This window comes from Medicago sativa, chromosome 8 (assembly GCF_051527215.1).
Source record: "Medicago sativa cultivar Bolivia chromosome 8, Bolivia_mono, whole genome shotgun sequence".
Lineage (NCBI taxonomy): Eukaryota > Viridiplantae > Streptophyta > Magnoliopsida > Fabales > Fabaceae > Medicago > Medicago sativa.
In genome coordinates, this window is record NC_140756.1 from 36,107,772 (window position 1) to 36,251,950 (window position 144,179).

Consider the following 144,179-nt stretch of genomic DNA (forward strand, 5'->3'; position numbering starts at 1 on the left):
GACGGGACATTAGTATTACGAAAAGGGACTATGAACTTTATAGTACTCTATATTCCGAAGAATCATATATTATCGAAGGGACTATGAACTTAAGACCAAGGGACTATGGTCTTAAGAACACTCTTAATACCGAAGGGACTGAAAGGAGTAGAAGCAGAAGAAACTCGCTATCGCAAGTCAGAGGGAGAAGAGAAGAAAAGAATTCCTGACAACTCAGTGAAATTCTTTTCGGTGTGAAGAATGAGTGGGGGGAACTTCTACTTTTATAGGGAGAGTTTGTAACAAAAAACAAGTGACTTGGGGATTAAGTCTGCTTAATCCTTAAGTAAACGCGTTTTGTTTCTTAATTGGATATATCCGGAAGTTTCTGGATCGCGTTTTGGATTGGGTCGGATCGTAACAAATTTATTTGTTACGCGTAGCGCTTACGGATAATGATTAAATTAATTAATTAATTAATTTAATATTTTCAAGTGACAAAAAATATATATATCATTTTTTTAATCCACGACCCAAGCCCAAGCCCGGCCCGATATATATATATATATATATATATATATATATATATATATATATATTTTGTAAGCGTTCACCCGTTCACAAAATTGGGTACCCCAAGGGCACACCCTTGGAGGTCACTTTTCCCATATATAAACACTTACTAGTTGGGGTGACCCTCCAATGTGGGACATTTTTAAGTCACACCCACACACTAGTTCTTTCATAGTGTTTTTCATATATATAGATATTTAATCCCGACATTAAGCTACCAATTAAATGGCTAGTATTATCAACCTGGTAAGAAATATTTTAAATTTTAAACATAGAAATAAAACCCAGTTGTAACAATAATAAAAAATATCATTAGGATCATGTTATTGAAAGCGCTATTAATTAAAAACTAAAATTGTAGTAGTGATTAAGAGTGTTAAAAGAGAAATTTTTGAAATTTTGTTTTTTGAGAGAAATTATTGTGGGTCCAACCATTGCCACATGGCCAACATGCATTTGACAAAATTGAAGGTTGCATGTGATGACAAGTAGCAAGATGCATGGTGTACACATGGTGTAGTGTATGAGTGACACATGATGTGGTGCCTACAAGGAACACTTGGTGTGGTGCATGCATTGCAAGTGACAGCTGGTGTTATGCTTGAAAGGAAAATGACAAGTGTCTTCATGCATGTAAGGCAGCTTTGGCTTGCTCCTCCTATAAATAGGACCATGAGCAAGCATTCACAACAAACCACAAGAGAAGAACAACATAAATCAAGAGAGAAAAAGAGTCTTGCTCAAGAGAAAAGTCATCATCGTAGAGTGTTTTCTTGTAAGAGAAATAGTCAGGCAATTTGTGAGAGTGTTGCTTACAAATTGAGAGATATATTATAGTGGAAGTTTTAAGAGGCCCGAAGGTCCCGTGATTTTTTCCCTTTCTAACATTGAGAAGGTTTTCCATGCCAAAATTTCTCTGTGTCATTACGCTTGTATTTCACGTTTTTGCTAATGCCTATTTCGAGTTCACGGAAGAGGGAAATTATGCACGCATTTCCTAACAATTTTTTAAGTTAAAAGAGCAATTTTCTAATGTATATTTTAAGGGCCCATAGTCTTTCCTAAAAAAAAAAAATACGAGAGCCCAAAATTATTCTAGTATATATGCTCGTGCAAGTCGTGGAAAATACCACAAACCTATTCTTTCTCACATTCATAGGGTTTTGTGATCGCTAACCACGTCTTCTAATCAACCTTTCCCAAAGATTCACGTTCTGCTACTATCACACGATCTCTCAATTCTCAACTCAACTTGTACAGTCCCTCAATTCTCAAATTTACGATCCGTGAGTTCGTTCATTTAGCTACACATATAAATACCTATATAACCTGCTTTTTCACTTCTTACTCAGATCAGATTCATAACCATTGTTCATTCATTCATTTATTGATTGTGTGTTTTTAATTTATCTTCACCTCTAGAAATATTGTCAGCTCATGATTTTATTTCTTATATTATATTTTTCAAACAAGCGTAATTTCCTTGATTAATCGGTCGGTTGCTTAGAATCAGATATTCATTTTCCAGTAGTTCAGTGGAATAATGAGATTTCAGTTCAAAAGTAAGCAGTTTAGTAAAGTTCCATTACATTCTGGAAATTTTCCTGTATTTTCTTCAAAAGGATTCTGCCAATTTGATTGAAGAGTCCATGAGGCATTTCCTTCATTGAAGACAATATTGACTATTTGGTTGTGTTAAGCTTGATTCTCATACACATCTTGGACCACAAGAAGATGTCATGATGTCAGCGTTCCTATACAGGCAGCCCATTTATAAATTGTGGGTAAAAGCGCAACGCTTCCTGTGGTTTATATTCTGGAACAGTATGTCCAGATCCCTGCATAAATATTAGCAAATAGTATCAAGACCAAGCAAATATAAAGTAATTTATAGAATTGAGTATTACATTTTTTTTATGTATATATCTTCAGAGTCAGAAATGTGAAATTGTTGGCATATCCTTGTGTGAACCTGCAACCAATAAAGATAACTAATGCAACCTTTTGTCAAAATTACGCCTCCTTCTACTAGTACATACTTGCTAGTTAGAACTTGTTTGGATTGGACTTATTTCAGATTATCTACTAGTAAGCACGTGTGAGACAGTTTGAAAGAGCTTATGAAAATAGTTTGTGACACGTGTCTATCAAGAGGTAATATTTGATACTGGAAAATTGGACTATCCGAAGATAATGGGGGAGGACATTGCACTACATCTGCTTGATGACGCGGTCACGTTACATCAGCTTATGATGAAATATCACTTATGTCAAAATAGGATACTAGCATTAATCCTTTATTTGAATGCTAGTTAGTTGTTCTTTTGATTTGGTATATTAGTCTTATGTGTATGTGTCATACCCTAATTTTGGACCTAAAAATACTTGCTCAAAATGATTTTCCTCTTCTCTGAGATGGGTCTTTGACTCTTGAGATATTGTAATTGACTGTTGTTTTACTCTGATATTGTACTCTACTTTATCTGAAGTTTACTGCTGTTACTTGAAAATGTTTAATTGTGATTTTGTCTGTGGTTTTCTTGCATTTCAAGCCATCCAAAAGGGTTTTCTTGCATTCCAAGTCATTTGAAATTGTCTCTGATCAATTGCATATTTCTCTGCATTTTATTTCAACCTTATTTGCAAGAATCATGAAAAAGGGCATTTTAGTCATTTCCTGTATTAAAACCCATTTTAGTCCTTGGAAATTGTCTCTGAGTCTTTTCAATTGGTTTGTATAAACTCTTGCTTTAATTCCATGAGAAAAACCTTTTCAAAATTGCATATGAGTCATTTTAAGTCAATTTAGTCCCTAGGGGCATTTTGGTCATTTCACATAAAATTTAGACAGAGAGAGGTTACTTTAAAGTACCTCATTTGGTAGTTGGTTCATTTTAGTCCTTTTTGTGTTTTTATTTTATTTCACTTTAAGTTCTTTCCAATTACCAATTTTAATCCAATTTTAGTTTTGTTTTATTTTTGGTCGTTTTCTTTTTAGTCCTTTTAGTTTTAAAATTTGCATTTTGGTCCTCTTTGTCCATTTTGCATTTTGTCCTTTATTTTCAAAAATTGCAGAACAGTCCTTATTTGTGTCAAGTTTGTTTTTAGTCCTTGTGACAGTTTTGCATAATGGTCCTTCAATTTCCAGAAATTGCAAAAAGGGTCTTCAAGTGTTAAAACTCAACAAAGCCGAGCTTAAAGTTCAAATCCAGGTGGCAGAATGGCATTGCCTTACAAGTACAAGTGTCAGCCTATAAAAGGCCTAATGATTACAAGTCCCATTCAGAATTCAACAACTCAGCAAAAATCACAGAAACATAATACACTTTCTCTCTCTTGGTAGTCAGGATCAAAAATCCAGAGATTGAAGAACACGAAGAACATTCATCCCCAATCCAAAACCCTAGTTTTCCAGAATCAAAATCTAACGCCAATTTCAACCAATTCGTGACGGTTCTCAGTGATTCTTCACAGAATCTTCATCCTTGAACCGTTCTTTCTGCAATTCAAGCTCCAATTCATCACGTAGGTGACAAATTCGAGCGATCACAGAAAGAAGAGAGAAGAAGAGAGATCGAGTTGGAACGGTACCGATTCGAACAAATTCACAGAGGCGAAGCAACAAGAGAAGAAGAAGGGGATTTTTACCGATTTATTTTCGGTAAAAAGAGGATACCAAGAAACTCACCGATTCAGGAAGGATTCAAAGCTCTCTGAAGAAGTTTTCTGGTTTTTTTCTCCGATTAAAACCGAGGTAACTCTCTCTTCTTCTTCCTCTTTACTTTTCAAAAGTTTTTATCCGAATCAAAACTGTTAGATCTACTCCGATTCTGTCTTCTCCTTCAAAAAAGAGTTTCAAAATCGAAAAGAGAAGAAGAAGACGAGTTCAACGGTGTAAATAGATTTGAAAACTACTTCGGTACGGTGGCGCCACCGGCGAACCACCGTACCGGTGCCGTTGAACTCACCGGAGAAGACAACCAGAGAAGAAGAGAGAAGTTGTATAGCTTCTCTCACTAAAACGTTGTAGAGAGAGAAAGGAGAAAGGGAAATGAGTTGGACCGGTAGCTCTGTGTTTATATAAACACATGAACCGGTCCGGTTCGTTTTGGTTCACTTTTCTCTCGATCTGCACCGGTTGATTCGCTTGATAATGACGTGTACGGCGTAGATCTACCTGTTCTGTGTGCCTGTTTTCCCTTGTTGTGATCTGCGTGTTTTTAGCCTTTAGATCTAGGGTTTTGATGGAGTTGGATCAACCCAACGCCTCTGAGGCGTTTGGATGATCCAGATCCATCAATAACTTTGGGCTTGGGCCTTTTTGTGCTGGATCTCGTCCTTTTGTTATATTTTATGCTATTTTAACACTGAGTTTTGCTAATTGAACCTCTGTTGTATCAAAAACTTTGTGAAAAATTCTAAATAAATTCGTACATGTTCCTTGAGGCATTTGTGATGTTTTTGTGATATTTTTCTATGTTGAACATTGATAAAAATCTGTGTGATATTTTCTTGCTTATGTGTTATGTTTTGTGTTAAATTTTGTGAAATCTTGCATGTTCTTGACCTTAAATCTTGATACATGATGTTGAAACTTAATATGTGGATTTGGTGATGAATATGCCTCTAAAATTGTGGTTTTGTTACTGTTTGTGATGTGATTTGTTAATACCTTGTTTTACAAGTTATGTGAGCTTTTGTTTGTGAATAATAAGTGCAAAATAGGTCTAAAATGCATCCTAATTGCTTGGCTTGATACTTTCTTCTAATTCTCATTGTTAACACTGAAATGAAACCTTTGGTAAATTGTTGAAATGTGAGGATTAGAGGCCTTGTATTTGCCTTGTATTTGTGGTTGATTTTTAGGAGTATTTTGCTACTTTCTTTGTTATGTTTGATATTTCTTTGTGATGTTAGTTTTACCATTTGTTATGCCACTCTTCTTTGCCTATATTTTCTACTATTTCATGCCTTATGCTACTAACTCTCTACTTCGTGTTTCATATACCTCATAAGCATCTCATCTTGCATCTTCATCTCCTTTCTTGCCTTTAAATTTTGCAAAGATTAGAATGTAAAACCTAGGTTTTGTACTTTATTTTATGCAATTTAAATTCTTGCAAGACCATAGCATGTAAACTAGGGCCTATGTAACGGACAATGGACTATAATGATGTACACCGACACAAGCACCGACACGCACACACGTTGTATGATGATTTACCGTTTTAGATGTATGCTTAGGAGTCGCGATACTTAGAATAAAATTTCATTTTCCAAAAAATATTAGCAATTCCATAACTTGAAAATTTTTTAAAACAAACTTTGGAGTCAAAACTCCATTGATTTTTTCCTTTATTTTCTTAAACAAAAATCAAATGAAAATTAATTCCAATTTTGACTAATATTTCCCAATAATTGAACCAACACTTCACCATTTTTTCCTCTCAAGCCTTTAAGGCCTCTTTTCCCCTTCTTCAAAGTTTTCTTTTTTCAAACAAATATTAAAATCAATTGAAACTCACAAAAACAATTTTTTGGAAGAGAACTACATGGAGTTTGATCCCTTAAAAGGGTATGTAGGCAAGAAGTCAAAACTTCTCCAAGTCCAATAAAACAAAAACTCAAACACATTCTTCTCCCTCCAATTCTTAACCCAGCAAACCCTTAGGTGTAAATAACATTTTCAAATAGCATTTAAAAATAAAGCGCGTGTGTAGAAAGTAAAGACAGTTCCTATAGAATACTATAGTCGTTATAGGTGCCTAATGTAACACCCTGTTTTCCCAACATAAAAATTTCATAATAAAAATCAGAGTAATTCAACTTAAACGGAATGTCACATTCTTTTTCTAAAAACATAAACTGAATAAATAAATATTTATCCTTCAAAATCCAATATCATATTATTTTAAACTTCGCAGCGGAATAATTTCAACAACTTAAATAAATCTTTGGCACAAGGGCCTCAACATAAAATCTCATAAGTCTTGTTCAACATTTATTCATAAAAATCCATAAGTAATACGTAAGGAATAGAAATAGAAGACATAATCACATCCCGTTACGTATCAGAGCACCTAAGACACACTTGTGAGGAGTCCACTCACGACCGCAACTAATCCTGGTTACCTGCAAGTTACCCATACGAAGAGCAACATTTCCAAGCAGAGGGGTGAGATTTCTCAACAATAATATTAAGCATATAAATCATATAAAGTACATTCAATAACTTAAACATCATTAACATATCTTATACTCCATTAACTAGCATCATTAATCTCCTCCATTAGTTATACACTTCATCTTATATCATCTTAATTATAGACGTAAACATCATCATATAACATCAATTACTAATTCATAAACATCAGCATATATCATCAAATATTAATTACAAACATCAACACATATATTAATCACAAACATCAACACATATAATGATCATAAGCATCAACATCTAACACCAAATATAATCATAAGCATCATCATGTATTTCACATAAGTATCATTATCAAAGCATATCATTTATCGAAAACAACTTCATAATTAAGTTCGTAATCAACTTCTTAAAAAAACATCATCATTAAATCATCATCAAATATAAGTTATGACGACTCTACAATGCAACAACATCTTCAACAACAACTTAGACAACTTCAACAACAACTTAGACAACTTCAACATGCATGTGGTACCACCAGGGCATTAAGCCTCCTTCGCTAAGGTCATATTTGGACCTGTCGGGCATTAAGCCCCCATCGCTAAGGTCATAAAGAACCTGTCGGGCATTAAGCCCCCGTCACTGACTATGCAACGACACAATCTTCCTACAACTTGGACAACAACGTGAACATCTTATACAATTCCATTAAAATGGACAACTTCTTAAATCATGACAACTTAGACCGACTTATACATCTTCAGTAAGATTCAGCAGCAACAAACAGCAACAATTGCAGCATATAACAGTGCTAGAATATCATATCATCAATAAGAAATGAATCATATCAACTTAACATCATAGAACATCATAATATTATGTATCATACAATACTCACATAATGTATTCCAACATATCAACAACAAAGTCCAAAACATTCTTCAAAAGCAAATCAAGTTTGATCAATGAGACATAAGCTAAATACTCATAAAACACTTCAACTAAATCCCTAATACTTAAGTTGAAGTTGGGAAACCAACCATAAGTTTTTGGACTAACTTGGGATTAGTTATGCTAAGTTTTCTCTTAAGTTTTCTGAAGACCCACATGGACTATTTTCATCAAAGCTCGAAATCTGCACATAATTTTCTAGTCACTCCAAAGCCATTAGAAAGCTAACTCAATTATCTACAACTTTCATGTTTACACCGAGAGCTAATTCAACACGGAAACGGGTGAAAAAGACACAAGAACGCAACAATCGAAGTTCTGACAGCACGCAACGAAAGCACAACAAGCAGTCACCCATGAGGGGCTGCCTTGATGCGCTCAGGCGTGGAAAACTGCGCCCAGGCATGGGAAGGCAGTAGCCCACCTGCGACGCAGCTCTGTGCAGTTCCATTTTTTTCGGTTTCACCGTTTCGTCCGTAAAAACCTAACCGTTACTCCGAATTCGATTCCGTTTTCGCCTACGCATTCTATTCGACAAATCCTATCATATTTTACGGAAAAATCATATTTTTAAATCTCCAAAACAGCTTATCCTAGAATCACTTATTTCTCAAAAACACTTAAAATCACTTTTTCTCAGAATCTGAACTTTTCATCCATTCTCATGTTTCTAACCATCAAACTACTTCTAATAACATTCCTATAGGATATATTAGGTTTGTTCATGATTCTCTCATCAATTCTACGATTCTTCATCATCTAATCATCAAAATCGCTCATAAACCCTAATTCTTAAACTCACCGACTTCTCATCTAATCATATGTTTTAAACCTCAAAACTATTCCAATAATCATTCTACGGATTATCTAAGGACTGTTCACAGTTTCTACATCAATCTAACAATTTTCATCCATTAATCCTCAATTCTTCACTCAAAACCCTAATCCTCTTAATCTCACAAACTCTCCTCAACTTTGTTAGATGTAATCTAATGATTTACAACTTAATATTAAAGCAAGATAGTCTCACCCTCACCTTAGATTAATTCCTGAATCAGCAGCAGCGTTCTTCTTTCCTAAGGTATTCTCCTTTTTTTTTTGACTTTTCTCTTCTCTTCTTTTCTTTCTTGTTCTCCTCTTTTCCAAAAAAGTGGTTTTAGGGTAAACTCTTTCTAACCTAAGCTTCTCTATTTATAATACTAAAATATTCTTCCCAAATCTATTTAGGCCCAACAACTTACTCTTCTTTCTATTCTAACCCCCAAATCCACTCACACTAATAATCCTCATATTCTAATAAATAATATTTCTCTACTAAATATAGAATAATACACCAAATAACAAATATATATCTATAACAATTAACAAATATATTGTGCTAGTAAATACCAACATATAACATAACAAAATATCACTAAACAAAATATATTAACTAAATTATAAAAAGACATCTAATCTCAACAAATCATATATCCCTCATATACATCATATAAATATATAAATATATTCTAAAACTAATTAAAATAGTTAAATAAAAAGGAGGGCGTTACAACTCTCCCTAACTTAAAAGAATTTCGTCCTCGAAATTCAAGCACAATAGAAAATAAATTTGGTCATTACTTCTTCAAACAAAACACAAAAACCACATCAAGTTAGTCAGTTAAACATGATCACATAAAAAAACATAACTACTAACTAGAAAACATGACGACACAACACAACGACTCATCTACTTGGCCGGACGGACCGACCTGCTCTGATACCAATTGTAACACCCCGTTTTCCCAACATAAAAATTTCATAATAAAAATCAGAGTAATTCAACTTAAACGGAATGTCACATTCTTTTTCTAAAAACATAAACTGAATAAATAAATATTTATCCTTCAAAATCCAATATCATATTATTTTAAACTTCGCAGCGGAATAATTTCAACAACTTAAATAAATCTTTGGCACAAGGGTCTCAACATAAAATCTCATAAGTCTTGTTCAACATTTATTCATAAAAATCCATAAGTAATACGTAAGGAATAGAAATAGAAGACATAATCCCATCCCGTTACGTATCAGAGCACCTAAGACACACTTGTGAGGAGTCCACTAACGACCGCAACTAATCCTGGTTACCTGTAAGTTACCCATACGAAGAGCAACATTTCCAAGCAGAGGGGTGGGATTTTTCAACAATAATATTAAGCATATAAATCATATAAAGTACATTCAACAACTTAAACATCATTAACATATCTTATACTCCATTAACTAGCATCATTAATCTCCTACATTAGTTATACACTTCATCTTATATCATCTTAATTGTAGACGTAAACATCATCATATAAACATCAATTACTAATTCATAAACATCAGCATACATCATCAAATATTAATTACAAACATCAACACATATATTAATCACAAACATCAACACATATAATGATCATAAGCATCAACATCTAACACCAAATATAATCATAAGCATCATCATGTATTTCACATAAGTATCATTATCAAAGCATATCATTTATCGAAAACAACTTCATAATTAAGTTCGTAATCAACTTCTTAAACAAACATCATCATTAAATTATCATCAAATATAAGTTATGACGACTCTACAATGCAACAACATCTTCAACAACAACTTAGACAAATTCAACAACAACTTAGACAACTTCAACATGCATGTGGTACCACCAGGGCATTAAGCCCCCTTCGCTAAGGTCATATTTGGACCTGTCGGGCATTAAGCCCCCATCGCTAAGGTCATAAAGAACCTGTCGGGCATTAAGCCCCCATCGCTAAGGTCATAAAGAACCTGTCGGGCATTAAGCCCCCATCACTGACTATGCAACGACACAATCTTCCTACAACTTGGACAACAACGAGAATATCTTATACAATTCCATTAAAATGGACAACTTCTTAAATCATGACAACTTAGACCGACTTATACATCTTCACTAAGATTCAGCAGCAACAAACAACAACAATTGCAGCATATAACAGTGCTAGAATATCATATCATCAATAAGAAATGAATTATATCAACTTAACATCATAGAACATCATAATATTATGTATCATACAATACTCACATAATGTATTCCAACATATCAACAACAATAACCACATATACATTAATCAATTACATTCATATCAAAGTCCAAAACATTCTTCAAAAGCAAATCAAGTTTGATCAATGAGACATAAGCCAAATACTCATAAAACACCTCAACTAAATCCCTAATACTTAAGTTGAAGTTGGGAAACCAACCATAAGTTTTTGGACTAACTTGAGATTAGTTATGCTAAGTTTTCTCTTAAGTTTTCTGAAGACCCACTTGGACTATTTTCATCAAAACTAAAAATCTACACATAATTTTCTAGTCACTCCAAAGCCATTAGAAAGCTAACTCAATTATCTACAACTTTCATGTTTACACCGAGAGCTATTTCAACACGGAAACGGGTGAAAAAGACACAAGAACGCAACAATCGAAGTTCTGACAGCATGCAACGAAAGCACAACAAGCAGTCACCCATGAGGGGCTGCCTTGATGCGCTCAGGCGTGGAAAACTGCGCCTAGGCGTGGGAAGACAGTAGCCCACCTGCGACGCAGCTCTGTGCAGTCCCATTTTTTTTCGGTTTCACCGTTTCGTCCGTAAAAACCTAACCGTTACTCCGAATTCGATTCTGTTTTCGCCTACGCGTTCTATTCGACAAATCCTATCATATTTTACTGAAAAATCATATTTTTAAATCTCCAAAACATCTTATCCTAGAATCACTTATTTCTCAAAAACACTTAAAATCACTTTTTCTCAGAATCTGAACTTTTCATCCATTCTCATGTTTCTAACCATCAATCTACTTCTAATAACATTCCTATATGATATCTAAGGTTTGTTCATGATTCTGTCATCAATTCTACGGTTCTTCATCATCTAATCATCAAAATCGCTCATAAACCCTAATTCTTAAACTCACCGACTTCTCATCTAATCATATGTTTTAAACCTCAAAACTATTCCAATAATCATTCTACGGATTATCTAAGGACTGTTCACAATTTCTACATCAATCTAACAATTTTCATCCATTAATCCTCAATTCTTCACTCAAAACCCTAATCCTCTTAATCTCACAAACTCTCCCCAACTTTGTTAGATGTAATCTAATGATTTACAACTTAATATTAAAGCAAGATAGTCTCACCCTCACCTTAGATTAATTCCTGAATCAGCAGCAACGTTCTTCTTTCCTAAGGTATTCTCCTTTTCTCTTGACTTTTCTCTTCTCTTCTCTTCTTTCTTGTTCTCCTCTTTTCCAAAAGAGCGGTTTTAGGGTAAACTCTTTCTAACCTAAGCTTCTCTATTTATAATACTAAAATATTCTTCCCAAATCTATTTAGGCCCAACAACTTACTCTTCTTTCTATTCTAACCCCCAAATCCACTCACACTAATAATCCTCATATTCTAATAAATAATATTTCTCTACTAAATATATAATAATACACCAAATAACAAATATATATCTATAACAATTAACAAATATATTATGCTAGTAAATACCAACATATAACATAACAAAATATCACTAAACAAAATACATTAACTAAATTATAAAAAGACATCTAATCTCAACAAATCATATATCCCTCAAATACATCATATAAATATATAAATATATTCTAAAACTAATTAAAATAGTTAAATAAAAAGGAGGGCGTTACACCTAACACCTTCCTATAGCGAAAACAACTCCCGGACCTCAATTCTCAAGGGTTTTTCTTATTTTTCCGTTCCCAAGAAAAAATGAGATATCAAAGGTTAAAAAGGTTCAAACTTAATCAATGTTTGACACCCGAAAAACCAAGATAAAACAGCTGGCGACTTCACTGGGGAGATTTGAGAGTTACGCCTAGTCTTTATTTTCACGCTTGCGCTTTTGTTTTTACCTGCTTCTTTTATTTGCTTTCTTATGTGAATAAATGTTTAAATTCTTGCAAACGTGTGGGGCTGAGAATATTAAAGTCCTACACCCGGGCTGAGTGAACTTAGGATTTAGGGGGGATATAATCGACAATTCATTCCGAGGGTTGCCTCGTGTATTGGATTATGCGATCAATCCCACATAGCTGAGGCATTTTGGGGGTGATGTTGTCGGCGCGTGTTTGTCGCGTTTAGGCACTTTGCTTCCAATTGTTCTATGACGCTATGGACCGTAGATAACCGAACCCATCCATGGCCATTTTCTAGGATGTAGTGCGGAGGCTAAACCGAGTGTTTGTCTCGAGTTTTAGTCGTCACACGATACTACACTCAAGTTAGACCTTCTTGCGAATAATCATGGAGCGAGTGTTTGTCTCGTGGCACCATGGTATACGTGGGAGAGGTTGCGACTTGGGAACCTTTTGTAGAACCCGGTTACTATTACCCAAAGCGTTAGCTTCACTGGACATCGTGTCCACCCATGACTCCTTGACTTTGAATCTCAAACCCACCATGTTTTCTCCGTACTTGAATGTGATCATGCATACATGCATACATGCATAAACTTTTTCCATGCATTTATCGAAGGGCTTAGACAAATTGAATTTGTAAACATTGTAGGAATGGGGAAGACTAAGTCCTACAAATTCATGAAGGTTGATTTGGCTAGTTTGAGAGATTTGGCACTCAAGATCAAGGATCCGACCGGTTTCCGACATCGGTACGGGGACTTACTTACTCTTCTCCGGACTAATGTGGAAGAAAAGCTTGTGCACACTCTAGTGCATTTTTATGATCGGGATTATCGGTGCTTCACTTTTTTTTCAGTTGGTACCTACTCTAGAGGCTTATTCTTCCTTGACAGGTTTACCCATAGCCGAAGGAATACCTTTCACGGGTCTTGAACATCCTCCTGTTCCTTTGGTTATTGCCTGTGATCTCTATCTCAAGACCCCTGATGTCTCTAAGAATCTTGTCACTAAGGGTCACATCCGAGGGTTCACTTCGAAATATCTATTTGAGAAAGCCAATCTCAAAACTACTTGTCAGGACACTCTTGAGGCTATTCTTGTACTACTCATCTATGGGCTTATCCTCTTTCCAAATCTTGATGACTTCGTGGATATGAATGCCATTATGATCTTCCGCTCCAAGAATCTGGTTCCTACTTTGCTGGCTGACACATACCATGCTATCCACGATCGATCTGGCAAGGGTCGTGGATACATTCTTTGTTGTGTACCTCTCCTATATAGGTGGTTTATTTCGCACCTTCCGAAGTCTTTCCATGATAATCCAGAGAATTGGACTATTTCACAGCGGATTATGGCTCTCACCCCTAACGAAGTGGTTTGGCTCACTCCCGCCACTAGAGTCAAAGAAATTATCATCGGTGGTGGAAAGTTTCTTAATGTACCTCTTCTTGGTACCCGGGGTGGAATCAACTATAACCCGGAGCTCGCCTTGCGACAATTTGGTTTCCCGATGAAAGAGAAGCCCATCTATCTTGCTACATCTCCTTATTTCTTCCACTACTCCAATGCTCCTACAGGAATAAGAGAAGATTTCATAGAGGCTTGGTCCAAGATTCGGAAGAAAGATGTGAAGCATATGGGTGTGAGATCCGGCATTGCTCATGAGGCCTATACTCAATGGGTAGTAAACCAGGCTGAGAAGATTGGCATGCCTTACCCCGCCATGAGATATGTGTCCGCATCTATTCCAGCCATGCCTTTGCCTCTACCTCTGCCTACTCAGGAGATGTATCAGGAGCATCTAGCTATGGAGAGCCGAGAGAAGCATCAATGGAAGGCCAGATACTATGATGCTGAGAACTTGATCATGACTTTGGATGGAAAAGATGAGCAGAAGACTCATGAGGTTTTGATGTTGAAGAGGGAGTTGGCTAAGGCCAGAAGAGAAATTGAAGAAAAGTATAAGTTGCTTATGAGGGATTCCAAGAGGGCTAGGGGTGCCCGTGACTTCTATGCCCGATATTGTAGCTACGAGTCTGAGTCTGAGCCTGAGGATGATCCTTACACTTCCTATACTTGAGGATTCCCGTTTTCTTGTCGGTGTTTCCAGTTGTTGTTTATGTGTTTACATTTTAAAGTCTATCCCTTGGCTTAGCATTTCAAAGGGAATCATCCTGTAGAACTATTTGTTGGTTGTTGGTTTCCCATTTATGTTAATTGCTGTGTAGTAATGTTTACAAAAGTCCTAATTTGTCTAAAAACCCTTCGATAACAACAAAAGAGCTTTTTTGCATATGCATCTGTACATATCATGCATCATATGCATCATACATTGGTCACCTAAAAACACAAGACTCCCCTTATGCTCATTACCTCCTGGTTCTTCTGCCGCAGTCTGAAAGGTGGCTCGTGCTCGTAAGGTTTACCAACCGACCATAGTTCATCAAACAAGATTATATAGAAGGAGACACATGGATAATTTCGAAGAAGAGAATGCTCAGCTCCGTGCCGAATTGGCTGCTATGAAAGAAGACTTGGCCAAGGCTCATGACGCTATGTCTACTCTGATGGCTGCACAAGAACAACCGGCCACGTCTGTCCCAGTTACTACCGAAATGATCCCATCCATCCCATTATCCACTGTGGCTTCTGATGCTCGGTTTGTTATTCCCAATGGGCGCCCTTATGGACTCTCAGTCTTCTATGCTCCTAATACTGCAGCCGGTATTTCTGGTATTGCCAATCCAGGACATATTCCTGCAACAACCTTTGCTCCTACAAATACCTCTATGCCTCAAGTGGCTACTGTTGTTACTGATCCTGTTGTACACACTGTGCAACAGCTAATCGATGTTGACACTCCGCGTGGACAGGACCCTATAGTGGAGGCTATGAGAGAACAGTTAAGAGAGCTAGCTGGAGAGCTCCGTGAGGTCAAAGCTAGCCATGGGAATGGTGTTTCTGCTAAGGCTCGTGATCTATGCCTGGTATCCCAGTTTGAGGTTCCTAAGAAGTTCAAAGTACCAGATTTTGACAAATACAATGGATCTTCTTGTCCACATAGCCATGTCATTCGGTACGTCCGGAAGATGGCCAACTACGCAGATAATGATGCACTAATGATCCACTGCTTCCAGGATAGCCTGACAGAAGATGCGGCAGACTGGTACACTGGCTTGAGTAAAGACAATATCCATACTTTTGAGGAACTCGCCGCTGCTTTTGAAAATCATTATGAGTTTAACACCCGCTTGAAGCCGAATAGGGATTCTCTTAAGTCTTTGTCTCAGAAGTCAGACGAAACCTTCCGTGAATATGCTCAGAGATGGAGAGGGGGAGCCGCCCGTATTTCTCCTCGGCTTGATGAGGAAGAACTGACACAGACATTCCTGAAAACTTTGAAGAAGGAATATGTTGAAAGGATGATAGTCTCTGCACCAAATAATTTCTCCGACGTGGTTACTATGGGAACTCATCTAGAGGATGCTGTCAAAGAAGGCATCATTATTCTTGAAAAAGGTGAGTCCTCAGCTAGTGCGCCAAAGAAGTATGGTAACAGCCACCATAAGAAGAAGGAATCCGAAGTAGGGATGGTGTCCGGTAACCAGTCTACAGCTGCTGTCGCTCCTATTAATGTTGCTCAGTTACCTCTACCCTACCAATATATGCAGTACTCTCAACATCCTTTCTTCCCACCATTCTAGCTACCAGCAATATCCTCTGCCACCGGGTCAACCACAAGTACCCGTTAATGCCATTGCTCAGCAGGTACAACAGTAGCCTCCTGCTCAACAGCAACAGCCGCAACAACAGGGCCCTCGGCCCAGGCCTTATTTTCCACCAATACCAATGAGGTATGCTGATCTGCTCCCAACTCTACTTGCTAAAGGACATTGCGTCACCAGACCAGGCAAGTCTCCGCCTACGCCATTGCCTCCTAGGTTCCGACATGATCTCAAATGTGAATTCCATCAAGGCGCTCAAGGCCATGATGTTGAAGGTTACTATGCTCTGAAGTACGTTGTAAAAGATCTAATAGACAGGGGACAATTGACTTTTGAAAACAGTGTCCCACACGTTCTTGACAACCCACTTCCAAACCATGCGGCTGTTAACATGATCGAGGCTTTCGAAGGAGTCTGTACTCTTGATAAGATTGAAACATCTCGGGTTCTTCGAGAAGTCCCCGCTTTAGATGTCCGTAATGTTGCTACTCCTTTGGTGCCGCTACATGTCAAGCTTTGCCAAGCCTCCTTGTTTAATCACGATCATGCTTCCTGTTCAGAGTGTCTTCAGAATCCCATGGGCTGTTACACCGTGAAGGGTGATATACAGAGTCTAATGGACAATAAGCACTTGGTTTCCAGTGACGTTTGTGTGATTGTGCCAGTGTTTCACGATTTCCCTGCCAAAAGTGTACCTCAGACAAGGAAAGTCGAACCCTTGGTGATCAGGCTACCTGGCCCGGTATGTTATGCCTCTACTAAGGCGATCCCTTACAAGTATGATGTGACTATGATTGAGAATGGGGTAGAAGTGCCTCTGGTATCCCCAGCTGCGGTTAGTAACATTGCTGAAGAAACTACAACTCCGAGAAGTGGAAGGTGCGTCCACCCTTGTTCCAGAAGAAAGTTGTTACACCTGCCGCCTGAGTAACTCCACCAGTTGCTCCTCCTGTTGACAAGAACGCCAGCCCATCGGGCCAGTCTATTGAAGAGTCCAATCTGGACGAGATTTTGAGGCTCATTAAAAAGAGCGATTATAAGATTGTAGACCAGCTGCTGCAAACTCCGTCAAAAATATCCATCTTGTCTTTGCTCCTGAGCTCAGAAGCTCACAGGAAAGTATGCTTAGGAATCGCGATACTTAGAATAAAATTTCATTTTCCAAAAAATATTAGCAATTCCATAACTTGAAAATTTTTCAAAACAAACTTTGGAGTCAAAACTCCATTGATTTTTTCCTTTATTTTCTTAAACAAAAATCAAATGAAAATTAATTCCAATTTTGACTAATATTTCCCAATAATTGAACCAACACTTCACCATTTTTTCCTCTCAAGCATTTAAGGCCTCTTTTCCCCTTCTTCAAAGTTTTCTTTTTTCAAACAAATATTAAAATCAATTGAAACTCACAAAAACAATTTTTTGGAAGAGAACTACATGGAGTTTGATCCCTTAAAAGGGTATGTAGGCAAGAAGTCAAAACTTCTCCAAGTCCAATAAAACAAAAACTCAAACACATTCTTCTCCCTCCAATTCTTAACCTAGCAAACTCTTAGGTGTAAATAACATTTTCAAATAGCATTTAAAAATAAAGCGCGTGTGTAGAAAGTAAAGACGGTTCCTATAGAATACTATAGTCGTTATAGGTGCCTAACACCTTCCTATAGCGAAAACAACTCCCGGACCTCGATTCTCAAGGGTTTTTCTTATTTTTCCCTTCCCAAGAAAAAATGAGATATCAAAGGTTAAAAAGGTTCAAACTTAATCAATGTTTGACACCCAAAAAACCAAGATAAAACAGTATGCCTTCATGTAATTCATATTATTTCATAATTAATATAATTTTAAATTTACTTTGAGGAATAGTAATATGATATCAGAGACATAATAATTTTGCTACAATCTTTCGATAATTTAAGGCTTTCTAATCATTGTAATGACTTTATCTGCATCAATCTTCTTTTGCATGAAATAACCATTAAGCACAAGTTATGTGTTGAAACGAGAATATAAAGGTAAAGCACACCGAAAATGGATGTAAAAGTAATTCTGAATGTATCATCATTTTGTAAGTGAGACAGAAAGGCATATTAGTTTCCTTGTATTAGGTTAGGCAGTGTAGTTTTAACTAATGAACACGGCTGAAAAATTTATGAAAATTATAATGAGAATTGAGAGCAGAGGAAACAATTTTTTTTTCTTATAACAACCTGCATAACATAAGAATTTTAGTACTCTTCCCAAATTAATAAGAGAATCATACAATTACGTCTATTTCAGTAATTTTAGTCAAACGAACTTATTGTAAGCACTTATTTAGTTGTTTCCCATTGATAGAGTAAATGAATGACTTTTGTTGCAATATTTCAAGAGAGAAAGGTATTTCAAGAGAATCATACAAAGTTTTTCATATGGCATCGTGGTAGTAAAAATTGTAACTATTGTATATGTAGTTTTTAATTGGAGTGATTATTAACGGTTAATTGATTTCCTTCAATGAGTGTATACTTTTCATTAATATGTTTGAATTCCATCTCAACATCAGAGGATATTCATTCAGCTTTAACTAACTTAGTAGAATTGCCGATGAAATATAATCTACAATTTCTGCTTAATAATGTCTAAAAAAACAATTTCATAGTTTTCCCTTTAAAGGGTAAAATTATACAGTGTATTTTGGTTATTTAATATTAATTCATTAAACATGCAGCATTATGATAAGTAACAATCTTTGTTCTGGTACATGATAGTTAATTGTACATAACAAAAATGAGACGTTTATAAGCAAAGCCTACTCCATTTGGACATCATATATAAAGTGTGCAGTACAAAGTTAGCTTACATGCTAAATGTAAGTACCATAGGCATCAATGGAAAAGGTTACATGCTTACATGTTTGAAAAAACACCAGTTGTAAATCTCTTGTTTGTTTTAAGGTTCATGTCACCAGTGGTAAATATCTTTTTTTGGTTAAGGCTCATGATTGATGGAACTGTTAACCAAACTATTTTATGAAAATTGCAGTGACTGAAAGGTTTTCGGCTGTAAAAAGTGGTCATCAAATTGAGGAAGCCTTGTAGAAACAAAGACAGTAGTGTGGGCTATGGTGTGTGGTTGGTTGGAGATTAATTTTAGGCTTAATTAATGATGTGGTCCCTTAAGTTATTTGTTGGTTACATTTTAGTCCCATAAGTTATTAACGTTACAATTTGGTCCCTTTAAGCTATCTTCCGTCAACCAAATAAATCCCCACCATCAAAACCGTTAACCCAATGTCTAAGATGGATACACATTGCAAGTTGTCATGTCACCGTTCACATGTGCCTATTTAACGTTTTGGCAAAAGACCGACGATGAGGATTTATTTGGCTAACAGATACTAACTTAAGGGACCAAATTGTAACGTTAATAACTTATGGGACCAAAATGTAACCAACAAATAACTTAAGGGACCAAATCATTAATTAAGCCTTAATTTTATTACCCCTCAATCTTTGTTTCAACATTTCGAATGTTGGAGTGGGGAGATTGGGAAGAAACGGCTTAGTAAAGGTTATTGGATGGTTTGGCATGCGGTCTTGTGGTCGATTTGGAAAGTGAGAAACGATAGGATTTTTAAAAATCTTGCAAAAGATCATGGTGAAATTGTTGATGAGATTAAGGTGCTTTCTTGGAATTGGTCCATTTCACGATTTAAGAGCCCCCCCTGCCCCTATTATGAGTGGTATTGGAACCCCAAGGAATGTTTAATGAGATAGTTGGGGTAGTTTTAGAGGTATTTGGGACTTTTGGTGTTTCTAGTTGCCCAGTCCAGCAGCGTTTTCTGCTACTATTTTGTGGCTGGACCTGCGTTTTTGGCTGCTGGTTTCTCTGTTTGGTGGCTCTTTGGGGTTACCATTTTTTAAGGGCCCTATTGTTTTTTCCTTTTGCATTTTTTGCTCACCTCTTTGTACTTCTTGTATATTTTGGTGTTAATAATATAAGCTGTTTCAAAAAAAAAAGGTAATTTGAAAGCTAAAGATGATGAAAAAAAGGTATTTCTATCAACTATGTCACACTTTTATATGAGCTAAGCAACATCAACACTTCACATAGATGGCATGTCTTGTCTGTATCAATGTTTGAAACCAACGCGACACTATCACATTTACATTCAATTACTATTATTTTCTAAAATTATCACTAGTATCTCGTGTTAGTTTATGTGATGTTCAAGCTTTTATATGATTATAATGTATATTTATGCTTTTAGAAAATAAATGTTATATATATGGTTAAAACTAGTTAAAATTTCAGGGTTCGTCTCTGCCTATACTGACACCCACATTTCCTTCAGCCCGTGTCTTCAAGCTTCAAATTCTTCATGGGTGCTTTGCACTCGCCACTACTTTCACAAGCCAACACTAACATTGGTTTCTTTAAATTAGATTTATCTATATATAATGAAAGTAAACTTCAACTTTGTTGCTTGTCGACGAACCCTTTTAATCATTTCATTTCCAACTTTCCATTGTATCTACGGTGAAAAAGTACGGTGTCGTGTTTATTTCACTATCACGAAGTTTGGAAACATAGGATTCAACAAAAGAAGGTTTTACATTAGTGAAACCAACAAGAGGTTTCACATCAACAAAACCAACAAGAGAAGGTTTCACATCAACGAAAGTTTTAAGAATATTTGATTTCACATCAACGGAAGCTTCAACCGTGGACGGTTTCAATTTGACGGAAGACTCGACATTAGCTGATTTTGACTCAACTGAATTATCAACTGCATTTTCAACCATAACTATCGATAAACAACAAAAAATTGTAAAAAAAAAAGTCAAAATTTAATTAATTCATTAAATGCAACAAAATGGAAAGAACAAATATTGGGTTCCTATGAGTGATAACTTTCGCTGGCACCTATTGTAGTTAATTGTAGTTGGGAGCTATATCGTAGTTAACTACCTCTACGAGTTTACGTTAGAACCAAAAAAAACATGGAAGAAAAAATGCAATAATGTAAATGGTTTTAAAGATGCAATATCCGTTTTTTTGACATCAAATGTGTATAAATCTTCTAACAATCATTCTTCAATGATTTTGGACAAGGATTTAGCAACAAAAAAAAAACGAACTTTTTTATCATAGATAGTGAGATAGCAAAAAAATCGAACAAAGTAGGTCAGTGAATAGTGTAGGAGGAAGAAAGTTGCGCAATATCGGGTGTCTGAGAGCAAACAAGGCAGTCTAAGGAGCAATTTTCCTGTGATATAGTGAGCTTGGTGGGGGCTTATTTGTTTGGGCTTTGTGACATGGGTTTTTTTTGACAACTCTAGTTATAAACCCTAACCTCTCTCAAATTATCTCTCACATTCATAGGGTTTTGAGATTCCTAGCCGCATCTGCTCACCAACCTTTCCCAAAGATTCACGTTCTTCTACTGTCACAGGATCTCTCAATTCTCAATTCAACTCGTTCAGTCCCTCAATTGTCAAATATATGATGCTGTGAGTTTATTTAAGTACACGTATACCTATATATAATATAGCAGAGTTTTGATTTTCCATAACCTTTCGTTCATTCCTTCAATTGTTGATTTTTTGTTTTTTATTTATCTCCACCTCTAGGGATACAGCGGCAAGAATGATTTTATTTCTTATATTATATTTTCCATCAACAAGTGTGATTTCTTTGATTAATTTGTCGAGCGTTACGAGTCCCATATTGCGTATCAGATTTCTTCATGACATTGACCCAGGATTGCGATGTTCTTTGGTCCTTGCTCTGTGAGAGGTAATTTATTCCAAAAATCGAGAGTCCCAATAGTTTTTGTTGTTCTGCTATAAATATTTAACCTCATAATCACAGTATATTTTGATTTATCTATGACTGCTTCATTTTCATTTTAGATCTCATTTTTTAGTCCCAAAAATGTAACACCCATACCAGACGTATCTAGAAAGTCTAGCACGTGCGTTAAATTTAGTACTGGATACATTAAAAATTTACAACATAAAAACTTCGAATGGATTTATATACTACATAACGCGTTCGTACACTAACATTACATCATATCTTATCTTAATTAAACATAAATACATCCTTGAGATCCATAATCTTCATGCTTCGGGTACGAACGAGCTCTTGCTGATAAATCCATCCGTCTTCAAGCTTGCATAACAGCCTGCTTATCTGAAACAAATAAGGATTGGGATGAGACATAATGTCTCAGTGAGTTCCCCTAAATCCTAGGCTATAGGCAACCTCAAGGGAAACCTACGGTCACCACGTGTCTACATTACAACCTGGCGGTTGATTATACGTGTGTGGGGACTTGCATACTTAGACGGTAGTGCATACTAGAGCCGTCATAGTCTTAACTTAACTTGTTATAGGCTTCACTTCCTATACGTGTCATGGCGGTCGAGGGGGAACCTAAAACCGCATTGCCAAGAATACACTCTATGTATCGAGGCCTAAACATAACATAATCATGGCACGATTCTAAACCGGACGATTAAGGGAAACCTAAGATCGTCATCGGTATCATGTTCTTTACTTGCTCTATTCCATGCCTTGTACTTATCGTGTAGCATCTAGTGCTCTTGTTCTTAAACATAAACGTGCATGGATTCTTACTTGATCATAATCTTAGTCGTACATAGAATCGTAATCATAACATACATAAACGTACTTAAGTTCATTCATTAGGTTAGCGTTGAACAAACAATATTATCTTGATTCATTTTACGGATAGTCCCGGGTGGAGTAACCCCGAAATCAATCCCATACATGACCGATGTACGTACATCGGACTCCCTCGGTGTCGTGCGGGTCCCTTGCGGCTTGAACCGTTCCCCTTAGGTCGAGAACCTCCCGTATCCCCCTGGCGTGGATAACAAGAGACACGAGCACCTACGTCTTGTTAATTTCGGTGACATGCGGGTCCCTTACGGCTTGAATCGTTCCCCTTAGATCGAGAACCTCTTGTATCCCCCTGATGTGGATAGCAAGAGACATGCCACCTACTTATTAATCATAGTCATGTCGTACGTATACATAAACATATTCATACTTGCTTGCTTAATACCTCGGACCCTTGAGTCGACCCGGTTAGCGGTAAACTTATACATTCTTAATCTTAGTGGAGAGATTAACTAATCAATCCATTACTTAATGTTCTAACTAATCATACATGATCATATGCGAAGAGAATAAACTTCGCGTCTTACTTAATTAAGATCATTCCTATACTTAACATACTTAGGGATTTCATGCTAAACTTGCTAGTTCTCGACTACTATGTCGAGGCTCTAGTTCTTCCCTTTCTTAGTACTTACTACCCGAATAAATCAGCTTAAACTCTCTTGTGCCTCTCTTGATGTACATGTTAAGATTACCATGATTCTTGATTCAATGATTGCTTGATGTTATGTGCATTGATTCGGTGTTGTTTTGGGGTTACAAAGTCGTAAAACGTTGAAAGAAAAGCATCAGAACGCACCACGGACCCTGAACTGGGCCACCAGGCCAAAGCAAATTGGCCAAGTCCAGAGAGCCACGCTATTGGCGCAGCTGGGGCGTAGCCCTTGCTGGGGAATTTCGCTATTAGCGTATATTTCGCTAATAGCGTGGTTCCTCGGGTCTGTGGTACAAATTTTGCTATTTTTGACCCAAAACTCATCCTAATCGTTCTTGCAATGCACCAAAACATCCAGCAACATACATATACATTATAAAACATCTTTCATAGCCATATTAACATGTACAAAGCAAGATCAAGGCAAGGGGATAAAATTCTCATATTTTCTAATCTTAGCATAATTCTTGTTTTTGCTTGTAAATAAACACATAATCCCAATGGTGGGTTCTATCTAAGAACTCACCTAACATAATCCTTGCTCTTCCTTCAATTCCAAGCTCAAACCCTAATCTCCAAATTCCTCACATCATGCTAAAACCTCTTCCTTTTGATGCTTTCTTGCCCAAGAAGCTTCTTTGATCCATGCTTGATCATAAATACCATGACTTTGGAAGGCTTGTTGGAGAAAGATTGAGGGAGAGGGGCCGATCCATAGAGAGAGAGAGGAGAGAACACTTTCTCTAAAAACCTAGAGAGAGAAAGAGAAGTGGAAAATGATTATTTTGGCTCCAAAACCACTTATATACCCCCTTACGCGCAATTACTTAAATGCCCTTCATCTTGACTCGTGTTTACCTGACACTGATACACAAGTCCGTGCTTGACTGATTTTACTCATGACTATCTTCAGTCGTACTTAGCATCCTTCATCATAACCTCTTTCCATGAACCTGAGTCCTCTGGTTCATTTAACAGATAAAATTTCCATTAGCTGACGAGCGGGATGTTACACTCTACCCCCCTTAAAAAAAATTTCGTCCTCGAAATTTAGAGATCGACTACAATCATCATGACATACATTTTCCCATTCATACATATCCAAAGGGTTCGTCGTATTGTGTCCTCATCTTGTTTCTTAACCCGCATGTAACTGAACATAGCCTTCTTGATCTTAATATCACTCAAACTTAGAGTTATCCTAGCATACCATAACTTAGAACTTACCTTGCTACACATAAACTGGTTATCTCAGATCTTACCCGCTTAGCATAAACCATTTCATAACATTACCTTATCATAAACATGAACACTCAGGATTTGCCTTTTAACTGGAATCCCATCAGATACCAGGTTTGCCCTGCAGTGCTTACTTGCAACATAAAACATATTTTATACGTACAACTTATCATGATTACATAATCTTATTGTACCTTGAGATACATGCTTCTTACTGGTATTACTCAAAAAGACGATTCCACGAATCACTTATCCCTTTCTGAGTCTTAGGAAATCTTCTGATTTCTTTGCAATTTCATTGCATCTTATCACCCGTACTGAGGGGTAACTTACATAACTTGACATGAAAAAGAAAAATCAACTCCCATTACATCTGATAATCTATTAATTAACATCATGGTTCACATACTCTTGAAACTTACTAGTAATTCCACTTGCACTTACATCGTATACTCTTAACACAATTCTGTGTATCCACATGATATTAGCTTCATACGAACATTGTCGTTTCCATAACATGTACATACTTTCAAGTGCCATCTCTTGCTAAATGATAACGATACGTGTCTTAGAATCTTTCTTGATGAAATTTCCGTAAGCTCTGGTATTCAGGTTCTTGGAACGAATATATATATACATGACTAAAATATTTTATCATTTTCAAAACTGAATTTGTAATAGCACCACAGAACCATCGGACGAGTTTCTATATTTGAAAAAGATTTAACAACTCGCCCTAAACTTGTCCACGACAAGTTGGTCCTGAAGTTGGTACGTCTTAAGTGAGTTCACTTACGACGTATCTCATCAGTTTCGAAAATGTATAATTTCCATGAGTTTAAATAAAACATCGTTCCCAAGTTCCATAATATCAATCTTAACTTTTTTTTTAAAAATTTTAAAATCATGACTTAACATGTTTTATCTAGTATCGTTTTCACTTAACAAGTATCGCATACGAAAGTATGGTTCTCATTTCTCAACTCGAGAGTGGCATCTCCTTTCATAATAACATACTTACCATACTGCTTACATGTCCATAGGAAATCCTTGGACTTCTTAACGTAAACTTATTCCTCTTCCTCAGAACACTAAACTTGATTCTCCATAACATCTCATCCGGTTATCTCTTGAGCATTAATACCTTTTCTAGAGTTCTTGGTAAATACATAAAGTTGATTGTGACATTTACCTTCCCATTATTATTCAAACAAGGAAGTCTAGGGTTACTTGATACATGTTCAAGCATAAGAGAGTTCTCTTTGATTTGTTAAAGAAATTTGAGAATGAAAACAATTGGATTAAAGATGTTCCATTAAGAACAAATCAAAGTGACAAGATCAGGGGATAAAAGGTTGTTTTAAAAATGCAGAAAAGTTCACACTTCCCGCAAGCTACGCTAATAGCGCAGAAAATTTCCAGCCATTCCAGAATTTCGCTATTAGCGTAAGCCTCTGGAAGATGCTGCAAATTTCGCTATTAGCGTAAGCCAAGCTAATAGCGTAGTTCTTGAATGGTTTCTGCAATTTTGTTCGAAACTTCTTGTTAAACTCTCATGTTTGGACCTGTTTCAACCCCAGACAACCGGTGAACATAACAGACAAGGAAAAATGCAAGGCATAACATATAAACACCTTAAACAATCTTATTCTTCACAAAGCTTCATACATACTAAAACTCTCATGTTTCGTGTTTAACGATTAACTTCCATGTTGCAACCAACATCACAACCTTACATTTGTTTTGTAAATTCCAAAACTCGTGATATTTTATCTTATACTCATAATACTTGACTTGGGGGTAACCTTACATTTTTACTAATTGGATTTACCGGCTGAAGCATACATGTCATACTTGAACTTGTTTCCGAGTAACTCAAATTCCTTTGACAATCTCATCTTGTACTTGAACATATCTTTCTTAACATTTAACCTTTGCATTCTCACATACTATATTTTTGCTTAATCATACCAATGCTTGCTCGTTGATTTTCTTTTTAATAGAAAACTTCGTAAACTAGCGCACGGGTCATTGACGTTGATGATTTTCTACTTTATAAACATATATTGGGTTTAGGCCCCGACCGTTGCTCTAAAATCATAGAACGAGTTGATAACACATACGTGTCATCAAACCTAGACTCTAATAAGTCTAGCCCGCTCTACGAGTGTCGATGCAACTCGGTTCCTAGGAAAATCTCGTGAATTTTTTTTTTCAAAATGTCAATCTCAATCACCCATAAGCGTAAATCTTTCTAAAATTATTTAAATTTTACAATTCAACATCGTATTGAGCACTAGCATGTCCATTAAGCAAAACATAGGTCGAGAAATACGTCATAATTCTACATAATCCGAGAATCGTGTGATGTCTTATAACTTTGCACCGTTTTAACGTCTTACTTCATATCTCATGCATAAACATCCGTGACTTTTCTTCCAATTGCCATAACTTCTATTCTCTTGATCTTAACTTGTCCTTGACTCTTGACATATTAACTTTCAAAGCTACCTTAAACCGGATTGATTCCGTTAATACTTCTCCATGCATTTCTTCCTTAGAAATCATAGGATGTCATGTGCATTCGTTACTTGATGTTATAGAAAAAGTTTGTCATATAAAAGATAGTGAAAACAACCCCCAATAGCTACTACTGACCCTAGAGACGAAATGACAATTTTTGGAAAAACTGAAAATTTTCGCCCCAGGTTCGCTATTAGCGTAAATTTCGCTATTGGCGTATTTTCTTCAACTCAGTTTCCTAAAAAAATCGTATTTTACATATAAATCTTACTTCCTCAAGTGCTCTAGTGCACATCATTCCTTCCAAACATCTTAAAAACATTTCTATAACTTTTGCATGGCAAGCATTAACATCAATCAATTCAATTCCCGGCACATCAGAAAATAATATCTTGTCATCATGTCTCTTAGCATAAAGTTTCCTCATAAACCTTAACTTCATCCGCTAATACTTAATTCATTATGTTGCTACTTATGCAACTTCCAATCATACATATACTTAACTTCATTCATATAATGCTATTCCTGAGAGCCCGCTGACTCCGTTAACATATGTTGACCTCTTACTAACTTGTAGCCTTGTTATGACATTTCAGAATATCATAAATCCGTTCCAACATCTCTTACCGAAGCTTCCGGTCATGCCTAATATTTATCTAATTTATTCACTTACGGGTACATGGAGTATCACTATCATCTTGCCGACATTGTTGGAACGTCCCTTCTTAACATACCTTACATTCCCGGAGGATTCACACTTCTACTTGATTAGTTCACCGGCCACCTTTTTGGCACAATTAAACTTCTTCATCACATACTTCGTTCCTCCTGGGTCCTATTCAGCTCTCAGGTATCCGTTCTAATCGTCAATTGTTAAATTGAGTTGATCAGGCTCAACTAACAATGACAAATAGAACATTTACCCGGAACCCAATGGTCCCACTACCTTAGTTGTAATTTAATGACCCAAGGCACGGTCTGAATCGACCTGCTCTGATACCAATTGTAACACCCATACCAGACGTATCTAGAAAGTCTAGCACGTGCGTTAAATTTAGTACTGGATACATTAAAAATTTACAACATAAAAACTTCGAATGGATTTATATACTACATAACGCGTTCGTACACTAACATTACATCATATCTTATCTTAATTAAACATAAATACATCCTTGAGATCCATAATCTTCATGCTTCGGGTACGAACGAGCTCTTGCTGATAAATCCATCCGTCTTCAAGCTTGCATAACAGCCTGCTTATCTGAAACAAATAAGGATTGGGATGAGACATAATGTCTCAGTGAGTTCCCCTAAATCCTAGGCTATAGGCAACCTCAAGGGAAACCTACGGTCACCACGTGTCTACATTACAACCTGGCGGTTGATTATACGTGTGTGGGGACTTGCATACTTAGACGGTAGTGCATACTAGAGCCGTCATAGTCTTAACTTAACTTGTTATAGGCTTCACTTCCTATACGTGTCATGGCGGTCGAGGGGGAACCTAAAACCGCATTGCCAAGAATACACTCTATGTATCGAGGCCTAAACATAACATAATCATGGCACGATTCTAAACCGGACGATTAAGGGAAACCTAAGATCGTCATCGGTATCATGTTCTTTACTTGCTCTATTCCATGCCTTGTACTTATCGTGTAGCATCTAGTGCTCTTGTTCTTAAACATAAACGTGCATGGATTCTTACTTGATCATAATCTTAGTCGTACATAGAATCGTAATCATAACATACATAAACGTACTTAAGTTCATTCATTAGGTTAGCGTTGAACAAACAATATTATCTTGATTCATTTTACGGATAGTCCCGGGTGGAGTAACCCCGAAATCAATCCCATACATGACCGATGTACGTACATCGGACTCCCTCGGTGTCGTGCGGGTCCCTTGCGGCTTGAACCGTTCCCCTTAGGTCGAGAACCTCCCGTATCCCCCTGGCGTGGATAACAAGAGACACGAGCACCTACGTCTTGTTAATTTCGGTGACATGCGGGTCCCTTACGGCTTGAATCGTTCCCCTTAGATCGAGAACCTCTTGTATCCCCCTGATGTGGATAGCAAGAGACATGCCACCTACTTATTAATCATAGTCATGTCGTACGTATACATAAACATATTCATACTTGCTTGCTTAATACCTCGGACCCTTGAGTCGATCCGGTTAGCGGTAAACTTATACATTCTTAATCTTAGTGGAGAGATTAACTAATCAATCCATTACTTAATGTTCTAACTAATCATACATGATCATATGCGAAGAGAATACACTTCGCGTCTTACTTAATTAAGATCATTCCTATACTTAACATACTTAGGGATTTCATGCTAAACTTGCTAGTTCTCGACTACTATGTCGAGGCTCTAGTTCTTCCCTTTCTTAGTACTTACTACCCGAATAAATCAGCTTAAACTCTCTTGTGCCTCTCTTGATGTACATGTTAAGATTACCATGATTCTTGATTCAATGATTGCTTGATGTTATGTGCATTGATTCGGTGTTGTTTTGGGGTTACAAAGTCGTAAAACGTTGAAAGAAAAGCATCAGAACGCACCACGGACCCTGAACTGGGCCAACAGGCCAAAGCAAGTTGGCCAAGTCCAGAGAGCCACGCTATTGGCGCAGCTGGGGCGTAGCCCTTGCTGGGGAATTTCGCTAATAGCGTATATTTCGCTAATAGCGTGGTTCCTCGGGTCTGTGGTACAAATTTTGCTATTTTTGACCCAAAACTCATCCTAATCGTTCCTGCAATGCACCAAAACATCCAGCAACATACATATACATTATAAAACATCTTTCATAGCCATATTAACATGTACAAAGCAAGATCAAGGCAAGGGGATAAAATTCTCATATTTTCTAATCTTAGCATAATTCTTGTTTTTGCTTGTAAATAAACACATAATCCCAATGGTGGGTTCTATCTAAGAACTCACCTAACATAATCCTTGCTCTTCCTTCAATTCCAAGCTCAAACCCTAATCTCCAAATTCCTCACATCATGCTAAAACCTCTTCCTTTTGATGCTTTCTTGCCCAAGAAGCTTCTTTGATCCATGCTTGATCATAAATACCATGACTTTGGAAGGCTTGTTGGAGAAAGATTGAGGGAGAGGGGCCGATCCATAGAGAGAGAGAGGAGAGAACACTTTCTCTAAAAACCTAGAGAGAGAAAGAGAAGTGGAAAATGATTATTTTGGCTCCAAAACCACTTATATACCCCCTTACGCGCAATTACTTAAATGCCCTTCATCTTGACTCGTGTTTACCTGACACTGATACACAAGTCCGTGCTTGACTGATTTTACTCATGACTATCTTCAGTCGTACTTAGCATCCTTCATCATAACCTCTTTCCATGAACCTGAGTCCTCTGGTTCATTTAACAGATAAAATTTCCATTAGCTGACGAGCGGGATGTTACAAAAAACCAAGATGACAATTACAATGAATATTGATTTATTAAATTTTTATATAAATACCAAGTTGATGAATTTAATATGTGTTCCGCCATTGTTATGTTTGGAGGTTATAACACTTGAGAAATTAGTAGTTTTTTAAGGATTTAAAATGCTTCAATTTATTCTTTAGGAAAAGTCAAGTGCTTAAAAACATCGGCAAAAAAGTCTAATTACATTATTTTTGTGGCAGAATTTTCCTTCAAGAAAGAAGCTGAAGTCTAACATGGTTATTAAGGAAGGTAAGATTATGAATTTATCTTTTGATTATCTGATAAATGAAAATTCATGTTTTATACTCTAAAACTTGAATGCTCATATAAGTGACTAGTACCGAAAATTATATTGCAATTCATGTGACTAACACAGTCTTGCATCTTGTTTCTTTGTAGAATATCCATCTGATCTGACATCCTTTATTTATTTATTTTATCGAATTTAGTATTATGTATTTTGGTTAAATGGGTAAACAAGTAAAAATTTAAACCATTTTTTACTTTGCAGGGTACTTCTTCTGGAGAGAAGGAAAATAAGGAAGACGGTTCATCCCAGAAGTTCAACTATGTTGATGGATTAGTTGATAAGGATCCTTCTTGTTCGGTGTCTAGACTCACGACTGTTAACCCTAAGGTTCGGAAGACTCCTGATTTCATTAAGCAACTTGGTTCTGATGATGGTGAAAAGACCTATAGGGATAAAATATCTAGCCTTGATTTGAAAGAAGGAAGCCAGGGAATGTCACCAGATAAAGAACCTCTGACTTTTTCTGAACCAGTTATTGACAATGGTCTGCATAATGGCATGTTACGACAGAACAAGTGGGAAGTAATTTGTTCTTGAAATCGATAGGACACTAAAAAGGGAAGCATAAGATACGAAGTATTTGAACTTGCATCAATGTATCCTCAACCATTGATAATGTTAGTTAACAAAGCAAATTTGATAATGTTCTTCATGTAATTCATATTATCTCATAGTTAATATTAAATCCAATTTACTTTTCTCTAGTTTTCTTTTTTTAATGACTTCTATCAGGGAGAGTATAATTTTTCTATAATCTTTCTCAAATTTAATGCTTTGTGTTCACTATAATCACTTTATCTACATCGATCTTCTTTTGCATGAAAGAACTATCAAGTATCAAGTAAACCTTATGAGTTTAAATGAGAATGATAGGTAAACAACCAAAGTCCATCTTAAGTATAGTAATTGCCATGAATTGATACAATATTATTTATAAACTCAACTTAATTATATTACTTTGCAAAAAGAAGTAGATAATATAACTTCCACTCATCTTTAGAACAGAAACATGAATACCTTTTTGACAGATTATGTTCCTTTCTAATTCATCATATGTTCCTTTTTAGTGTATTCTGGTATATTATCAAGATATTACTATGCTAATCAGCATAATGTACGACTCCCCGAAAATGGATTCAAAATTAATTCTTACATGTTAGTGGTGTATCTGAAACAGAAAGGCATATTTGTTTCTTTGTATTTGCGCTATTATGTTAGCCATTGTAGTTATAAGCAATGAAATGCACAGTAATAGCAGAAAAAACAGATGGTTTTTTTCTTAAAACAACTTTCATAATATTGCAACTCTTTGAATATAGATGTGATAGGAACCAAAAAATTTCAAAATCTGAATCGATCAAAGAAATAAATAGTAGAAAATGTATTCAATAGATGAAGAAAATAAACTTGTAGAAGGAGAAGACTCTCTCCCTTATTATTTATCACAAATTCTCACAACACTCTTTATTAAACTATATCCCTTTTCCCTATAAGCTCTCACTTGGATCTCTACCAAGATGAAATTAATATAAGTGCAAATGGGAAATTGAAGCATGTAAAAGCCTTGGTCATGTCCACTCTTTTAGCAGCATCCTATGTAAAAGCATCCAAGGTAGTTTTAGACATTATTATTTCCAGATTTTATATGTATTTGTCACATTGCTCCACTATTCTGTGATGTTTCCAGATTGAAAGTTTTTCTTGCAGACAATATTGAGCTGATACGTTTCAGTTAACATGCATGCAAGTGATCAAATATCAATCAGTTTAACTTACCGTCTATCTCATTAATAACTCCTTCCTTTTATTTAGTTGATAGAGTAAATGTATGACTAGTGTTACAATATGTCAAGAGAGAATGGTGTTACTGATAAATTTCTGGCTTCTTGGTTACAACAACAAAGGTTTTTAGCATCTTAAAAAAGAAAAAGTCCAATCAAGATTTATTACAGTGATACAGTATCGCATCCCATGGTAGTAAAAATTGAACTGTTTTATATTTAGTTTTTAATTGGAGTGATTATTAACGTTTAATAGATTTCCTTCAATGAGGGCATTTTCGGGCATCAACTATGACCCAAATATTAAACGGAAATCTGCTATCATTCCAAATATTAAATGTACTTAATAATGTCGAAATGCACTTTCATACATGCTGGAATAAACACCAGCAGTGGCAAATCTGTTGTTTGCTTTCATACATGATTACAGTCACTGAACGGTTTTCTATATCATAGGCTGCAAAAAGAGGAAGCCTTGTGGAATCAAAGACACTAGTTTGAAAAATAAAGATATGAAAATGAGGTATATAAGTAACAGTTGTGTCCACTGTCAGTGTCTGTGTTGTTTTACTTATATTGAGAGCCGGCAATTGCGTATAACTCTATTGATTTTCCATGAATATTGCTTTTATTTGATGTGTTTGCGATCATGGAAGAGATCAAAGCCATTCTTCTATTTCGAGTGTTGACTACTTAGCCAAATTAAACCTACTTATGTTTTAAGATAATTGCTATCTCTTTTTGCCAAAAATTTAAAACAAAATTGTCTTTAAAAAATTCATATTCATGCTTTGATTTATTGATAATGATTAAATTTGATCTTGATGAACCTGTATTTCATAAATCGTGCAAACCCGAAAGGACTTAATCCAATGTTTTTGATTGATCACAAACTTTGAAAAATTTATGCACCATAGATTTTGTACTTGTTATGAAATCGTTTTTGTGAAGGATTTTGTTTGACCAAATAATTTTCTAAGTTCGGGAGAGTTGATAAGCATTAGATTTTCGTTGACTCTAATAATGTTCTAAGTTTTGTATTTTACATATATATTTAGGACACTTATTAACTTATTTTGCATTAAATATAATGAAAACCCTCCATAGAAGTATTAGATTTTTAGGTCTAGTATTATCATAATCATTATATGACCTGTTCCCTTTCGATTTCAGATTTTAAAACTCAAATAATGCCTAGTATAAAAAGACTAATGATTTGAGACATTTGACAATTCGTTGGGGGAGCGTGTAGTGAGCTAAGGCAGGTATGTCAAGAAACATGTCAGAACTTCGTTGAGCCAACAGATAGGAAATTAAGTCAGGGAGTTGAAGAAATCTACAAAGAGATATTTGCTAAGAGAATTTATAGCGGTTTAGTGACCTCTGAGATGAGCTGATATCTACCATCCCTTTAGAAATGTCACTACTCTTCTTAGAATGTACACTTAAACATACAAATAGAGCTTCAAATAAGATTTTTATGATCTGGTCTTTAGAGAAAGCAAGGAATATGAGAGAGAGAGATTGAGAGAGAGAGAGAGATCAGGAACCAAAGGAACAAGGTGGAAGCAGTAGGATTTTGGATCATCAATCCTTTGATGCCATTTATCCTCTACATTTTCTAGTTCCTGAGAGTTGTGAAAACTATTATAAAACAACTATTTACAGACATATAAAATACAACCAAATTCATTATTATCATCTATGCCTATCCTAAATTGATCGACAACCTTCTTAGAATCCAATACAAAATCAACATTATTTAATCGAAGGACTGCAACCCAATGGCTGTGTGAAATCCAATTGCTTCCTCAACATCAACATCACAAATAAGGGAGAACCAATCTGTCTTTGTAAGAACGAAAACACCATTTTCATCTCTAATACACATACCAAATCCTACTCTGTTAAGATGTGTGGAGAACGAAGCGTTGAATTTACACTTCTATCCAGCAGGTGTTGGTTTCTCCCATTGGATGTAGACGGTACGACGATTCCTGCACGAATAACATGTGCAGCTCGCCATTCCTCAAGCAGGTGCATTGCACACTCAACAACCTGAGTACTTGTTTCATTTTCCTGCTGCCACAACTTCAAATTTATCTGTTTCCACAAGCTCCATAAAATTGTGGCAAACTGCTCAACCTGAGTCGAATTAAGTTGTTGTAATAGAGTAAAAGTGACACCAGCCATATTATAGTTTTGACGAAGTACACTATCAATCTGTTTCCATAAATTCACTGCACGCCAAACTTGGATGGCAAGCATAAATACTGTCCTAAAAAATAGTACAACAAATTACAAATTATGTTGGGCAAGTCAGACTAATACTACTAACTCGTGCTAGAGTAGGAAAACAATCATGACACACGCGCCATAGAAGAATCTTAATTTTTGGTGGAGCTTTGATGTTCCATATTAGATTTCATTAACCCAGTTTATGTAAGTTTAAATTATCAACAATATCATATTCACACACATTCTATATACGCATTGTGAACTGAATGTTTACCACTCTTCTCAACGTTCCAAATCAATCTATCCTCTGTGGCTAAAGGATGCAAGGGTGTATCCAAAATCAACTAGAGAGTATGGTGATCAAATAAATTATACGGTAAAGGCACTTCCCAAACCTTGGACAATTTATCAATAATGTCTCTCACCTTCACATGAGCTAGAGGTGCATAAATAGGACTGTCAGTTGGAAGGAACTTACCATCTTTAACCCAAGGCTCACCAAAAAGAGAGATATATTTGAGCAGAAAACAAAACGTTTTGCCACAGATAACTCGAATAAAATCATTGTTAAGAAAGTAACGCACCTTGAATAATCGAGTTACCAGGCTTGTAGAATCAATTTGAAATTGCCAGCCCTATTTAGCTTTTTCCACCACAAACAATGCAAGCCTCTTCTCGAGAGCAACCATGACGCCACCGAAACACATTCATCATTTTTTCTATTTCTTATATTAACTTGTTTAGAAGTAGGAAAATGCTCATAATATATGAAGGGATATATTGGAGTACCAATTTAATTATTACCTCTCTACCCGCTTTAGAAAGACACTTGCTACTCCATGAGTTTATCTTTTGCTAGATTCAGTCTTTCAGACCAACCATCGACGGAAGTCCCAGATACTTTTTGGCGCCCATAACAACTTTATCCCCCAAAATTTGTATTTATTTCAATGACACGGACAACATATATATCAACTATGATATAACATCTTATATTTTTTAATGACATTAACAATAAATATTATTATAGGAAAACTTGTTTATGAAATTTTCATTTTGATTGAAGTATAAATATAGATGTTTTCTAATTAATTTCAAATTATAACAAACCCAACAACTCATGTGTATCTATTTCGATAACACGAACAATATAGCAACTATGATATAGATTATGATTTTTTTAACGACACTTACAACAAATATTATTATATGAAAACTTGTTTATGGTATAATTTGGATAAAGAAGAAGCCAGTAAAAAATCTCACATTCCCTTTAAATAGTTGTAGCGGAAATACGGACACTGACGTGCTCGTCTTCCCACTCTTTTTATTGCGCTAACCGGTGTAAATTATGAAAAATATTTTGTATGAAATGTTGATTTTCATTAAAATTATAAGTACAAATATTTTTGACTTTCAAATCGTAACAGACCCTACATTCCATGTTTATGTTTTTCAATCCCTCCGGTCCTATTTATAAGAAAAAATTGACTTTTTAGATTCATTGAGTAACTGATGTATCTTGCCTAGAATATAGACCAAATACATTATTTATGCAATGAATCAAAAAAGTCAATTTTTTTTTTATAAATAGGACCGGAGGGAGTATATATATAAACTCTTTTCTTTTAAATTATAATCTTATTAATTTTTTTTTTACAAAAAAATATAACATTAATATAGGAAAATTGTTTAAGGGTGTAATTGTAATCAGTTGGTTTCTTTACAATTTTTTTTCTTTACAAATGTTTCTTATTGAATGCGGTGGTTCCTGGTGGTTGTTTATACTTCCAATGAGCGTTGGACCAAATGGGGGGTGTGTACCTGCATACACTCCGACGCTCAAGTCACTAGAGTTCGGAATGGGAGGGTTTGAGAGTGTGAGAGATTCTACCTTGGAGGCTGCGAGGAGCATCCTATTTATAGAGGTGGGTGAATGCAGAGCCGTTGTAAGGCACATGTGTGGCCTGCGGTTACGAAATCAGTAGAAGTGTAACCGCCAGTGAGATATTCGCGGGAACATGGGTAAAGAGACGTTACTGTTTGTTTGAACAGGTGTCAGTTGCTCTGTGCGACTAATTTCCCAAATGCAACATTTGGGCTTAGTTTGTTATTGGGCCTAATTGATTATGCACAGGTGTTTAACCGGTCCAGAACATCCTTGACCCATGTCTTCAAGCTTCAAATTCTTCATGGGTGCTTTGCACTCACCAATACTTTCACAAGCCAACACTAACATTGGTTTCTTTAAATTAGATTTATCTATAAATAATGAAAGTAAACTTCACCTTTGTTGTTTGTCGATGAACCCAATTAATCATATCATTTCCAACTTTCCATTGTATCTATAATGAAAAAGTATGGTGTCGTGTTTATTTCATTATCACGAAGTTTGGAAACATAGGAACCAACAGGAGAAGGTTTCACATTAGTGAAAGCAACAAGAGGTTTAAAATCAAAAAAACCAACAAGATAAGGTTTCACATCAACGACAGTTTTAAGAATATTGGGATTCACATCAACGGAAGCTTCAACTATAGATGCTTTCAATTCAACGGAAGACCTGACATTAGCTACTTTTAACTCATTTGAATTATCAACCGCATTTTCAACCATAACTCTAAATAAACAACAAAAAAATTTTTAAAAAAATAAGAAGTATAAAAAATTAATTCAATCATTAAATGTAACAAAATGAAAGAAAAAACGCAAAAGGCCAAATATTGAGTTCCTATGACTGATAACTGTCGCTGGCACCTATTTGTAGTTAATTGCTATTGGGAGCTATATGGTAGTTAACTACCTCTACGAGTTCACGTTAGAACCAACAAAAATATGGAAGAAAAATGCAATAATGTAAACTGTTTAAAAGATGCAATATACGTATCTTGACGTCAAATATGTACAAATCATCTAACAATCATTCTTCAATGGTTTGGGACAAAGATTTTAGCAAAAAAAAAAAGAACTTTTTTATTATAGATAGTGAGATAGCAAAAAAAATCGAACAAAGTTGGTGAGTGAATAGTATAGGAAAATGAAAGCTCCCTGAAATACGTAACATGTGAGTGTTAACTACATCGGAGGTAAAAAGGTAATATCGGGTGTCTGAGAGCAAACTAGGCAGTCTAAAGAGCAATTTTCCTGTGATATAGTGAGCTTGGTGGGGGCTTATTTGTTTGGGCTTTGTGACTTGGGCTTTATTGACAACTCTAGTTATAAATGCTCTTCAAGTCATGTGATATACGAAACCCTAACCTTTCTCACATTCATAGGGTTTTGAGATCTCTAGCCGCAGCTGCTCATCAAAGTTTTTCAAAGATTCACGTTATTCTAGTGTCACACAATCTCTCAATTCTCTTCTCAACTCGTTCAGTCACTCAATTCTCAAATATATCATGCTGTGAGTTTGTTTAAGTACGCGTATACCTATATATAATATAGCTGTGATTTGATTTTCCATAACCTTTCGTTAATTCCTTCAATCCTTGATTTTTTTTTTAATTTACCTCCACCTGTAGGGATACAGCTGCAAGAATGATTTTATTTCTTATATTATAATTTTCATCAACAAGTGTGATTTCCTTGATTAATCGGTCGAGCAGTACGAGTCTATGTTGCAGATTTCTTCATGACATTGACCCAGGATTGCAATGCCCTTTGGTCCTTGCTCTGGGAGGTAATTTATTCCTAAAATGAGAGTCTCAATAGGTTTTTGTTGTTCTGCTATAATTATTTTACCTCATAATTACAGTATATTTTGATATATTTATGAATGGTTCATTTTCATTTTAGATCTCATCTTTTAGTCCCAAAAACCAAGATGACAATTACAACGTTTGTTGATTTATTAGATTTTTATATAAATACGTAGTTGATGAATTTAATTTGGGGAACTTCATACCGTGCAGTCACGAAACTGACTTTTTTGGAAAAGTTATGTTGTTTAGCCAATAATACAACAGTTGATGCCGTTTTTTTTTTAAAGCACCTAATTTTCTTTTCCTTACTTTATTTTTTCCTTCTTTTCGTACAACTCATTTCTCACTTGCTCACAAGTGACTATTTGTGGTTTTTGTAGGGATCCAAAGTAATTTTAGTCATCACAGTCCATTGCATGCCAGGGATGACAGGCTATGAGTTACTTAAGAAAATTAAGGTACTTATAGTGTTGGTTTGGTGGTTAATTGCTGCAAAATCTTGTATATTAGTATTTTTTTCACAATACAGTATTGCTGCATTGTATATATGATATAGTATATTTAATTTTACCAAAATATGTGTTCTGCCACTGTTATGTTTAGAAGTTATAACACTTGAGAAATCAGTAGTTTTTTAAGGATTTAAAATGCTTCAATTTATTCTTTAGGAAAGGTCAAGTGCTTACAAACTTCGGCAAAAAAGTCTAATTATATCATTTTTGTGGCAGGATTTTTCTTCAAGTAAGAAGCAGGAGCAGAAATCAAACATGGTTATTAAGGAAGGTAAGATTATAAATTTATCTTTTGATTATCTGAAAAATGAAAATTCAATTTTTATAATCTTAAATTTACAATCAATTTTTTATTAAGATCACTTATAAAATCCATTACAGATAAAAAAGAAACTTATAAATTCTTGTTTGAATCATTATGATGACACACACATATCTATTGTAATTGTGCTTTTCTATCTTACATTTTACAACATTTAATGCTAATAATCAACTGCATATTCTATATCCGAAATATAGTAAGAATCAATGATGATCTTGAATCCATTAATCTAAAGTATACCTGATTTACATGTCCCCATGGATTTGCTCCCTTTTGGTCAAGATTGTTGATGAATACAAGTCTTGGAAGTTGATATGTTATCATTTTCCTATCCACAGCAATGGATTGGTCCTGCACCCTATCAACACTAGAAAGAACTTGTACGGCACCATCAAAGGCACGCAGAGCATTCTAAACATGAGTGGTGAAATCAACATGATCAGGTGTGCCAATTAACATGTGAGGATGTTGATATTATTATCTTATACTATTCATGATTCATGAGAATATCGTCATAGGATTCGCTACAATGTGCAGTAACTCAAATATTTATATCGTGGATCCAATTTTACTCATCCCACGATTTTTTAAAACCATGTATGACTTTGGAAATTCACTTTCAGACAGAAAAAACAGTGTTTTGTTTGCAACTGCATAGTGGGAAGTAATTTGTTCCTGAAATCGACAGGCCTCTAAAAAGGGAAGCATAAGACATGAACTATTTGAACTGGCCTCAACCTAGAAGGGAGGTTAGTTAATTATGCATATTGAAACGCTCATCCAGTGTGACGTACGTTTAAGTTCCTGAAGACAATGCATTGCACAACATCTGCTTAATGACGATCATGTTACAACAGCTTCTGATGAAATATCACTTATGTCAAAATAGGATACTAGCATTAATCATTTATTGAAATACGAGTTAGTCGTTCTGATTTGATATATTTGTCTTGTGTGTATGTCTCCATGTAATTCATATTATTTCATAATTAATATAATTTTCAATTTACTTGTCAGGAATAATAATAAGATATCAGAGAGATAATAATTTCGCTACAATCTTTCTCTAATTAAAGGTTTATCAATCTTATTTTGCATGAAAGAACCATCAAGTACAAGTTATGTGTTTAAACAAGAATGATAAGGTAAACAACCAAATTCCTTTCATGTGATTATTAAGCATAGTAATTGCTAGGAGAGAAATGCTAGGGACACACCCACTAACACACTCTTTTAATTCACATCGACTGTGTCGGCGACGAGAGCTATTCCGGCGGTGGCGCAATTGAAGATGAGGGCGAAAAGAGAGGCGATACCAACATAGATTGGGACCCGAATCAGCCAGAAAACAGATTTGGGTTTTGGGTTTCAGAAACTATGAATTCTCTCCCTTTTGTTTGTGAATCTTTTTCACATGACTTTCTAAATTGGTTAGCAATTCGAAGATTTGTATATAATAAGAATTATGGAACTGTGAAGGGGAAGAAGATGAATGCATCTGATATGAACGGTAGAAAATTGTGAAGGGAAGAAGATGAATGTAATAGGCAAAGGGTGAATGCAGTTTTGTAAATTATTAAAAAATAAAATAAAATGATGTTTAGCAACTGATTGAATAGGTAACCGGTAAATGGGATTGAAAAAATAGAACACATGGCTGGTTTTTATTGGGTGTGTTAAAAGAGTGTGTTAGTGGGTGTGTCCCTAGCATTTCTCTAGCTAGGAATTGATAGAATATGATTTATAAACCTTCCACTCATAAAAAGGTGGATAATATACTTTCCACTCATCATTATTACTGAAACATCATTACCTTTTTGACAGATTATGTTCCTTTCTAATTCATAATATGTTCCTTTATAATGTATTCTGGATTATGATCAATGTTTCTATTAAGATTCTGGATTCTGGTAATAAGCATAATGCGCAACTCGACAAAAATGGATGTAAAAGTAATTCTTAATGTATTTTTATCCATTTTTACATGGAAGCTAGTGGTGTAAGTGAAACAGAAAGGCATATTAGTTTCCTTGTACTATGTTAGGAATTGTAGGTATAAGTAATGAACACAGCTGAAAGATTTACGAAAATTAAAGTATAATGAGAATTGAGAGCAGAGGAAACAGATTTTTTTTTCCTTATTACAACCTGCATAACATAAGCATTTTACTACTCTTTGCAAATAGATGTATTCAATAGGTGAAGGAAAAAAAAACTTGTAAAAGAGGGTGAATCCCAAACATCGTCAGAACCAATGAAGCTCCTCATAGACGCAGAAGACTCTCTTTCTCATTCATTATATCTATTTTCAGTTATAAATCCTCACTTGGGTCTCTCTATCAAGATGAAATTGAAGCATACTCCTAAAACAATTTCCAAAAGCATTGTTCTGTTATGTGCCCAGCATTGTTCTACTTGTTCACCACTACAATATTGTTACTTTTTGCAGTTAACATGCCTGCATGTGATCAAGTATCATTCAGTTTAACATAGTAAACGAATAAGAGAATCATACAATTACCGTCTCTTTCAGTAATAACTCCTTCCTTTTAATTAAACAGACTTATTGTAAGCACTTATTTAATTGTTTTCCATTGATAGAGTAAATGAATGACTTGTGTTGCAATTGCAATATTTCATTGAGAGAAAGGTATCACAGATAAATATGCAGCTTCTTGGTAGTAAAAATTCTAACTGTTTCTGATGAGAGATTGTAAAAATTGCAATATGCGGCTTCTTGTTGTTTTTAATTGGAATGATTATTAAAGCTTAATAGATTTCCTCCAATGAGTATATACTTGTAATTGTTAATATGTTCCAAAGCCATCTCAGCATCAGAGGTTATTCATTCTTGTTTAAATAACTTAGCAGAATTGCCGATGAAATCTAAACACACTTTTATAGTTTTCCCTTTAAAGGGTAATACTATAAACATCCAACCATTTGATCAGTGTTTTTTGGTTAGTCAATTTAATTCATTAAACATGCAGCATTATGATAAGTAACAATCTTTGTTTTGGTACATGATAATTAAAAGTATATGACAAAAAGAAGACATTTATAAGCAAAGCCTCCTCCATTTGGACATTATATATGAGGTTCGCTGTACGAGGTGTTCTTACATGCAGAAAATAAACACCATTGGTAAATGTCTTGTTGGTTTTAAGGCTCATGATTTTTGGAAATTGCAGTGACTGAACGGTTTTTTATAGGATAGGCTGCTAAAGAGCTCATCAAGTTGAGGAAGCCTTGTGGAACCAAAAACACTAGTTTTTAAGCTAAAGATGATGAAAATTAGGTATTCGTAACAGCTGTGACACACTTCTGTGAGCTATGCAACATCAACACTTCAGATCAATGACATGTCCGGTATGTATCAGTGTCTGAAACCAACACGACAATATCACATTTACATTCAATTACTATTATTTTCTAAAATTATTACTAGTGTCTCTTGTTAGTATATGTGCTGTTTCGAGAGTTGGTATCCATGATAGTGCTTCATAGTCCAAAAGTAGGACAATATTTATAAATAAATAATAAATAAGTAATAGAAGGCTCCATTACTATAGTTATAGGTGCAGAATATAAATGATATATCATTGAAGTTTTGAGGTGCTTACTATCAATGCAAACCCTCATACACAGGGTCCAGTTCATACAAATTTAAAATTACTTAGAAGGGGTTGAATACCCTTGCGATTTACGTGCCAATTTCACTAGTGTTAGATCAGTTCAGACCAAAGAGTGCAAGAGACTGTAGTAGCAGCAGCCGCCGATGCAGTGGTGGAGGAAGTGGATAGAGACATGGAGTGGGTGGCACAGGTGGAGCCAGGGGCTTATGTTATCTTTGTGTCTCTTCCTATTGGTGGAAATGATCTCAGAATAATTCACTTCAAGTATGTTAATAAATTACAATATTTGAATTATTTTTTAACTAGTTTAGTTCTATGAAGCACCGACTCAGGCACCAAACACATCAATACTAGTACTAGCTTGAAAAAAAAAACAATATCATTGAATGTAACCACATATTTCAAGTTGAATCCACCGACACTGACACTCTTTCACTCTAAAGTGTCGGTGCTACATTTCAAGTTAAAGTAGGTGCCAAGAATTTAGTCAGAATGGAAGCATCATGGTTGTCTTCTAAAGATGAGCTTTCCTTCAGCAATGCACGTAACGGATGGGAACAAAAAGCTTTGTCGTGTCAGATTTGTGTAACTCCTTATGGCCATGTTTTCAACAAGCAATGCAAACCCTCCTGCACAGGGTCCAGTTCCAACAAAAAACAGGACTGATATCATATTGTTACTCTGAAACTAACTAAGGAGTTGAATACCCTTCTTGCAATTTACGCTCCAATTATTTCTCTGGTGGTAGATCAGATCATAGCAAAGGTTTAAGGGGGGGTCCAGTGGTAACCAGAACCCTATAGTGCAAGAGCCACACATCCGATAAGTCAAACAATTCATAAAAACCTCGTGTGTATGAAACAATTCACTTAAAAATATAGCAAAATATTTTTCTTAAAGAGGAGTAAAACAGTTTATACATTGAGTGAAATGACTCAAATTATTTCCACGACTTTGTGAAATGATTCAATTCATATGAAACTATGTAATTTTTCCAAAAACAATAAAAATTGAATGCATGCAACCTCCAAAATGTGCAACCTAGGTACAAAAATTCTACCCAATAGAGGGCTGACAAAAACATCAGTTAACTATCGTGGTGGGTATTTTGATTTTTTTAGGGTGTTAAAAATCAATTTTTGAAGTTAAAAGAGCAATTTTCTAAATTATTTTTTAAGGGCCCAAATTCTTCCCTCAAATAAATAAAAGAGCCCAGAATTATACTAGTATATATGCTCTGGCACAAGTCATAGGAAATACCAGAACCCTAATTCATAGGGTTTTGAAATCACCGCTGCTGCTCATCAAACTTTTTCAATTCTCAACTCAAATCATTCAGTCTCTTAACTATCAAGTTTAAGAAGCCATTCAGTTTCTTAATTCTCAAATTTAAGATGTCATGAGTTTGTTCGTTTAACCTGCTCTTTAACTTCTTAATCAAATGTGATTTTGTTTTTTGTTTTTTTATTTATCTCCACCTCTAGGAATTCACTGAATGATTTTTTCTCTTATATTATATTTTTCATCAACAAGCGTGATTTCCTTGATTAATCGGTAGGCCAAGCTGCTCCTGATCCTTACAAAGCTGCTATTATAGCACAGGTACAAATACCTCTTAGAGCCATGCTTAAATTGAATTCCTTCTATTTTTTCTACCTTCACCACAATCTGTGATTGATAACACTGTTTCTGGTTTCATTTTTGTGATATATGGTTGTAACCTGGATTTTTCGCATGATCAACTTTCTTTTGTCGCAAGGATTTTGCAGGACAAGGATAGATTGATGGAATTGCTAACATATCCTGAAGTTGAAGAAGAAATTAAGAGGAGTGTGGCGATGAAGGCCAAGACTTATGGAGTGGCTCAAAAAACTGAGCCTGTGTACAAAACCAATCCAAGCTTGGTTGCTGATTTATATAGTGACTGGATCATGCCATTGACAAAAGAAGTTCAAGTTGGATATTTATTAAGGAAGCCGGATTGAACATACACCTTTCTTATTTTAAATTTCAATGTTCATACACAATTGGTGAATGTGTATGAAGTACACAATTGGTGAATTGATTTGAACTGTGACTGTAGATTCTATGTAATTAACATGTGAGGATGTTGATATTATTATTATCTTATACAATTCACTATTCATGAGAGTATCATCATAGGATTCACTACAATGTGCAGTAACTCAAATATTTATATCGTGGATCCAATTTAACTCGGATCCAATTTTACTCGTCCCACAATTTTCTAAAACCGCGTATGATTTTGGAAAGACACTTTCAGACAGAAAAAATAGTGTTTTGTTTGCAACTGCATAGTGGGAAGTAATTTTTTCCTGAAATCGACAGGCCTCTAAAAAGGGAAGCATAAGACATGAACTATTTGAACAAGCATCTATATTATCTCTCGACCTAGAATGTGCATAGAAGGGCAGATAGTTAGAAGACACTGCATTTCACAACATATGCTTAATGGCGATCATATTGAAATGCTAGTTAGTCGTTCTGATTTGATATATTAGTCATATTAGTCTTGTGTGTATGCCTCCATGTAATTCATATTATTTCATAATTAATATAATTTTCAATTTACTTCTGTCTGGAATAGTAATACGATATCAGAGAGATAATAAGTTCGCTACAATCTTTCTCTAATTTAAGGCTTTGTAATCACTGTAATGTCTTTATCTTCTTTTGCCTAGTAATTGCTAGGAATTGATAGAATATGATTTATAAACCTTCCACTCAAAAAGGTGGATAATATACTTTCCACTCATCATTATTACTGAAACATCATTACCTTTCTGACAGATTATGTTCCTTTCTAATTCATAATATGTTCTTTTAAATTTTCAGAATATGTACTTCTCATTAATATGTTTCAATGTAATCTCAGCATCAGATTATATTCATTCCACTTTAATAACTTAGCAGAATTACTGATGAAATATAATCTACACTTTCATAGTTTTCTCTTTAAAGGGTATTATTATACACATCCAACCATGTTAGTGTATTTTAGTTGGCCAATATTCATTCATTAAGATAAATAACAATCTTTGTTTTGGTTACATGATAATTAACCGCACTTATATTACAAAAAGGAAAGGTTTATAAGTAAAGCCTGCTCCATTTGGTCATGATATATAGCGTGCTTACATGCCGAAAATAAACACCATTGGCATCTATGGGAAAAGTTACATGCATACATGTTGTAATTAACAGAAGTGGTAAAGATAGGATGCATCTTTTGTATCCTAACTATTTTATGAATATTGCAGTGATTGAACGGTTTTTTATATGATAGGCTGCAAAAATAGGTCATTAAATTGAGGAAGCCATGTGGAACCAAAGACAATAGCTTGAAAGCTAAAGATGATGAAAATATGGTATTTGTAACAGCTGTGACACACTTTTGTGAGCTAAGCAACATCAACACTTCTGATCGATGGCATGTCTGGTATGTATCTGTATCTGAAACCAACACGACACTATCATGACTATATTGTTAGTGTCTCGTGTTTGTATATGTGTTGTGTCGAGTGTCAGTATCTATATTAGTGCTTCATAGTCCACAAGTTGGACACTCTATATTTTAAAAATACTAGTAGAAGGCTCCATTACTATAGTCGTCGGTGCATAAAACACATCATAATTAGACTTTTATGCTTCAAAAAATTTAATAACTAAATCGCATCAATTCTTTTAATAAATAGTCATGATGTACTCACTTTGAACTAATGATATAATGTTCTTCTCTTTCAGATTCTCATGAAAATAAATTGAAGAACGGAAGAAATTGCTCTATATAAAAGGAGGTTTCGTCGACAAAGCCGAATGATAACAAGAAAAACAGAAACACATTATTCCTCCAAAAGGTTCTGTAACTTGTTTTCCCAAAATATATGAGGTACATTAAATGGATTTTCAATTATATAAAGTGTCTTATTTGCTTGGACATTAGTTGTCATTATTTTTTTACTGTTAGGATAGGATACTTAGACAATTTTGGCATCTGTGTTACATGATTACAAATTCAAATGCATTAATGTTAATCTGAGTGTCTATTTTCTTTCCGGCACATGCAGATAAAGGATATATCACTGAAGTTTTGAGGTGTTACAATCAATGCAAACCCACAGAGTCTAGTTCCTACAATAATTAAAGACCAATATCATGCCCTAAATTTGAAACTAACTTAGAAGGGGTTCAATACCCTGGCGATTTACGTGCCAATTTCACTAGAGTTAGATCATATCAGAGCACAGCTTTGTAGGGGCATCTAGTGATAAGCGAACCCATAGAGTGCAAGAGACAGTTGTAGCAGCACCCGATGCAGTGGCGGAGGAAGTGGATGGAGACAAGGAGTGAGTGGCACAGGTGGAGCCAGGAGTTGATGTTATCTTCGCATCTCTTGTAAATGGTGCAAATTATCTCAGAAGAATTATCTTCAAGTATCTCTATGAAGCACTGACACAGGCACCGAACACATGAGCTTTCATTCTATGAAGAGTTTTTTATGAAGTACCAATTTGAGAAAATAAATGTAATTAAAAGTAACCACACATTTCAAGTTGAATCCAGTTACACTAAAACGCTTTCACTTTAAAGTGTCGGTGCTACATATGCTTAGTTTGCCTCTCAAAACTTTAACCTTAAAATAAGTTCCAAGAATTTAGTCAGTCAGAATGGAAGCATCAAGGACGTTTTCCAAAGACGAGCATTCCTTCAGCAATGGACGTTACTGATGGGAACAAGGAGTTTCGTCGTGTCAGATCCGTGTAACTCATTATGGCCTTGTTACCACAAATAGGAAATCCTCTAGCATTCTCATGTTTAACTTCACATGGGAGAGACAATTTCTGAAATCTAAAGTTTGTTTTGAAGGATGAGAACAAATTTAGTTCTCAAGATATATCTTGGGTTCAAAGAGATGTGAAATATCATGAGTGGCTTGGCTTTCAAGCCAGATATTTTCTAAGCACGCTGGAGCTTTCCCTACAAGAAACTTGACGTTTAGTGACGGGCAAAGACCGTCACTAAAAGTGTAAGACACGTATTTCTAAAAATAAATAAATATTAAGAAAATAATATTATGTTCCCATGTCTATTTTAATTGTTGTTCAAATAAAAATAAATAATACCTTTGAAGATGATTTTTTATCGCTGCATGAATATTTTGTGGTTTTTGTCTTGATAGCGACTCATGATAAAAAATTTGGTAAATTTATCGAGAATTTAATTTTCAGTCTCTTCCACAAACGGAAATTATACCGCGCTTAATTTTTAAAACAAACTCTGTTTTGTATGAAATTTTTTGTATAGACTCATAAAATTATTTATGATAGATGAGTTTTTTTAGAAGTAACTAAGTGTTTATGGTTAGGGAAAATTGGTAGAACTTATATTAATTTAAAGAACCAAGTGTAACTAGTTAGGTCTAATCAAGATTGGTTTTAAAAGAAAATATCTACTCTTTGATGAAAATATCTGCCTCTAGTCTTATCCTCTTCTTCCCACACGATTACACCACACACACTTACCTTATATACTCTATCTTTTTTTACTTATTTATATGCATGTATGTATACACACCATAAGGAACTCATTCACACTTCAGAGAAAGATATTTCACTTTCACTAATTTTTCTCTTCTTTCATCTTTCTATGTTCCTTTTCTTTCTCTTCTCTCCTCTCTCTACATACTTTTCTCTCTACAAAACCATAAAACTCTCATATTTCTTATTTCTTCTTCTTACTTCATTCTTCTTCCTTTCTTCTCTCAACACTCTCTCTTCTCTCTAGTAGTTCCCTCATCTTCTTTCTTTATTCTCACTTTTCACTAGTACAAAAAACACTTTTTAAAACAGGGATATTAAATAGGTTGATATCCACCTGATTTAAAAACATAAGTTGGTGCTAAGGTTTTAACTAAGATAACTTTTAAATAGGTCCACCTGACTTAAAAAAAAGGTTTTTATTAAATTAACCAAAAATAAATTAATAATATAAAAGAAAAAACACTGAACTTTCTCTCTTCAGGTTTCACAACGCGAGTGTTGTCTCTTCAGAACACGAACTTTTCTTCACTTCTTTCTTCAATCGCCACCAATCAGCGCCGCACCATGCTGCGATTCCACCTTCTACCCCTTAAATTCTCATCCTGTGTGATTCTCTGGTTATCGCTATTCTCAATTACATGAGATTCATGGATTGCCAAATCTAGGGTTTGCGATCTGAAGTAGAAGAATCTTCATCTCGAAGATCTACACGAAGCTATCGTTAAATTTCCAATTGATTCTCATCGATGCTTCCTTTAATTTCCCGATTGAGGTTTTATTCACTCAAATTCGATTCTCTTTACTTTGATTTCTTTTCATGTTTTATTTTCCACGTTATTTTAAAGAAGATTGGTATTTTATATGGGTTTGTGGTTTAATCGTTACTATTATTGTTGTTTAGATTGATTACGGTCATTTATAGTTTTTATTTTTATTTTGGTTTTTCTTTTGTTAGGGTTTGGATTGAGATTTGCTTGTTGGGGGTTTGAATTTTTTAAATTGGGCTTTCAAATGGGTTTTTTACGGCAAATTCGTCGGGGAGTAGAGAAACTATGTCTGGTCATCAACAAAATTTGTGGAATGATTTGCTAGAAATCGGGTTTGGGCCATTGAAGACGACCCTTCTCCTTTTCCAACAAATAATTTGAGCAAAGCCTTTGTTGATTTGATTCTTAAACCTCTGAAGAAGACATGAAGATCTGGAATATCAGGTATCGATAAAAAAACGTTCAGATTTTTTTTTTTTTTTACAATTTTTGAGCAAAGTCTTCTAATTTTGGTTTTTTTATGAGCATTTTTTGCAGTTTTGGAACATTTTTCCTTTATTTCAAAGGTAAGAACTAACATGACGTTTTAGGGTTGATGCATTATGTTGAATGTGTTGCAGCCGGACAAATGATAGAAATGGTTTTTTGATTGTGTGGCAGCATGTACTGAAGCAAAAAATGCAGCAAATTTGCAGGTTTTTTTTAGGTTAGTCATTTTCTAATAACTAACAGTAAAGATGTTTGGAATTTTGCAGCTGATGTGACATTTGTGTTGTTTACCTTTTTTCTATGTCCATCGTACACTTAATACCTATTTGTTTTTGATAAATTAGACAAAGAATGAATGAGTCACTGTTGTGGATTGGCAAAGTCAGGATGTCAATTAGTTCCGCAACATGAACCATGCTCACGGGTAAAGTGTAGTGATCTAATTATGATATTCTTGTATATTATATTTATTTTCAATTGCTTATCTGTGTTATGATTTTGTTTAATACTTTTATCTTTTTAATTCTTAATCTATATAGTTTTCAAGGTAAATAATGAAAATTATGTTATTGTGATGAAAATGAATTTTCTATCAGGCCACTACTTAGGCAATAGTTTATAGAGTATAGTCATGACCATAAAGTCAATTGTAATTTTGTGTTGGCGCACTACTAGTACTGATGATGACTCCAGTAGCCAAACAATGAATAACAAGAATGTAGATTTACAAAAATGCATAGTCAGAGATACAAGTCAAAATGCAAGCCATTGAGTATGCCTTCTGCCCTAATAAAATCTACAACATGAATAACCAAACTATCACCCAAATGTTAATAGAAATAGAAAATGTAACTAATTCATAATCTACTCTTCCAGAATTGTTATGCTTCCATGCCCAATCACTTCAATAAGGAACTCACATAAATTCCTCAAAGCAGTTAAATAAGGAAATAAGATGATATATATTAGGTAAGTATCAGATCACAAGTAGACAACCCGACAAAAAAATAGAGGTAATAAATTCCACCAATGTCATGGCCTTAACTTAACTAATCTACTGCAGCTAAACAATTATTGGTTGAAATACCTTAGTAGGAAGGAACAAACAGAAACACTACACACGCAAGTAACTAAAAGTCAACTAGCATACAATCTATCATTAGTCTTTGCTCATTGTTTTACATAATTCCATTATATCATAACAAAATAACAAAGAAAATAAACATACAAATCAAACCCACTTGGGTTATTTAACCCACCAGGATCATACATCCCAATTTTCCATTTGAGTTCGGCTCTTATGAAGCTATTTAACCCACCAGGATCATACATCCCAATTTTTCTCTGATTTATAAAAAAAAAACATTTACTTTTCCTTCATGTTCTCAGTTGTACTTGTAGTGTAGTTATGTCAAATCTGAAAGTTGGTTTTGAACTTACAAAAACAAGTTTGGATTTTGGTACATGATGGTGCAGAGTGCAGAAATGCAAATTTTTGTAGTGTGCTGTGATGTTGAAACAATATGCTTCTGTAATTTGTTGAATGAAATTTGTAGCTTGCAAATTCGGTTATTTTGTTCAGTTAAATTTAGTCATGTGTTCGGTACTTTGTGAAATATTTAAGTTTAGTTCTATTTCCCAACTCAGTTGGTGAAGTTAAAAACAGTGGTACCTACCAACATATGTTTCTTGGTTTTATCTATCCCCATATATTTCTTGTTCTTTTTCGCTTTACTTTCTAAAAATTCGATGTGGTATTAATGCACGTTTAGATAGCGCGCCTAACTAGTTTATTTGCATGATTTCAGTGAAGTTCGGATAGAGGGACTAGAGACCCTGGATTTTCTTGATAACTTGCAGAACAAAGGAGCGATTTACTTAACAGGGAGATGCTTTAACTTTTGAATCAGAAGTAAGTCTGGGTTTTCCCTTATATTTAGTTTCAGGTTATGAGATGCTGGTTTTATACATAGGACATGAATTTATAGTAGAAAGTTCATTTGACTGAAATAAATTGAGACTAGCTGTTTACACTATTAACTGTTACATTACAACTTTTGTCCTTTCTTCTAATTGTACTTTGTTTTCCTCTTTTTCCCCTTGTTTAACTCTTGGTCTACTTCATTTTATTTATCTCAGGCATACAATGAATTGAATAGACAAGTAATGGATGCAATATTAGCTATGGTATTTTCTGCTTTCAATTTCTCTGTTATTTATAGCCAATTTGTTTATATGTTCATTAGAATTATTGATGGGTTTGTTTGGATTGACTTGACAAACCAAGAGATAGTTAATACAAGTGTTATTACACTTTGATTGATAAGAAATGTTTTCACCAAGCCTGGATTTCTTTAATGATGCTTTATGTTTCTATGATATTTATGTAGTTGAATAGTAGTAAAGCTAGTTTTTCTCGTGAGTATATCAAAGTTGGTAAGGACACTGCAATATACAGGGGCCGAGGTTTGAATCCAAGATTCTCCATTTATTCATCTTATGGGATAAAATTTTGGCCATTGGACTACTTGACTAAAAACAAAAGAAGCTCGTCATTTAGTCGTCTTCAAAATGTTGTCGTATTCATCAATCCATAATATTCATTCATTTCATTTAATATTTCCTTGATATTAATTTTTTATTTCCATTTATTGGTATCTAGATTAATCGGAAACATGCAGGAGAGCTTGTTGATGAAACACAGGTGAACATCGCATTGATGTATTTGGCTAAGAATGGCCAAGTTCTTGCCATGCACTCTTCTCATTGGTGGTCTTCACCTCCTTCCTTTCTTCCCCAAATCTTGTATAGGGATTGTAACACCCATACCAGACGTATCTAGAAAGTCTGGCACATGCGTTAATATTAGTACTGGATACATTAAAATATACAACAATTAAAAACTTCGAATGAATAATATTTACATCAAGTTACGTTCGTATAAATAATAATACAACACAACTCTTCCATACATAAAAATACATCCTTGATGTCCATATCGTCCTGCAGCTTTACAAACGAACCCTTGAAGTAATATTCATCCGGCTCCGAACATGCATAAACATCCTGCTTATCTGAAACAATTAAGGATTGGGATGAGACATAATGTCTCAGTGAGTTCCCCTAATTCCTAGGCTATAGGTAACCTCGAGGGGAAACCTACGGTCACCACGTGTCTACATTACAACCTGACGGTTGATTATACGTGTGTGGGGACATGCATACTTAGACGGTAGTGCATACTAGGGCCGTCATAGTCATATCTCGCGTGTTATAGGCTTCTCACCTATACGTGTCATGGCGGTCGAGGGGAACCTAGAACCGCATGCCAAGTGTACTCTATACGTAACAAGGCCTAAACATAAATAACGTAGCATATCATGACATGTTTCTAAACCGGACGATTAGGGAACCTAAGATCGTCACCGGTATCATATTCTTTACTTGTCCTATACATATCTTGCTCTCGTCTAATAGCATTTCATGCTCTTGTTCTTAAACATAAACGTGCATGAATTCATTCTTACATAAACATAACATAAACATATCGTGCATAAACGTATCTAAGTTCATTCATTAGGTTAGCGTTGAACAAACAGTTATTATCTTGATTCATTTTACGGATAGTCCCGGGTGGAGTAACCCCGAGATCAATCCCATACATGACCGATGTACGTACATCGGACTCCCTCGGTGTCGTGCGGGTCCCTTGCGGCTTAAACCGTTCCCCTTAGATCGAGAACCTCCCGTATCCCCCTGGCGTGGATAACAAGAGACACGAACACCTACGTCTTGCTTACTCGGTGACATGCGGGTCCCTTACGGCTTGAATCGTTCTCATTACGAGAACCCCTTGTATCCCCCTGATGTGGATAGCAAGAGACATGCCACCTACACATATTAATCATGGTCTTGTCGTGCATAAGTTAAACATAATCATACATACATGTTTACCTCGGAACCTTGATCGATCCGATTATTGGTAACCTATACTTGTTCATAAACATACCTAATCATGGTGAAGAGACTAACTAGTCAAACCACGGCTTACGTACTTGCTAAATCATACTAGCTCTTGTGCGAAGAGATTACACTTCGCGTCTTATCTTTCTAGGGATTCTTGCTAAACATACTAATTCTCGACTAGCTAAGCCGAGGCTCTACATACATTCCCTTTCTTAGCTTATTACTACCCCATCATACTTAAGCTCTCTTGAGCCACCCTTGTGTTACATGCTAAGATTGCCACGATTAAGGATGCAAGGATCAATTGACGATGCGTGCAAATTTTCAATACTTTCTAAGGACCGAAAATGCCATAAACCCAAGTTACGAGCCGTTTACAAATTTCATGATTTGATAAAGCCAAACTTGTTCCAGTAGAAAGATAAGTAAAAACAGTGAAAGAACACTTCGAAACGATCGCTACGGACCCGCACGCGACTGCCCCCAAGCACCCGAGCGCAGAACAACGCGAACGTTGTCCTGTCTGGGGCGCCTGGCGCCAGAGGGAGGGCGCCTAGCGCTGGCTCCCTGACTTGTGGGCGCCTAGCGCCCTTGGTCAGGCGCAGCGCTGCGAATTCTGCGTTTTCGCGTGTTCCGGCCGCGGGTTTTCGCCATTTTCGACCCAAAACTCGTCCAATTCGACCCTGTAATGCACCAAATCCATCCAACAACATACATAGACTTATTTAAACATATCTCATGGCAATTTTAACATATAAAAAACTAGGATTGGCTTGGGGTACTAAAGTTCCATAAAATTTAAACTAACATAGAATCATGATTTTCTACAAGATTAATCAATCCCAAGGGTGGGTAATCTATCTATAGAACTCACCTAGACATGTTCTTGTGATAGCTCCAAGCCTCTAGCTCAAGCAATCTCCCATCCTAGCTCTTGAACACTTGTTTCCTTGACTTAATCCAATCCATCCTATTGCTCTTTCTTGACACACAAACACCATGATTCTTAATCTTGAAGTAAACCTAGCTTGAACCATCTTCCATATTACCACAAAACCAAACCCTAACTCTTGAATCCATTTTTGAGATGAGACATAGAGAAATCAAACAAAACCCCAAGTTTCCTTAACCCAAGAGATGATGAGAGAACATAATTTAGAAGCTTGCCATAAAAAGAGAAAGATTTGGAAAGGATTGATGGAGTGAGTGAGGGAAGAGGGCGATGGAGAAGAGTAGAGAGAAGGAAGAGCAATTCCTTTTTCCCCAAACCTAGAGAGAGGAAAGATGGAAAGGAATGAGATATTTTGGGAGAAAACCAAATAAATATCCTTACCACGTGCAATTACCCAATTGCCCTTGCTTTAAACGTGTTTAGCTTGAGTCTAATACATAAGTCCATACTTTACTAATATCACTTAATAATGTCCTCCGTCACACATAACATTCTTTACCATACTTATTTTCCATGACTCTTAGTCCTCTGATACGTTTGTCGGATAAAATTTCCATTAGGTAAAGAGCGGGATGTTACATTCTACCCCCCTTAAAGAAATTTCGTCCTCGAAATTTAGAGATCGACTACCAATCATCTTGTTTCTTAACCCACATGCAACAGAGCATAGCCTTCTTGGTGTTAATATCACTCAAACTTAGAGTTTTCTCAGTATATCATGATTCAGAACTTACCTTGCTACACATAAACTTATTGTCTCAAACTCGGATCTTACCCGCTTAACATAACCATTCCTAATGGTATCTTGTCATAAACATGAACACTCAGGATTCGCCTTTTAACTGGAATCCTACCAGAAACCAGGTTTGCCCTGCAGTGCTTACTTGTAACGTTAAAACATCTTTTCATGTATACATAATCCTATCGTGTAACGTATAATTCATACATCAGTCTACTTAGTGTACCTTGAGACATTTTCCTCACTCCAACATACTTATCTTGACGATTCTACAAATCTCTTGTCTCTTTTCAGAGTCTTAAGAAATCTTTCGATCTCATTACCATTCCTATTGCACCCAAATTTATGGATGACTCATATAACTTGTCATAGAGAGGTGAAATTAATTACGCCTATACATATAACATTCATCAACCCATCTCGTAACTTACATGCTCTTAAAACTTCCGAGTTAAACCTTTTGCATTTGAATACTCTTATCATATACTTGTGCGCTTCATAATACTTTTCGAGCAACTTTGTTGGTTACATCAACACATCTTACTCACCATAACAATCGCATACTTCCTAATGTCGCTTCTTGTTAAATCATAACGATACTCGTGCTAACATATTACTTTAAAAAGTTTTCTAAACATGAGTATTCGGATCCTTGGAACGAATAGAGACATAATCTTTTAAAAGAATTTTGTGAAAAATTGTCATGTTTAAATAATTTCGTTTCCAAGTCTCTCAATACCCATTTTAAATTTAAGAGTTTTTAAATCATAGTTCGAAATCTTCATAGCAAGTATCGTGATCGTTTAACAGGTCTGACATAAGAGAGTATGCACTTAATCGTGCATAACTCATGATTTATATCTCCATCCAGAATGAAATTCTTGAACTTTAAAGTAACTTCTTTCTTATTCTTTCTTGACTTACATGCATATCTTGGAGACTCGCATAATTGCATAACATAATTCATATAGGATCCTTGACCCTCATAACATTATCTCATCTCCTCATTCTGAGAACAAATAACGTGAATCTTCAAAATATCATATCCGGTTACGTTCACACAATGTCACCTCATCCTGCATAACACTTCTTCTTTTAATACCGGCCTCACACTTGATAATTCAATCTTTGATTTGAGTTGCAAAAAGAAACCTTTCGACTCTTACCTGCATTTTTTTTTTTTGTCATAGCACATATCCCTACATATATCCTTCTTATCATACTTAAATAAAGTCATATCCATTATGCCTTTGTCATATTCTTCGCTGACCGGATCAGTCTCATTACTTATTCAATATTCCGAGAACTCCTCGCTTGTTCCATAATACCTCTTAAGAAGACTCTTAATTTCAAGTTCCATGGTTACTGTCCGAAACTTTATCTATTAACTTTCGTTGCGCCACTCTGATTCCCACCAGTTAGCTTTAACCAATATTCTAATCCATTAAGACAACTGAAACTTTACATATGAGCATCATCTTCTTGAACTCTTGTCAAGACCTATCATGTGGTAACCAATGCCAAAATCTTACACCTTTCATTACCTTATAAGGTTGAATCTCACGGTAGACTTGTCACATCACCATAATACTTTACTTGAGGATAGACCCTACTTTCTCCTTAGTTGAGTTTACCTTATGACATATACTTATCGTACTTTAAACTTGTCTCCGAGCAATCTCGAATTTCCCATAGAAGACTCATCATAAATTATACATGCTTTTCTTGATCTTGCTTCATTGCATCCCTGTATTCTCGTATACTATGTTTTGCGTAATCAACGGATGCTTGCTCGTTAAATTCTTTCTTTAAGAAAACATTATAATACAACACACGGGTCATTGGCGTTGACAATTTCTCTTTATATAAAAACGTAACAAGTTTGGCCCCAGTCGTTGCTCTGAAATCACAGAATAAGTTGACAACACAACTGTGTCATCTAACTTTAGTTCCCGTGAATTTAGCCCACTCTACGTGAGTCGTAACAACCGGTACCTACAAAATTCCATTTTAAAATCTATAAACATCAACTCCAATCACCCATATGTGTCTACCTTTCTAAAATCTTGTAAACTTTTGAATTCAACATTTAACGGGCTTTAGCAATTCAATTAAGCAAAACATAGATCCGGGGGTACTCATGACTTCATAAAACCTAAAAATCTTGTGACATTCGTATAATTATCTACCACTTTACTTTCCATCTCATGTCTTTGCATCCACTTAATCCGTTCCATAAGTCAAACCTTAAAACTCTTGACCCAAGTTCTTCGCCAGCTCCTGCCACGTTAACTTTTAATGTTACCTTGAACCGGATTGATTCCGTTAATAGTTGTCCATGCATTTTCTTCCTTAGAAATCATAGGATGTGATGTGCATTCGATACTTGATGTTATAGAGAGTGTTGGTTACCTAAAAGATTGTAAAAACAACCCCCAATAGCTACTAAGGCCCTAGAGACCAAAATGACAGTTTTTTTTGGAAAAACTAAAAAATTTCGCCCCAGTTTCGCTATTAGCAAAATCCTCTAGAGTAATTTCGCTATTAGCGAAATTTTCGCTATTGGCGTATTTTCTAAAAATTAGTTTTCAAGAAAACATACTTCACATAAAAATCTCATTTTCTCAAGTAATCTGATGCACATCATTCATTCTGGTCATCATAAAAAAAATAATTTCATAACTGTTGCACGACAAGCATTAACACCAATCAATTCAAGTCACGGCACATTAGGAACCATCGTCTTGTTCATCATATCACTTGACATAAAAATTCCACATAAGACTTCATCTTCATCCAACATACATGTGCTCAACTTCATTCACTATTAGAACCTTATTCTCGCTGAACATATAAATCTTTGTTCTCATATCTCAATCCCTGAGAGCTTACTAATTCCATCAACATGTGTTGACTAATCCCTCAATTGTAGTCTCACACTTACGTTCCAGAATATATATATCCAACTTCTTCACTTACGGATACTTAAAGTATCACTAACATCATACTCGAATTTGTCGGAGCGTTCTTTCTTAACATGTCTTACATTCCCGGAGGATTCACACTTGTGCTTGCTTAGTTCACCGACCACCTTTTGGCACGATCAAACTCTTACTAATATTTATCCGAGTTCACACCTTCCAGTGCATCTCCATCACATACTTCGTTCCTCCTGGGTCCTATTCAGCTCTCAGGCATCCATTCCAATCGTCGAATGCTAATTGAGTTGATCAGGCTCAACTAACAACAACAATTAGAACTTTTACCTGGAACCCAATGGTCCCACTACCTTAGTTGTAATCTAATGACCCAAGGCACGATCTGAATCGACCTGCTCTGATACCAAGTGTAACACCCATACCAGACGTATCTAGAAAGTCTGGCACATGCGTTAATATTAGTACTGGATACATTAAAATATACAACAATTAAAAACTTCGAATGAATAATATTTACATCAAGTTACGTTCGTATAAATAATAATACAACACAACTCTTCCATACATAAAAATACATCCTTGATGTCCATATCGTCCTGCAGCTTTACAAACGAACCCTTGAAGTAATATTCATCCGGCTCCGAACATGCATAAACATCCTGCTTATCTGAAACAATTAAGGATTGGGATGAGACATAATGTCTCAGTGAGTTCCCCTAATTCCTAGGCTATAGGTAACCTCGAGGGGAAACCTACGGTCACCACGTGTCTACATTACAACCTGACGGTTGATTATACGTGTGTGGGGACATGCATACTTAGACGGTAGTGCATACTAGGGCCGTCATAGTCATATCTCGCGTGTTATAGGCTTCTCACCTATACGTGTCATGGCGGTCGAGGGGAACCTAGAACCGCATGCCAAGTGTACTCTATACGTAACAAGGCCTAAACATAAATAACGTAGCATATCATGACATGTTTCTAAACCGGACGATTAGGGAACCTAAGATCGTCACCGGTATCATATTCTTTACTTGTCCTATACATATCTTGCTCTCGTCTAATAGCATTTCATGCTCTTGTTCTTAAACATAAACGTGCATGAATTCATTCTTACATAAACATAACATAAACATATCGTGCATAAACGTATCTAAGTTCATTCATTAGGTTAGCGTTGAACAAACAGTTATTATCTTGATTCATTTTACGGATAGTCCCGGGTGGAGTAACCCCGAGATCAATCCCATACATGACCGATGTACGTACATCGGACTCCCTCGGTGTCGTGCGGGTCCCTTGCGGCTTAAACCGTTCCCCTTAGATCGAGAACCTCCCGTATCCCCCTGGCGTGGATAACAAGAGACACGAACACCTACGTCTTGCTTACTCGGTGACATGCGGGTCCCTTACGGCTTGAATCGTTCTCATTACGAGAACCCCTTGTATCCCCCTGATGTGGATAGCAAGAGACATGCCACCTACACATATTAATCATGGTCTTGTCGTGCATAAGTTAAACATAATCATACATACATGTTTACCTCGGAACCTTGATCGATCCGATTATTGGTAACCTATACTTGTTCATAAACATACCTAATCATGGTGAAGAGACTAACTAGTCAAACCACGGCTTACGTACTTGCTAAATCATACTAGCTCTTGTGCGAAGAGATTACACTTCGCGTCTTATCTTTCTAGGGATTCTTGCTAAACATACTAATTCTCGACTAGCTAAGCCGAGGCTCTACATACATTCCCTTTCTTAGCTTATTACTACCCCATCATACTTAAGCTCTCTTGAGCCACCCTCGTGTTACATGCTAAGATTGCCACGATTAAGGATGCAAGGATCAATTGACGATGCGTGCAAATTTTCAATACTTTCTAAGGACCGAAAATGCCATAAACCCAAGTTACGAGCCGTTTACAAATTTCATGATTTGATAAAGCCAAACTTGTTCCAGTAGAAAGATAAGTAAAAACAGTGAAAGAACACTTCGAAACGATCGCTACGGACCCGCACGCGACTGCCCCCAAGCACCCGAGCGCAGAACAACGCGAACGTTGTCCTGTCTGGGGCGCCTGGCGCCAGAGGGAGGGCGCCTAGCGCTGGCTCCCTGACTTGTGGGCGCCTAGCGCCCTTGGTCAGGCGCAGCGCTGCGAATTCTGCGTTTTCGCGTGTTCCGGCCGCGGGTTTTCGCCATTTTCGACCCAAAACTCGTCCAATTCGACCCTGTAATGCACCAAATCCATCCAACAACATACATAGACTTATTTAAACATATCTCATGGCAATTTTAACATATAAAAAACTAGGATTGGCTTGGGGTACTAAAGTTCCATAAAATTTAAACTAACATAGAATCATGATTTTCTACAAGATTAATCAATCCCAAGGGTGGGTAATCTATCTATAGAACTCACCTAGACATGTTCTTGTGATAGCTCCAAGCCTCTAGCTCAAGCAATCTCCCATCCTAGCTCTTGAACACTTGTTTCCTTGACTTAATCCAATCCATCCTATTGCTCTTTCTTGACACACAAACACCATGATTCTTAATCTTGAAGTAAACCTAGCTTGAACCATCTTCCATATTACCACAAAACCAAACCCTAACTCTTGAATCCATTTTTGAGATGAGACATAGAGAAATCAAACAAAACCCCAAGTTTCCTTAACCCAAGAGATGATGAGAGAACATAATTTAGAAGCTTGCCATAAAAAGAGAAAGATTTGGAAAGGATTGATGGAGTGAGTGAGGGAAGAGGGCGATGGAGAAGAGTAGAGAGAAGGAAGAGCAATTCCTTTTTCCCCAAACCTAGAGAGAGGAAAGATGGAAAGGAATGAGATATTTTGGGAGAAAACCAAATAAATATCCTTACCACGTGCAATTACCCAATTGCCCTTGCTTTAAACGTGTTTAGCTTGAGTCTAATACATAAGTCCATACTTTACTAATATCACTTAATAATGTCCTCCGTCACACATAACATTCTTTACCATACTTATTTTCCATGACTCTTAGTCCTCTGATACGTTTGTCGGATAAAATTTCCATTAGGTAAAGAGCGGGATGTTACAGGGATAGTTTAGGTCTTTCTTTTACTAGAACCTCTATGTCAGTAACTATCCTTTGAAACAATGTTTAGCTTTTGTTTGGTTTTATATATTGGAACTTTGGATTTGTTCGATATTGTAACAATGACAGGTTTGATATGAAATTTGATTATATGATATTTCATATTAGTGGCTATGTTCATGAAATTTTTTATTATTATATTAAATTCAGTACCATAATTGTGTTTTAAAAAAATTAAAACAGATAGATTTTAAATGGGGTGAACCGATTTAAATTATCAGATTTTTGACTTTTGTTAACCTTTTTTAAATGGGACCATCTGATGTAAATTAAAAGATTTTAGATCGGTTCAACCGATTTAAATTAAATGATTTTAAATCGGGTAAAGGGGGCTGACTTAAAATCAATTCCACTTTTTAAATCGGCCACCTATAAATCGGATGTTCATCCGATTTAAAAAGTCATATTCACCCGATTTAAAAAGTGTTTTCTGCACTAGTGTTTACAAAAGAAAATTCCAAGAACCTTGAGAAAGGTAATATCTCATGAAAAATCTACTCTTTCTTTGATTTTGATTTTGATTTCCAATACTTACAAAATATGTAAAGATCATAAATCCAAAACCTTGTAGTATTTTTTCATGAAACACATTATTTCTCACCTTTCCTTTTGTTAAATGTTTGTGAGTTATGCATATGACCATGATCTTTTGTTTACGAGTAGAAAAGAACATAGAGGGAGTGATTTTATTTAAAACTATAATTAGTTCACAACATATGAAATGAGATAGTACAAGCATGGTTTTGTTTTACATAAAATTTCTAGGGCAAAATCAATAAGCTTACTCACTAATAAACTAAGAGTCGGTTCACAAATTTTCATAAAAGCTAATCTTTCTAGCTAACCAAATATTTTGATGGCTAACTTCTTAATAGCCAAGTAAAAGGTGTTGTTATCTTATAAATAAAAATAAACGGTGATGACTAGATGCATGAGGCAGTGCCTCTTTGTTCCAATCAAAATAGATACTTAGGATTTAATTAAGCATATACATCAACTTGCTTCTCAATAGTTCTAGTGATAACTTGATTTAATTTCTAACCATTGTTAGTTTTCTCATCTAAAGCTATACTAGAATGATAATAAAAACCATTTCTCCTGTTTTATTATGTTAAAAACCATTGGATTCTTTTCACCGCCATAGTATGTTTTGCCTTGTCCTCTTGTTTCCACCTCCATTTCCTCTTGTCTATTTCATCTAAAGTGGTTTGATGCTATAAGAGAATACTGTACCTAGCTATTTTTATTTCATTTTATGTTGAGGATCTAATCACAGAAATATTTATGAAAAAGTAAACAAATATATTTTTGTTTAGTAAAAGAAAATTGATTAATACGGTTTTCTTGTATTAAAAATAAAGTAGAATGATTTGTTAAACTTGTTCCACCTCTTTTTCTATCAAATACTCAGACTCTTTTATTTAGTTAATTTTCAAGTGATTTCACCTCCGTCTATGTATACATATAGAACTACAACCGATGAAAAGAAAAATAAAATATATAACTATGTGTCTGTATAAAGAAAAGAAAAAATAATGTTAAGTTAATTTAAGTAGACTTAAGAGTTGAAGTTATGGACGTTGGAATGAAACTTAGTTTTGGTGTGAAATAGATTATTAAACATGGTTGAATTTTTCTACTTTTCGTAATTTTAAATTGAACCTTTGTTTCTACTTTTAGTCTAATACATGATTTAGTTAGTAACTAAAAAGAATAGCTATTAAACACTAAAGATACTAATATTTTTAGAATGATTGCTTTGAATAAAAATTTATACCGGTTAGATTTCTTTTCTCAAAGTAACGTTTTAGAAAGTAATAGTTTCATTATTTCTGTCTTTAGTCCTTTAGAAATAATAATAAATAAATGGCTTAAGGATGAACTTTTTGATTGAACAACAATAGAAAATAATATTAAAGACGTTGTTGATAAATTTAGATTGCGCGTTCAAAGTTTTAATGGACTTAAAGAAGTTTGTGAAACGACATAAAAACATATAAGACTCCGTTGAACTTTTCATAGAAATTTAGAGACAAAAACGTTAAGAATTATTATAACTCAAGGTTGGTTTAGAATAAGGTAATCTTGAATAAAGTTAGAAAAGTTTTCTTGATTAAGAGTAATTTTCCTGTGTTAGTTAATTTTAGGAAAAGAAAACTTCTAATAGTGTTAACTTTTATCTAAACAAATAAAATAAATAATAATAGTAACAATAAATCCTGACCATATTCTTAATCTTTAAAGTTATGGTCTCTTGGGTAGAAAATTGTTAAGTCGTATTTTCTTGATCTCTCTCAAGTCTGAGTCGTATTTTATTGCTCCCTCTCTCATATCTGATCATATCTCTATTTGCTTCGGTTTCTTTTCTCTTCTCTTAAGTGTCGGTGTCATGAACTGTGAGAGATGAGTGAGATTGTGAGAAAGTTTGAGTTAGAGTTTGGAGAGGTAAGTAAGAAGAAAAATAAAAACATTTACTTGGAGTTTCTATTGGGGTGAGAAAAAATGCGTATATAACCTTTGCGAATGCTATCGGATTCTCGAGGGTCTTTCTTGACTAAGAGAAATAAAAGGGAATGCTTTTGCTCAGGTAAGGGCACCTATCCACTTTTTAGATATACTTATACATGCTAAATTGATCGTGTATATTTGTTCCTTTTCCATATGTGTTTTTGTGTAAATTCCAAGCTGAATGAATTAATAAATATATGTGAACATTTATGCATGAGAAAAATTGTTCATGGTATAATTAAGTTGTAACATGTGACTAGAGGTCCATATACCTAGTGAAATTTTTTACGTACATGCATTCATAGTTTACGTGACCACCAGAGAGGAGTAACGAGGTGCACACCGGGGAGGTGGCACGGGGTGTGCTTTAAAGCCACCTTATCCCGTAGTGGATCATTGAGTCTGATAGATGAGTATATACTCATCTCCTTAGTGGCCACTACAAGAAAAACATTGATTTGGGACGGAAATTTCCGTCGCACAGTAGTACAAATTTCCGTCCCAATTGAAATCTGGGACGGAATTTTGGAAAAAATACGTCTGTCGCAATACTTGCTGTCGCAATATTTCGGGACGGAATTTCATCTTCCGTCGCACGTTGGGGACGGAATCTGGGACGGATTGTAATTAATTATTTTACCCCAACTATTCAATTCCGTCCCAACATTGCGACAGAAATCTCAAATTCCGTCCCGATGTTTGTGACAAATTACTTGCATTCCGTCCCAGATTGGGTTAAAATATTTTTTTTTTTAAAATTATTTGCTGGGATATATATATATATATATATATAATTTTCAGTCACAAATAAATATGTGCGATAAATGTTATTTACAATATTCTTCTACGGTTTTAATATCTTTATATTATGCACATTAAATTGTGTCATAACAATTTCAAAAGAATCATTCCAGAGTACAATTCAAATTGAAAACACCAATAGTTCCATCAAAAACATAAAATCTAACGAAATTTCAAAGTATTATCAATCATCCAATAGGATAACCTATAACTTGAAGGTCTACAAAATATAAAACCCAATTAATTCTTAAGTTTTAATAACTTCCTCGAGTCTTAGCAGTGCTGAAACACAAAAACCACGTACACCAGCAATTGTTGATTTGCCTAAGAAATATCCAAGGTTTGATTTTGTACAAAAAAACACAAGGAAAAAATTAGTCTTAAACATGTGTACACCAAAGGCAATGTCAAGCTATCAAAACTCAAATGATTATAATGTATGTACCATTATACACAATCTTTAGAAGATGACAAATACTCTTCATTATTCGAGATCCATTGACGTAACACATGCCTTTTTTCTCTATCAAAGCAGATGATGCTTTCACCGTTAATGGCATAAAAATTGTTTAGTTAATGACATAAAATTAATTTCATAAAAAACTAAAGTCATTACCCTTAAGTTGGTCATTAGCTTCTTTCTCTCGATTTGAATGAGCTATTTCCTTTCTCTACTTCAACTCCTGTCGACAAAAGAACAACTAGAAAATTGAAAACCAAACTCACCCTGATGATATCATAGCCCTTTTTGAACTCTAATTTCAGCATTCATAGAAAACTTAAGTATAGTCCATTAACAAATTCGAAATAAAGTAAAACTAAAAAATAAGATGAATCTTACTTACTAATTTATTAACAATAACCACCAAACTAATGAAGTTACCTCTTGGGTTCCTAACACTATTTCAAGAGAGCTTTTTTAAACAAATTGAGAAATGAAAGTGATATTCAAAAACAGAATTTGTCAAAGATGTCTTAAAAGTTTATTTTTTAACAATATTATATTTTGGCATGTCTAATACTTTCAAAATTACCAATACGTATATATATGCTTTGTTTTGACAGGACATATCAGACGAAACAGTTAGAAAATTAAAAGAAGAAAATGCTATGCTCATTCAGATAGAGGTAACATTTTACTGAAGAAATTCAGGTGCTTTGTTTTAGAACCTACGCTTCAATGGTTTTGCAACTTATACTGCATATTGCTCCGCAGAACATATCAGAAAAGACCATCCAGATATTGACAGAAGAAATTGACACACATTCGTAAAGAGGTAATATTTTATCTAACAAATATCTGTCTTTTGTTTTATCATGTCTCAATGTTTTTATAATACGTACTCTGTGTCGGTACAAAGGTCCTGTCGCTAAAGATAATCAGAGAGCTGAACGAAGAAAATCATATGCACATTCAGAAAGAGGTAATATTTTATCTTTGAAATACCTATGACTTGCGTTTTGGCAGTAATGTTCCATCACTCGACAGGCTAAATCTGAAGAGACAGTCAGAAAATTGAATGAACAGACGGACATGCATGTGCAAAAGGAAATGATATATTTTTCATTTTATCAGTGACATTCTTCTTTTTCGTCCTTATAGTTTATAGCTTGCAACTTTCTTTCAACACATATATCTTTCCTCAGGTTGCATTAGAAGGAATATCAGAAAATTGAAGAAAGAACTTGATATGCATGTTAAGAACGAGGTAGTATTTTATATAAAATATACGTCCTTTCTTTTAGCCCTTATGTCTCATTTTTTTATAACATGTACATCCCTTCATTTCACAAGTCATATTAGAAGATACAATTAGAAAATTGAATAAGGAAAATGATATTCAGTATTCACATGCAAATAAACTATGATTTTTCAAAATTTGTAAATATATTCTACCAATAAAATATTATTTTAAAGTGATTGTCTATCTCAATATGCTTGTTTCTCTCATGAAAAAACAGACCAGAGGTAATATGCAATGCCGCTTGATTATTCACATATTAGTGCCATTTGTGTTGTCTTTTAAGACTTAAACTCTAAGTAATTGTTTCAACCAAATGAGCTCACAGGTCACCAATGCCACGACCTTGTATTCAACTATAGTAACACATGTAAAGAGAAGGGTTTACCTTGAGATGTGATGTAAGACAGTTGAAGAAGTGTGGACAACGACAACACTCGACGGCAAATCCCAAATGTACCAACTAAGAAATATCACAGCAAGTAGTTATTAAATTCATATCACAACAATTAGTTATTAAATTCATATCACAACAAAACAAATTACTAAGAACTTAAGCTAACTATTATATTCTACAAATATTTGAAGCAACTATTAATACTCCTAAAAGTTCACAAACATGAGACAGTATAGACATTGGTTAGACACATGGGAAAAACACCTATTTTTACAAAGTTTAAGTTTGCCTAACAGTACCCTGGAAACAAATTTTATGCATACTAAACATAAACTTAACTCACTAAATTTTGATTATAAACTATTTTTCAACTAAAAATTGGAAACAAATCATCATCATAATCAAAAGAACTAGATTAATTACACAAAATTGCAAATAGAAACTACCTTAAGCCTATGATTAACAGCAGGATGGCATTGGCATCACCAGACTCCTTATCATGTTCTCTTCTCACATACTTCTCATGATCAGAAAGCGCAACATTGAAATCAAAAGCTTCACTCCTCTCCGTTAACCCTAATCCAATAAACACATGCTTCCCTTCTCCATCTTCAATCTTAAGCAGAAAGTATCTCGATGAATCGACAACCAGTTCAACTGAACCCTCACACTGACCGGGAAAAACAAAACACGCAGCGAAGAGATCGCCGGAGTTGGGATCTTCTAACCGTATCTCACACCGGTCACGGCGGGACACAACGCGGAGACGGCCGGACCAGATCTTGTCTGATTGGAACCATTAGCCGCATTTGTAACCGCCGGAGGTTGTTCGTGGCGGGATCTTGTAGATCTTGTCCTATATATATGTTTTGGAAGAAAAGGAACTGAGCAACTGTAGAAAAGAAATGGGTCGAAAAGGATTGAAGAACAACAAAGAGTGAAGAACGGTGGAGAAACGGAATGGGTTAAAATTATGGGTGAGAGCTTAAATGAAACTGGATAAAGGAACATAATCCTTCGATTGAACAAGGGTGGTAGAGATTTAGGTTTCAATTTGAGGGAAAGTGAGATTGAGGAATAAAATTGGGTTTCATGGTTTTGGAGTTGTGGGAACGAGACTGGAATTGGAAAAGTTTAATTGACAATATTTGGCCAAAAGCATTAATGTGAAGAGTACTTAAAAAAAAAAAATCACTATAAAACCTGCGACCCTTATGTCTAACCGTCGTAGCAACTGTTGCAAAAGTGCAATCTGCAACTGTTTTAAGCTAAGGGTCGCAAGGTAATGTCGTAAAATGACAAATTTCTTGTAGTTTGGGACGGAAATAAAAATTCCGTCCCAATTTTGAGACAGAATTTCAATTCCGTCCCAAAACAATAAAGATATATTTAATAAAATATTTGTGCCATAATTGCGTCGCAAATTCCGTCCCAATTTAATTATTTTGGGACGGAATATATTTCCGTCCCGAAATTCCGTCTCAGTTTGATGTTTTTCTTGTAGTGGGCGTTGCCACAACCCTCTGCGGAGCGGCATTAATTCCGGAATCATATGCATCGACATATAGTCATTGCATTTAGGAATCGAGTCTTAATAATTTTTATTTTAATCTTAATTTCTACTTGTTTCCATACGTGGGTTGAAATGAGATCTTCAATCCACGTATAATGTTTGCTCTGTTTATGCTTCCTGTATATTTGTTATTTTCGGATTGGTGACCCTTTCAGTGGATATGTGGGCTATACGCCATTAGATTATGACGATTCCAAAGGGAGCCAAGCTATCACGGTGGAAGATGACGATTCCACCTCCCTGGATGAGTGGACTATTTCGTCTTGGGGATTTGACCTAGTCGCAAGATAGATCGCGTTCAAGGGGTATGTAGTCGAGACCACTCACATAGTCGATACGAAGACAACCTTAGGATATGTCAGTTGCGGGTCCAGTACCCGACTTTCTTTATCTTAGATTAAAATCAATTTAGTAGTTCCTTAAATTTTAGGCAAAACTTTTGAAAGTAAATTCTCCCTCTGCGTAGGGATGTACTTGTATCTTGTAAATTATTCGGTTGTCAAACAAAGTTCTATATAACTCTAACGTTCATTTTAAAAAGGAAAATTTAATATATATTGTGAATAAAAGTCTACCACTTGTGTTTAAAAAGGTTTAACACATTATTCTTTCGTTAAAAAAAACAGACACTATTTTTGTTGCTGAAAAACGGGGCGTTACAAAAAGCTAGTTTCTTTCGGTATATGTGGCGAAAAACATTCACATACGGCTATATTGGTCGTGCAATTTACCCAGCAAGTTGCAACAGAATTTTGTGTGTCTGTGCCTGTTATACCTATGGACAGTACTTTTACTACGGTTGAAATGTCTGTCTGTAAAAGTTTTGACTACCCAGTAAATTTATGCACATAATAACATAAGTTGGGACAAGACAATTATGAGAAGAAATTAAAACAAAATAAAATCATGCCCATGACCGTACCTTAAAAGAGTAGTGAATCAATGTCACTTGTAGTTTGTTGATTGTTACCAATATAACCATTTCGAGAACTTGCAACATCAGGTACCTATGCGAATAAAGTGTATTTTATTTTCTTGTAAAACATTCTTGAAGTTGAAATATAACATTTCATACCTCTTGAGCTACAGCCTGTAAAACAACATTAATTTGTGGATCTTCAGAAAATCACATTTGAAGCACAACAACAAGATTTTCAGACCCTTTCACTTTTCAGTATATATCATTCTTCCAATTCGTAGATTCACCAGTGACTTGAAAATTTTCTGAATTTTCTGCCTCGGCTATACGCTTCTTTAACTCCTCCTACATGACGAACGTTAGAAACAATGAATTTTCTTCTTGTAATCAGTAACAAACAAGAGTACCAAATAACATGCAAGTTAAACCATAACCAACAGGAGAACTTACGATTTCTGAATCATATTCAAATTAACCATCTCCAACTCAAAAACAATCACAGCTAAATTGCAGGAAATTTGACTCGTTAGTAGATGAAAATAATAATATTCATCAGCTAAAGATATTTTTCTAACTAGACACTAGCAAAATTAATGCACATGCTCCACGATTAGTGTACATTAGTATCAGGAGCATATGTCAGCAACTGTACTTAAGCAAGTTAATAGACAATACTACATTCATGAAATTCTACGCATTTCCTACTCTATATAAAAATTGAGGGTCTAATAAATATCTTACAATTGATGCATCTGCCCTTTCAGTCACAATACTCCCATCTTTTCGAGTTCGGGTTTCAATATAAATTTCAGCTCGAGAAGGCTGCACTCCTATAGCCTTCATTCTCTAAAATTAGTAATAAGAACATTAAGCATTCTATTTGCAAAACTGACAAGTTGAAAATACTAATACAAGTGATATAAAGAAACATACCATGATCTCATGAATTAGCCTCGGAAGATTCTTGGTTCCTATGCAATGTAAATCCTCAAATTTTGAGTGATTGCTTTTGTTGATTTGACTTATTTCCCATAACCAATGAATAAAGAAGTCAACAAAAATAATCATACACCTCATGAATTAGCCTTAGAAAATAAAAAACTCTTTGGTTATAGAGTTATTTGATATCCAACTCTTATCCATTTGATAAAACAAGAGAGAGTGGATCTGTGAGCTCTGCACCTTATTTATGAGCCAATAAGGCTTATAAAACCCAAAAATCTCTCAAGAGGTTTCATAGCTAGCGATTCATAAATTCAATATCTAAGTTATCCTAATGTTATCACAATTCTCAATTATCATAGTGTTAACACAATTCTCCCAAAATCCAGTTCAAAAGCACATGCACATAAACTTATTTCAAAATTCTACCAAAATCAAGTTCAAAAAAACATACAAATAAACAGATTTCAAAATTTTGCAAAAGTCCAGTTCAAAAACACAATCACATAAACTGATTTCAAAAATTTCCCAAATCCAGTTCAAAAACACATTTACATATACTAATTAGTGCAATTAGTACAAAATAATTTAGTGACTCATTCTCGTACGTATTCTATTATTTTCAATTGAATTTATTTTAGATTCTTGTTGAGAGGTAATTACCTGATTAGTTAGTGACTCATCCTCGTACGTATTCTACTATTTTCAATAGAATTTATTTATTTTCCCAACCTTAACATGGGAGAAGGTTTTCTTTCTTTCTTTCTCGTTTACATTATAATACTGTTTTTTCACATTATAAAGTATCAGTTTAAGCAGCATACCACTTTTAAGAAAATGATTACTCTATTCTTCTTCTTTTCTATTGATACTCTCTATTTTTTATAATGAGTGACATATTTGCTTATTTCACACACTGAAAAAAAAAACTATAACAAAAAGAAATAAAATATAGAGTAAAGTTATAGGGACGACAATAAGAGACTACTAAACAGCCAGAGAAATGGCCCTTGTAGGCTTGTATAAATTATTTTTTTCTCACGAAGAGAAAATCAGTGATTTGCTATGAAGATAATAGTAGCGAATTAGTAGCTAGCCCCTAGCAAAATACATTTAGCTACTATTCAGTTGGGAATTAGCTGTCATATTGACCGTACATTGTTTAGCTGAAAGAAACAGGACTTCATATGACAATACAAGTTGCAAATTGATGATAAGAGAAATTTGTTGGTTAAATAAGGTTATTTCGCATGAACGGATTTATCACAATATGTTCATTTTAAAATTCGATTCCTTCATGGGAGATAGCCATTAGTGACAGACCAACTATAATTTAATTCTATCTTTATTAATGTAAGAAATTAGCAAGTTCAGTTCAACAAGAATAAAAAAGGAGTAGTTAAAATTGTATTTAGACGAATAAAATATATTACCAATTTATGAAAAAAAAAAATTGGACAAATTGTATGCAAAGGCATCACAATAGTGCAAAGAATCTAAACTATGAAGGCACCCCAAATATATGTTAAATTGTAAGCAACAGAAAATGATATTACTAGTGAAGTCGACAAATTAATAAACTTGGTTAGTGTTGGGACCATAGGCATAAAAATATAGGTAAAGAGAATTTAGTTTTGACACAAGTTAAACTTTCATGAAATAAACTACAGTTTTTCTCTCTAATAGAAACTGATGGCCCGTGTGATAGAGGAAATTATTTAGAAGGAATGGAGAAGAATATTGAGTTGCGAAAGTCTGAGCGAGGAGCACATTCCTTCTCCAATAGATTTATCGTTTTCTTTTTCCCTTTGGTAAGGAGCTCTGTCCAGTTCATCTTAATCTTTTATAGTTAAAGAATACTTCACTTTCATTTGATTGGGAAATATATATTACTTTTATGTGAGTGGGGAGTTTATCATCTATATCTACACGTTCTGTTTCACCTATTTTTTGTTTCTATCAGAAACACTGTAAGATATCACCTTAACAAAAAACTTCTCACGCATACCCCCATCAGGTAGCAGTTCTTCACCATCCTGGCGACCTTTGCTGCGCATATGACTGATATCTATGATATCAGGAACATCAATATACACATCTGAAAGAAGAAAAAAAAAATGCTCAGCTAGTGTTGAAGTTTTAAAGGAAGGGAGAAATAATAAAGGATTGAATCTTATTGATAATAATTTGATAATGCTTTGATAGTAATTTGACGACTAAACATGAATCCCAATTTATAGGAATACATAATCCCTATTTATGGGGATACAAATAGGGATACATAGACTCAATTACTTGGCGTGGTATTCAACATGCCATTACAAATTTTGCTGCATGGTATAGTTTTCGTGTAGGCTTTGGAAACTCATCGATTTGGAATATTGACTGGACACAACTCGGTCCCCTCTGCCAATTGGTCCCATTTGTTAACATCCGTGATTCAGTTATGTGTTTGAAGGATGTGTGGAAGGATGGTAGGTGGAACTTGCAGGATCTTGCCACTATGATACCAACCGATATTGTTGACTATATTCATCAGCTTCCAGCTCCTAATAAGTTGGATTACGACTTCAAGATGCGTGGACTTGGAGGCATACAAAGAAAGGTGAATATACTTGCTCGAGTGGATATTATTGGCTTCTTCAACAAAATAGAGATTGGAATGTGAATTGTAACATGATTTGGCTTTGGCGCCTTAAAGTACCGGCAAAACTTCAACACTTTCTATGGCTTTGTTTTCACAATGCTCTCCCTATTAATGCCCGTCGGCATCATTGCAACATGGTAGCTTCTCCAAGCTGCACCCGTTGCTCTTCACCAATTGAGGATATTCTTCACTGTTTACGTGATTGCCCGCACTCTAAAGAGCTTTGGCTCCACTTGAATGTGGGGCGTTATAATAATTTTTGCTCTGAATTTGATGTCAAGGTTTGGCTTCATGAGATGACAAAAGGTACTTCCTCCATTTTGTTTGTTACAGGAGTATGGTATGCTTGGTGTTGGAGAAACAATACTATTTTTGAGGATCAACGTTGGCATATTCAAGATGTGGTGCAAAAGATTTTTTTGTTACATGATGAATGCATTTCTTACTATCCCAATCCTGGTTTAGACCCACACTCATCACGCCTCTTAGCTCATTGGATCCCCCCTCCAGAAGGTACACTCAAACTCAATATTGATGGCAGCTTTCTAGAAGATTTTGGTTGTTTAGGTGCTGGTGGTGTTGTTCGCAACCACAATGGAGATTGGATAACTGGTTTTTCCCACTATGAAGTTGGAGGTGATGCGTTATTAGCTGAGTTATGTGCTATCCAGACAGGTCTTGATTTTTGTAATAAAAAAGGTTATGTCAGCATTATTTGTGAGAGTGATTGTTTGGAAGTAGTTGACCTGATTATTGATGGTCACGATCATACCTTGCACACTTATGCTACTGACATCCTTCATATTAGAGATGTTTTACATGCAAATGGAAATACAACATTGGAGCATGTTCTTAGGGAACAAAACATGTGTGCAGATTTTTTGGCTAAGGAAGGATCACATGGAAGGTGCTCTGCTCATTGGAACTTCCCTCCGCCTGGCATGGAATCTCTCATCCTCAGAGATAAGCTTGGAACTTAATTTCGTCTCTCTTTTTTCTTTCTTTTTCTTTTTTCCTCGTTACATTGTAACACTACCAAAAAAAAATGAGTGCATTTTGGGGCTTGAACTAACAGCCAAATATTAAATGGAAATCTGCTATCATTCCAAATCAATTTTTTTATAATGTCTAAATGCACTTTCATACATGCTGGAATATTAAATGGCAAATCTGTTGTTTGTTTTAAGGCTAATGATTTTTGGAACTGTGATCCTAACTATTTTATGAATATTGCAGTGACTGAATGGTTTTCTATATGATATGCTGCAAAAAGAGGGCCTTGTGGAATCAAAGACATTGGTTTGAAAAATAAAGATATGAAAATAAGGTACAAAAGTCACGGTTGTTACCCACTTCTACGAGCTATGCAACATGAATACTTCAAATTGATGGTGTGACCAGTACGTGTCACTATCTAAAACCAACACGACACTACCACTTTTACAATCAATTACTATTGTGTATTAAAAGTATTACTAGTGTCCCGTGTAATTACATGTGTTATGTCCACTGTTAGTGTCTATGTTGTTTTACTTATATTGAGAGCCGACAATTGCGTATAACTCTGTTGATTTTCAATGAATATTATTTCTATTTCGAGTGTTGACTACTTAGCCAAATTAAACCTACTTATGTTTCGAGATAATTATCTCTTTTTGCCAAAAATTTAAAACAAAATTGTCTTTAAAATATTCATATTCATGCTTTGATTAATTGATAATGATAAGATTTGATCTTGATGAAATTTCATAAATCGTGCAAACTCGAAAGGACTTAATCCAATGTTTTTGATTGATCACAAACTTTGAAAAATTTATGCACCATAGATTTTGTACTTGTTATGAAATCATTTTTTTGAAGGATTTTGTTTGACTACAAATAATTTTCTAAGTTCGGGAGAGTTAATAAGTATATGTTTTTGTTTTACTACTAATAATGTTCTAAGTTTAGGGTTTTGTATTTTACATATATATTTAGGACACTTATTAACTTATTTTGCATTAAATATAATGAAACCCCCCCATATAAGTATTAGATTTTTAAGTTTAAAGTATTATCATAATCATTATATGACCTATTCCCTTTCGAATTTCAGATTTTAAAACTCAAATAATGCCTAGCAAACATGCCAGCACTTCATTGAGCCAACCGATAGAAAATTAAGTCAGGGAGTTGAAGAAATCTACTAAGCGTTATTCGCTAAGCGAATTTATAGCAGTTTAGTGACCTCTAAGATAAGGTAATATCTACCATTCCTTGAGAAATGTCAATACTCTTCTTAGCTAGACTAGATGTACTCCCCCTATGCGAATGTACACATAAACATACAAATAGAGCTTCAAATCAGATTTTTAAGATATGGTCTTTAGAGAAAGCAAGGAATATGAGAGAGAGAGAAAGATTGAGAGAGAGAGAGAGAGAGAGAGAGAGAGAGAGAGAGAGAGATCAGGAACCAAAGGATCAAGGTGGAAGCAGTAGGATCTTGGATCATCAATCCTTTGATGCCATTTCTCCTTCCCTACATTTGCTAGTTTCTGAGTTTTGAAAACTATTATAAAACAACTGTTACATACATGTAAAACACAACCAAAATCATTATTATCATCTATGCCTATCCGAAATTAATCGACAACCATCTTAGAATCCAATACAAAATCAATATTATTTAATTGGAGGACTGCAACCCACTGGAGGGTTGTGTGCAATCCCATTGCTTCCTCAACATCAACATCACAAATAAGGGAGAACCAATTTGTCTTTGTAACAACAAAAGCACCATTTTCATCTCTAATACACATACCAAATCCTACTCTGTTAAGATATGTGGAGAACGAAGCATTGATATTACACTTCCATCCAACAGGTGTTAGTTTCTCCCATTGGATCAAATCTTCACTGCTTGGCCCGGCTTAATGGATGTAGACGGTACGACGTTGGCTGCACAAATAACGTTGGCTGAATGCATGATGATGACTTTCTTGTTTATACTCTTGAAGTGATGATTTGAGTTTACCTGTATCTATTTGAAATAATTAGATGAGAATACATGTGAATATTGTGCGATTATGATGAACATGTGTATTTGAAAATAAGAATGGTGATAAAATGATGGTGCATAAACTTGTGATATCTTATTCTTGTTTATCTAAAAGGATATACATGAGAATATTTTCTTGAATACGGAATTGTATTATATATATGTATGTTGTTGTTGCCTTAAAACTATTCTTATATCCACGATTTCCTTTGTTGAGTATTTCTCACCCTTTTGCGGGTTTTCGCCTACATCATACCTTCGGGTGGCGTAGACGTGCAGGTTTAGGACGCGTGATCATCATGAGTAACCGGGGATAGCTTGATGCTTCCTCACTTTTATGATTGCTTTTGGAGTCTAGTTGTAGGCTCCAATTAGGATGTGTCAGGAGTTTTATTTCTTTTATGAATTCTATGCATTTGAGAAACTTTGATGTTTTATGGTGATGTATATTGAGATGTTGAGACCATGATTTTATGTTGTTTTATGTTATGAATCCGTTGTGACTGTTTTATGATGTTCTATGATTATGAAAATGAGTTATGCATGATTTTGGATTTTTGAAGGCGTAACACCTTGAACCTTGTATTTATCTATCGATTTATTGTTAAATATTGTATTTGGGTTTGAGGATGTTTCATGTAGAACCTCACTAAGTTTCCCTTTCACTAATTTTTTTTCTCCCACCTACTCTACAGCAGCCCTACCCTCCAAACCCTCCCCCTTATACTCTATCTCACCCTTCACATCCTTCAAATCATGCCGGTCAATCCTTGCTAATTTTCCACGTACACGGAAATGACCAACTAACATCATTCAACACTTTCGACAACTTGTTTGCATCTTTAACTTTGGAAAATCTCACAAACCATATAGTTCTCGATGCACATTACGTTTTTTAGCAGCAAACACATCCTCAAGCATCCTACATACTTCAAAACCTTTCCTCAAATAAAAGTGCGGAATTTGTTCTGGAAAGTTTGTTAAATAGAAAGTAACAAAACCTTTTGTAACCAGAGCCCAACAAAACATTTAGTTTCAATCAAATGCCTTGCGCGATCGCTGTATATAATCAGCAATAACAACTACACACCCCACCTCAATGTAGCAAGCTCTCACTATGTCTGTCCTCACCTTGATCCACCTGTCTCAACTCTTTCCGACGTCGTGATGTCACCTCAAACCGATCTCCCCTATCCCCCCTCCCCCCGTTTTGTGGCACCCTTCTTGGACCCTTCCCCTATGATGTACCTCTCTTCTGTCAAAAAAGAATACCGAAACGGTTGCCCTAAGTGGTGCTTAGGGCCACCGCCTCTCTCTCTCTCTCTCTCTCTCTCTCTCTACCTAGCTCTCTCCCTCTCCAATACTCGTGTCAAATTTTACGTTGGATATATCTTATATATATTTTTGAAAAGCTACTAGCTATAATATCTTTTCATTTGAAGTTGTTTTTAGATTTTTTTCGTTGATCCATATCTTTTAAAAATTTATAACAAACAAATAAAATATTTATTAAAGTGATTTTTTTAAAAAGTTGTAACAAACCTCATAAAGTTGACATTTAATAATTTAGAAACTATTTTTTTGTTGAGATTTTATATAACACCAAAATCTATTTTGAGTTTGTTTATCGTAGTAAAATCAATTTTTTTAAATAATTTAGTTTGTTTATCTTTTCATTTGAAGTTGTTTTTAGATTTTTTTCGTTGATCCATATCTTTTAAAAATTTATAACAAACAAATAAAATATTTATTAAAGTGATTTTTTTAAAAAGTTGTAACAAACCTCATAAAGTTGACATTTAATAATTTAGAAACTATTTTTTTGTTGAGATTTTATATAACACCAAAATCTATTTTGAGTTTGTTTATCGTAGTAAAATCAATTTTTTTAAATAATTTAGTTTGTTTAGATACAACAACATAAATGAAATTTTTTGTTACAACTCTGATCAAAATAGGATTTTTTTTTTGTTACAAAAGACATAAAATGGTAAGTATATGTTCAGGTATCAAATGATTAAGATGAGCAAAATTGTGTTTTTACTGATCAATAATCTTCATAATTAGAGAATAAATTCAATGAATGTATGAGTGATTGAATGAAAATATTGGTGATAAAAAACAGCAATTGTGTCACTGCTTCCAACGAAAGTTAACTGCAGCTTATGCAACGGCAGTAAACTGTCGTTGAAGGTGAACGATAGTTAACTGTCGCAGTGGGTTTTTTGATATTTTTGGGGTGTTAAAAAACAATTTTTGAAGTTGAAAGAGCAATTTTCTAATGTATTTTTTATGGGCCCAAATTCTTCCCTCGAATAAATGAAAGAGCCCAAAATTAACTAGTATATATATGCTCTAGCACAAGTCCTGGGAAATACCAGAACCCTAATTCATAGGGTTTTGAAATCACTGCGGCTGCTCATCAAACTTTCTCAATTCTCAACTCAAGTCATTCAGTCACTTAACTCTCAAATTTAAGAAGCCATTCAGTTTCTTAATTCTCAAATTTAAGATGCCATGAGTTTGTTCGTTTAACCTACCTTTTCACTGGTTAATCAGATGTGTGATTTTACATAACCTTTCGTTCTTTCCATCATCTCTTGATTTTATTTTTTGTTTTATTATTTATCTCCACCTCTAGGATTTCAGCGGTAGCGAATGATTTTTTCTTCTATATTATATTTTTCATCAACAAGTGTGATTTCCTTGATTAATCGGTAGGCTACTTAGAGTTCCATAATCTTGTTCCAGTAGTTTAGTGAAATAATCAAATTCAAATTCCTGGCGATGAAGGTCAAGACTTATGGACAAGAAGTGGCTCAAGAAACTGAGCCTGTGTACAAAATCAATCCAAGCTTGGTTGCTGATTTATATAGTGACTGGATCATGCCATTGACAAAAGAAGTTCAAGTTCTATATTAATTAAGGAAGCTGGATTGAACATACACAATTGGTACTTGCTGGATTTATATAGTGACTTGATCGTGCCATTGACGAAAGAAGTTCAAGTTGCATATTTTCAACTACAATGTTCATACATTATCTTTTCCAAATAATGGTACTTGCTGTGAATGTGTATGAAGTACACAATTGGTGAATTGATTTGAGCTGTGACTGTAGATTCTATGTAATTAACATGTGAGGATGTTGATATTATTATCTTATACAATTCATGATTCATTAGAATATTGTCATAGGATTCGCTACAATGTGCAGTACCTCAAATATTTATATCGTGGATCCAATTTTTTAAAACCTCATTTGATTTTCGAAATAAACTTTCAGACGGAAAAAATAGCGTTTTGTTTGCAAATGCATAGTGGGACTGAGAAAAACTATTTTTCTCCCCTCAGATGTATACCTTTGAAAGTGCTTGTGCAAGATAACTTTTTAATTCAGCTTTATTGGTCCATTCTTGTTTTGAGCTTTGTTAGTTCTTATCCTCTCTAGACTCGTTCAGGTATTTTGATATTAAGACACCTATGTTTAGTGCTTAATAATTAAGTAAGTGATGAGTCATAGAATAGTCTATTTTATTGCATTATTTAGTATCGTTTTATTTAGATTTGGTTTTATTTTATTTTAATATTATTTCCTTTTTGAATCTTTTACTTCAAATTGCATTTTATTATATTTTAGGAACGAATATATGGTGGAAGGTGTCTTGGAGCAAAAGAAAGAGGACTGGAGCAAATACAATACAAGAATACGAAGATACGAGACAAAAATATGTCTCTACCAAGTCAGAAGCTTGGCACGGCCCGTGCCAACATGTGGCACGGCCGTGCCACCCTCCAGGACCACTTTTGCTGCTTTTCTTCAAGCCCAAGTTACTCCGTTGCAGCTTTACTGTTTTGCCCTTATAGTAGCTTAGTTTCTAAGTCAATTGTAAAGCTATAAATAGAGTAGCACTCCATCATAAACATTCATCTTTTGTTCTTGGAATAAAAGTTCACTTTTATATTATTGCTCTTTTATTTTACCGTATTTCTCTCTTCTTCCCCCATGTCTACGATGAACATGAGTGAGTAGACTTCTTAGTCTTAGGATTATTGGGGAGTCTAATGACTCAATCCTAAACAAAACATGTCTAAACCCTAATTTCTATGTAACCCTAATTTCTAATCTAGATTCACCGTCTTAACGTGGATTAACAATTATCAAACTGTGGAAGCGAAAGCGGAGGGTTTGATAATCGTTAATCCATCATCCTAAACATCAATTCATAAAGCGAGAGCGGAGTCTTGATGTTGGAACAAGTGAATCTAGACAATAGTTGCAAAACAGTGAAATAGTCTTTGCAACTATTGAGACAAAGAGTAGTTTCAATCCTCTATGCATCTTCTAGTAATCATGTCAGTGAAATAGGCTTGGTTGCTAGAAGTAAACTCTCACCGGACTTTCATCGGAAAGGTGAGGGGCTAAGGGAAACCGGTCTTTAGAAATTAGTGTGTAAACCATGAAATTAGAAGTTTAGGTTTTGTCTAGTGAAGGATTAGTTATTAAGATGAACCAATGATCCTAAGGCCCCTTTATTATTATTGTTTTTATCTTCAGCAATCAAACCCTTTCTAATCAACTTTCTCTCCTCTAATCATTCATTAAAAGTTAATTAAATTGACCAACTCCCTAGCGGAACGATACTCTACTTACTACTATTACTTCGATAGGCCGTGCGCTTGCGGTTTGGCTCTATCAGTAAGTGGTCGCATATGTTTAGTGGGACATCATCTGCCTCTTCCTCTCTCTAGGAGCTGCTGATTGAACATCATCAAATTTGTATCACTTGGATTGGATTTACCCCTAGAACAAGTGGGAAATATCACTTATGTCAAAACAGGATACTAGCATTAATCCTTTATTTCAATGCTAGTTAGTTGTTCTTCTAATTTGGTATATTAGTCTTTTGTGTATGCCTTCATGTAATTCATATTATCTCATAATTAATATTATTTTAAATTTACTTCTGTCAGGAATAGTAATATGATGTCAGAGAGATAATAATTTAGCTACAATCTTTCGCTAATTTAAGACTTTGTAATCACTGTAATGACTTTATCTACATCGATCTTATTTTGGATGATAGAACCATCAAGTACAACTTATGTGTTTAAGTTTAACCGAGAATGATAAGGTAAACGTAATTCTTAATGTATCATCATTTTGTATCCATTTTTACATGGAAGCTAGTGGTGTATAAGTGAAACAGAAAGGCATATTAGTTTCCATGTATTATGTTAGGCATTGTTAGGCTGAAAAATTTATGAAAAGTATAATGAGAATTGAGAGCAGAGGAAACAATTTTTTTCTTTCTTATAACAACCTACATTTTAGTACTCTTTGCAAATAGATGTATTCAAGATATGAAGGAAAAAAACTTGTAAAGGAGGATGAATCCCAAACTTCCTCACAGCCAACTCATAATTTCCAAAAGCATCAGAAGAGAGAATTGAACTGCTACTTTTTGCAGTTAACATGCCTGCATGTGATCAAGTATCATTCAGTTTAACTTAGTAAGCTTATAAGAGAGAATCATACATTTACCGTATATTTTCCATTGATAGGGTAAATGAATGACTTGTGTTGCAATCTTTCAAGAGAGAAAGATTGTAACTGTCTTATATGTAGTTTTTAATTGGAGTGAGTATTAACGGTTAATAGATTTCCTTCAATGAGTGCATATTTCTCATAAATATGTTCAATGTCATCTTAGCATCAGACGATATTCATTCTGCTTAATAACTTAGCAGAATTGCCGATGAAATCTAATCAACAAATTCTGCTTAATAATGTCTAAACACACTTTCATAGTTTTCCCTTTAAAGGGTAATATTATAAACATCCAACCATTTCAGTTTATTTTGGTTAGTCAATATTGAATATTAACTCATTAAACATGCAGCATTATGATGAGTAATAATTTTGGTTTGTATATAACAAAAAGGAGATGTAATATCCCGCCTGTCAGTGTCGATATTTTAACCAGACGATCGTGCCAGAGGATTAAAGTTTAAGGAAAGTAAGTGTAATGGGAAATATTTATTATGAGATGTCAGCTTATTATGGATTAAGTATCCGTGTCGGATTTAACACGTTTAAAGGCAAGGGCATAATGGTAATTTCTCGAGAAAGGATATTTAAGTGTTTTTGGGCAAGATATTTTCATAATTCTTATCCTTTTCTCTCTCTAGGTTTGGGAAACAACTCTCTCTTCCTTCTCTCTTCTTTCTCACACCATCCTTCTCTCTTTTCTACCATAAATCTTTCCAAAGCTTCTTCCTTTCATGGCAAGTTTCTAAGTTAGGTTCCCTCATGATCTTTTGAGCTTAAGAAGACTTGGATTTTGTTTGATCTCTCTCTTTATTTCCCCTCTCAAGAAAAGATTCAATCTAGGGTTTGGTTATTATTAAGAAGTTATGGTTTTAGATTGTTGGATGGAACTTATGTTGAATATGTTTCATGGAATTGGTGAACTAAGCAAGAACAAGAATGGATTGGAATGGAAGTTTGAGTTGACTTGGAAGCAAGAGTTAAGGTTTGGTTCTTCGTGAGGTAAAAGATGATTCAAGTATGGCTTCTTAATGGTCAAGGATCAAGATGATTAGGTTTCAAGGAAGACCAACAAGTTTGAGTGGTTTGAGCAAAGGAATCAAGTGGGTTAAAGCTAGGGTTTTGGGCTTGGTTGAGCTTGTGATTTGATGATGCTTCAAGAACTTCATTAGGTGAGTTCCTTAGATAGATTACCACCCTTGGTTTATGTGTTTCATTCATGTAAGGAAACTATATGAATTCTAGGGTTTAAAGTATAAGTTAGTTGCCCCTTTTTCTTACCATGCTTGTCATACTTGTATACACTTGTTCCATGACTGTTTTGATAGGTTTCTAATGATCCTAAGAGTCACATAGCACTTTGAGATGCTTGGTTTGAGGTTTTTAAGTCAAAAATATCAATTTTGAAGTTGCAGGACTGTCACAGCTCGCCACGGCGAGCAAATGGCTCGCGAGGCGAGCTAGGAGGCCGAACAGGGGGTCCTGCTCGCCCCCAACTCGCCATGGCGAGTAGGAGCTCGCCTCCCACACCAATTTACTCGCCTAGGCGAGCTACACAGTAGGGAAACCCATTGTTTGTTCGCCTCAGGTCGTTTCGGCGTTTCGCGAGCGGTTTTTTTCTTGTGCAGTCTTTTTAAGAGAAATAAACCCCTCAAACCAAGGTCCTAATTGTTAAGCTTTGAAAGGAGACTTTCTTTTAAATGAACCAAGTGTTTGGCAAGTATGGTAAAGCATGGTAAGCGAGAGTATGAAGGTTGATTCGGGTAGCAAGATAATTTTTAAGGAAAGGGAAGAACTAGAGCCTCGGTATAGTTATCGAGAACTAGAATAGTTAGAAAGAATAGAATGCTTTGCATTAGTAATATGCTTAATAGACGCGAGGTAATGAGAGTATTATCTTCACATAGAAGCAAGTGCCATACGAGTATGGCAAGACGTGAATTGATTTTATATCCATTCACAAAGTAAGTTGAGCAAGCATATAGTTACCTCTAGTGGGATCGTCTAGGGATCCGAGGTAAAGAGTTAGCATGTTTAAGTTAATTTTCATGCATAAGACTAAGACTTTTAAGAAAGAAAGAGTGTCATGTCTCTTGTTATCCAAATTGGATTCAAGGGGTTCCCCAAGGGGAATGGTTAAGCCGCAAGGGAGCCGCATTTCACTAAGTTAAGGTGTCGTGTCTTTTGTATTCCTTCCAAGGTTGGGTACAAAAGGTTCTCCAAGGGGAATGGGGTAAGCCGTAAGGGACCCGCACGTTCACTAAGGGAGTCCGGTGCGCTCTTGCTAAGCATATCACCGGTAGTAAGGGATTATCTTCCGGGGTTACTCCACTCGGGACTAATCCGTAAAATGAACTCAGATAAGTTATTTGTTACACACTAACATAACCAATGAAGCTAACTATGCATATCTATTATACATGTTTATGTTATGTCATAGAGCCTTGACGTAGATCGTCAAGAACAAGCAGAGACTTGGCATAGTTCGTCAAGAAGTAGTAAAATAGTAAGAATCACTTAGGTGATAAGAGATGATATGTTGTAGATACAACATATTAAGCAAGTAGAAGCAATTAAAGAAAGATATGCCGAAGACGATCTTAGGTTACCCCTAATCGTCCGGTTTAGAATCGTGTCATGATAGGGATATAAGAGAGCCTTGATGCTTAGAGTGTACTCTTGGCAATGCGGTTTTAGTTCCCCCTTCACCGCCATGACATGTATAGCAGAGAAGCCTATAACAAGTTAAGAATATTAAGACGGCCCTAGCAAGCACCGCCGTCTAAGAAAGCAAGTCCCCACACACGTATAATCAACCGGCAGGTTGTATCGTAGACACGTGGTGACCGTAGGTTTCCCCCGTGGTTGCCTATAGCCTAGGGTTAGGTGGAAATCACAGGGACATTATGTCTCATCCCAATCCTTATTTGTTTCAGATATCAGGATGGTTTAGCAAGCTAGTAGCCGGATGGATGTTTCAGCAAGTGTTCGTTCGTACCAGCTGCAGCATGGCATGGATGTTCAAGGATGCATTTGACATATTTTAGAAAATTGAGTTGTAATTTATTGTACGAACGCATTTGTTGTATATAATATTCATTCGAAGTTTTTATGTTGTAAATTTTTAATGTATCCAGTACTAAACTAATACACATGCTAGACTTTCTAGATACGTCTAGTATGGGTGTTACAGGAGACGCTTATAAGGTTAGCTTACATGCTGAAAATAAACACCGGTGATTTTTGGAACTATTTTATGAAAATTGAAGTGACTGAACGGTTTTCTATATGATAGGCTGCAGAAGGAGGTCATCAAATTGAGGAAGCCTTGTGGAAAGGAAGACATTAGTTTGAAAGCTAAAGATGATGAAAAAAGGTATTTGTAACAGCTGTGACACACTTCTGTGAGCTATGCAACATCAACAATTCAGATCGATGGCATGTCCGGCATGTATGAGTGTCTGAAACCAACACGACACTATCACGTTTACATTCAATTACTGTTATTTTTTAAAATTACTACTAGTGTTTCTTGTTAGTATATGTGCTGTTTCGAGAGTTGGAATCTATGATAGTGCTTCATAAAAATAAATAAGTAATAGAAGGCTCCAAAAATCTTAATCACTAAGCTGTTGATCAACAGTCATGATCCCTACTCACATTGAACTGATGATATAATGTTTTTCTCTTTCAGATGCTCATGAAATTTAATGCACTGACCAAGTCTATGGATGTAAAGTGGAAAATAAATTGAAAAAGAGAAGAAATTTCTTGAGAAAAGGAGGTTTTCTCATTAAAGTCGGATGATAACAAGAAAAACATAAACATAAATTATTCCACCAAGAAGTTCTTTAACTTGTTTTGCCTAAAATTGATTTTCAATTAAATAAAGTATCTTAGTTGCCTGCGCATTAGTTGTCATTATTTTATTACTATTAATGTCAATCCGAGTGTCATTCTTTTTCCTGCACATGCAAAATATAAATGATATCAATGCAAACCCAAATCAGACCACAGCATAGTAGCGGGATACAGTGGTAAGCGAACCCAAAAAGTGAAAGAGACAATAGTAGGAGCATCCGATGCAATGGTGGAGGAAGTGGATAGAGACATGGAGCGGGTGGCACAGGTGGAGCCAGGGGCTGATGTTTTCTTTGTGTCTCTTCCTGGAAATAATCTCAGAAGAATTCACTTCAAGTATGTTAATAAATTACAAGATTTGAATTATTTTTAACTAGTTTAGTTCTATGAAGCACTGACACAGGCACCAAACACATCAATACTAGTACCAGTTTGAGAAAATAAATATCATTGAATGTAACCACACATTTCAAGTTGAATCCACTGACACTGGCACACTTTCACTCGGTGCTACATTTCAAGTTAAAGTAGGTGCCAAGAATTTAGTCAGAATGGAAGCATCAACGATGTCTTCTAAAGAAGAGCTTTCCTTCAGCAATGCACGTAACAGATGGGAACAAAAAGCTTCGTCGTGTCAGATTTGTGTAACTCCTTACGGCCATGGTTTCACAAATAGGAAGGCCTCTGGCATCGCCTTCTCATGTTGAACAACACATGGGAGAGACCACTTCTGAAATCTAATGTTGAAGGATGAGAACAAATATATATTATAAAAATAAAAAGTAGAAATCTCCTGCAAGAGTACTACAAAATATAGAAATTTGAGTACAACAAGAGCGGTAACTAAAACACCATCAGAACACCAACTAAATTCCCATCACGGACAATCAACCACAACCGAACAAGAGGAAGACTAGGAACGTAACTCCTCAGTCAACCAACCCCAAGACAAATCTGCCACAAGTCACTAATGGTGCCAACACAAAAAGGGTTCATGATATCACTCATAAAAAGAACAAGAAGAACAAGTGTGATCAGAATGTTTTCCTAAAAACCATTTTCAAGAGATTGATTTAACCATATCCACTAACCAGATCACATACATCTCCTTCTCCCAAAACGATGAAAGTGTTTCAGGATCTCCACAAGGACCATACAACAGATTGTCAGATTAATATTTAAGAAACTAAACATCTCCTTTTTCCCCCATCTAATTCAAACATAAAATTAAGAAGACTCACTAAATTTTAAAGTAAAACAAACTCCCAATCCTACCACCTAATCTAATGATACCATATTTGGCCTAAAAAAGGACATCTAACAAAAAGATGACTAACCGACTCTACAGACTAATTATAGAAAACACAAGAAATACCACCAAGATCAACTATCATTCTCCTCGAAAAGAGATTTTGTCGAGTCGTAATCTTATCTGAAGCAGCTGCCAAGAGAAAAAAATCACCTTGAGGAGACCAAGAATCTCACGCCCTTGAATGAAGTTGCACAATTTCTCCTGGCCTCTCGTCCACCACACCAACTCTCATGTGAAGGAAATTAAAAGTTGATCTCACAAAATAAATGCTTTATGAATCATTGTTCTAGACCCAAAATTTTACACCTCCATAGAAGATTAGGCTTTCTAAAGCCTAGAGAATCTCTCCCAAAATCACAGATTCCCACTCAAAGAGATCCCTCCTACACTGAAGAATCCAAACCCAATCAGACCCCTCTCTCACGGTCACATCAATCACTTTAGATTCTTTCGGAATAGAAACTTGAAGCAACCTGGGAAAACGAATTCTCAAAGAAATAGCTCCCAACCATGGATCTTTCCAAATATTTGTAGATCGACCATCTCTAACATTTTCGAAGATACTATCAGAGAACCAATCATTAGACTCTGACTAACATGTTCCCACTAAGGGGATCTCCTTCCACCAGTTTGAGACACCTCTTAAACCCACCGCCCTCCCCCACGATGATTCCACGAAGACCCTTTCAAATATCTAACTCCAATAATATCTTTCCACAAAGCCTCCCCCCTATAATTTTTTTGTCAGGAAGAAATATAAAATAAAAAATTATTTCATTTTTTAAAATAAATTTGTAGGGACTAAATTGTCCAACTTTTTTTAGTACGACCTAATTGTCCCTTTTTTGGTAAACAATATATGCCGCCGTCAAAAACACAATTGGATATGCCTAGTAAGCCTAGTCACGGATAAAAAAGAGGGGAAAAACCAATTGGAAAAAAATATTGACCGAAAGACTAAATTGTCTTGGTTTAATTTTATAAAGATTATATTATACGAATCCATCACGTTTTGCAGGGACCAAAATGGACCTTTACTCTAGGAAAAAACTAGGCTATTATTTTTTTCACCCTATTGATTTCTAATGCGCCCTATTTTTTCCTCTGCAAAATACCCTTTGTTTGACAAATATAAGTCGAACTACATTTCGGCATTTATAATTTGAAACCTTCTACTCCAAGAATTAGAGAACAACATTGCATATATTATTAACAACACAGAATTGGAAATGACAAATTAAAAGAGATTAGAATGCAAAGATACAAAAAATGAATAAAACTCATTACATTAGTATATCATATCTTTTATAGCACATTTTTGTCATTGAAGCCTATTACACAAAATAATTAAACATCTAAAGATAAACCTGAGGTACGAGAAGATGGATGGGGGAGGAGAATAATATGGAAGATGAAGGAGGTTGGGGTAAGGTTTGTTTCCTTTCTAGGGAGAAGAAGACTTTGATGGCCAACCATACGCCCAAATAGATCAACCTTACACCGAAATTAACGTTGCAAATTTGCAAAGCGACGCCATGTCATTTGCATTCATACAATCTCTAAAATGCTAAAGTAAACTTTTTGTATGAAAGGCTAACAATGGAAGCAAATTGTAGACGAAAGGAGAAGGATAGAATGTGAGATGATGGAATGAGATATTATGATGGATTAAAGGGTATTTAGGAGACGGAATTTGGGTCTCATGACCATTAAATAGAGTCAAAAAAAAGCATGGTAAACTGGTCTGACCACAGAAAAATGTGTTATGCGAATAACTCTTGTTGAACAAGCAACCACCCAAACTTTGTGTAACAGCCCGATTTTCGCTAGATTTATTTTATTATTTATTTATGTGTGTTGGATGTGCTCTTATGTTATTATTTGCATCTGTGTGTATTTTTGGTTGGGAATTGTAGAATTCGGTGTAGAAGGGTATTTTAGTCATTTTGGACTTAGGGGCATTTTGGTCATTTCGAGAGTAGGGGTAATTTTGTAATTTTGGATGGGAATTATTTTAGTGCTTAGTAAGAGTATTATTTTACCAAGTTACTAGAGAGAGTGTAGTAATTATTTTATTTACCGGTAAGTGACCGTTAGTGTTGTAATGTTACCATTAAGTGAGTAGTGACATTTTGGGGTGTTAGAATAGAAATGGGTTAGGCCCATTAAGGTTGAGAGATAAGCCCAATTGAATAGAGCGCATATATAAACTCTAGTTGTTGGTGAAAATTAGGTTTCACAACATTTCACATTTCATTTGGGAGGAGAAGAGATAGAGACTAGAGACAACAACAAGAGCAAGGGCTAGAGCTAGAAGAGGGGATTCAACACCTAGGAGCTAAATTGAGGCTTGAATTAAGGATTCTTGGTGTTAGAGGTAAGGGGGTTAGTTTTTGGTCATAATTTCATCATTTTTCATTTAAACCCATTTTTATGAAATTGATAAATTGAATCTAATTGCTCTAAATTCGTGCATGATTGTTGTTGTTATGTTTGAGGACATGATTTGTTGATAATCAAGTTGTTGTTGATGAAATTACATGCTCGATATATGTTTATATGTATACTTTGTTGATTTTGCTCAAAATGGTATAAATTAGTGTTATTGTGGTTGAATAGTGATGGATTCATGTTTGAATGAGGTTGTTGATGAATTAGATATGTTGTTGTTGTTGATATATACCATGGGTATTCCATTTTGTGAAGTTGTTGTTTGAATTGGTGAAGTTGTGCTAAGATGTTCATGTGAAGAACCAAAATGAACTTTTGAAATATGAAGTTGTTGACTGAGTTTTTGATGTTGTTGGATGAATTTGACTTGGTATAATTTCTGTTTTCATGTTGTGGTTGTGTTAGTCGAGTCGTTTGGGAGAAAACGGGTTTTTCGTGTGAAATGTCGGTGTTTAAGCGTTTTTGCAAATAAGTGATTATGTGAGGTTTAGGAGAAATGATTTTTGGGATGGTTGAAATTTGAATTTTTCTGTAGATTATGATAGAGCTAAGTGTCAGGAGCGTGTAGGCGAAAACGGCATCAAAATCCGATTAACGGTTTGAATTTTATGCGCGAAATGGTGAAAACGGAAAAACGAAGAAAAGCTGTGCTGTCAATCGAGCACGGCCGTGCCGTTCTGTACCTTTTGGCACGGCCGTGCCCGTGCGTGGCACGGGCCGTGCGTGCTGACAGAATTTGGTTTCTGCGTTTTTTGTGCTTTTTCACCCATTTCTGCTTTGAATTGGCCTTTGGTGTAAACATGAAAGTTTTAGATAATTTTGTTAGCTTTCCAATGGCTTTGGTTTGACTTGAAAATGATTCATGGATTTTAAGTTATGAGGAAAACACTCTAAGGATGTCTTAGAGAAATTTTACGAAAACTCCGCATAACTACTTTTAAGTCGACCCAAACCTTATGGATTGCTTCCTACTTTCAAACTTGGATTCTATAAGTTCAATTATGGTTTTCAAACTATGATGTGTTGGGTCTAACTTGTTTTGCTTAGAAAATGGGAAATTTCTTGAAAAGTGTTTCGGTGAGACGTACTTTGTGATTTTCTTGAATTCGTCGTTTTTGGCCGATGAAATGCTTATGTATCCTCTACTGCACCTATAAGTGACTCGTGAGAATACAAGGCATAGGCAATTGAGCTTGTGGAATTGGTTTTGGTTCATAACTTCTATTATTTTTAAATGGTGACTTTTGGAGACGAACTTAGTAGAAATGAACCTTGTTGAACTAAAGTCTTATGAATCTTTTGTGAATGGTCACATATGATTAAATAACCATGTTTGAATGATTGTGGAAGGTTGAGAATGATGTTATCATAAATTGTTGTGTTATTCCATTTTACTTGATTTATGTGATGTAAATGGAAATGGATTGTAAATCGATGTTGATGAATGTTGATGAATCTTATGTGAGATGTGATTGTTGAATGTATGGGCATGATTCTTGATAATGCAATGTTGTTGAGTTGTTGAAATGTAAAAGGAGGTGTGCTTTTACATTGTTTTTGATAGTTGTTATGTTGGAGTTGTGCATTATCGAGTCATTGCTATATGTCCATGCATCATACCATGTTGTTGTTGTTGTTGAAATGTAAAAGGAGGTGTACTTTTACATAGTTGTTGTAAGAGGAGGTGTACTCTTACATGTGAGAGGAGGTGTACTCTTACATAGATGTTCAGTTGGCATCTAATGACTGTTGTTGATTTGGTACCACATGCATATATGTGTCAAGTCTAGGCGCATTGCATATTGAAATGTTATCTCGTTGTTGCATGTGAATGGTGATTGTTGATGATAAGTGTGTTTGATGAATACATACTTGTGACATTTGGAAATTAATGGTTGATGAGTTGTGACATGATTGAATATGTGACTTGACGAATTTGTGTATTGGTGAAATTTGGTGAATCTATTTGATGATAATTGATTGGATGATAATGATGAGGTCTGAATTGTATATGTATATACATAAGATGTGGTGATATGCTATGCTATGATGATAATGTGGTAGCTTGGAATGTAAATGATGGGGGATAATAATGATCATGTGATGCGGGTGTTCTAGGAGGGAGGTTTATGTATATGTGATACGTGTATGATACACTTGTGGAGATAAACTTGGAATGATAATATGCATATGTTGTGATTACTTATGAATATATGTATGGATTTTTATTCTTGAATATATTCTTTCATTTCCAATGTTCATGATAAATGTTTTTCGTGGATTATGATTAATGTAATGCTTACCCCCAGTGGTTTCGACCGCCTACCTGTCTGTATGGATGGGTAGACGTTGTGCAGGACTAGACGCTTTGTGAGTTTTCTTGTTGGATGTTTGGACGACGGGAGCTTTTTCCGTTGTCGTGTCAAAGTCGTAGTATCTAGGCTCTGATCAGGCTTAGTGTCTATTTGTTGTTTTTGGATTCTGTTGCTATGTTGTTGCTATTGTCCACTTGTCGGACTTGGAGTATTTTCATATGAGGATATATTTGACCATGGCATGTATATGTTGAAGTTTATGATTTGAATTCCGCTGTGACCGTTGAAATATTAAAATGCATGACGTCCCCTTTGCCTAGACTTTAGGCGACGCTTAAAAATAGTGTGCCCAAGCGACGCTTAAAAATAGTGTGCCCAAAAGTGTGAAAAATCGTCGCCCTAGACAATAGGCAACGCTCGTATAGGAGACGCCTGAAAAACGTCCCCTATACTTTTAGGCAACGTTTTTCACAGTTTTGGCAACGATTTTCAAATGTTGCTAGAGAGAGAAAATGCTGTAGTGGATATCGGAACAAAAAATGAGGTATTTTAAAGTACCCCTCTACCGAAATTTCCTTGAAAAGTCAGAGACTAATCAGGGTCAAATGGCGCATGAATGTAGGACCTTAGGTCAAAAATTGGGGTATGACACCCTCAAATCTATGTTTTGCTTGATTGATTTGCTAAAAGGCTCGTCATGATGTTGAATCATAAGTTTACATGGTTTAGAAAGGTGTATGCATATGGGTGATTGGAGTTGTCGTTATTGGAATTTAAATGGAATTCTGCAGGTATCGGTCGGTCATGACTCGCGTAGAGTAAGCTAAATTCACTTGGAGCAAGATTTGATGGCACGGTTGTGTTATCAACTCGTTCCGTGAATTTTATGGTAACGACTAGGACCCAGATTCATTATGTTTCTGTATATATATGATGAAGAATCATCAATGCCGATGACCCGTGTGTTGATTTATGAAGTTTTCTTAAAGAGAGAAATTAACGAGCAAGCATTAGTTTGATTACGCAAAACATAGTATGCGAGAATACGAAGATGCAATGTTGGATGTTCAGAAAAGGCATGTACTAGTACATAATGAGAATACCATGGAAATTCGAGATTGCCCGGGAACAAGTTTAAGTATGATATGGATATGTCAGGAGGTAAACCTAACCAGTGGGAATGTAAGATCTATCCATAAGGGAAGTAATATGATAATACGATAAGTCCATCATGAGATTCAATCTTATAAGGTAATAAGAAGTGCAAGATTGCGGCGTTGGTTGCCACATGAAAGGTCTTGAGAAGAGTTCAAGAAGATGGTAATCATATAGGAAAAGGAATGTGAAGTTTCACTTGTCTCAATGGATTAGAGTATTAGTTAAAGCCAACCGGTGGGAATCAGAGTGGCACAACGGAAGTTAATCGGTAAAGTTGTTGACAGTAACCATGGAACATGGAATTTGATAGTAAGAATCTTCGTGAGGAGCATTATGAAACGAGCGAGGAGTTCTCGAAACGTTAAGTAAGTAATGAGACTTATACAGTCAATGATGGATATTGTAAAAGTATCATGGATGTGTCTTCACCTAAGTAAGTTAGGAAAGGTTGGAGTCACTACAAATGAAGTAGTCAGGTTGCCTAATTGGTGATGTCGAATACGTGCAAGAACTGTTAGTCGGTTAGAAAGAGTATGTGCTATGATAAGAGAAATACATATAAGAGTCGAAAGGTTCCTTCATGTGACTCAAAGTAATGATCGAGTCATCAAGTGAGATAACCGGTATTCAAAGAAGAGGTGCCATACGGGAGAAGATAACAACACTCGAGCATTACCCGAATAAGATGTTCTGAAGTTTCAAGTCCAGTGTTCTTGGAACAAGGGAACGAGTATTGTTATGTGGGTCAAGGATCCTACATAATTTATGTTATGCAGTAATGTGTGTCTTTGAGATATACATATAAGTTAAGAAGGAATAGGAAAGAATCTACTTTTGCAGTTTAAGAGTTTTATCACGGAAGGAATTATGCTTCTTGAGTTACGCATGATGAGATTCATACCCTTTTATGCCATACTTGTAAAGTGATAACGATACTTGATAGAACCATGATTTTAATAACCTTTAAAGTTAGGATGGGAAGTAAGGGACTTGGAAACGAAGTTTATTTCGAAAACATGGTATCTTTATATTCTGAAATCAATGACACACGTCGTAAGCGAGTAAGCTCACTTAAGACGTGCGGGCTTCAGGACCAACTCGTCATTGGCGAGCTTGGGATGAGTTTTAAACCTTTTCAAAAATGTAGTGACTCGTCATGTGGTTCTGCAGTACCGTTATGGGTTTGATTTCGTAAAGTTCTTTTAAAAGTCATACATTTATTCGTTCCAAGGACCCGTACACCAATATTTAGAGATTTCTTAAAGCAAAATGTTAGAACAAGTATCGTTATTATCTAGCTAGATACGACACTTGAGCGTATGTAAGGCACCATGGAAGTTAAGGTTTGATGAAGTGAACAACAGTGTTAGCTTTAAAGATCGTATGAAATGTATTGATTTTTGCTATGAATGTTCAAGTGCAAACGGTCTAGGACGAAAGTTTCAAGAGCATGCGAACTAAAAGACTGGTTAATGGATGTTAGGTGTATCGGCGTGACTAATTTGGCCTCTCTTGGACAAGTTGTATGAACTACCCATGAATTCGGGTGCAATGAGATTGTGATGAGATCGGAAGATTTCTTAAGACTCTGAAAAGGGATAAGAGATTCGTAGAATCGTCAAGATAAGTAATGTAGGTAAGAGGCATGAGTCTCAAAGTACAGCAAGAAAGAACAAGTATGGACTATGCGTATGCACGATAAGATGCCTTTTAAGCAAGTAAGCACTGCAGGGAAAACCTGGATTCCAGAAGGACCCCAGTTGAAAGGCAAATCCTGAGTGTTCCAGTTAATGATAAGTCACTTATACGAATGGTTAATGCTATGTGGATAAGGTATGGATCTGAGACAACTAGTCCACATGTAACAATGGTAAGTTTCAACCACAATATTTTGGTAGAATGCCAAATTCCGAGGAGGATATCAAGACTAAGAAGACTATATTCGTTTATATGTGGATTAGGAAATAGGATGAATTATATGTGTTGATGAAGAAAGTATATGTCGAACTCTTTTGAGAGTGTATGATTGGATTTTGTATAACTGAGACCAGAAATGGGATAGTTTAGTCACAATGATTGATAAGTGATCTGTAAATTTTGAGGACGAATTTTTTTTTAAGGGGGTAGAGTGTAACATCCCGCTCGTCAGTAAAGGAATATTACCAGTTAAATGTGTCAGAGAACAAATGTTCATGGAAAGTAAGTAACGGGGAATGTTTATTAAACGATATCAATCAAGTATGGACTTATGTATCAGTGTCAAGCTAAACATGATTAAGACCAAGGGCAATTTGGGTATTTGCACATAAGAAGTATAAAAGCATGTTTGGACAGAAATTATTCATTTTTCATTGCTCTTTCTCTCTCTAGGGTTGAAGCAAGAGAATTCTCTCCTCATTCTCTCTCTAGAACCGCCCCCTTCTCACAATCTTCTTCCATCAAAGTTTCCAAATAGATGTAATTGGTGAATCAAGCTTGAATTATGGTGTCTTAGCAAGCAAGAAACAACCAAAAGAATCTATTGAAGCTTGGATTCATAAGTTAGGGTTTGATCTTTGGGAAGCTTGGAGCTTGAAGGAATCACAAGAAACTTGTTAGGTGAGTTCTTAAATAGATTAACCTTCCTTTGGGTTGTGCAATTTTAGCAAGAAAACATGATTTGTGTTAGTTTAGTTATGATGAGGACTTTAGTACCCCAAAGCAATTCATTCCCACCACTTAACACAATTCATTCCCCCCCCCCCCCACCACTAATTTTGTTTCTTCTATTTTACACCACCTACTTCATTATTTTATTTAATTTCTCCCCTCGTTATTTGTATCCCCATAAGATATCAATAATCGCCAAGACTCTATGTTCTCGACAAAATTAAAATACTCAAGTAATATACATTATCACCATAATAATATTTAAGACTCCACCTATATAACCTTATTAAATCAATTAAATAGAATATCGGGGCTTTACACATTTAATCCCACCTAGAGTGGTTGTTCAAGTACAACCTTCCTAGGCACCTAATGAGGAGGTCGTTAGTGAGGAATATCTTGGCAAAGATTGTTCGAGCACACTAACTATCATACAAACCATCTATGGCATGGAGGTTGAGGGGTTGCGTGATGGTCATCCAGTGGAATACTTCCATGATCTCATGTTAATGAGGTAGGATGAGATGCGTCTGACACCCATGTATCAGATAGCCAAAAGGAACAGGCAGCAGACACATTAGTTTAGGTTTACCAGTTTTTGTTATGTTGGTTTTAAATAATTGAATCATTTTTGTTTTATTTACTTTTTTATGACAGACAATATAGTTTCATGAATCATTAGTTTTTTTGTCAAAGAATGGATCATTAGTTTTAAGATGTATTTAAGAATGATAGGATGAATGTATGAATGATTGAATGAAAGTGTTGGTGATAAAAAAACAATTATTTCAAGATGTTGTTCTGCATCTGTTACATGAGCGCAGTGACAATTAATTGACACTTGTTCAACGACATTTAACTCCAGTTAATGCAATGGGAGTAACTGCCGCAGAGGGTATTTTATTATATTGAGAATGTTAAAAGAGAAATGTTTATAGTTAAAAGGAAAATTTTCTAAAGTATATTTTAAGTGCCCAAAGTCCTTCGTAAAAAAAAATAAAAATAAAAAAGAGGGCCCAAAATTGTACTTATATATGCTGTGCAAGTCATGGGAAATTCCACAACCCTAACCTTTCTCAACTTCTCTCTCACATTCATACTCACCATCATCACAAACCTAGCTCCAAACTCAACTAATTCTTCCTATCAGTTTACTATGATCATCACTTACACCATAACATCATCAATTTTCTTAATTTCTTGACATATTAGTGTAAGGATTAAGAACCTTAATTCTTCCTTTTTACCATTAACAATCTAAAGATGAAGAATTCTCCCCATTATCTTAAATTTTTCGAAGATTGTCAGTTTTTTGCTTGCTTTTCCTTGGCTGCTATCACCTTCTCCCCTACCCTTTTCCTTATTGTTTAACGTGCTGCTCTTTTCCCTCTCCTCTGTTTTGACTTTCTATTCTCTCTTTTACACGTAGGTTTTAGGTTTTGTTTATTTACTAATATTCTTTCATCCCACCACTTAACACAATTCTCCCCTCGTTATTTTTATCCCCATAAAATATCAATAATCGCCAAGACTCTATGTTCTCGACAAAATTAAAATACTCAAGTAATATACATTATACATTATCACTATAATAATATTTAAGACTCCACCTATTTAACCTTATCAAATCAATTAAATAGAATATCGGGGCTTTACACATTTAATCCCACCTAGAGAGGTTGTTCAAGTACAACCTTCCTGGCCGCCTAATGAGGAGGTCATTAGTGAGGAATATCTTGGCAAAGATCGTTCGAGCACACTAACTATCATACAAACCATCTATGGCATGGAGGACGAGGGGTTGCGTGATGGTCACCCACTGGAATACATCCATCATCTCATGTGGATAAACTAGGATGAGATGCGTCCGACCACCATGTATCAGATACTCAAAAGGAATAGGCAGCAGAGGTATTAGTTTTAGGTTTACTAGTTTTTGTTTTGTTAGTTGTAAATAATTGAATAATTTTTGTTTTAATTTCTTTTTCATGACAATATAGTATGAATGAATAATTAGTTTTTTTGTCAAAGAATGAATCATTAGTTTTAAAATAGATTTAAGAATGATTTGATGAATGTATGAATGATTGAATGAAAGTGTTGCGATAAAAAAATAAATTATTTCAAGATATTGTTCTTAATTAACTGTCGCTGGTGTCAATGGCATTTAACTGCAGTTGATGGAATGGGAGTAACTGCCGTAGGGGGTGATGTTGTTCGTAATTAACTGCCGCTGGTGTCAATGGCATTTAACTACAATTGATGGAACAGGAGTAACTGCCGTATGGGGGTATTTTATTACATTGAGTGTTAAAAGAGAAATATTGGAAGTTAAAAGAGCAATTTTCTAAAGTATATTTTAAGGGCCCAATTTATTTCCTAAAAATAAAATTAGAGGGCCCAAAACTATACTTATATATGCTCGTGCAAGTCATAGGAAATCACATGATCGAAAAAAAGTCATAGGAAATACCAAAACCCTAACCTTTATCAACTCCTCTCTCACATTCATAGGGTTTTGAGATTACTAGCCACATTTGCTCATCAACCTTTCCCACAGATTCACGTTCTTCTACTGTCCCACGATCTCTCAATTCTCAACTCAACTCATCTCAACTTGTTCAGTCCCTCAATTCTCAAATTTATGATGCTGTGAGTTTGTTGATTTAACTACACTTTTAAACCAGATCAGATATGATTTTTCATAACCCTTGTTCGTTCGTTCAGTTATTGATTGTGTGTTTTTAATTTATCTCCACCACTAGAAATATTGTCAGCTCATGATTTTATTTCTTATATTATATTTTTCAAACAAGTGTGATTTCCTTGATTAATCAATGGGTCTCATAGAGTCCCATGTTCATTTTCCAGTAGTTCATTGGAATAATGTGATTTAAGTTCAAAAGTAAAAAATTTCGTAAAGTTCCATTCCATTTTGGAAATTTTCCTGTATTTTCTTCAATAGGGTTTTGCTAATTTGATTGGAGCTCCATGTGGCATTTCCTTCGTTGAAGACAATATTGACTATTTGGTTGTATTAAGCTCAATTCAGGTATTTTGATATTAAGACACTATGTTTTGTGCTTAATAATTGACATCCAAATTAGCCTTGTAAGTTGTAATAGCATCCTTGTAATATTGTGATCCTTTTTTACAGGTTTCGTTTCCATTAGGTAAGTTGTCACATATGATCATGGATGCTTTGCATCTACTACATTTTATGGTTGTAGCGTATATCCCTCAGAAAACCATACCAAAAGGTTCTCCTATAATGAAGGCCAAGACTTATGCACAAGAAGTGGCTATAAATCTGAAGGATCAAAAAACTGAGCCTGTGCACAAAATCAATCCAAGCTTGGTTGCTGATTTATATAGTGACTGGATCATGCCATTGACAAAAGAAGTTCAAGTTGCATATTTATTAAGGAAGCTGGATTGAACATACACCTTTCTTATTTTCAATTACAATGTTCATACATTATCTTTTCCAAATAATGGTACTTGCCGTGTATTGATTTGAACTGTGACTGTAGATTCCATGTAATTAACATGTGAGGATGTTGATATTATTATCTTATACAATTCATGATTCATGAGAATATCGTCGTAGGATTTGCTACAATGTCCAGTAACTAAAATATTTATATCGTGGATCCAATTCAGACAGAAAAAATAGTGTTTTGCTTGCAAATGGGACTGAGAAAAACTATTTTTCTCCCCTCAGATGTATACCTTTGAAAGTACTTGTGCAAGATAACTTTTTAATTCAGATTTATAGGTCCATTTCTTGTTTGGAGCTTTGTTAGTTCTTATCCTCTCTAGACTCATTCAGCTATTTTGATATTAAAACACCTATGTTTACTGCTTAATTATTAACATGCAAATGATTCCTGTAACAGTGATCCTTTTTTACAGGTTTCGTTTTCATTAGGTTAGTGGTCACATATGATACATCTATTACATTTTTCGGCTGTGTAGTATCTCACACAGAAAACCATATCAAGAGGTTCTACTATAATGGGTCCAGTTGGGCTCCGGTTTTGTTATATCTAGACATCGTCTGCCTCTTCCTCTCTCTAGGAGCTTCTGATTGAAGATCGTCAAATTTGTATCAGTTGGATTGAAAAAGTGGGAAGTAAGATAAGAACTATTTGAACGAGGATCAATATTATCTCGACTTTGCGACTCAACTGTAATAGTTAACTATGCACGCTTTAAGTTCTAAAGCCAACATCCAGAGATAATTTTGGATAATCCATCCTTTTATGCGGTAAAATTGGAGTACCAGAAAATAATGGAAGACATTGCACAACATCTACCTTATGACGATCATGCTACAACAGCTTCTGATGACAAATCACTTGTGTCAAAACAGGACACTAGCATTAATCCTTTATCGAAATGCTAGTTAGTCGTTCTGATTTCATATATTAGTCTTGTGTGTATGCCTCCATGTAATTCATATTATTTCATAATTAATATAATTGTCAATTTACTTGTCAGGAATAGTAATACATTTCTCTACAATCTTTCTCTAATTTAAGGCTTTGTAGTCACTGTAATGACTTTATCTGCATCAATATTCTTTTGCATGAAAGAACCATCAAGTACAAGTTATGTGTTTAAACGAGAATGATAAGGTAAAGAACCAAATTCCATTCATGTGATTCGTAAGCATAAATTGCTAGGAATTGATAGAAAATATGATTGGATTATCATTAATACTGAAATATCATTACCTTTTTGACAGATTATGTTCCTTTCTAATTCATTATATGTTATTTTATAATGTATACTGGATTATCATTTATGATAATAATTATGGAACATGACTTGTGGATTAAGAAAGTATTGCTATTAAGATATTACTATGCAAATCAGCATAAGGTGCGACTTGTCGAAAATGAAATTTTCAAAATATGTACTTCTCATTAATTTGTTCCAATGTAATCTCAGCATCTGAGGATATTCATTCTACTTTAGTAACTTAGCAGAATTACCGATGAAATATAATCTACACTTTCATAGTTTTCTCTTTAAAGGGTATTATTATACACATCCAACCATGTTAGTGTATTTTGGTTGGTCAATATTCATTCATTAAGATAAGTAACAATCTTTGTTTTGGTTGCATGATAATTAACCGTACTTACATTACAAAAAGGAAAGGTTTATAAGTAAAGCCTGCTCCATTTGGTCGTGATATATAACGTGCTTACATGCTGAAAATAAACACCAGTAGCATCGATGGGAAAGGTTACATGCATACACCAGTGGTAACTATTTTATGAATATTGCAGTGATTGAACGGTTATAGGTTGCAAAAACAGGTCATTAAATTGAGGAAGCCATGTGGAACCAAAGAAAATAGCCTTAAAGCTAAAGTTGATGAAAAGTTGTGACACACTTTTGTGAGCTAAGCAACATCAACACTTCAGATCGATGGCATGTCTAGTATGTATCTGTATCTGAAACCAACACGACACTATCATGACTATATTATTTTCTAAAATTATTGTTAGTGTCTCGTGTTTGTATATGTGTTGTGTCGAGTGTCAGTATCTATGTTAGTGCTTCATAGTCCACAAGTTGGACACCCTATATTTTAAAAATATTAGTAGAAGGCTCCATTACTATAGTTTTAGGTGCAGAAAACATATCATAATTAGACTTTTATGCTTCAAAAAATTTAATAACTAAATCGCTTCAATTCTTTTAATAAATAGTCATGATGTACTCACACTGAACTAATGATATAATGTTCTTCTCTTTTAGATTCTCATGAAAATAAATTGAAGAACCGAAGAAATTGCTCTATAAAAGGAGGTTTCGTCAACAAAGCCGAATGATAACAAGAAAAACAGAAACACATTATTCCTCCAAAAGGTTCTGTAACTTGTTTGCCCAAAATATATGAGGTACATTAAATGGATTTTCAATTATATAAAGTGTCTTATTTTCTTGCACATTTGTTGTCATTATTTTTTTACTGCTAGGATAGGATACTTAGAGAATTTTGGCATCTGTGTTACATAATTACAACTTCAAACGAATTAATGTTAATCTGAGTGTCTTTTTTCTTTCCGGCACATGCAGATAAAGGATATATCACTGAAGTTTTGAGGTGTTACAATCAATGCAAACCCACAGAGTCTAGGCCCTAAATTTGAAACTAATTAACTTAGAAAGGGTTCAAAACCCTTGCAATTTATGTGCCAATTTGACTAGAGTTAGATCATATTAGAGCACAGCTTTGTAGGGGCATCCAGTGGTAAGCGAACCCATGGAGTGCAAGAGACAGTAGTAGCAGCACCCGATGCAGTGGTGGAGGAAGTGGATGGAGACAAGGAGTGAGTGGCACAGGTGGAGCCAGGGGTTGATGTTATCTTTGCGTCTCTTGCAAATGGTGGAAATTATCTCAGAAGAATTCTCTTCAAGTATCTCTATGAAGCACTGACACAAGCACCGAACACATGAGCTTTCATTCTATGAAGAATTCTCTATGAAGTACCAGTTTGAGAAAATAGATGTAATTAAAAGTAACCACACATTTCAAGTTGAATCCAGTTACATTAAAACGCTTTCAATTTAAAGTGTCGGTGCTACATATGCTTAGTTTGCCACTCAAAACTCTAACCTTAAAATAAGTTCCAAGAATTTGGTCAGTCAGAATGGAAGAATCAAAGACGTCTTCCAAAGACGAGCTTTCCTTCAGCAATGCACGTAGCTGATGGGAACAAGGAGTTTCGTCGTGTCAGATTTGTGTAACTCATTATGGCCTTGTTATCATATATAGGAAGGCCTCTAGCATTGACTTCCCATGTTGAACTACACATGGGAGAGACCACCTCTGAAATCTAAAGTTTGTGTTGATGGATGAGAACAAATTTATTTCACAAGATATATCTTGGGTTCAAAGACATGTGAAATATCATGAGTGGGTTGGCTTTCAAGCCAGATATTTTCTAAGCACTCTCACTACTAAAAAAAGGTCATTTTCGGACGAAATTTTGGACGGTTTTGGGACGGAATTTACGGACAATTCCCACTGATTTCGGACGGAAATGTGTTTTCGGACGGAATTCGGACGGATAGGGCGCTGTCCGAAAAAGCCGCGTCGCAAATCATAATTCTATCCCAAATTCCGTCCGAAAAATGTTTCAGACAGATTTCGCACGATTTTCACACAAACTCTGAAGTTTAAGTTTGTGGGACACTGGAATAGATTTCGGACGCATTTTGGACGGAATTAAATATAATTTCCTACAGATTTCGGACGGAATTAAATATAATTTCCAACGGATTTCGGACGGAATAAAATTTATTTTCCAACGGATTTCGGACGGAATTAAGTTTATTTTCCAAAGATTTTCAGACGGTATTGCGTTTAATTTCCTACGGCATTCAGACAAATTTTCCAACGATTTTCGGACGAAATTAAGGAACCTTAAAATACTTACCACGCTTTCCTGGAGAGATTATAAGTTTGTTTTTTTTTTGTACAGAATTGCAACAAAATTAATTTATTTTACTGAGTTTGAGATAAATTCAATTCGTAAAATTCATATTCAATAATACATACTTGATTCAAATAAAAATAAATAATAATTCAAGAGTAAACAAATGTTCATTGTCTAAAACAAAATTATACAAACTAGATTCATATATGTGTTCAATGTTCTAGCATATCCCTGCCTCACACCCGAACACCCAAACAAAACCACCCCAACCTGTGCCAGAACCACAAAATATTTGCTGGACCAGATGCTGTCATAGCAAAAACACAGCAACATAGTTGCTGTCACAGCATAACAGTTGTTGTCCACAGCACCACAGGACCCGCAGTCAGCACCAACTGAAAAGGCAGTAGCCGCACAAAATCTCCCAAGCAAAACAAACCCAACAAACCAAGGCAATTAGACCAGCACTAACAATAAAACCACACCAGAAAAACAAATGGCATAAAGTAAATAGGCCATGTTTTTACAATTCTTAAAAAACAAATGGCTAAAGCATGTATATTTGGATCTAGCACATTATTTGAAGGATTGTCAACCTATTCAAAAATCATCCAACAATAAGAGTGTTACTAAAAGAACGCGTAAAAAATAATATATATGTAATCAATATGCTGAAAAGTATTCAAAATATACTTACATATTCTTTTAACCATGCTGCAAAGTTTTCTTCAATGCAATTATCAGTATGTTCACCACTCATATTAGGATGAGTTATCCGAGGTGTCTCGACAAAGATCCTATTGTTACATAATGTAATTCAATTATAATTATCACAGTTAGGAAATGAAGAAATTTTTATTTTAGAAAGTACTTACTCAATATAGGGTTGAATCTCATCACAATTGATTAATACATGATTCATGGCAGCAGTAAATCAAATCAACATGATACTAATAGTTTTCATATAAATCAAATCAACATAAAACATCAAAGCATTTTTTGTTAACACAAGTTATGAATACCCATTATTTTTTATTTAAGGGACTAGTGTTGACCTGTAATGGTATTAATGAACCTAAGTTATGAAATTGCTAGATTTTAAACAGGTCAGCACTACGTTATGAAATTATACATCTAAGCCGTGAGTTACTGTGAACTGACCCCGTTTCAAAAAATAATGTGTACAGGTCAAGCATATATTTGAAGGTTAAGTAGTCCCTTAAATACTTCATTAATACTATGTAATGGTATTAGGTTCATGAGTGTGTAAGTGAAATTGCTAGATTTAGTGTTAACGGAATATGGGATTAGTGCTAATCCCTTAAACAAGTCAGCACTAAGTTATGAATATGGGATTAGTTTTGTTAACACATGTGTGTCCCTTAAACATCAAGCATATATTTTCTGTAATGGTTAGTGCTGAACAATAAACAAGGGCAGGAACAATAAACAACAACAGAAAACCCAACATGTACCAAAAGCACATAGCAGCATCACAGAAGCACCAGCAGATTATACCTACAGCAGAACCGCAGACAGTACCACAACAGAACTACTACAGCCGCAAAAAACACAGCAGCACACCACACAGTACCTCAACCAACCGAGACTGATGCCAAAAAACAGAAAACCAGCAGTAACAGAAAGCTACCAGCAAGAGCACATACTCTCCTAATTAATTAACCAAATGCTTAGCTAACTGGATCTAGTTTACTATATGTTTTGATGTGTTCCCTCTAAGAGTTTATTTATAGTGGTGTCAAGGATGTTATTGGAATAATTATTTACATTATTTTAATTATAATATTGTCATTTGGTAATAATCGTGTCATGTGAGTACAGTCGGTGCGTGTTAAAACTTCAAAAATCATCGAAAAACCACCGAAAGATTAAAACTTCAAAAATCAAGAAACACATAGGAATCAATCTTAACATGAGTATGGATCTTAGCAAACAATATAAACCAAAGCAACACCCACCTAAGCAAAACAACACTTAAAACCAATACTAAGGGAAAAAAAAATCCACCCACCGAAGCAACACAACACCTAAAAACACAAAACCCATAATTGGAACAGCAAAAACCCACAATATATTTCAACAACAAAGGTGAATCCAGGTCCAGATGGTTAAGCACACTAAAAACCCTAATAAGTAAAACAAAATAAACCCAATAAATTGAACCAAGAATCAGGTACAAGTTTATGGGAACATGGTTGATTTGTTGAAGAGAACACATATTATAATAGAGAGAGTGAATAATAATACCTTGAAAAGCTTGAAACTGAGAATCCTCAAATCTGAAGAGAAGAGAATCGAAACTTGAACAGCTTGAGAAGTTGATTGAAGAGCTTGAGAAATCTTAAAACTGGCTTTTGGAAGAAATTGATTGAAGAGCTTGCTAAATTGATTGTGAAATTGATTTTAGGGTTATGAGAGAGTGAGATTGGTTATGAGAGAGAGAAGTACACGGGATGGAAATTTTATGAGTGCAGGGGGACATGAAATTTTCAAAATTAATAAAAATGAAATAAAAACCCTCAAATCCGTCTGAAATCCGTCTCAATGTTTCACACGGTTTTGGGACGGATTTGTTTTTTAAGGAAATTCGTACGAAATTCGTGGGAAAAAACCCTGTTTGAATACGTCATAAAATTTTCTCACAATTTTGGGACGGATTTGGGACGAAAATTCCGCTCCGTTAAAACCGTCCCAAATCCGTCCGAAAAATTCAGACAAAATCGTATCCGTCCAAAAATTCCGTCCGAAATCACTGTTTTTTTAGTAGTGTCTGGAGCTTTTATTTTATTGTACAAGCAGGGTGTATTCCTGTTTGGTTCATTTTTTTGTCACACCCTTCTACTCTTTCTAACCATCTTTTGGATATTGTCGATTCAAAAGTAGGAATAGTCAAGCTTTCAAATTCGACGAGTAAATGATATTTAAGCTGATCATCTTCTTAGATGAATCAAATCGTCACCGGGATGCCTAGTTATTTATTGGCGATTCTCTATTTCATATGTGTCTTGTAGGCCCTTCTACTATTTGTTGTGGATTGTTTTCGTTGGTGTTTTTAGACTTCGAAATCCGTAATTTAGTAATGTTGGAACTTTGTTGGGAGACTGCGGCAAATACTTGACAAAAAAGAAGATGAAGAAAATGACGATGGTTGGCCAAATAAATTTCAATGCGTGTGCTTGATAATATCCTCCCTTGCAAGCGAATGATCAACATAATTGGCTTGTCAACGAGTAGAACTTATCCTAAAGTTTGGTAAACTAACCAAAAGCTATCTACAATATTCATCCATTATCATTACTGCCTGAAGCTATATAGCACAAGGATATTTTGTGGACATATATCAAGAATTTCTTATGATGTAATCACATTAGGTCTTCCCTGAGATATTTGAAGTTAAAAACATTCCAGCTGCTGTATTTGAGGAGGTAAACTGCTATATGCTTGCACACTGTCTGTTTGGTGTAAGTGCAATAGTCAAAATTCACTATTTATTCACAATATTAGTACAATCAATTTTTTGTGATAACTTTCCAATGAACATATCATTCATATTTACTGAAAATATGATCTGAAATCCACTTATAGACTATGTCAACAACTTGCTATTTTTAAAGGTCCAGAAAACAAACATACTATTGAACAGAAGCACATAACTTAGAATCCAATATTTTCTCCAACTACTTATGAATGCTCAAATTTGTAAGATACTTTTCCAAAAATTCATTGAACAGAAACAAACATATTAAATGTTACATAGTATAGACATCCAAGATAAATATTTGGATGAAATTGACAAAAAGAAAGTTTGAGATCTGAATCATCATGAACCAAGCTCTAATTAGAGTTTAGAGATACCTGGCGGTGGTTTTTATGCAGAAGATACCCCGACGCTCAAGTCATTAGGTGAGCAAAATAAGAGTATAAAGATAGATTGATCGTATCTTGGAGGGCTGTTTGAGTCCACTTTTATAGAATTGACAAGGGAATCCGCCATTGAAGGTGAATAGCATCAAATAGACTCGTTGTGAGATAAAAGCACATGATCATCGTAATAGACCCAGTGTATTGCAAAAGACAAAAACAAATTATTTTGAAGAAAGAAACAATCTTGAAAAAATGTAATTTTTTGAAAAGTAGATGTATTGCATCAAATAGACTATGTGTGAGATAAAAACACATGATCATCGTAAAATTTATTTTTATTAAATGTAAGTTAAATATATGGTTCATTTTTTATAGAACAAAAAAAAATGATTTTAACATTCAATAATTTAGAGATTATTTTTTAAGAGATTTTATGAAAAAGCATAATTGATTTTGTGTTTGTTTATTGTAATAACAATCACTTATTTAAAAAATTGATTTAATTTGTTTGGATACAACTATAAAAGATGGTTTTTTTGTTACAATATATTGGATTAATTTGTGAATGATTGAATGAAAGTGTAGTGATAAAAAACAACAACTATCTCAAGATGTTGTTCTACCACAGTGAAAGTTAATTGTTGTTGGTTTCAACGACAATTAAGTGTTGAGGTGGGTATTTTGATATTTTTGGGTGTTATTTTGTAAAGTATATTTTCAAGGCCCAAATTCTTCACTCAAAATAATAAAAGGGCCCAAAATTTTACTTGGATACATGCTCTTGTGCAGGTCATGGGAAATACCAGAACCCTAATTCATAGGGTTTTGAAATCGCTGCACCTACTCATCAAACTTTATCAAGTCTCAGTCATTCATTCTCTTAATTCTCCAATATAAGATGCCATGAGTTTGTTTGTTTGTTTAACTACATATAAATACCTACATAACCTGCGTTTTCACTTCTTAATTAGATATGATTTTGCATAACCTTTCGTTCTTTCCATCATCTTTTGTTTTTATTTTATTTTATTTATCTATTCAGCTGCAACAAATGATTTTATTTCTTATATTATATTTTTCTTAACAAGTGTGATTTCCTTGATTAATTGGTAGGTCACTTAGAGTCCCATATTCTTTTTCCAGTAGTTCAGTGGAATAATTAGATTTAAATTCCAAACTCAAAAGTTTAGTAAAGCTTTTCTTGAAAGGGATTCTGCCAATTTAATTGGAGCTCCATGAGGCATTTCCCATTGAACTTAGAATTAGAAGATACCAAGGAAGGATCAGTAGCAATCTTGTGCTCTATCTTTGGTGTTCAGCTTGATTCTCATACACATCTTGGACCGCAAGAAGAGGTCATGATGTCAGCCTTCTCGGTCCATTCTTGTTTTGCATCTATTACATTTTGTGGCTCTTCCTCTATCTAGGAGCTGCTGATTGAAGATTATCAAATTTGTATGAACTTTGGATTGGATTTACCCCTAGAACAAGTGGGAAGTAATTTTTTCCTGAAATTGATAGGCCTCTAAAAGGGGAAGCATAATATATGAACTGTTTGAATGAGCATCAATAAATTGAAGACCATTCAGTGTGACCTACGTTTTAAGTTCTAAAGCCAACATCCAGAGATAATTTTGGATAATCCATCCTTTTCTGCTGGAAAATTAGAGTACCAGACATTGCAAAACATCACGATCATGTCAACAGCTTCTGATGAAATATCACTTATGTCAAAATCGGATACGAGCATTAATCCTTTATTGAAATGCTAGTTAGTTGTTCTGATTTGATATATTAGTATTGTGTGTATGCCTCCATGTAATTCATATTATCCCATAATTAATATAATTTTCAATTTGCTTATGCCAGCAATAGACATAGTAATATATTAGAGAGATAATAATTTCGCTACAATCTTTCGCTAATTTAAGGCTTGGTAATCACTGTAATCACTTTATATACATCGATCTTCTTTGCATGAAAGAGCCATCAAGCACAAGTTATGGGTTTAAATGAGAATGATAAGGTAAACAACAAAATTCCATTCATGTACTGCTTAAGCATAGTAATTGCTAGAAATGGATACAATATGATTTATAAACCCAACTTAATAATATTACTTTGTCAAAAAAAGGTAGATAATATACCTTCCACTTAGCTTTAGCGAACCATGATTACCTTCATAATGTATTCTGGATTATGATTAATGTTCTGATTATGGAAAATACACTTCTGGATTAAGAAAGTAGTGCTATTAAGATATTACTATGGTAATCAGCATAATGTGCGACCTGTTGAAAATGGATGTAAAAGTAATTCTTAATGTATCATCATCTTTGTATCCATTTTTACATGGAAGCAGAAAGGCATATTAGTTACCTTTTATTATGTTAGGCATTGTAGTTATAAGTAATGAACACGGCTGAAAAATTTATGAAAAGTATAATGAGAATTAAGAGCAGAGGAACCAGAATTTTTTTTCTTATAACAACCTGCATAGCATACGCATTTTACGATTCTTGGCAAATACATGTATTCAACAGATGAAAAAAAACATGTAAAAGAGGATGAATCCCAAACTTCCTCATAACCAAGCTCCTCGTAGACGGAGAAGACTCTCTCATTATTTATTTTACCTTATAAATCCTCACTTGGGTCTGTATCAAGATCAAATTAATATAAGTGCAAAAGGGAAATTGAAGCATACACCACGACTCATAATTTCTAAAAGCCTTGGCCATGAAAAAGCATCCATGGTAAATCACTAAGCAATTTTAGACATTATATTATGTTAAGTGTCCAGCATTGTTCCACTTGTTCACCACTACTTTTTGCAGTTAACATGCCTGCATGTGATCAAGTATCATTCAGTTTAACTTAGTAAGCTAATAAGAGAATCATACAATTACCGTCTATTTATAACTCCTTCCTTTTAATTAAACGGACTTACTGTAAGCACTTATTTCGTTGTTTTCCATTGATAGAGTAAATGGATGACTTCTGTTGCAATCCTTCAAGAGAGAAAGGTATTACTCATAAATATGTGGCTTCTTGGTTTGTGACCACAATTTTTATATGGCATCGTGGTCGTAAAAAATGTAACTGTTTTATATGTTGTTTTTAATTGGAGTGATTATTAACGGTTAATAAATTTCCTTCAATGAGTGTATACTTCTCATTAATATGTTCAATGCCATCTCAGCATCAGAAGATATTAATTCTTGTTTAAATAACTTAGCAGAATTGCCGATGAAATCTAATCTACAATCTCTGCTTAATAATGTCTAAACACACTTTCATAGTTTTCCCTTTAAAGGGTACGTAATATTATAAACATCCAACTATTTCAGTGTTTTTTGGTTAGTCATTTTAATTCATTAAACATACAACTTTATGATAAGTAACAATATTTGTTTTGGTTACATGATAATTTACAGCATATAAAAAAAGGAGACGTTTATAAGCAAAGCCTCCTCCATTTGCACATTATACATGTGGTGCGCAGTACAAGGTTTGCTTACATGCTGAAAATAAACACCATTGGCATCAATGGGAAAGGTTACATGCTTACATGTTCTAATAAACACCAATGGTAAATTTCTTGTTTGTTTTAAGGTTAATGATTTTTGGAACTGTTATCCTTACTATTTTATGAAAATTGCAGTCACTGAACAGTTTTTTATTTGATAGTAGCTTGAAAGCTAAAGATGATAAAAATAAAGGATATATCACTGAAAAGTTTTTTATTTGAGGTGCTTGCAAACCTTCATACTCAGGGTCCAGTTCCTACAAAAAGGACCAACATCATGTCCTAAATTTGAAACTTACTTAGAAGGGGTTCAATACCATATTACGTGCCAATTTCACTAGTGTTAGATCAGATCAGAACACGGCTTAGTAGCGGGATACAGTGGTAAGCAAACCCAAAGAGTGCAAGAGGCAGTAGCAGCACCAGATGCAGTGGTGGAGGAAGTGGATGGATTGGAGACAAGGAGTGAGTGGCACAGATGGAGCCAGGGGTTGATGTTATCTTTGTGTGTCTTCCTAATAGTGGAAATGATCTCAGAAGAATTCATTAGGAAGAGACACGAAGCTAACATGCTTCAGAAGAATTCACTTGCTAATAGATATGAATTATTTTTTTACTAGTTTAGTTCTATGAAGCACTGACACAGGCACCGAACACATCAATACTAGTACCAGTTTGAGAAAATAGATGTCATTGAATGTAACCACACATTTGAATTTGAATTCACCGACACTGATATGCTTTCATTCTAAAGTGTCGGTGCTACATTTCAAGTTAAATTAAGTGCCAAGAATTTAGTCCGAATGGAAGCGTCAAGGATGTCTTCGAAAAACGAGCTTTCCTTTAGCAATGCAGGTAACCGATGGGAACAAAAAACTTCGTCGTGTCAGATTCGTGTAACTCATTATGTTTATGACCATGTTTTCACATATATGAAGTCCTCTAGCATTTCCATCTCATGTTGAACAACACATGGAACAGACTACTTCTAAAATTTAAAGTTTGTGTTGATGGATGAGAACAAATTTATTTCTTAAGCAACCTTGGGTTCAAATACATGTGAAATATCATGAGTGGCTTGGCTTTCAAAGCAGATATTTTCTAAGCACTCGGGAGCTTTTATTTTGTTGGTTCATTTTTTTTTCACACCCTTCTGCTCTTTGTTACCATCTTTTTTATATTGTAGATTCAAAAGTAGGACTAGGTCAAGCTTTCAAAATTGAAGAGTAAATTATATTGAGGTTAATCATCTTCTTAGATGAATCAAATCGTCACTGAGATGCCTGGTTATTTATTGGTGGATTCTCTATTTCATATGTTGTTTGTAGACACTTCTACTCTTTGTTGTAGATTGTTTTAACCAGTGTTTTGAGAAATGGAAATCCGTAATTTAGTAATGTTGGAACTTGTGTTGGAAGACTGCTGCAAATATTTGAACAAAGAAGAAGATGAAGAAAATGATGATGGTTGCAATAATAAATTCTGAAGTGTGCGTTTGATAATATCCTCTCTTGCAAGAGAATGATCGACATAATTTCTTGTCAATGAGTAAAACTTATCCTAAAATCTGGTAAACTACTCAAAAGCGATCTACGATATTCATCCATAATGGTACCAAATTCAGTCCGGGTTGAAGTATTATCTGTGACCATTATGGTACCAAATTCAATCCATATTGTTGAAGTATTCAATCCCTGACATGCCTTGGTTGAAGTCCAGCACTACAATACTTTAAAACAGCTGATTTAAAGTCCAGCTCTATATATATCCCTGACATGCCTTGTTCTAGCACTACAATATTTTTTTTTTGAACAAGTAGCACTACAATATTAACATTGGATAAATATTAATTTATTCTTACATTTTCATTATCCCAATTATACCTTTAAACAATTTTTTACGTAGTAAAGATCGTTGTTGGTGTCATTAAAAAAAATAAGAATTTAAAATAAAAAATAAAAAAATAAAAATAAAAAAATAAAAAAAATAAAAAATAAGAATTTGTCCTCGTGAGCTTAGCTCAGTTGGTTGGGACAATGCATAAAATATGCAAGGTTCGGGATTCAAACTCCGGCTACTGCCAAAAAAAAATAAAATAAGAATTCCACTTTTAGAATATTGAAAAGCCCATCCTTTTTCTGTTAGTTATCAATATTAACCATATTGATAATTAGTCTTACATTTCAAATTTTAGAATGTTTAAATGTTAGTTATACTAATTAGTACATTAGTTCGTGATCAGTTACACTAATTAGTTGTTCTTCTGATTTGGTATGTATCCATAGGCATGCCTTCATGTAATTCATATTATGTCATGGTTAATATTACTTCCAATTTTCTCTTTCTCTAATTTAATGCTTTGTGTTCACTATAATCATTTTATCTACATCGATCTTCTTTTGCATGAAAAAACTATCAAATAGCAAGTACAACTTATGTGTTTAAATGAGAATGATAAGGTAAAAAACCAAAGTCCATTCATGTGCTTCTTAACATTAGTAATTGCTAGGAATTGATACAATCTGATTTAACCCAACTTAATAATATAACTGAAGGCAAAAAAACACAAAAACGAGTTGAATTGTGTTAGTTTTTTTCTTCTGATAGAGTACAGAATCTGGTTCCTTCCACAATTTGGAAGTAGTCCGGTTCCCTTGTTACTTACAAGAAATTTTTCACTACAATCACACAAGATTACAATTGCTCAAGCACACAAGCAATAGACTTTCTATTCTCAAGAACACAAGCAAAGGACTTCTAAAAAACAAAGATTACAAAGAATATTGTTTGGTTGAACACTTGATATACAATTAGAACAGTTAGAGAACTGGAAACGGAATTTGCTGATGAAATAAAATCTAATCTTACATTAGTTGGACTCTTTTGTAAAAATGTCAGTGTGCATTTTGCTCTTGGTTTATAGTTCATGATTTTTTTTTATAGTTTAGTTCCGATTGGTTCTATATCTCAATATGTTCGAGTAGGACTCTAGGAATTTCCTTCTAAAGAGTCTTTCGAAAACTGCTTAATAACTTAAACTCTCAATAATTATTCATTTTCCTATTGTTTATTGACTAGCCTAAATATTTTTAATTTAAGGTTGTGTAGTATTTCTCACTAGAAAGAGCCACATTTACGTACATTGTCTTTTCTTAACCGCTAAAATTTCCCACTAGCCCTTCCCATCTTAGATAGTACATATTTATTTTTTTTAGAGCAGAGAATATCAACATCTGAAGATTGAAAACTACCCTTTGCATTATTTATTTTATTTTTATTCATTACTCTTTTTGTATATATTATTCTTTATTAGTGAAGGTTGATTGATTTTCTTAATAAGCTTTACTTTTTTTGTTATATTTTGGGACGGAGCGAGTAGATAATAATATAATATTAATAAGTTATTACAAATGTGTGACAATATAATATATAAAATTATTGATATCAATACATATTTAACTATTACCTGATTTGTATGATACTCCTTCGGTTTTAAAATGAGTGTCACTTTAGCAATAAAAAAATATTGTTTCAAAATAAGCGTCATTTTTAGTTTTCAATACAATAATAACATTTTCTTTCCGACTGTACACTCTAATTAATTTACATATGATAATGTCATAAAAAATATTTGCTTTTTTATGACATTACCATATGTAAATTAATGACATTATAATATGGATGAATCATTTGTTTTTTGTCAAAGAATGAATCATTAGTTTTAAAATGTATTTAAGAGTGATTGGATGAGTGTGTGAATGACTGAATAAAAGTGTTGGTGATAAAATAAACAATTATTTATATCAAGATGTTAAGCCTTTGTTACATGAGCGACTGGTGCCAACCAAAGTTGATGCAACAGGAGTAACTTGTCGTTAAAGAGTTAACTGCCAGAGGGGTATTTTGTTATTTTTGAAGTGTTGAAAGAGAAATTTTTGAAGTTAGAAGTGCACTTTTCTAAAGTATATTTGAAGGGCCCAAATTCTTCCTTGAGAAAAATAAGAGGGCCCAAAACTATACTAGTATATATGCTCTCGTGGTCAGAGGAAATATCACAACCCTAACCTTTGTCAAATTCAGAGGGCTGCGGCCGCATCAACCTTTCTCAATTATCAACTCAAGCCATTCAGTCAGACCTTCGTTTTCACTTCTTACTCAGATCAGATATGATTTTTCATAACCTTTGTTCATTCATTTATTGATTGTGTGTTTTTCAAATCAGTGGAATAATGCGATTTAAGTTCAAAACAAAAAATTTAGTAAAGTTCCATTCCATTTTGTAAATTTTCCTGTATTTTCTTCAAAAGGGGACTGCCAAAATTTGATTGAAGAGTCCATGAGGCATTTCCTTCGTTGAAGACAATATTGACTATTTGGTTGTGTTAAGCTTGATTCTCATACACATCTTGGACCACAAGAAGATGTCATGATGTCATCGTTCCTATATAGGCAGCCCATTTATAAATAAGTGCAAATAGTATCAGGACCAAGCAAAATATAAAGTAATTTAAAGAACTGAATATTACATTTTTTTTTTATGTATATACCTTCACATTCAGAAATGTGAAATTGTTGGCATATCCTTGTGTGAACCTGCAACCAAAAAAGATAATTAACTCAACCTTTTGTCAAAATTACGCCTTCTACTAGTACGTACTTGCTACTTAGAACTTGTTTGGATTGACTTATTTTAGATTATCTACTAGTAAGCACGTGTGAGACAGTTTGAAAGAGCTTATGAAAATAGTCTCTGACACGTGTCTATCAAGAGGTAATATTGGAAAATTGGACTATCCGAAAATAATGGAGGAGGACATTGCAGAACAGCTTCTGATGAAATATCACTTCTGTCAAAATAGGATACTAGCATTAATCCTTTATTTGAATGCTAGTTAGTTGTTCTTCTGATTTGGTATATTAGTCTTATGTGTATGCCTTCATGTAATTCATATTATTTCATAATTAATATAATTTTCAATTTACTTTGTCAGTAACAGTAGTATGATATCAGAGAGATAATAATTTCGCTACAATCTTTTGCTAATTTAAGGCTTTGTAATCACGGTAATGACTTTATCTACATCATCGATCTTCTACAAGTTACGTATTTAAATGAGAATGATTAGGTAAAGCACGACGAAAATGGATGTAAAAGTAATTATTAATGTATCATCATTTTGTATCCATTATTACATGGAAGATAGTGTGGTGTAAGTGAGACAGAAAGGCATATTAGTTTCCTTGTATTAGGTTAGGCAGTGTAGTTTTAACTAATGAACACGGCTGAAAAATTTATGAAAATTATAATGAGAATTGAGAGCATAGGAAACAATTTTTTTTTCTTATAACAACCTGCATAACATAAGCATTTTAGTACTCTTCCCAAACTAATAAGAGAATCATACAATTACGTCTATTTCATTAATAAATCCTTCCTTTTAATTAATCGGACATATTGTAATATTTCAAGAGAGAAAGGTATTACTATAAATCCTTCCTTTTAATTAATCGGACATATTGTAACTGTTTTATATGCAGTTTTTAATTGGAGTGATTATTAACTCCTTCCTTCAATAAGTGTATACTTCGCATTAATATGTTCCAATTTCATCTCAGCATCAGAAGATATTGATTTTTGTTTAAATAACTTAGCAAAATTACTGATGAAATCTAATCTACACTTTCTGTTTAATAATGTCTAAAAAAACACTTTCATAGTTTTCCCATTAAAGGGTAATATTATACACATCGATCCAACCATTTCAGTGTATTTTGGTTAGTCAATAGTAATTCATTAAACATGCAGCATTATGATAAGTTACAATCTTGGTTCTGGTACATGATAATTAACAGTACATAACAAAAATGAGACGTTTATAAGCAAAGCCTACCCCATTTGGACATCATATATGAATTGTGCAGTGGAATAAACATCAGTGGTAAATCTCTTGTTTGTTTTAAGGTTCATGTCAGTAGACCCCCACCCCAACTCTATCTTCCTTATCAGTGAACCGGAAAAACGACTTTGCATCGAAACATAAAAATGTATACTAAAATATATTGCTAACATTTAACTTGGTTAAATTTAATATTTTTTAATAAAAAGCAAAAGGATTGCTTCCCAGACGAGGAAATAGCTGTAAGACTGAAGCCTGGCTCAAGTACGTCAGGTGGTATTACGCTACTGCTTTATCCCTAGATGTTTCCATCGAGGATTTTTTCCAAGCTCACCGAGGGGACTTGACTTATTCGAACCGAACGATAGCGGCTTAAAGCTAAGCCTATCACGAGCAGCGTCGCAGCTTGATCGGCGGGGAGAAGCATCTCAAAGTATGGGGCAAAGGATCAAGCGCTTTGACTTTGTCTCCCGGGATTCACCACTGGTTGGGTTTGAGAGCCGTAAATATCTTTTTTTGGTTAAGGCTCATGATTGTTGGAACTGTTAACCAAACTATTTTATGAAAATTACAGTGACTGAAACAAAACACAAATTATTCCTACAGAAAGTTCTTTACCTTGTTTTGCCGAAATATATTAGGTTCCTAAAATGGACTGTCAGCTAAATAAACTGTCTAATTTGCTTGCACATTAGTTGTCATTATTTTTTTACTATTAGGATACTTTCAGACAATTTTGGAATCAGTGTTACATACTTAAAACTTCAAATGCATTAATGTTAATCTGAGTGTCTTTTTTTTCTTTCGTGCACATGCAGAATATAAACTATAAAGGATATGTCACTGAAGTTTTGAGGTGCTTAAAATCAATGCAAACCCTCATACACAGGGACTAGTTCCTACTAAACGGACCAATATCAAACCCTAAATTTGAAACTAACGTAGAAGGGATTCAATACCCCTGCGAGTTACGTGCCAATTTCACTAGTGTTAGATCAGATGAGACCACAAATTAGCAGGGAAATCCAGTGGTAAGCAAACCGGTAGAGTGCAAGAGACAGTAGTAGGAGCACCCGATGTAGTGGTGGAGGAAGTGGATGGAGACGAGGATAGGGTGCCATAGACGGAGCCATGGTTTGTTGTTATCTTTGCATCTCTTCCTAATAGTGGAATTGATCTCAAAAGAATTAACTTCAAGTATATTCAAAATTATAAGATTTGAATTATTTTTTTTACTAGTTTAGTCCTATGAAGTATGAAGCATTGACACAGGCACAAACATCAAAACTATTACCGGTTTGAGAAAATAGATATAATTGAATGTAACCACACATTTCAAGTTGAATCCACCGACACTGACACGCTTTCATTCTAAAGTGTAGGTGCTCCATATGTTTAGTTTACCTCTCAAAACACTAACCTTCAAATAAGTGCCAAAAATTTAGTTAGAATGGAAGCATCGAGGACGTCTTCCAAAAATGAGATTTCCTTCAGCATTGCACGTTACTGATGGGAACAAGGAGCTTCATCGTGTCAGATTCGTTTTACTCGTTATGGCCATGATTTCACAAAAAGGGAGGCTTCTAGCATTGCCTTCTCATGTTGAACAACACATGGGAGAGACCACTTCTGAAATCTAAAGTGTGTGTTTGAAGGATGAGAACATATTTAGTTCTCAAGATAGCTTGGGTTCAAATACATGTGAAATATCATGAGTGACGTGGCTTTCAAGCCATATGTTTTCTAAACACTTTGGGGCTTTTATTTTTTTTGTACAAGCTGGGTGTATTGAATCCCTTCTACTCTTTCTTACCATCTTTTGGATATTGTAGATTCAAAAGGAGGAACAGTCAAGCTTTCAAAATTGAAGAGTAAATGATATTTAAGATAACCATCTTCTTAGATGAATCAAATCGTCACCGGGATGCCTAGTTATTAATTGGTGATTCTCTATTTTATATGTTGTTTGTAGACCTTTCTACTATTTTTTGTGGATTGTTTTGACCGGTGTTTTTACATTTGGAAATCCGTTATTTAGTAATGTTGGAACTTGTGTTGGGAGACTGCGGCAAATACTTGAAAAAAAAGAAGATGAAGAAAATGATGATGGTTGCACAAATAAATTTTAAAGTTTGTTTGATAATATCCTCTCTTGCAAAGGAATGATTGACATAATTTGCTTGTCAACGAGTAAAACTTATCCTAAAGTTTGGTAAACTAGTCAAAAGTGATCTACAGTATTCATCCATAATGTCGAATTCAGGTAAGATACTTTCTCCAACTACTTATGAATGCTCAAATCTGTAAGATACTTTTCCAAAAATTCTCTGAAGAGAAACAAATATTTTAAATTTTACATAGTATACACAACCAAGATAAATATTTGGATGAAATTAACAAAAATCAAGTTTGAGATCTGAATCATCATAAACCAAGCTCTAGTCATTATGTGAGCAAAATAAGAGCATAGAGATAGATTGATCGTATCTTGGAGGGCTGTTTGATTCCACTTTTATAGAGTTTACAAGGGAATCCGCCATTGGAGGTGAATAGCATCAAATAGACTCAGTGTGAGATAAAAACACATGATCATCGTAATGGACTCGGTGTATTGCAAAAGACAAAGACAAATTATTTTTACAAAAGAAACAATCTTAAAAAAATGTAATTTTTTGAAAAAGTAGATGTATTGCGTCAAATAGACACAGTGTGAGTTAGAAACACATGATCATCGTAATACTTATTTTTAATAAATGTACGTTAAATATGTGGTTCATTTTTCATATAACATGAAAAAATGATTATGGCATTCAATAATTTAGGGATTATTTTTTAGATATTTAATGAAAAAGCATAATCGATTTTGCGTTTGTTTATTGTAATAACAATCGGTTATTTAAAAAATTATTTTAATTTGTTTGGATACAACTAGAAAAGATGGATTTTTTGATACAACATATTGAATTCATGTGTGAATTCATGTGTGATGATCAAGATGTTGTTCAACCACAATCAAAGTTAATTGTCGTCGGTTTCAACGACAGTTAACTGCAGCTTACGCAATGACAGTAAACCACCGTTGAAGGTGAACGACAGTTAAGTATTGCGGTGGTTATTTTGATATTTTTAGGGTGTTAAAAAACAATCTTCGAAGTTAAAATAGCAATTTTCTATATATTTTCTCGGGCCAAATTCTTCCCTCAAAATAATAAAAGGTTCCAAAATTATACTTGTGCAAGTCATGGGAAATACCACAACCCTAATAAATTGGGGGTATTTAGATGTGATCCAATTCTGAAATGAAGGAGATGAAGATCATGTTGAATGAATAAGATGAAGAAACTTAACATTTTTGAGTAAATTGGGGCTCTTTCCGACATCGCGATGTCACCTCAAACCATAATATCTTTTCATTTGAAGATGTTTTTAGATTTTTTTTCGTTGATCCATATCTTTTAAAAACCTATAACAAACAGATACAATAATCATGAAAGAGATATTTTTAAAAAAGTTGTTACAAACCTCATATAGCCCGGTTGTTACGTAGTAAAATAAAAATGATTTTGACATTTAATAATTGGGGCTCTTTCCGACATCGCGATGTCACCTCAAACCATAATATCTTTTCATTTGAAGATGTTTTTAGATTTTTTTTCGTTGATCCATATCTTTTAAAAACCTATAACAAACAGATACAATAATCATGAAAGAGATATTTTTAAAAAAGTTGTTACAAACCTCATATAGCCCGGTTGTTACGTAGTAAAATAAAAATGATTTTGACATTTAATAATTTAGTGACTATTTTTTTGTTGAGATTTTATATAAAATCAAAATCTATTTTGAGTTTGTTTATCATAGTAAAATCAATTTTTTTAAATAATTTAGTTTGTTTTGATACAATAACATAAATGAAATTTTTTGTTACAAAATCACATCAATCTTTTGACAGTTATTTTTCTCTTATCAAAATAGGATTTTTTTTTTGTTACAAAAGACATAAAACGGTAAGTATATGTTCAGGTATCAAATGATTAAGATGAGCAAAAATGTGTTTTTGCTGAATAATAATTTTCATAATTAGAGAATAAATTGAATGAATGTGTGAATGATTGAATGAAAGTATTGGTGATAAAAAACAGCAATTATGTCGCTGCTTCCAACGAAAGTTAACTGCAGCTTATGCAACGGCAGTAAACTGTCATGGTGGATATTTTGATATTTTTGGGGTGTTAAAAACAATTTTTTAAGTTAAAAGAGCAATTTTCTAAAGTATTTTTTTAGGGCCCAATTTCTTCCCTCAAATAAATGAAAGAGCCCAGAAATATAGTAGTATATATGCTCTAGCACAAGTCATGGGAAATACCAGAACCCTAATTCATAGGGTATTGAAATCACTACGGCTTCTCATCAAACTTTCTCAATTCTCAACTCTAGTCATTCAGTCTCTTAACTCTCAAGTTTAAGAAGCCATTCAGTTTCTTAATTCTCAAATTTATGATGCCATGAATTTGTTCGTTTAACCTGCCTTTTCACTTCGTAATCAGATGTGATTTTGCATAACCTTTCATTTTTTCCATCATCTGTTGATTTTTTTTATTCATCTCTGCCTCTAGGATTTCAGCAGCAATGAATTTTTTTTTATATTATTTTTCATCAACAAGTGTGATTTCCTCGGTTAATTAGTAGGCCACTTAGAGTCCCATGATCTTTTTTCCAGTAGATTCCAACCATCGCAGATTGCAAAGGGATATTTCTGATCAGCGTTGTCAAATAGCAGCCATAGTGGCGCCATAAAGCTATAGTGTTGTTGCGCGGCACGTTATAGCATTATAGTATAGCAATATTTGAATAAACCGCTACTTTCCACAATCTTTGATTGATAACACTGTTTCTGGTTTCATTTTTGTGATATATGGTTGTAACCTGGATTTTTCGCATGATCAACTTTCTTTTGCCGAGATGATTTTGCAGGACATGGATAGATTGTAATATCCCGCTTATTAGGTAGCGATGTAATACCTGATAACGATAGAATGCGCACGACTAAGTTTAGGGGCGTTTTTAGAATTGCACGCCTAGAGGGTACTTAAGGATAGTTGGACCAATTTTCTTCATAAGTTTTTCTCCTTTCTCTCTCTAGGGTTTGCCAAAGTTTTGCTCTTCCTTCTCTCTAGAAATTTGTCATCTCTATCTTTCTCTACTCATGATCTCCACCCAATCTTCTCTCAATCTTCTAATAAGATAGAATCTAAGCAAGGTTAGAGTTTTGTTAAGGGTGTTGGTAAGAAAGTTGGAAGCAAGCTTCTCCAAAATAGTCTTCTCTCATCTAGAGAAATTCCTTCTAGGGTTTTCCTGTCAAGGGCTAGATTTATGAGCTTATTATCAACTTAAACAAGGTGAGTTCCTAGTTAGATTCCACCCATGGGATTGTGTGTTTAAGCTTGTAAGAAAAACATAATTTTTTAGGGTTTATACATAGAGATTTGTTACCCTTTTCATGTCATGCTTGCTATTCTTATAAATACTTGTCCTATGACTATTTTACAGGTTCTATATGATCATTAGAGTCACAATATGCCTTGGGATACTTGGTTTTGAGGTTTTGGGTCAAAAACTCCATTTTTGCAGTTGCTAGACTGTCACAGCTCACCACAACGGGCAGGTAGCGCGCTAGGCGAGCTAGGCTTCAGAACAGGGGGTCCTACTCGCCCCCAACTCGCCACAGCGAGCAAGCTTACTCGTCTAGGCGAGTGGACAGTGCAACAGTGCACTGTTTGCTCGCTTCAGGCCTTTCTGTCGCCCTTCGAGCCGATTTTTCTTCATGCAGACCTTTTACAATAGTAAACCCCTCAAGTCAAGACTCCAAGGCATAAGCTTCTAAACGTTTTCTTGAAAGTGAAGCAAGTATTTAGCTTATGTAGTAAAGCATGACACGTGAGAGAAGCCCTAGATTTACAATCGGGTGGCAATTTATACATCAAGTAAGGGGATGAACATAGAGCCTCGACATAGCTTGTCGAGAACTAGATAGATATGCATGAATTTAATTATGCTAAGACGTGAACGATTAGATATCATATTCACAAGGAAGTTTAAGCAAGTAAAGTTAAGACAAAAAATTTATATGGTCAAGACCATTAAGCAAGAGTAGGTGTCGTGTCTTTTGTATTCCTTCCAAGGGTGGATACAAGAGGTTCTCCAAGGGGAACGGGATAAGCCGTAAGGGACCCGCACGCCACTGAGGGAATCTGGTGTGCCCTGGCTAGGTATTTTCACCGGTAGAAAGGGATTAACTTTCGGGCTTACTCCACCTAGAATTAATCCGTAAAATGAACTCAGATATATTATTTGTTTGTTCGACGCTAACTTCGAACTTAATTATGAATTGACGTTAGATACGTTCAAGTTTAAGAAGTAGAGCAAGTAAAGAAAGTTATGTCGATGATGAGTTAGGTTTTACTTAATCGTCCGACTTAGAGTCGTGTCATGATTATGATGTATAGATCTCGATGAGAATGTTAACCCTGATGTCAATATGTGGGCGCAGATGATGCAACAGAACCAACAGATGATGCACTTGATGCAACAACAGATTCAGCAGAATGCTCAGTCCCAACAACAATGGGCTGCAGCTATGCAACAAGGTCCGGGAGTGCATTAACAACATCCACCACCTCCAGTTGTTGGGAATCTAGCTTTCCGAGAGTACAATCGGAATCATCCTCCGGAACTTGATGGTCGTGGTGAACCACAAGACGCTAGGAGGTGGATTAAGCATATGGAAAAGATTTTTCGTATGGCTGATTGCACTGAGGAAGAAAAGGTAATCTTTGCGACTAATCAATTCCGTGGTCCGGCACAAGACTGGTGGGAGACTGCTCAACGTCGCATGAGAACCGGTGGCATGCAGATGAACTGGGATAACTTCAAACAAGTAATGTTAGAGAAGTATCTCTCAATGACATACAAAGTCCGTAAGGAGCAGGAATTTCTTCATTTGAAGCAGGGCAGTATGTCGGTGACAGATTTCACAAGGAAGTTTGAAGAGTTGTCTCATTACTCTACTCACAATGAGTATGCAGGTAATGAGATGTGGAAAGTTAACCAGTATAAGCATGCTTTGAGGGGTGAACTCTATGTTGTGGTTAGTCAGCAGAGGTTGACAAACTTTGATGAGATGGTGCATAATAGTCTGGAAGCTGAAAGAGGTTTTAACAAAGCTGTTAAAGAGGGTACCACGTCTTTTGATAGAAGGAGAGGCAACTTTGCTGATAGTCATCATGAAAAGTTGATGCCGAAGGGGTTTCCTCAGAAAGGGAAGCAAATAGGTCCACCCAAACCTTTTGTAGCTTGCAAGAAGTGTGGAAGGACCCATCATGGAGAATGCAAAGTAGGTGACGGTTCATGTTATGCTTGTGGCCAGAAAGGACACTTTATGGCAGATTGTCGAACTTGAGGGAACAAGTACAAAAGTGTAAGTACCACAATGAGTAGAGGCAGAGTGTATCCACTAGATGGAAAGAAGGCTCAGGCTAATGAGGATTTGATTGGTGGTATGTGTTTTCTTGGTCAGAATCCCATTAAAGTATTATTTGATTGTGGTGCATCATGTTCTTTCATTTATTTTCAATGTGTTGAAGCTCTTCAATTATCTGTTTCGTTATTAAATCCCCCTATGATGGTGACTACAGCCACCGATGGAGTAATTGTATCGAACTATATTTGTGAGAATTGTCCTATCACCATATCTAGCAAGACGTATTAAAAAACTTAGTATGTCTTCCGATGAAGCAACTTGATGTGATATTAGGTATGGACTGGTTGTCAGCAGATCATGTATATATAGGGTGTGCAGAGAAGAGTATTTACATGCCTGCTAGTAATACGGTGGAAGGAGTAGCCTTGTCAGAACTGCTTAAGCACACGTACCTGATGGTTCAATTTATTTGTGCTCAGGATAAGGGTTTTTATGTTATGCTCACTATGACTTCATAGTCAGATTTAAATCCCAATGATATTCCAATTGTTAGTGATTATTTGGATGTTTTTTCGGCAGATATCACAAGTTTACCACAGAAAGAGAAATCAAGTTTTCAATTGATTTGATTCCGGGAGCAGAACCCGTGTCTGTAGCACCTGATAGAATGTCTCCCTTGGAACTCAAAGAATTGAAATCCCAACTGGAAGAGCTTATCCAGAAGCATTTCATCAGTCCTAGTGTGTCTCCTTGGGGTGCACCGGTTTTGTTAGTTAAGAAGAAAGATGGCAGCATGAGGCTATGTATCGATTATCGCCAGTTGAATAAGGTAACTATCAAGAACAAGTATCCTTTGCCGAGAATTGATGACCTACTTGATCAACTTAAGGGAGCGGCAGTGTTCTCGAAAATTGATCTTATATCAGGTTATCATCAGATTCGTATCAAATCTTCAGATGTGTCCAAAACAGCTTTCAGAACGCGTTACGAACACTATGAATTTTTAGTCATGCCATTCGGTGTAACTAATGCTCCAGCAGTTTTCATGGATTATATGAACCGGATTTTTCAGCCATATCTAGACCAATTTGTCATTATCTTCATCGATGACATTTTGGTTTATTCTAAGAATCCGCAGGAGCATGCTAAGCATTTGAGGATAGTGTTGGATATTCTTCGGGAGAAACATCTGTCTGCAAAGTTCAGTAAGTGTGAGTTTTGGTTGTCAGAGGTCAAGTTTAAGGGTCATGTTATCTCTCAGGGAGGCGTGGCAGTCGATCAGTCGAAAGTAGAGGCTGTTCAGAATTGGACAAGACCAAAAAATGTTTCAGAAGTTCAAAGCATTTTGGGATTAGCTGGTTATTACCGACGATTCATCATGAAGTTTTCCCAAATCGCCTTGCTTTTAACTCGACTCACAAGAAAGGATGTACCTTTTGTGTGGGATGAAGAATGTGAGAAAAGTTTCAGAACTTTGAAGAAGAAGTTAACTCAGGCACCAGTTTTAACTATTCCAGACCCAGAGAGAAATAATTTTTATTTTACGATAAACAACACAAAATATATTCATATTTTTTTATTTATAAAATCTCTAAAACAACAATCTCTAAATTCTTCAATGTAAAATCACATTTATTTTCATTTATAACAAATACACCTAATGAGAAAGTTTTTTTATAACATTTTCAAGAAAAAACTTTTTAATAAAAAAATCACCTTATTTTATATTTTTTTTGTTACAACTCTTTTTAAAAAATACAGAGTTCTTTTTTTATAGTTTTTTGAAAGAAAAAAAAACTTTCTAAAAAAAAATTATAACTTTTAAGAGTATTGCATCATATTATTACAACTTTTTTAAAAAAACAATAAGAAACTAAAAAAAAATCTAAAAACGGCTTCTAATGAGAAGCTGTTAGTTTCTCAAAAAATTGATTTTTTAGAGAAGAGAGAAATCATTGTTCAAAAGATTGAAGTGATTTTGTAACAAAAAATCCTTTTATATAGTTGTATCCAAACAAACTAAATTATTTGTTTTAAAAAAGTGATTTTTTTACGGTAAACAAACACAAAATAGATTCTATTTTTTCATAAAATAATCTCTAAAATATATTATGTCAAAATCACTTTTATTTTAATCCGTAACAACGGGCACACAATAGTCACTCACCAGTTTTTCCTCCTACGCCAATAACCTTCGCCGACATTTCCAAGTTTGTCCACCCTCCCCTCAACCTAACAAAAACATATCTGACACAGTTATCAATTTATTATTAGAAAGGTCAAAAAGGCGAGTTAATCTATTTTTTAAAGGCTTAAGAGCAGTTTTTGCCCCCTAAGAAAAAAAACTACAAAACCGCCCCCTAAGTTTTGCAACTGTAATAGTTTTGCCCCCCCCCCCCCCCCCCCCCGAAAGGCCACAAAAAAAAAAAACAAGTGGCACCTCACTTAAGGGTGCCACGTCAGCGTAGACCGAGTCAAAATTGGCCTTGGGGGCCAAAACTACCACAGGTGCAGAACTTAGGGGACGGTTTTGTAGTTTTTTTTTCTTAAGGGGCCAAAAATTGCAACTTTGGGAAAGTTAGGGGGCTAGAACTGCTATTAAGCCTTCTTTAAAGTACCTCTCTCCAACCATGGATCCCACCAAAATAAAGTTCCTATTCCATTCCCCACCCCCCGTCATAGGTGATTGTTAAACCAATTGACAACCCTGTCTTCTACGCCACCCTGAATGCTAGGCAAGTTTTTCCACCACAATGAAGTCATTTTCCCCATCACCGATAGTCATTTACTAATTAAAGACAGATTAAACTCCCGAATATTTCTGACCCCCAAACCTCCTTCCTGCTATCTGAGACAAACAGTGTCCTAATTTATCCAAGTTATTTTTCTAGAATCTTCCCTTTCAAAAAAAAAAAAGAGTTAAAAATATATTAATGGAAAATAATGATACATGTAGAAGCCTTGAAGAAAGAATGGAAGTAGACCGGGAGAAAGGATAAAACAGACTTCATAAGCAGAACCAAACAACCATCCAAAAATAAATTGCAACTCTTCCACTCAGACAATCTAGAGTTAATTCCCTTAATCTATAGTAATTATAATTTAATATAAAAATAAGCACGAGATAAATGTTTTTTATTTATAAAATTAATAAATTGACAAATATTTCTCGACGATGCATAAAATAAACACTAAACACATTAACACTATCTTTATCATTTTATAATACTTTGATATATTTTTAGTCTACCACTTTGTAATTAATTATAGTTTAATTTAAAAACAATGCATTGGATACATATTTATTATTTATAAATTTATATAAAAAATATAAACATTTCTCAATGATACATAAAAAAGCACAGGACAGATCTAAAAAAAAAACTGGGATAGATTAATATCATATTTGTCATTTTGTAATATTTTGACATATGTTTAGTCTATCACTTTATAATATTCAATAACAACTATTAAGATGTTTTTTATTTGAAAGAAATATTCTAATGTTTACCATTAGGTAAATTATTTTTTTATATATTTTCCAAATAATATTAAGAATAATTGAAATATAGTTATTAAAATATAATAAAAAAAATATACATATGATATATTTATTATTTATAAATGTATATAAAAATTAAAAATATTTGTAAATTATATATAAAAAACACGAGACTCATTAACGTCATCTTTATCATAAGAGTAATTGAACTATATTTAATATATCGATATATTTTTAGTTTACCAGTTCATACTATTTAATAACAACTACTTGAAAAAAATTATCATTACCGTCAGTTTTATTATTAATTTTTTCTTATTTACCAATGCATATAACATTTCAAATGCAATTTGACGCAAAGTCCGCACTTCGACGCACAGCATGTGCAGAGCACGGGCCCCGTGCTTAGCACGGGTATGTTGCTAGTTAAATTTAAATAATAAAACAGATGTATCAAAAGTGAGTGAAAAATAATGTTAAAGATTGGACTTTAAATCCTCCAAAAAAAATATTAGTAACAAACGTGAGCAAAAAATAATGTTAAAGATTGGACTTTTAAATTCTCTGAAAAATGTTAAAGATTGGACTTTAAATTCTCTGAAAAAGTGATTAGTAACAAACGTGAGCAAAAAATAATGTTAATGATTGGATTTTAAATCCTCTAAAAAAATATTAGGACTCCAAATATTTTAGAAACGACCTGTTAGCACTATATTAAATATTAATGAGTTGGGTTTTCACAATTCATAGTTCGTTCCTGCATCAAAATTCAGAATTAACATGTAAGTTTTTTTCTTTTTCTTTTACAACTTATCAAAGTTGATTAATTTTGTAGATTATTTGACTTTGCTGGTTATAAGTGATTATGATTCAAATTGTTTACGATTAATTTTATGGATTATTTGACTTTTCTGATTTATAATTGCTTATAAATCAATATATCAATAATTTTCATTAATATTTAAAAATATAAAAATTTTAATCAAAATTATACAAACAAACATAATAAAATAATCACATGCCTTACCGTAGTAGAAAGAGCGATCGTGCCCGTCTTTCCGCTAGTTATTATAGCTTATAATAAGAAAGGTAAGCCATACAATTTTCACCAAATATACAATAATTTATTGATTTTAGGAATTATACAATAATTTATTGATTTTAGGAATTAGGACTAATTTCTTAAGTACGTGTTTAATTTTTTTAAAAGTCACGTTACTGCATGGCAATAGCTTTAAACGTGAAGTGGCGGTAACCCACTTATTTACCAACCACTCACTAACATGTCTTCCAAAAGGGGAAAATATCAGAATCTAGACAAGTTCGAAAGGCTAGATCTGATTGTTAGCTGGGCTGACTTAAATAGACTAAAATAGTTTGTTGTCGATGCGGAAATATGGTGCGGCGCGGCCAACCTAAAAATTGGCACGGTGTGGGAGCAAGGCGTGTATCGGGTGCTATTTCGGTGTAGCTGCTAATAAATTAATACTAAATACCATACTAATCAAAAAGAAATACTAAAATACCTCACACATTACTCCAAATTTCATAAATTATTCAGAATATGAAATAAAAAAATAGCAAAATCGAAAATCGCTAATACCAGTTATACACAACTAGTACTAGTTATTGTTTTACTATTGATAGGTCCGCTTTGACCACTTTCCGCTTCTGACATGCGCCGACGTGGCCTGGCACGGCGGTCCAGTATTTTCAGCTATATCAGCCGGCGCAGCCGCTTTTGACAACAGATCTAACATATGTGGCAATAATTATGCAAAAATATAATGCCCTGAATCATTTGACTAGGTGAACATCAGACTAACCTTGCAAACATATTATGTCCAAAATGGTTGGAAGGATATTCTACAAAATGATGGGATGACAGCTCATAGTAGCAGCTCTCATGGTAGCTGTAGTGACCGTTACCTTCAAGACCTTATCCTCTTGTTTTGTTTCTTAGCTAGATTGAAACATCTGATATTGTAGCAAATTAAATCAAGGCTCTTTAAGTAGCCATCTTGAATAAAAGAAAAGGCAATGCATTATAATCAAGCAAATTTCCATTATGAACCTCTCTTTCTCTCTGGAGTCTTGTTATACTCTAAATAACAAATCAAGTCAATTCCTAGGACATATCATTCACACGAATAATTTCTATCCAAATGAGACTCACATTTGACCATGAGAAGCTACCATCCAAAAACAAAACAAACTTAAGACTAACTAGCATTTAAAGACAACTAGCAATTTTCATATATATATATATATATATATATATATATATATATATATATATATATATATATATACACATTTAATCCCGACATTAAGCTACCAATTAAATGGCTAGTATTATCAACCTGGTAAGAAATATTGTAAATTTTAAACATATAGAAATAAAACCTAATTGTAACAATAAAAAAAAATCATTAGGATCATGTTATTGAAGAGTGTTAAAGTGGCGCTATAAATAACTAAAATTGTAGTAGTGATTAAGAGTGTTAAAAGAGAAATTTTTGAAATTTTGTTTTTTGAGAGAAATTATTATGGGTCCAACCATTGCCACTTGACCAACATACATTTGACAAAATGGAAGGTTGCATGTGATGACAAGTAGCAAGATGCATGGTGTACACATGGTGTAGTGTATGAGTGACGCATGTTGTGGTGCATACAAGGGACACTGGGTGTGGTGCATGCATTGCAAGGGACAGCTGGTGTTTTGCATGAAAGGAAAATGACAAGTGTCTTCATGCATGTAAAGGCAGCTTTGGCTTGCTTCTCCTATAAATAGGACCATGAGCAAGCATTCACAACAAACCACAAGAGAAGAACAACGTAAAGCAAGAGAGAAAAAGTCTTGCTCAAGAGAAAAGTCATCATCGTAGAGTGTTTTCTTGTATGAGTGTTGTCATACCCTAATTTTGGACCTAAAAATACTTGCTCAAAATGTTTTTCCATCTTTGATATGTGTCTGTTACTCTTGAGAGATTGCCAATTTGATATTGTTTTACCCTGATATTTCACCATGCTTTATCTGCATATGTTACTGTCTTTGTTTTGAAAATATTTTCAATTGTGATTTTGTCTGTGGTTTCCTTGCATTTCAAGCCATCCAAAAGGGTTTTCTTGCATTCCAAGTCATTTGAAGTTGTCTCTGATCAATTGCATATTTCTCTGCATTTTATTTCAACTTTATTTGCAAAAATCATGAAAAGGGCATTTTAGTCATTTCCTATATTAAAACCCATTTTAGTCCTTGAAAATTGTCTCCGAGTCTTTTTAATTTGTTTAAATAAATCCTTGCTTTAATTCCATGTTAAAATCCATTTCAAAAATTGCATTTGAGTCATTTTGAGTCAGTTTAGTCCCTAGGGGCATTTTGGTCATTTCACATAAAATTTTGACAGAGAGAGGTTACTTTAAAGTACCTCATTTGGAAGTTGGTTCATTTTAGTCCTTTTTGTTGTTTTTATTTGTTTCACTTTACGTTAATTTCAAATTACCAAATTTTAACCAAATTTTATTTTATTTTTTATTTTTCATTTCAGTCCTCTTAGTTTTTAAATTTGCATTTTAGTCCTTTTTCAGTTTTGCAGTTTTGTCCATTACTCTTGAAATTTGCAGAAAGGTCCTCAAGTCAACAAGTCCAAGTTTAGGCCGAGCCATTCAGTCCAAGTCCAGGTGTCACCACTTCATTGGGCCACAAGTACACATGGCAGCCTATAAAAGGCCACCTAATCAATGCAACAGAGAGAACACCCATTCATTCAGTGCCAACTCAACAAACACCAATCCCATTTCTCTCTCTTCTCTGAGAAATCAAACTCTAACCGTTTTCCAGAAATCATCAAGAACATGATGAAGTTCATGAAGAACTTCATCCCCAAATCATAAACCCTAACTGTCCAGAATCCAAATCCACGTCAATTCATCACAAATTCGTATCAATTTCATCACAAACAAACTCAATTCAACAATTATTGCACCAAACCGGTTCGAATGTACAAAAATTCTCAGAGATTCTCTGAAGAATCTTCATCAACGAATTGATACCTTCGCAAGTCCAGCGTAGATCTATCACCAACAGGTGACGAATCCAACGCGATCACGAAGGATTTGGTAAGAAAAGAAGAAAAGGGATTGAATTCGAATTGAACCAGAGAAGAAGAGGAACGTGTTCACCTATTCATTTTCAATTTGAAACAACAACGAAGCATTCACCAGAAGATCAGGGAAAGATTCAAGAAGCTTATTTCATCTTCTCCTTCGAATCTCCAAATTAAACCACAGGTAAACACGTAAAACTTCTCAGTTTCTCTTTAAACACATCAACGAAGTTAGATCGAAGTAGATCGGTGTTTTCTGGAAAAGATATGTGAAAAGATTCAAAATCTAAAAGTTCTTGAAAAGACCGTAAGCTTAAACCCCGATCTACTCCGTTTTAATCACAATTTCACAAAACTAGTTCCAGAACCATAAAGAGGAGACAAAGACGAACACAACAATGTAATTTTCTTTCAGAAAACGTTCAGGTGCGGTGGCACCACCGGCGGACCACCGCACCTCCGCCGTTGTGTTCGTCGGAGAAGATGAACGAAGAAGAAGAGAGAAGTTGCAGAGCTTCTCTCTCTAAAACACTTAGAGAGAGAAAGGAGAGGAGGAAATGAAACCAGACCGGTTTCAAACCTTTATATAACCAGTGGACCGGTCTGGTTCACTCCTGGTTCACTCTTCTTTCAATCTTCACCGTCAGATCTAGGTCTGACCCATTTGGATCGATCTGACGGCTCCTGTAGTTCCCTGGTGATTTGGATCCGTTTTCCCTTGGGCTTGGGCTTGTTTCTTTGTTTTTCTTGGGTTTCTTGCTATGTACACCTGCTTTGTTGCTATCTGAACCCCTGTATGTTTGATTTTAGGCCAAAAATTCCTAAAAAAATTTATTAAAACTTTTCTTGTTATTTTTAATTGTTCTTGAATACTTTTACATGTTAATTCTGACTTGAGAAATATGTGAAAATATTTTGTTTCTTGTTAGTTTAATGCTTTCTATTTTTGTTAAAACTTTGTGAAAATTACTAAAAACAATTCCTATATGTTTCTTGATGTATTTGTGATGTTTTGTGATGATTTTACATGTTGAAAATGGACAAAAATTGGTGTGATATTTTCTTGCTTATGTGTTATGTTTTGTGTTAAATTTTGTGAAAAATTGCATGTTCTCGATATTAAATCTTGATATACGATGTTGAATCTTGATGTGTGAATTTTGTGATGAATATGCCTCTGAATTTGTGAATATGTTACTGTTTGAGAATGTGCTTTGTTAATACCTTGCTTTACAAGTTATGTGAGTTGTTGTTTGTAAATAATAAATGTAAAATAGGTCTAAAATGCATCATAATTGCTTAGTTTGATACTTTTCTCTAATCCTCATTGTTAAAACTGAAATGGAATCTTTGAGAATTAATTGAAATATGAGTATTATGAGTCATGTATTGGCCTTGCTTTTGTGGTCAAATTTTAGGTATATTTTACCTTTATTTTTGGTGTATTTTGAAGTTTTTTGTGATGTTTACTTGCTTATATGTTTCACCATATTACACTTTGTGATACTAACCTTCTACTTCTTGTTTCATACATTCCATAAGCATCTCATCCTCCATCTTATATTCTTAGCTTTTATTTCTTGCACTTTGAATTTTGCCAAGACTTAGCATGTATAACCTTAGGTTTTCTTGTACTTTATTTTTATTCTTGCAAGACCATAGCATGTAAACTAGGGAATATGTAAAAGACAATGGACTCTAATGATGTACACCGACACAAGCACCGACACATGCACACACATCACATGGATACTTTAGATGAATGTTTAGGGAATGTATGCTTTAGATGTATGCTTAGGAATCACGATACTTAGAAAAATTCTCTTTTCCAAAAAACATGAACAACTTCACTCAAATAATTTTCCGAAGAAACCTTGGGATCAAAATCCCATTGAATTTCCCCTTTATTTTCTTAAACAAAAAACCTTAATGAACTTTAATCATACTTAGACCTTTTTGCAAAATAACTAATTCCACCTCACATTTTCCAAATCTTATGCCCTTGAGGCCCCTCTCTCTTATTCTTCAAAATTCCATTTTCAAAATTAAAATCAACCAACAAAAACAAAAACATTTTTTGGAAGAGAACTACATGGAGTTTGATCCCTTAAAAGGGGTATGTAGGCAAGAAGTCAAAACTTCTCCAAGTCCAATAAAACAAAAATTCAAACACCTTCCTCTCCCTCCAATTCTTAACCTAGCAAACCCTTAGGTGTAAATAACACTTTCAAATAGCATTTAAAAATAAAGCGCGCGCGTAGAAAGTAAAGACGGTTTCTATAGGATACTATAGTCGTTATGGGTGCCTAACACCTTCCCGTAACGAAAACAATTCCCGGACCTCGATTCTCAAGGGTTTTTTTTTCTTATTTTTCCCTTCCCAAGAAAAAATGAGATATCAAAGGTTAAAAAGGTTCAAACTTAATCAATGTTTGACACCCGAAAAACCAAGATAAAACAGCTGGCGACTTCACTGGGGATCTTTCGAGAGTTACGCCTAGTCTTTATTTTCACGCTTGCGCTTTTGTTCTTTTATTTGCTTCCTTATGTGAATAAATGTTTAAATTCTTGCAAACGTGTGGGGGTGAGAATATTAAAGCCCTACACCCAGGCTGAGTGAACTTAGGATTTAGGGGGGATATAATCGACAATTCATTCCGGGGGTTGCCTCGTGTATTGGATTATGCGATCAATCCCACATAGCTGAGGCATTTTGGGGGTGATGTTGTCGGCGTGTGTTGTCGCGTTTAGGCACTTTGCTTCCAATTGTTCTATGACGCTATGAACCGTAGATAACCGAACCCATCCATGGCCATTTTCTAGGATGTAGTGCGGAGGCTAAACCGAGTGTTTGTCTCGAGTTTTAGTCGTCACACGATACTACACTCAAGTTAAACCTTCTTACGGATAATCATGGGGCGAATGTTTGTCTCGTGGCACCATGATATACGTAAGAGAGGTTGCGACTTGGGAACCTTTTGTAGAACCCGGTTACTATTACCCAAAGCCCTAGTCTCACCGGACACCGTGTCCACCCATGACTCCTTGACTTTGAATCTCAACCCTCCATGTTTTCTCCGTACTTGAATGTGATCATGCATACATGCATACATGCATACATGCATAAATCTTTTTCCATGCATTTATCGAAGGGCTTAGACAAATTGAATTTGTAAACATTGTAGGAATGTGGAAGACTAAGTCCTACAAGTTCAAGGAAGTGGATTTGGCTAGTTTGAGAGATTCGGCACTCAAGATCAAGGATCCGACCGGTTTCCGACGTCGTTACGGGGATTTACTTACTCTTCTCCAGACTAATGTGGATGAGAAGCTTGTACACACTCTAGTGCAGTTTTATGATCGGGACTATCAGTGCTTCACTTTCCCGACTTTCAGTTGGTGCCCACACTCGAGGCTTATTCTTGCTTGATGGATCTATCTATTGCTAAGGGGGCACCTTTCACAGGTCTTGAGCATCCCCCTACTCCTTTGGTTATTGCCCGTGATCTCCATCTCAAGACCTCCGATGTTTCCAAGAATCTTGTCACTAAGGCTCACATTCGAGGATTCACTTCGGAGTATCTACTTGAGAAAGCCAATCTCAAAACCACTTGTCAGGACACTCTTGAGGCTATTCTTGCACTACTCATCTATGGGCTTATCCTCTTTCCAAACCTTGACGACTTCGTGGATAAGAATGCTATCACGATCTTCCGCTCCAAGAATCCGGTTCCTACTTTGCTGGCTGACACATACCATGCTATTCACGATCATCCTGGCAAGGGTCGTGGATACATTCTTTGATGTATACCTCTCCTATATAGGTGGTTTATTTCGCACCTTCCGAAGTCTTTCCATGATAATCTAGAGAATTGGACTATCTCACAGCGGATTATGGCTCTCACCCCTAACGAAGTGGTTTGGCTCACCCCCGCTACTAGAGTCAAAGAAATTATCTTCGGGGGTGGAAAGTTTCTTAATGTGCCTCTTCTTGGTACCCGGGGTGGAATCAACTATAACCCGGAGCTCGCCTTACGACAATTTGGTTTCCCAATGAAAGAGAAGCCCATCTATCTTGCCACATCTCCTTATTTCTTCCATTACTCTAATGCTCATACAGGAATTAGAGAAGATTTCATAGAGGCTTGGTCTAAGATTCGGAAGAAAGATGTGAAGCATATGGGTGTGAGGTCCGATATTGCTCATGAGGCATATACTCATTGGGTAATAAGCCAGGCTGAGAAGATTGGCATGCCTTACCCCGCCATGAGATATGTGTGCGCATCTATTCCAACCATGCCTTTACCTCTACTTCCGCCTACTCAAGAGATATATCAGGAGCATCTAGCTATGGAGAGCCGAGAGAAGCATCAGTGTAAGACTAGATACTATGAGGCTGAGAATTTGATCATGACTTTAGATGGAAAAGATGAGCAGAAGACTCATGAGGTTTTGACGTTGAAGAAGGAGTTGGCAAAGGCTAGAAGAGAAATTGAAGAAAAGGATAAGTTACTTATGAGGGATTCCAAGAGGGCTAGGGGGGCCCGTGACTTCTATGCCCGATACTGCAGCTACGAGTCTGAGTCTGAGTCTGAGGATGATCCTTCCATTTCCTATGCCTGAGGATTTATGTTTCCGGTTGTTGTTTCCAGTTGGTGTTTATGTTATTTTACATTTCAAAGTCTATCCCTTGGCTTAGTATTTGAAAGGGGAGTTATCTTGTAATACCTTGTGATGTTTGATTGTTTCGTCTGGTTATGATGTTTCAATTGTTTAGTAATGTTTACAAATTTCTAATTTGTCTAAAACCCTTCGATAACACAAAAAAGAGTCTTTTTTGCATACATACATCTCATGCATCATATGCATTCATTGGTCACAAAGAAACTTCCCTTGTGCTCATTGCTTCCTGGTTTTCCCGCCGCAGTCTGAAAGGTGGCTCGTGGACGCAAGGTTCACCAACCAGCTAGAATTCATCAGACAAGATTGTACAAGAGAAGAAACATGGCTAACTTTGAAGAAGAAAATGCTCAGCTCCGCGTTGAATTCGCTGCTATAAAAGAAGACTTGGCTAAGGCTCATGACACTATGTCTACTCTGATGGCTGCACAAGAACAACCAGCCACATCTGTCCCAGTTACTACCGAAATGATCCCATCCATCCCATTATCTACTGTGGCTTCTGATGCTCGGTTTGTTATGCCCAATCGACGCCCTTATGGACTCTCAGCTTTCTATGCTCCTAATATTGCAGCTGGTATTTCTGGTTTTGCCAATCAAGGACAGATTCCTGTAACAACTTTTGCCTCTACAAGTACCTCTATGCCTCAAGTGACTACTGTTGTTACCGATCCAGTTGTACACACTGTGCAATAGGTAATCGATGTTGACACTCCGCGTGGACAGGACCCTGTAATGGAGGCTATAAGAGAACAGTTAAGAGAGCTAGCTGAAGAACTCCGCGAGGTCAAAGCTAGCCGTGGTAGTGGTGTTTCTGCTAAGGCTCGTGATCTATGCTTGGTATCCCGATTTGAGGTTCCTAAGAAGTTCAAAGTGCCGGATTTCGATAAATACAATGGATCTTCTTGTCCACATAGCCATGTCATTCGCTACGTCCGAAAGATGGCCAACTACGCAGATAATGATGCACTAATGATCCACTGCTTCCAGGATAGCCTGACGGAAGATGCGGCAGACTGGTACACTGGCTTGAGTAAAGACAATATCCATACTTTTGAGGAACTCGCTGCTGCTTTTGAAAATCATTATGAGTTTAACACCCGCTTGAAGCCGAATAGGGATTCTCTTAAGTCTTTGTCTTAGATGTCAGATGAAACCTTCCGTGAATATGCTCAGAGATGGAGAGGGGCAGCTGCCCGTTTTTCTCCTCGGCTTGATGAGGAAGAACTGACACAGACATTCCTGAAAACATTGAAGAAGGAATATGTTGAAAGGATGATAGTCTCTGCACCAAATAATTTCTCCGACATGGTTACTATGGGAACTCGTCTAGAGGAGGCTGTCAAGGAAGGTATCATTGTTCTTGAAAAAGGTGAGTCCTCAGCTAGTGCGCCGAAGAAGTATGGTAATGGCCACCATAAGAAGAAAGAATCCAAAGTAGGGATGGTGTCCGGTAACCAGTCTACAGCTGTTGTCGCTCCTATTAATGCTGCTCAGTTACCTCTGCCCTACCAATATATGTAGTACTCTCAACATCCCTTCTTCCCGCCATTCTACCAGCAATATCCTCTGCCACCGGGTCAACCACCAGTGCCCGTTAATGCTATTGCTCAGCAGGTACAACAACAGCCTCTTGCTCAACAGCAGCCTCCGCAACAACAGGGTCCTCGGCCCAAGACTTATTTTCCACCAATACTAATGCGGTATGCTGATCTGCTCCCAACTCTACTTGCTAAAGGCCATTGCGTCACCAGACCAGGCAAGCCCCCGCCTACGCCATTGCCTCCCAGGTTCCGACAGGATCTCACATGTGAATTCCATCAGGGCGCTCAAGGCCACGATGTTGAAGGTTTCTATGCTCTGAAGTATGTTGTAAAGGATCTAATAGACAGAGGACGGTTGACTTTTGAAAATAGTGTCCCACACGTTCTTGACAATCCACTTCCGAATCATGCTGCCGTTAACATGATCGAGGCTTTCGAAATAGTCTGTACTCTTGATAAGATTGAAACATCTCGGGTTCTTCGAGAAGTCCCCGCCTTAGATGTCCGTAATGTTGCTACTCCTTTGGTGCCGCTACATGTCAAACTTTGCCAAGCTTCCTTGTTTAATCACGATCATGCTTCCTGTTCAGAGTGTCTTCAAAACCCTATGGGCTGTTGTGTGGTGCAAGATGATATACAGAGCCTAATGGACAATAAGCATCTGGTTGTTAGCGATGTTTGTGTGATTGTGCCAGTATTTCATGATTCTCCTGCCAGGAGTGTGCCTCAGACAAAGAATGTTGAACCCTTGGTGATCAGGCTACCTGGCCCGGTATCTTGTGCCTCTACTAAAGCAATCCCTTACAAGTATGATGCAACTATGATTGAGAATGGAGTAGAAGTGCCTCTGGTGTCCCCAGCTGCGGTTAGTAACATTGCTGAAGAAACTACAACTCTGAGAAGTGGAAGGGTCCGTCCACCCTTGTTCCAGAAGAAGGTCGTTACACCTGCTGCCACAGTAACTTCACCGGTTGCTCCTTCTGTTGACAAGAATGCCAGCCCATCGGGCCAGTCTATTGAAGAGTCCAATCTGGACGAGAACTTGAGGCTCATTAAAAAGAGCGATTATAAGATTGTAGACCAGCTGCTGCAAACTCTGTCAAAAATATCCATCTTGTCTCTGCTCCTGAGCTCAGAAGCTCACAGGAAAGTATTGATGAAAGTACTGGAAAAAGCCTATGTTGATCATGAAGTCTCCGTGGATCAGTTCGATGGAATAGTGGGTAACATTACTGCTTGTAATAACTTGGGCTTTGGTGACGATGAACTCCCCGAAGCAGGGAAATACCACAACTTAGCTTTGCATATCTCAGTGCACTGTAAGTCTGACATGATATCCAATGTGTTGGTAGACACTGGATCGTCCTTAAATGTAATGCCTGAGTCTACACTGAGACAGTTGAGTCATCATGGAATTTCTCTAAGGGGAAGCAGTTATTTGGTTAAGGCTTTTGACGGATCTCGTAAGGATGTTCTTGGAGAGGTAGATCTGCCAATTACCATCGGACCGGAAACATTCCAGATCACTTTCCAGGTCATGGACATCAATGCTTCTTACAGTTGCCTCCTCGGAAGAACGTGGATTCACGATGCTGGGGCAGTAACTTCCACTCTGCATCAAAAGCTCAAGTTTGTAAGGAACGGTAAGCTTGTCACTGTGCATGGTGAAGAAGCGTATCTGGTTAGCCAAGTGTCATCTTTCTCTTGTGTTGAAGCAAGATCCGCTGAAGGGACGTCATTTCAAGGCTTGACTGTTGAAGGTGTAGAACCCCGAAGAGGTAGTGCTACTATGGCTTCATTGAAAGACGCCTAGAAAGCTGTTCAAGAAGGGCAAGCTGCTGGCTGGGGCAAAGTGATACAGATTTTGGAGAATAAGCGCAGAGAGGGCCTTGGCTTCTCCCCGACCTCAGGCGTTTCAACAGGAACTTTCTATAGTGCTGGGTTTATCAATGCTATTGCTGAAGATGCTGCTGAAAGTAGTTATGTGCCTGTGTTTGTTATACCAGGAGGCACCGTGAGAAATTGGGAGGCCGTTGACATTCCTTTAGTCATGCATACTTCCATGTAATGTGCCTTGTTGCTCATGCTTTACTTTGTTTTCAAAATAACAATCCTTTCGCTCTGCCCAAGGTGAAAGTGATGTCTTTGTAAGGGCATGTTTGTTTCGGCATTGCCGTTATCAATAAAAGTTGTCGTCTTTTCTGCGACTCTTCGTTTTTTATACTTTTTAGTGCCTTTTTCTTGGAAATAATGGTAATGCCAGAAAAAACCAAAACATCTTTATTTTCTTATTAATTTCAAAAGTCTGCATAAAAAACCCTTTTTCTAAAATCATCCCAATCATATTATGCAGATTGAACCACAATAAACCCGTTGAACACAGTGACCCTACGGTTCCTCCAAATTTTGAATTCCCTGTATACGAAGCTGAAGATGAGGAGGATGACGAAGAGATACCGTATGAGATCACTCGACTGCTTGAGCAAGAAAGAAGAGCCATTCAGCCTCACCAGGAAGAGATTGAGCTCGTTAATCTGGGTACTGAAGAGAACAAGCGGGAGATCAAAATTGGTGCTGCACTTGAGCCAGAAGTGAAAAAGAAGATTACTCAGCTTCTCCATGATTATCCAGATGTCTTTGCATGGTCCTATGAAGATATGCCGGGTCTAGATCCCAAGATTGTGGAACATCGGATACCGACAAGACCTGAATGCCCTCCCGTCAAGCAGAAATTGAGAAGGACTCGTCCAGAGATGGCTCTTAAGATTAAGGCTGAGGTGCAAAAGCAAATTGATGCGGGCTTTCTCATGATAGCTGAATATCCTGAGTGGATCGCCAACATTGTACCAGTACCAAAGAAAGATGGGAAAGTTCGGATGTGTGTTGATTACAGAGATTTGAATAAAGCCAGCCCGAAAGATAATTTCCCATTGCCTCATATTGATGTACTCGTTGACAGTACTGCTCAATCCAAAGTGTTCTCCTTTATGGATGGTTTCTCTGGCTATAACCAGATACGAATGTCACCTGAAGATAGAGAAAAAACTTCTTTCATTACTCCATGGGGAACATTCTGATATAAAGTGATGCCGTTTGGTTTGATAAATGCTGGTGCAACGTATCAGAGAGGTATGACTACTCTGTTTCATGATATGATTCACAAAGAGATTGAAGTATATGTTGATGACATGATTGTGAAGTCAAGTGATGAAGAGCAGCATGTTGTGTATTTGAAAAAGATGTTTGAAAGATTAAGAAAGTACAAATTGCGGTTGAATCCCAACAAATGTACGTTCGGTGTAAGATCTGGAAAGCTGCTAGGCTTCATTGTCAGCCAAAGAGGCATTGAAGTTGATCCTGACAAAGTCCGAGCTATCAGAGAGATGCCGGCCCCTCAAACTGAGAAGCAAGTCAGAGGTTTCCTCGGACGCCTGAATTACATTTCAAGATTTATATCTCACATGACTACTACCTATGGACCAATTTTCAAATTGCTCATAAAGAATCAGCCTGTTGTATGGAATGATGAATGCCAGGAAGCTTTTGATAGCATCAAAGAATACCTATTGGAACCACCTATCCTTGTCCCGCCAGTGGAAGGAAGGCCTTTGATTATGTATCTGTCAGTGTTAGATGAATCCATGGGTTGCGTTCTCGGTCAACAAGGTGAGACTGGAAAGAAAGAACATGCTATCTACTATCTGAGCAAGAAATTCACTGACTGTGAGACTCGGTATACAATGCTTGAAAAGACTTGTTGTGCTTTAGCTTGGGCTGCCAAACGCCTGCGTCATTATATGGTTAATCATACAACTTGGTTGATATCCCGAATGGATCCAATCAAGTACATCTTTGAAAAGCCTGCTGTTACTGGAAGGATTGCACGTTGGCAAATGTTGTTGTCTGAATACGACATTGTGTATAAAGCTCAAAAAGCAATCAAAGGAAGTATCCTTGCTGAGCATCTTGCTTGTCAACCTCTCGATGATTACCAACCAATTAAGTTTGAGTTCCCTTATGAAGAAATTATGTATTTGAAAGCAAAAGACTGTGAGGAACCACTGATCAATGAAGGGCCGGATCCCTATAGCAAGTGGGGATTAGTCTTTGATGGTGTTGTCAATGCTTATGGTAAGGGGATTGGGGCCATTATTGGAACTCCGCAGGGGCACCACATTCCCTTCACTGCTCGAATAACTTTGAATGCACGAACAACATGGCTGAATATGAAGCATGCATCTTGGGCATTGAAGAAGCCATTGATATGAGAATCAAGCATCTTGACATCTACGGTGATTCCGCGCTTGTCAATAAGTTAAAAGGTGAATGGGAGACTGATCATGAGAAGCTGATCCCTTACCGTGACTATGCAAGACGTCTGTTGACATATTTTACGAAGGTTGAGCTACAACATATCCCTCGGGATGAAAACCAGATGGCTGATGCCCTTGCTACTTTGTCTTCCATGTTTCGTGTGAATCACTGGAATGATGTGCCCATAATCAAAGTGCAGCGTCTTGATAGACCCGCTCATGTGTTTACTATTGAAAAAGCACCTAGTCAGACTGATGAAGATGTGAATGACAGAAAACCTTGGTATTATAATATCAAACAGTTCTTGCAGAATCATGAATATCCACCTGGTGCTTCCAATAGGGATAAAAAGACCCTGAGGAGATGGGCTAGTAGATTTCTTCTAGACGGAGAAATCCTATACAAAAGGAACTATGATATGGTCTTGTTGAGATGTGTTGATGAACAAGAAGCCGAGAAATTGATGCATGATGTACATGACGGTACTTTTGGGACCCATGCTACGGGTCACGCTATGTCAAGAAAACTGTTAAGAGCCGGCTATTACGGGATGACTATGGAGCGGGACTGCTACAAACATGCCAAGAGATGCCACAAATGTCAAATCTATGCTGACAAGATTCATGTGCCTCCACATGCCCTCAATGTTATCTCTTCCCCATGGCCTTTCTCTATGTGGGGCATCGACATGATCGAAAGAATTGAACCAAAAGCTTCAAATGGTAGTGAAGTTTATCAAGAATAACATCATCTGCCGATACGGTGTTCCCAGCAAGATCATCACTGACAATGGTTCCAATCTGAACAATAACATGATGCAAGCTTTATGTGAAGAATTCAAGATTGAACATCACAACTCTTCTCCTTATAGACCTCATATGAATGATGCAGTTGAGGCCGCTAACAAGAACATCAAGAAGATTGTTCAGAAGATGGTCACTACTTACAAAGACTGGCATGAGATGCTACCTTTTGCCTTGCATGGTTACCATACTACATTGCGCAGTTCAACCGGGGCAACTCCTTTCTCTCTGGTATATGGCATGGAAGCAGTTCTCCCTCTGGAAGTGGAGATTCCATCTCTTCGAGTGATCATGGAAGCAAAATTAATTGAGGCTGAATGGTGTCAAAGTCGGTATGACCAGTTGAATTTGATCGAAGAGAAACGTATGGATGCTATGGCTCATGGACAGTTGTATCAAGTGCGGATGAAGAATGCTTTTGACAAGAAAGTCCGGCCTCGTGAATTCAAGGAAGGCGAACTTGTATTGAAAAGAAAGATAAGTCAGCAACCCGACCCAAGGGGCAAGTGGACACCTAACTATGAAGGTCCTTATGTTGTCAAGAAGGCTTTCTCTGGTGGTGCTTTGATCCTTACACACATGGATGGTGTTGAACTTCCGAATCCTGTAAATGCCGATATAGTCAAGAAATACTTTGTCTAAAAATATGAAAAGAACAGCGTGGTAGGTCGAAAACCCGAAAGGGCGGCCTAGGCAAAAATGCGCTTCCCGGTGGATCGAAAACCCGAAGGGGCGATCCAGGCAAAAGTTAGGGACAAAAAAAAATGAATATGAAAAAGCTCGCTGAGATTGTACGCAACTCAGGCAAAAATGAGCGTCTCGATGAGCCGAAAACCCGAAAGGGCGGTTCATGCAAAAATGAGATTGATAATAATAGACAAGTAACTATATCTGGCAAATCACCATCACCCCTCAGGGCATCTGCGGCTGTCAATGATCGTCTTCATCAGAAGCTTCTGTACTTGTGAATTCAAAATTTCTATGAAATGTAGTGGTCATCGTGTTCAATGTACCACCAACCAATAAAATTACCATTTCCCAAGCTTTGTAAATACGTGGGGTTATGCCTTTGGCTGACTTTCACTCTTCTACATCAATTTGA

General features: G+C 35.4%; 1 protein-coding gene, 8 long non-coding RNA genes and 2 pseudogenes across 23 annotated transcripts; 6 read left to right on the forward strand and 5 right to left on the reverse strand.

Moving 5' to 3' along the window:
* Positions 1-21,721: 21,721 nt before the first annotated feature.
* Positions 21,722-31,962, forward strand: LOC146898834 (uncharacterized). The gene is made up of 4 exons (XR_015022403.1): positions 21,722-21,861; positions 21,982-22,147; positions 31,149-31,197; positions 31,460-31,962. It is a non-coding gene; the product is annotated as an uncharacterized LOC146898834 (long non-coding RNA).
* A 6,562-nt stretch (positions 31,963-38,524) lies between these two features.
* On the forward strand, positions 38,525-40,289 carry LOC146898835 (uncharacterized). Of its 3 annotated transcripts, none has more exons than XR_015022406.1 (5): positions 38,525-38,680; positions 38,799-38,956; positions 39,359-39,436; positions 39,707-39,761; positions 40,095-40,289. It is a non-coding gene; the product is annotated as an uncharacterized LOC146898835 (long non-coding RNA). The 3 variants fall into 3 exon arrangements; XR_015022404.1 differs by having other exon boundaries at positions 40,151-40,289; XR_015022405.1 differs by having other exon boundaries at positions 38,563-38,694; positions 40,151-40,289.
* A 3,650-nt stretch (positions 40,290-43,939) lies between these two features.
* LOC146898836 (chorismate mutase 1, chloroplastic pseudogene) lies at positions 43,940-45,432 on the forward strand (annotated as a pseudogene).
* Positions 45,433-49,487: 4,055 nt separating this feature from the next.
* Positions 49,488-53,238, forward strand: LOC146898837 (uncharacterized). Of its 9 annotated transcripts, XR_015021676.1 has the most exons (8): positions 49,488-49,780; positions 49,964-50,219; positions 50,313-50,341; positions 50,436-50,481; positions 50,609-50,688; positions 52,073-52,176; positions 52,404-52,451; positions 52,927-53,080. It is a non-coding gene; the product is annotated as an uncharacterized LOC146898837 (long non-coding RNA). The 9 variants fall into 9 exon arrangements; XR_015021675.1 differs by lacking the exon at positions 50,313-50,341 and having other exon boundaries at positions 50,366-50,481; XR_015021674.1 differs by lacking the exon at positions 50,313-50,341 and having other exon boundaries at positions 50,396-50,481.
* LOC146898838 (uncharacterized) lies at positions 53,149-55,526 on the reverse strand. Its single transcript, XR_015021682.1, has 2 exons — positions 55,105-55,526; positions 53,149-53,338 (listed from the first exon to the last, which is right to left on the reverse strand). It is a non-coding gene; the product is annotated as an uncharacterized LOC146898838 (long non-coding RNA).
* A 3,811-nt stretch (positions 55,527-59,337) lies between these two features.
* LOC146898839 (uncharacterized) lies at positions 59,338-61,715 on the reverse strand. The gene is made up of 2 exons (XR_015021683.1): positions 61,294-61,715; positions 59,338-59,527 (listed from the first exon to the last, which is right to left on the reverse strand). It is a non-coding gene; the product is annotated as an uncharacterized LOC146898839 (long non-coding RNA).
* Positions 61,716-65,934: 4,219 nt separating this feature from the next.
* Positions 65,935-69,562, reverse strand: LOC146898840 (uncharacterized protein At1g03900-like; annotated as a pseudogene). The gene is made up of 5 exons (XR_015023168.1): positions 69,557-69,562; positions 67,904-68,313; positions 67,449-67,523; positions 66,766-66,814; positions 65,935-66,001 (listed from the first exon to the last, which is right to left on the reverse strand). The product of XR_015023168.1 is annotated as an uncharacterized protein At1g03900-like (transcript).
* Positions 69,563-69,950: 388 nt separating this feature from the next.
* LOC146898841 (uncharacterized) lies at positions 69,951-71,022 on the reverse strand. The gene is made up of 3 exons (XR_015022703.1): positions 70,883-71,022; positions 70,106-70,294; positions 69,951-70,037 (listed from the first exon to the last, which is right to left on the reverse strand). It is a non-coding gene; the product is annotated as an uncharacterized LOC146898841 (long non-coding RNA).
* A 12,124-nt stretch (positions 71,023-83,146) lies between these two features.
* LOC146898842 (uncharacterized) lies at positions 83,147-85,261 on the forward strand. The gene is made up of 2 exons (XR_015022407.1): positions 83,147-83,297; positions 85,062-85,261. It is a non-coding gene; the product is annotated as an uncharacterized LOC146898842 (long non-coding RNA).
* An 18,196-nt stretch (positions 85,262-103,457) lies between these two features.
* On the reverse strand, positions 103,458-105,791 carry LOC146898843 (uncharacterized). 4 transcript variants are annotated; one of them, XR_015023515.1, is made up of 3 exons: positions 105,600-105,791; positions 104,029-104,128; positions 103,458-103,927 (listed from the first exon to the last, which is right to left on the reverse strand). It is a non-coding gene; the product is annotated as an uncharacterized LOC146898843 (long non-coding RNA). The 4 variants fall into 4 exon arrangements; XR_015023517.1 differs by lacking the exon at positions 105,600-105,791 and adding an exon at positions 104,807-105,081; XR_015023516.1 differs by lacking the exon at positions 105,600-105,791 and adding an exon at positions 104,850-105,072.
* A 17,389-nt stretch (positions 105,792-123,180) lies between these two features.
* LOC146898844 (uncharacterized) lies at positions 123,181-124,101 on the forward strand. Its single transcript, XM_085736626.1, has 2 exons — positions 123,181-123,289; positions 123,341-124,101. The coding sequence occupies exons 1-2, from the start codon at positions 123,181-123,183 to the stop codon at positions 124,099-124,101; spliced, it is 870 nt and encodes a 289-aa protein (XP_085592752.1).
* The last annotated feature ends 20,078 nt before the right edge of the window (positions 124,102-144,179 follow it).

Excerpts from the sequence above, each read along its gene's own strand:
- LOC146898844 (XM_085736626.1), top strand. The coding sequence starts at position 123,181 with ATGTGGGCGCAGATGATGCAACAGAACCAACAGATGATGCACTTGATG. Across the intron at positions 123,290-123,340 it reads GGCTGCAGCTATGCAACAAG|CTTTCCGAGAGTACAATCGG; the intron begins GTCCGGGAGTGC and ends TTGGGAATCTAG.